Source organism: Streptopelia decaocto (assembly GCF_964273445.1).
Source record: "Streptopelia decaocto genome assembly, chromosome: 12".
Taxonomy (NCBI): Eukaryota; Metazoa; Chordata; class Aves; order Columbiformes; family Columbidae; genus Streptopelia; species Streptopelia decaocto.
The window spans coordinates 11,683,176-11,826,217 of record NC_138667.1 but is presented as its reverse complement, the minus strand read 5'-3'; the positions used below and the strand labels follow the sequence as shown (position 1 = coordinate 11,826,217).

The 143,042-nt window shown below is 41.5% G+C and overlaps 6 protein-coding genes and 1 long non-coding RNA gene across 13 annotated transcripts; 4 read left to right on the top strand and 3 right to left on the bottom strand.

Moving 5' to 3' along the window:
- Window positions 1–3,344: 3,344 nt before the first annotated feature.
- PTTG1 (PTTG1 regulator of sister chromatid separation, securin) lies at window positions 3,345–7,300 on the bottom strand. The gene is made up of 6 exons (XM_082063603.1): window positions 7,193–7,300; window positions 6,297–6,399; window positions 5,883–6,061; window positions 4,894–4,987; window positions 3,877–4,026; window positions 3,345–3,499 (listed from the first exon to the last, which is right to left on the bottom strand). The coding sequence occupies exons 2-6, from the start codon at window positions 6,376–6,378 to the stop codon at window positions 3,426–3,428; spliced, it is 579 nt and encodes a 192-aa protein (XP_081919729.1). The 5' UTR covers window positions 6,379–6,399; window positions 7,193–7,300; the 3' UTR covers window positions 3,345–3,425.
- Window positions 7,301–7,557: 257 nt separating this feature from the next.
- On the top strand, window positions 7,558–19,865 carry SLU7 (SLU7 homolog, splicing factor). 3 transcript variants are annotated; one of them, XM_082063909.1, is made up of 16 exons: window positions 7,558–7,605; window positions 8,101–8,277; window positions 8,915–9,068; window positions 9,336–9,416; window positions 9,859–10,023; window positions 11,495–11,560; window positions 13,140–13,187; window positions 13,708–13,839; window positions 14,121–14,218; window positions 15,586–15,653; window positions 15,831–15,970; window positions 16,777–16,938; window positions 17,393–17,497; window positions 17,672–17,746; window positions 17,998–18,102; window positions 19,086–19,865. In XM_082063909.1, the coding sequence occupies exons 2-16, from the start codon at window positions 8,114–8,116 to the stop codon at window positions 19,263–19,265; spliced, it is 1,743 nt and encodes a 580-aa protein (XP_081920035.1). In that variant the 5' UTR covers window positions 7,558–7,605; window positions 8,101–8,113; the 3' UTR covers window positions 19,266–19,865. The 3 variants fall into 3 exon arrangements, with proteins under 3 accessions (XP_081920035.1, XP_081920037.1, XP_081920036.1); XM_082063910.1 differs by lacking the exon at window positions 7,558–7,605 and adding an exon at window positions 7,613–7,861; XM_082063911.1 differs by lacking the exon at window positions 13,140–13,187.
- A 7,724-nt stretch (window positions 19,866–27,589) lies between these two features.
- Window positions 27,590–35,944, top strand: C1QTNF2 (C1q and TNF related 2). Of its 2 annotated transcripts, XM_082063764.1 has the most exons (4): window positions 27,590–27,857; window positions 32,496–32,744; window positions 33,870–34,363; window positions 35,602–35,944. In XM_082063764.1, exons 2-4 carry the CDS (start codon window positions 32,504–32,506, stop codon window positions 35,710–35,712), a joined length of 846 nt encoding a protein of 281 aa, XP_081919890.1. In that variant the 5' UTR covers window positions 27,590–27,857; window positions 32,496–32,503; the 3' UTR covers window positions 35,713–35,944. The 2 variants fall into 2 exon arrangements, with proteins under 2 accessions (XP_081919890.1, XP_081919889.1); XM_082063763.1 differs by having other exon boundaries at window positions 33,870–35,944.
- Window positions 35,945–43,061: 7,117 nt separating this feature from the next.
- Window positions 43,062–66,781, top strand: CCNJL (cyclin J like). 3 transcript variants are annotated; one of them, XM_082063755.1, is made up of 6 exons: window positions 43,062–43,190; window positions 43,317–43,422; window positions 54,154–54,364; window positions 62,213–62,512; window positions 63,344–63,503; window positions 64,470–66,781. In XM_082063755.1, exons 2-6 carry the CDS (start codon window positions 43,345–43,347, stop codon window positions 64,915–64,917), a joined length of 1,197 nt encoding a protein of 398 aa, XP_081919881.1. In that variant the 5' UTR covers window positions 43,062–43,190; window positions 43,317–43,344; the 3' UTR covers window positions 64,918–66,781. The 3 variants fall into 3 exon arrangements, with proteins under 3 accessions (XP_081919881.1, XP_081919882.1, XP_081919883.1); XM_082063756.1 differs by having other exon boundaries at window positions 43,073–43,190; window positions 43,314–43,422; XM_082063757.1 differs by having other exon boundaries at window positions 43,119–43,190; window positions 43,337–43,422.
- Window positions 66,782–68,911: 2,130 nt separating this feature from the next.
- FABP6 (fatty acid binding protein 6) lies at window positions 68,912–107,543 on the bottom strand (the record flags this gene model as incomplete). Its single annotated transcript, XM_082063997.1, is given in 7 exon segments — window positions 68,912–69,042; window positions 70,173–70,262; window positions 72,111–72,286; window positions 73,154–73,258; window positions 105,525–105,600; window positions 105,604–105,612; window positions 107,418–107,543. Coding segments are annotated over 7 exon segments (636 nt in total). The 3' UTR covers window positions 68,912–68,988.
- Window positions 97,130–99,582, bottom strand: LOC309445337. The gene is made up of 3 exons (XR_014185267.1): window positions 98,831–99,582; window positions 97,857–97,900; window positions 97,130–97,254 (listed from the first exon to the last, which is right to left on the bottom strand). It is a non-coding gene; the product is annotated as an uncharacterized lncRNA (long non-coding RNA).
- On the top strand, window positions 107,533–137,433 carry PWWP2A (PWWP domain containing 2A; the record flags this gene model as incomplete). 2 transcript variants are annotated; one of them, XM_082063996.1, is made up of 3 exons in its annotated part: window positions 107,533–108,218; window positions 120,934–121,901; window positions 134,450–137,433. In XM_082063996.1, 3 exons carry the CDS (start codon window positions 107,533–107,535, stop codon window positions 134,461–134,463), a joined length of 1,668 nt encoding a protein of 555 aa, XP_081920122.1. In that variant the 3' UTR covers window positions 134,464–137,433. The 2 variants fall into 2 exon arrangements, with proteins under 2 accessions (XP_081920122.1, XP_081920121.1); XM_082063995.1 differs by lacking the exon at window positions 134,450–137,433 and having other exon boundaries at window positions 120,934–123,768.
- Between the last annotated feature and the right edge of the window lie 5,609 nt (window positions 137,434–143,042).

Below are 143,042 nucleotides of genomic sequence, written 5' to 3'. Positions count from 1 at the left end.
GCTGATGTACTATTCCCTGTAGTCAACAGGATAAGGGCACACTGAATTCCTTAGCACTGACTCTTATCCTCCATTTCACACTAACCAAGCGATGAAACCCATCACAGACACCTGCACTGTTCATGAAGCACCAAAGGCAAAGACCACCACAGCGCAGCTGTCAGGCTGCGAGAGTGAGAAGACACAATACATGCTGTTACCATAGTGCCACCCGCTGCCAGAACGTTACAAATAGGATGAATTATTTGATGTGCACTGAAGTAGTTTTACTCAGCCTGCTAGGAGATTATTTTTATATGAATCTCCAAGTTCTCCTTACAGAAATTCGGGTGAGGATTTAAAGTGATGCTTGCAGCTGGAATGCTGACAAAGATGCTTTATAGAGTGATAACTAAAAAGGTACCTGCTCCATGTACTTGGTTATGACCCAGATTTCCCAATCATGGTACACAGCTATGCTGGCTTATAAAGGCTCATTCAAACTGAGAGCAAGCCACCAGGTGAGCATTTGTTTTCACCACAGACACATTTAAAATCCCAAATATCTCAGATCTTTGCAGGAAGCATAAACTAATCAAGCAAGTAAAACAAAATATTACAAGCAGTTTTAAATAGGACTCCTGATATGCAGGGTAGCGTTCAGACACCATTCTGAGCTCAAGTTGCATCTACTCCTGATGATACTCCAACAGAAATTAAAACTTCATACTTCTAAAAGGCTGTGTATGTTCTACCAACATTAAAACAGTTAAGGCAGTTGATTTTTCATTCACCAAGAGAAGTCAGTGTTAACACCTGACTGAAATGGCATGAAGCAGTGACAAATTCCCAGCCACCAGGCTCCCCACGTCTCAGGAAGCCAGGGCTTCGCAGGCTGACACTGGCTGGTTTTGCAGCTCCGAGGCTAAAAAGGTTTGTCTTCTGGTTTTGTGACTGTGATCTCCTCAAGTCACTGCAGGCAGGAATCTTAATCCAGAGATCAAGTCTCATCAGAGGTCTGTTCTCCTGCAAGTCACAGGAACAGGCATTTCCCTTCAGCCCCAGCCAGCTGAGCTCAAAAGTCCATGAAACAGAGAAAAATAAAAGCTAGCTGAAACAAATGAATCTTTCCGATGAAGGTTTACAAAATAAAGCTTTGTAAAAGCGAAAGCTTGGGCTTGAATTAACCAGAAATCCCAATGAAGACAAAAAGCACCAGATTAGGTACACTACTATAGGAAACAAAAATACTCCCAGTCACCTAAAACTGTGAGAATTAACATGTAACCAAAATTGCAGGTAACTTCATCTGCTATGGATACTTTAATTCTGGGTTTTGTCAAGGATCTGAAATTGGACATCAGCATATTAAAAAAAAAAAAAAAGGATTATTTTCACCACGCTAAACTTCCTTAACACATACAAAGCACTATAGCCTCCCTCCAGACAAGCTGGCTGTTTGAACATATGAAAAGTAGGTTTATGCTACCTCATACCATTAGTCTGGTGTTTCGAATACCAATTTTTACCTGTGTGATTGCACGACAAGTGGCCACACGATGGCACTGTGTAACCAGGTTCAGTGCCTCAGTTGCAGGCATTTTTCTGTAACATTGTGCTTGGACTGTTTTCTCCCAGCTCCTTTGAACTGGTAAATGCAAAAAGACAAAGGAAGGTGCATTTTGACACTGTCTTTTTGGTTACTATGGCTCAGCTCCTGTAGCTAGTAGACTGTGCCCATCAAACGTCAATCTCAGCTGAGATGGACAAGTTATTTCAGAATCAAAAACTATTAAAATGCAATTAAGGATCAGCCAAAACATGGAATCTCTATACAGAACTTCTTTAATTGTATCTTTTTTTCTGCTTAGTTTGATATTCCTCTGAATTCTTTGAAGTTTCAAACCAAAGACAATAGAGATTAAGTGAAGACAAGCAATTGTATAACTCATTACAATTTAGCACTCTGGTTGATACTCTGACAAGTTCAAGGAAGAAATGGAATGCGTATCCATTTTCATTTCATCACATCTGATAATTCAAAACCAGCAAATTTCTAGTCCTAGTAGACTGAAGGGCAGAATTTGCAACAGGACAATTCGCAAAACACGCATCTACCTCCTGATGAGTAAAAAAGCATTAAGGAAATGAAGTGTCTTGAGGCAACATCCAAAACTGGAAACAGTGAAAATGGGTGTTCTCTGCGCATTAAGGATTTCCTTATATGAGCACAGCAAATACATTCCCTTCAGCACCTGCAAACCAGACAACCTGTCAGCAAACAGGGCTGCTTTGCTGCCTACATTTTTAGGTTTCCCAGACACTATGAAAGGCACATGGTTACACATTCACATCCCATCTCCACATGCAGTCAGATTGCAGTCAGTCACCTCCAAGCAGAGCTGTGGGATGCAGCACAGACCCACACCAAGCTCACCCCCATCCCTTAATCTAGAGCATTTTCAGCTTTAATCAACTTGTAATCATTAAAACATTTGTTCCCTCAGACACTACTGTGTGAGTTGAAAAGCTGGTTTTCCCACTGCTTTGGTTATGTAGTGACACAGCGTACTAATGGTAAATCTGGCATGGCAAATTCCTCCTGTTCAGAGCTCAGGAGCATCATGGAAGGACAGAAGGGCCTTCTGCCTCAGCAGCTGACCACAAGACAGACACAGCATTGTGATTCATGTTAAGGATGAGCTAAAAGCTGAAGGCAGCTCAGGCTGCTGTAATCTGAGATCAGAGTACTGCTCAGGACCTATAAAAGCAGTTTAACTTAAGTGCAGACCGACCACCTCTACAACTGACTTGTCTTATGTGATGAAGAGCTGGAGCTGAGGCCATTACAACACAAAAGCAAAGATTATTGAACCCATGTGCTCCTAATTTGAAGAATGAGGTTCCACCAGCCTTTCCTCACAGAGCACAGGCAGTACCCAGCAGCAAGAGCCACATAATGCAGTGACAAAAGAAGCCTACAGCTGCATACAAATCCAATGTATACCACCTTAGACAAGCACTCTGAAGAGCAAAGAAGTTTGAGAATGGAAAAATGCCAGAAAAGTACTAGCTCTAGTACTTAATTTACAGTACATATACGAAGTAGTTATATATCCTTGCATGTTTAATGGATAAAGAATAAAGTTAGGTAAACAGTGAGATCAGAAGAGCTTCTTAACCTATCATGACCACATAGTCTAGTCAGCAGGTACTAACTCCTGTATAGGGGTCATGACAGTGAATTAAGCATCTAAGGAAGACTGTATCTAGGTTCTGCTTTAATTGCTTGTCAAATAGCCTTATTTTCAAAACACTGTTTCACTACCTGCATCTTGGGTCTACTGAAAATAGACAAGTCAGTATTATACAGATTAGGTTAGCCTTTATTAAAATACAGAATTACATGAAATTTTAACTCAGTGCCTGTAAAGAAGGTTCTGGGGTCATAACGGAGGCGGCATGTCAATAATGATCTCATCCAGGGTAGCAAGGAAGTCAGCAGTTGCTTGTAGCAGGTCTGGAAGTTAGAAACAGAGCAAATCAATTTCAAGAAACCTGGAATTCATACTCTAATATAAGCTAGCTCCCAGTGGATTAGCATAGCCTCTTGAATGACTAAGGGAAGTATTGTTTGATTGCATAAGCCAGTCTCACCTAACTGATCAGTTATCAATACACTGTGATTGCCCAGTAACATCACTTTGAGACTACTACCTGTGCTACCAACATTGACCAGTTAAATTCAGCTTGACTATACACCAAAAGCTGTTTGATGCTAGAGCGCTATTGTGGTAGTTAGAACAGTGGCAGTTCACTACTGCAGCCAAATAGCTTCCCTCCCAAACCACTGATGAGCACTGCACATACTGAAACTCTTGCCAAGTTTCCACTTACTAGACTCCTGTGAAAACTCTTCAGTCTTCACAGGTGAAGGAACCATGTTCACATATTTGTCATATGTCCTTTCAAATATCATGAGGGGAACACCACGCAGGTTGATATTGCTTAGTTTGTACTCTTCAGGAAGATCATAACTCTCAAAGTCTGTTTAAGAAATACACACTGTAAGTTAGCAACCATGTGTGGAAGCAGTAGTCTGGCAAGCTGCAAATTCTTCTAGATTAAATGAAGTGGGAGCAGGTCCAAACCAACACAATCCAACAGTCCCCTCTTATGAGGTATTTGCAGTTACACCTTAGTTGCCCCTAAAATCCCATATGCTAACAATTACCAAAAGATTAGTCTAGTGCTAATGTAAAACAGGAGCTTTTAGTAGTTTCTTTCACTATACTAAGTCAACTTCATCAAGCACAGCATATGTATTTCACCAACACTGAAGTACTCTTTGGTACAGTAGTTTTTGCACACTCCCACATGAACTGGATGGTTTAAAGACATGCTTCAAAGGATTATGATAGCACAGCCCATTGCAGATATTCTAAGAACAGCTTTAGAAGTTTCATCTTAGCTATTTTTTTAATATTTTACATATATATTTGCAGCTATTTTATAGCTATTCTATACTACAGCAGCAGGAATCTCTTCAGTTGCAAGTTTCTATCTTGGCATATACTCCTAAGTACTGCTTAAGTATTCCTTTGAATACTGGTCTAGTAGTTGCCACTTAACAAATTAAGATGCTACAGTGTGGTTATTTGGAACTAGTTTCCTGCCACCACAATAATGGACTCAAACTACTACACATCTAGAACACAACTACTGCAGCCAGAAATATTTAAAGAAGAATGAGATGGTATTTCAGAAGTAGCAAGCACCCTTCTGTTTAAGAAAGGACTGTTGCAAAACAGTGTCATCTTGTTTGTCACAATAGCTTGGCCAGAGTCTCACAACAAGATTAACACTTATGAAAATGAACAGTCAGGCTTTCATAATTACACCAATAGTTCTTACCTTGAGGATCAAAAGGAAACATATTTTCTATTTCTGGCCACTCTTCTTCAGCCACTGCATCACAGCTTTCTAATCCAGCAGACTTTTCAGCAATCTTAAAAAGAGAAAGTCACATTACTTGAGCTACTGTAATTTTTCTTTGTAGAGGCTTTCCCACACTATAAAAGAATACTGCCATGCAGTCCTCAGTTATGACTGAATTCTAACACCTTTAATTCAAATAAGCTGGAGTCAGGTAAATGCTTCAGTTGAGTTTATGTGGTGCAGTACTACATATGGTAGCAATAAGTTGTTGCACTAAAACATTTAGGCTCATAATATGAAACTTCTGATACTTAACATGTGAACAAGCCATTAAATCAAACTGTTTTCTCTACAGCTACATCTTTGCCATGAGGTATCCTCTAAGTTGTACTCCCTGTGCCCATGTAGGTTTACTGGCTTCGGCTAGGAGAGAATTATTTTTCTTTGTAGTAGCTCTCATGATGCCATGTTTTAGTTTCATGATGGAAACAGTGTTGATGACACCCAGCTGGTTTAGCTGTTGTAGAGCAGTGCTTACACAGCATCAAGCCCTTTTCCACTTCTCACAATCCCACCAGTGAGTAGGCTGGCGGTGCACAAGAAGTTGGGAGGTGGAAAGTCAGGACAGCTGACCCCAAATGACCAAATGGACATTCCACACTATATAACATTCATGCCCAGCAATGAAAACTGGTGGGGAAGTTTGTCAGGGTTGCCATTGCACATAGACTGGCAAGGTATCAGTCAGCTAGTGGTGGGAAGTCGGTTTTGGTTTTTTGATATTATTAAATTGTGTTAATCTCAATTCAAGAGCTTTCATTTTACTCTTCCAACTCTCTCCCCATCCCACTGCAGCAGGAGCAAGCCAGCAGCTGTGTGGTGCTCAGCTGCCTGCCAGGATTGAGTCACAACACTAGATAAACTGTGCATTTTTTTCCACCCTTGTGGAAGTGTGCTGTACTCACTTTGTTTGCAGTGCAAGCCTGATTTTTCTGTCTTATCTTTTCCATCTTTGTCATGACTCCTTCAGTTCCATTCACATTTCCAAGAGCCTTTCTGACAGAGTGAGATGTGGCTGGAGAAGGACCAATGGTTTTTTTAGGAAGTGGAGTGTTAACTTGTGTTCCTTCAGAGAAGACTTTTGCTGGGAAATAGAGGGGGGAAAAAAGCAAACTTTAGCACCACATCAACCCTAAAGCTTGCTTTAGTAAGTATACAATACAAGCAGAGTTATTTTTGTAGTAACTGATAAGCTCAACAGAATTGGTTAGGTAAGTACATATAAGAATAGAAAACTACTACTGTTCAAAACAGTGACTAACAAAACAATTTATGCACTTTGCTCAATTTGCCAGTGGCTTAGAGTAACATATACCCACAAGACACTGAAGGGAGTCTTCGCTGATTCTTGGTAGCACCAACTTCACCGTTTTCCTGATCAGTAAAGATTAGCGTTGCCATCTTCTTGTTGATGAGATGACTCTGGAAAGCCCATACAGGAAAAAGATGAAATCATTCTTGGCATTTCTCCCACCATAGAACACTTTTTAAACAAACCATGTTGAAGACAACATAGCTGCTATGTGTTTATCCCCAGAAGAAGGGATAAAAGAACAAGCCCATACTTCACACCATCTCATGGTAGTTTAGCTACAGCCCTTCATGCTTAAAGGCATTATTAGTGCATGTGGTAGGCTCATAGCCCCAAAGGAGCTTGTATGTGTTTGAGAAAGTAACGAGCACTAGCAACACTGCACAGAGAGCTAATGCCCTCAGTTTGCTTTGTCACTTCTTTGTAGTGTTTGACTGTTTCCTCAGCACATCTTCCAGCTTAGCAATCTAGTCCTTAGCTCACCCTGTACCACTTAAACAGCCAAGAGTAATGCCAGTTATTTTACTGGCAGACATCTTTTCACCAGAGAAAGAAGCCATTTGAGGACACCCTGTACAAACAGACCACTGCACTTTTCCAGCTCCACGGGAGACAACAGGTCGGAGCACTCACTCCCTGGCACTGCTCGGGCCAGCTGGGCAGCTCCCAGCTGCGCTGACCACTGCCAGCACATAGCAACTCCTCATTCAATATGGATCCACAGAAAAGGCCTCTTTTAATTGCTATAGCTTGAAGTCAAAAGCTTAAGCACAAGGTCGAAGCAAGACTTACAGCCACAGATCCCAACACTCCTCTTGTTTAACCCTCCCAGGTCACAGCTCCAGACGGACTCGTCTGCACTCAGGGGAGACCCCGGCCTAACCCTTCCAGCCAAGAGCTCACCTCAAGGGCCACCGGCAGCTCCCCGCGCTAGGGCAGGACAGCAACACGTACAGAGCAGAGGGTTCGGTTCTGCTCGGTCCGTCCCAGGTCACACCGCACAGACACACGCCCCTCAGGAATAACAGTGCCCGGCCGCCGGCAGCTTTTAAACCGCCTCCTCATCGCTCATTGGCTGCTTCGATCAACGCTCAGCAGCCGATTGGCTCAGTGGCGCCGCTTCCGTGCCGACTCACCTGCTCCCTCCGCGGCTCCGCCCCTTACGTTCCGGGGGCGGGCCCAGGCCCGTGCAGGCCCCGCCCCACAGCCGCGCCGCCGCGTTTCTATGGTGACGACGTGGCACCGCCCTGGATGTGACGCGAGGGCAGCTCGACGCGACACCGCGGTGCATTGCGGGGCAGCGGTGCGGCCTGCAGGTAAACACGGGCGGCGGGGCCGGGACGAGTCGGCTGCGGCATCGGCTGCCCAAGCGGGGAGCGGCCGCCGAGCAGCCGTTTTGGGAAGTACCCGCGTCGCTGCGGGCCAGGCCCGGGCCCTGCTGGGACGCCGCTCCCTCGCCGCCGCAGTGGCGCCTGCGGGGTGCGCGTAGGCCCCGGTCTGGCGGTGCGCGGGGCCCGGGGCAGCGCCGGCGCGTCTGCGGCCCCACAGCGCTGAGTCCGTGTCCGCCCCACGGTGCGTGTCCTGGCGCTGAGTGCGGAGCTGCTGCTGTTCGTCCCCGGCATAGATCACAGTGGGTTGGGAAAAGGAACACTGATACTTTTCTCAGCACTGGTGCTTATTTTTGTGAAAAGACGTGTCAAAAATGCATAATACAGCGCTACCGGTTTAACTGAATGATACAAAACCGCACTGAAGATCTGTGCTGTCAAATGGTTTTGATCTATAAGACTTTCTCTGTTTTTCTGTTACAGAGGAAGAAACAAAATGGCATCGGGGGCAGTGGTGAGCAGCACTCCTGCGGGAGGGGCCAATGATGTGAACCTGGAGGAACCAAAGAAGATGACAAGGGAAGACTGGAGGAAGAAGAAGGAGTTAGAAGAACAAAGAAAACTAGGAAATGCACCTGCTGAAGTGGATGAAGAAGGAAAGTAAGCTTTATTAAAGCTCGGGTTATTCTAAAGCTACCGGTTAAAAATGTCTTTTTTCCTGTTGTGATTATGAGCAATCATGAGGGAGATACATAATTTCTACATGAGTCATTGCGGAAGTAAATAGTTGAACTTTGTGAGTTGGCTTTTAACACTCCAGTCATCCTCAGAAAACAGATATTTTCAAAAAAAGTAGGTTAAGCGTTTACCTACCATGATCTACTGGTGGTACTGCTAAGTCCCACCTATGTGGCTGCTTACAACTGGTATTTTAAAAGTGACCAAAATGTAGTACTGGAGAACTTAATTGTGTGGCTTACCTGTTCCCTCTCCCTTACTTCTACAAGGCTCATTGCATCTGGGAAGATAAATGTTACTATTTTTGTGTTCAGTAACATTGTAGAGACTAAGATATTTGATTAGGAGTCAGGAGTTTATGTGCATGGCAACAAAATCTCGATGAAATCTGAGTTTATCTAGCTGAATTAGAGGTTATTTTGCAATACATTGTAACAACTTCATTATTTTATCATCAATCAAAAAGCACTGAACTTTAATGGGAGAGTTATTTGTTAGGCCAAGTTGTTGTGGGTTTTTTTCCTTGTGCTGTGTATTTATTACACAACATCTTTTCCAGAGATATCAATCCTCATATTCCTCAGTACATCTCCTCAGTACCATGGTACATAGATCCTTCTAAAAGACCTACACTAAAGCATCAGAGACCTCAGCCAGAGAAGCAGAAACAGTATAGCTCTTCTGGAGACTGGTACAAACGAGGAGTTCAAGAGGTATGCAAAATATTTGTGTCATAAAATAAAGATTTGGTTTGATTCCATGAAGAAATAATTTCTGGTTACATGTTTTTGAGGGAGACAGGAGCTGGGAATTCTTATTCAGCAGGCAAGCTGCAGTGTTTGGGAATAATCAAAACCTGTGTTCTGGGTTTGAGTACACCACGCTCACTTTAGTTGTACTGAAAAAACGAGTTAGTTATTGGGAACGTGTGTATGAATCTTGCCACAAGTTTGTACAACACTGTCTTTTTTGTTGTTTAGCATGCTGTAGCAACCAGGTATCGTAAAGGAGCTTGCGAGAACTGTGGTGCATTGACGCACAAAAAGAAAGACTGCATGGAGGTAAACTTGATTTTTGTTTATGTTTTAATGGTTTTGAAAACAATGTGAATTCTAATCTCAGTGAAAAATAGCTATAGATAAAATAAAAAATACTCGTTTTGAAAAAAATTATTTGGAAGAGGTTTCAAGTATTGAAAAGTGGCTTGAAAAAATCTAAATAAAGTGTTAGGTAGGAAAATTAAGGGAGAAAACCATCCCCAGAAACTGTGTTTTAGTTGCTTTCTTGAATGTGGAAAATAGTTAGAAATTGATGGAGTTTGGCGTCAGTTGCACTACTTTAAAATACAGAAATGAACTAATTGCGTATATTTACAGTTCACGGGCTTATAACACTGAATTCGAGTGGCTTTAGAGAAACTCGATTGATACTGCTTTTAAAGGGATATCTGAGTAATATATTTTAGTGTAATGGACTGATCGAACCAGTTTATTTTCCTTTCAGAGACCCAGGAAAGTTGGAGCAAAATACACAGGCATGAATATTGCGCCAGATGAATATGTGCAGCCTCAACTGATGTTTGATTATGATGGGAAGAGAGATCGTTGGAATGGTTATAACCCAGAAGAGCACATGAAGATTGTAGAGGAATATTCCAAGGTTGATTTGGTATGTAGGTGCTTTGGTTTATTGGGGAAGGCTTCAGCATTTGGCTGGCCTGGGAGGAGGAATGTTTGTTACATGGACTGTTAGTATTAGACATTGTGCTGTGTTCATAATGAAAAAGTGAGATGGATTCTGTGTTTGAGAGCAAACTTCGCTTAAACTGAAAATTCAGATCACAGGTGGCAACAGAGTATGGGTCTGCACAGTAAATTAATATCTCTCCAGACTGCTTACATTTTAATAGATGAGCCTTAGAATTTGTTACCCAAGATGCGGTTTGAATGGCAGGCAAGAAAGGCATTTATTATCTGGCTGTATTAGAGCCTGTAAATCTATATCTATTTTGTAATCCCATTCATGTTATTTTACTTATGAATCCTTTTTGTTACTATGATGGAGCAGCGGACCGTCTGTACATGTCTGTGCAGATCAGCACCTTGCTGCTGCAGGTAACTTCGTATGCACCAAATCCATGTGGACAGTGTTAACTTTTTCAAACAAAAAAAACAGTTCACTAGCTTGGCTGGGTGTTGACTACCTGTTCCAAAAGGTAGTGAAGGTGCCAAACTCACTCCCTTCAGTGACTGCCCCTCAGCATTTTCCTACAGCACACAGGAAAGCTAACGCTGCCTGTGATCTCATCAGTGTCTATAAGTGTCTAATGGAGTGTCTAGAGACAGAGCCAGACTAGTCTCAGTAGTGTCTAGTGACAGGACAAGAAGCAGTAGGCACAAATTGAAATACAATAAATTCTGTTTAAACAAGAAAAAAATGTTCCACTGTAAGGGTGGTCAAACAGCAGAACAGCTTGCCCAGGAGGGCTAGGGAGTCTGTTTCTGGAGGTGGTCAACACCTGCCAAGACATGGTCGTTGGGCAACCTCTGCAGGCAAGCCTGCTTTGAGTAGGGGGATTGTTCTTGGTGGTCTCCAGAGGTACCTCCAACTTCAGCTGTTCTGTGCTTCTATGATGTCAAACACACACAAAAATTCACTACATGCTGCTTTAAAATCACACTTTAGATGCAAGACTTTGGTGGTTCCTGAGTAAACCATAAATGCTCGCAGCATCAGTCATAAAGTGTCTTAAGCACTGAAGTTCTTAACTAAATTATGAGGACACTATAATAAAACACGTTCTTAAGCACTATTTAAATAAAATAAGCTCTTTCTTAAATTAGGATGCACGTAGTAGTGCCATAGCTACAAAAACTGTAAACTGCTTTATTTAACAGTGTCATAAAACAGTGGAATGATTAGTGTATATGTAGCTTCCTTTCCTTGAGGCTCAAACACCCATGTGAGTAAAGCATAGGAGTAGAGAAGTTCTAGGCTGTTGATTTTTTTAAAGGCATTCAGAGAATTAAAACCTTATATAGGAATACATTTTAAATGACAGCAGTCAGAAGAGATGCTTGTGATAAGTACTTGCTATTAAAAGGAAATATTAAAACAAATGCATGTTCATGATATGCAGGCCAAACGTACACTGAAAGCCCAGAAGCTTCAGGAAGAGTTAGCATCAGGAAAGCTGGAGCAAGTGGTAAGTAAACTAAGCCCTAATTTATTTTTGTTTAGGTCAAATAAGAATACAACAGGTTACTTCTGCTCCTTGATACTTTTATTCTCTATATGGCATCTACTATTGTTTTTTATGCCCTTCATTTATTTAAAGATTTTCCTAGCATGAGCATATTCTGTGTCTCATTAAGAATTTGAAGCATCTCCTTTCAAGTGAGAATGGTTTTGTTTTCCCCTTTAGGCAAAAAATCTGTGTGATTAATGTTCTTGCTAAAATTAATGACCTGGATTTTTCAGTCAGAAAAACTTGTTTTCCATGTAGTAGTTTTGTTTACATACTGAAATGCTTTTTTGTATTTAAAGATTTTTATGTCTGACTAACGTTGAGGTAGTGACTACAACGTGGCCGTGGATTGTTTTAGTGATGCTCAGTATAAATAGGAATAGGAAGATATTTATCTTAGAACCAAACTTCTTTCTTCTTCACTCATTGCCATGACTGTTTACAGTGTCTCTGGTTATTTGAAGGCTGAGTATATATATTTCCCACTGGCTTATAACTCTGCAGAGGTTGCATCTTCAACTTCCTCAAGCTCCTCTTAGATTATGGACAATGCTTTTGATAATCTTTGATATAAAATTCTGATTTTAAAAGGCACTGCTGATAATCTTTTAAGTTTAAAAAAGGGGGAAAAAGTAGAGACTGCTACTCGTCAGAAGTATTTTTTTTAATCAACATGGTAAGAAAGGAAACACCAAGCAAAAGACTATATACAATTGGACCTCCATTTTCCAGAGGTTGTCACCTTGCATTTTGTCACCAGATGGCAGAGTGAACTTAATCTCCAGCACAACCCACCTTCCCAATTGAAAAAAATTCTTTCTCTTTTTGATGCCTGTTTTCACCACAAGGCAACATTGTTGGCTTCTCTGTACTTATTCCTTAGAAAGTGGAGCTGAAAGAAGAAACATATGTTTGAAATGTAAGAACTCTCTCTGATAGAGGGGACCAAGGCTGATGCCATTTTGCATAGTCAGTGCTGGCCAGTTTGCTGGTCAGTCTTCCAGGACTTAACAGCTGTTTCCATCTGCAGGTGGTCTCAAGTTAGAGGCTCTGCAGGTTAAAAAAATAAATTCTGGCTGTGTTTTTGCAGATTAAATTGTGGCTTCTGATTCATGCACAATATTCCTGTCCGTCTTAACTAAATATTGCATACGTATCTCAATTATTTTTTAAGCTTTCAGAGTTGAATCTTGGTTATATTTGCATGGTATGAAATATTCTAGTCTGAACCATTAGTGTTCAAAGGAATAACAAGCTCTAAATTACAGAAACAGTTCTAAAATTTGCCATTCTTGCAAAGTCTTTGAAATTCAGTTGGGAATACAGTGAAAAGGTCTCCAACATGTGTCTGTAATAGAGACACTTACAAGCACTTCCCTAAAACATTATGTAGTCGTCTTTGTGCATTTTGTGTCATAGGTAAACTGTATTTTGCATCCTGCATCAAGCTCTGCTTTGATTGCTCTTTATCCCCCTGCCATCTTTCCTCTCTCCACTATCTTGTCTTCTCTCCTGACGTGCTCTTTGTTTGCTGCAGAACTCCCCAAGACACCAGTGGGGAGAAGAGGAACCAAATTCCCAGACAGTAAGATGATTACCCACTGCATCACACCACGGGCAGAGGAAAAGACCTGTAGTTAGTGGAACAGTGAAACAAGGGTGGCATAAGGGTTTCAGTGTCGGGTTCATGCCACTTCCTGCCTGTTCTTTTGGGCAGAGGTTGTTGGATTTCACAGAGAGGTTTTTGGTGTTAACTCCTGTGGGTTGTCAAACCTGAGAGATGCAAGCAAATACTTACATTTTTATATGTAGTACATTTTGCCCAAATAACTGTTTTCTTAATATAATCACAGTTATCATGGTTTGGTTTTTTTTAACCGTTTCCATATGAGGAAGTGGAAATCCTTTAACAATATTTCTGAAAACGGTTGAATGTTAGATTAGGATGTCACTAGCATCACAGCATACTTAAGCCCAAGTAAATGATACTGACTTTTGACTACAGGGATTTCAGAATTTTTAATGAAACCACTGGAATCAGATTCTTGTACTTACCTCTGGAGTGAATGTCCTCCTTTATTTAGAAGTTTCCCATCTCTTCTCAGGAAAGAGATCATAACAGTGAAGATGAAGATGAAGACAAATATGCAGATGACATTGATATGCCTGGGCAGAACTTTGACTCTAAAAGGCGTATCACAGTTCGAAATTTACGTATTCGGGAAGATATTGCAAAAGTGAGTAAAAAATTCTTATGTAGATGTTCTTATATATTCATGGCAGTTAATTTCAAAAAAATTGTACTCTGAATTATTAATGGATTTGCGTATGAGTCTTGGGGTTTGGAGGTTAAGGTCTGTTCTCAGGTGTATTCCTGCTCATGTTAGGACTTCCTCAGAGTTGTCCTTTTAAACAGATAGACTTGTTAAAAATACCTGAGCTGGGGAATACAGTAGTAACTGCAGTTGTTTTAAAATCATGAGTATCTGATAACTTGTGTGTTGTTTTCTTTTCGTAGTACTTGAGGAATCTAGATCCAAACTCTGCTTATTATGATCCCAAAACGAGAGCAATGAGGGAGAACCCATATGCCAATACAGGCAAGAATCCAGATGAGTAAGTTCAGACAGGATCATGCTTGTGTATTCAACAAAACTCTGTTAAAAATGAGATTAATAGTTTTGTATTTTCTCTTACTTGTATGTCTTTTTACTAAGTGAATCTCTAGTCAGTTATGGAAAAAATTGTTTTATTTAGCAGCACTTTTTGGCTTAGTATATAAAATCGGTATTTTAGTAATACTGACCCTTAATCTTCAGGCATATATGGACCACCATGTAGTGTAATGATCTGTACAAGGATTAGAACACTCTCTTGTATCTAGAGGTGATACCTGTAAACAATAACGATATTTAAGTATTTCAGTAACCAAATCTTACACTTCATCCCTTCTTTGTTGGGAGGCGTTTGGCACTGGAGACTAGTGCACAGTGTCTGTGATGCCTATCTGAATGCCTGAATTGAGAGCAAAAGCTCCTCCTCTATTAATGGAGTCTGCATAGAAAAGGTCTGAAAGCTTTGCCACTGTCTAGATAGACACCTTAATTGAAGAATGCCAGGGGCTGGCTTTTGGCTGCTGGTGAGGCCATCGCACTTAAGTCAAGCACTTGAGCTGTGAGCCCGCCCTGACCTGTGCGCTGCCCTGGACTCACAGAGCAGACAGGCTGGGAGGAGAAATATTTATTCAGAATACAGTAATACACTAGAATGGCAGTGACTAAATGCTGGCAAATAATGCTCTTTCCACCTCTCCTTGCCCCCAGCCAGAATAGTACCAGTCATTTTTTTTTTAGATGCAGATACTTTCACTTCTCTCTAGGGTCATAATTTGACCTTTTTTGAATCTGTGATTCTGCCATAGCATTGCAGACTGAGATTTTCAGAGTGGCTTTGGGGAGATGAAAGGAGGGGGAAATTGGATTGTTAAGATGATTTGTTTTTCAGCCTGTTCCCTGTACTCATTGTGAATCTCTTCAAGGGGTGTGCAAAAGGGAACTGAGAGCAGTAAAACTGTTACCAGGCTTTAACTCACTAAAATGCTTTGGGCCTGGGCAGGAGAGAATCACAAATCCAGAAGCTGAGAGTCACTATGCTAGAATATCATCTACCATTCGTGCATATTTATTGTGCAGTTGGATCCAACCTTGACTCTTGGCACTTGGTATCTCAGACAGAGCTCCAGGTCTTTTTCATAAGATGTTTCCATATATATGTGGGCATCAAGTATTCCAAGTTGCAATCTAATACTTTTATGGCTCCATAGGGAGCCTTGACTCAATATATTCTGCTGAGTGCTCCTCCTTCTGTTCGTAACTCTCAGGACACAAAGCAAAATTTTTACTTCCCTCTTGGTGTTATATGATTGTATTTAAAAGGAATTCGCGTTACTTGACTACTAAGAATCATATTGTTTCTTTCTGCAGAGTTGGTTACGCAGGTGACAACTTTGTTCGCTACACTGGAGATACCATTTCAATGGCACAGACTCAGTGTAAGTGGGGTTGGGGTTTTTTTTAATGAAATGGACTTACAAGCTAACAATGCTTGCAAAAAAGAAATACATCTTTTTAGAGTAAGATTTTTTTCAAATTACTACAGAATTAAATATAATTTGAATGCATATGTCAGTTTTGGAATAAATATTGAGCAAAACCTCTTGTGTACACAGTGTTTGCTTGGGAGGCTTATGACAAAGGCTCTGAAGTTCATCTTCAAGCAGACCCTACAAAATTAGAGCTACTTTATAAATCCTTCAAAGTGAAAAAAGAAGATTTCAAGGCACAGCAGAAAGAAAGCATCCTAGAGAAGGTAACAGACATTTGGTTTTATTTGATAAGGATTCTATTGAGTGTGGAGTCCGGGTCTTGGCAAGCAAATAATATTACTAATCCTATGTGAAAATGTATCAGCTCTTCTCAGCAACTTAGATTTATAAGAATATTTTTATATCTATACACACTATCGCATCAGTTATATTCCTTATATTATTTAATATAGGAACCTTTGAAAATCTGCTGGGATTTCTTTGAATTTTTGGGAGCTCTTCCCTTAACTGTCAGGATTTTTCAAGTGGAAAATCTGACAGCAGTATGTAGGAGTATTGGGAATTTAGATTGTTTTGTTCTGTTTTTTGGTTTTTTTTTAATAATACAAGTGGTTGAAAAAATTCTTTGACTGTTTACAAGTGGTGAATTTGTAAAATACCCAAGTAACTGTCTCCCAAAATTATTCTTAAATTTTTCTTTTCTCTTAAATGTGAAAAGCAGAAGTTTGATGGGGGACAGGAAGTACTGCTCTGGTTTTACCAGAGCCTTTTGGTTTGGGCTGAAAAGTTTTCCTGTTTTGAATATCATGGTTGGAATCCTGCAGGCAAAAAAAAAAAAGAAAAAAAAAAGGCAAAACAATTAAAAAAACAAACAAACACAACACAATGGCAATGGGATTAAATTTATTTCTCTCTTAACCTCTTAACTGTTCACTAAACTGTCTCCACCCACTTCCTTGAGTCTTCTTCAGAAGGTACCAAAGGTGACATTTTGGAAATGTATACTTAACTACATAAAAGGTGGGAATTTTTTCAAAACTCTTACATGTCGTTTCTATTTGCATTTTAGTATGGAGGACAAGAACATCTAGATGCTCCACCAGCTGAACTGCTGTTAGCTCAAACAGAAGATTACGTGGAGTACTCTAGGCATGGAACAGTCATCAAAGGACAAGAGAAAGCTATTGCTTGCTCTAAATATGAAGAGGATATAAAGATCAACAACCATACAGTAAGCCCTAGATTATGTAACAATATTTAAAAATTAGATCCCTTCTCATTGGAAGGGAACAAGGTTTGGTAGGATACAGTACAATATACTTAATACAGCAAATAGATTTCTCTCGTCTCAGTTATGGCATTCTACCTTTTCTACGAAGGAGGAATTTCAAGTTGTCATGGTAGCGATGTGAATTTGAGCAGTTGCAATGTCAATCTTAAACTGAAGGGGAAATTACTGTATTTCCCTTTGACTTTGAATACGAGTTGACCACATCCTGTTGCTTTTCTCTTCTTTGAAACTGTACCTCTAAAGCTAATGTAAAATTGTGAAGAATTTCTCATAACTTTCCTTTCTGGATTGTTTAAATAATTCACGTGTCAGGATTTCAGCTGAGGAATAAGTTGCAGCGTCTCTCACAGGAGCGTCATTACGGACATAACTGCTATGCTGTCTTCTCTTGCAGTGCATTTGGGGTTCATACTGGAAAGAAGGCAAGTGGGGTTACAAATGCTGCCACTCGTTTGTCAAGTACTCATACTGTACAGGAGAAGCTGGGAAAGAAATTGCTGTAAGTATTGACCTAGTTAGTCACTTGGAAAGAGCTAAAAAGTGTTCATCTTCCTACCTAAATTCAAAGCTGTTTTGCCTTTTTTTTCGGTGGGGGTTTTCTTGGTTTGGTTTTGTCCTTCCCCTTTCGGATGTGCTTATTAAATGGGTGTCTTTCCTCTTGTCTGTTGTATAGAATAGTGAAGCAAGCTTACTGGAAGAGCCACCCAAGGAGGAAGAGCACATGACAAAACCCAAAACACTGATGGAGGTAGGCTGTTGCCCTTTTGTACGAAGGCAAATATTTTTCCTCAGCATTTTAAGAGATGGGAAGATGTGTATAACTACAAAATTAAGTCGTAATGAATCTGAAAATTATTAGACCGCAATATTAGATCATTAGCATCTCTATTGAAAATTCAGCTCTCAAATAGCATTAATAAATGCTTGGGATTTAATGGCTTGAACATTACTAATGTTTGCAAATTGAATCTTAACAGTAGCTGGTTTTCCACCTTACAGATCCACCAAGAGAAACAGAAGGAGAAGAAAAAGAAGAAGCACAAGAAGAGCTCAAATTCAGATAGTGAGGGTGAAGAGAAAAAGAAGCAAGAAAAACTTAAAAAGGTACACAATATTCTTCAATGGTTTTGTGGCAAAAAGAACTTGAAATGTATTTTACAACAATGTCAGTTTTACGAAGCCCATCATGCAGTTCTTGTGGTATTCTGTGGGATGTTCTTTGATGCTAATTTTGAGCTAAAGCAAATTTAAAATGCTGTTAGATGTTCTAAAGTACATTCCCTATTTCTCGGGCAACTGAGCAATAAATATTTAGATTTGAAAAGGCTTACTTTAGAAGATTTAGAACACTTCCTTTCTAGACACCTATTACAGCTGTAGATCTATACAAGAGATTGCAGAACATAATGGCTTGGGTATTGGAGACAGAGAGATCAAAGGCACTGTTAAAGCTTAACACTTTTTGTCGCAGAGTTGGGCCCGGTCTCACAGTTGATGCAATAAATGCATCCACCGAGCTGTCTGCTCACTGCTGCTGAGCAGCCCTTCCACAAGCACAGCAGCCTGCTCCTGGTATTCAGAGTGGGAAACTAACATTAAACTATGGCTAATCAAAGCATTGTATAAATGCAGATGAGTTTCAGCAGCAAGAAGGAACAACAGTAGTAGTTTGAGGACTGGGATAACATGTATTTTAAAAAGCATTTGAAAAAAAAACGCACCCTGGCTGAAAAAAAAAAGAAAAGAAAACAAAACAAACCCTACCAAACAAACTAAGATCACACACTTATCTGCTTTTGTGCTCGCTGGATCATGATTACATTTTAGGTAAAGCCAAGGAGTTTCTTGCTTGATTTGGGCAATTGGAAAAAGATTCAAGTATCTCATTTGCTGAATACCATTTTACCATCATTTTATGTTAAACACTAAAATGAAGTATGCTGTAGGTGGGCCAAACAGTTGTGCATTGCTTATCCCACCTTTCTGCCTGCTGCTTTTTCATTATATTATAATCTAATACAAACTTTTCACTGTTTCCTTTGCTTGACTTTCATTGTGGGGTTTTTTTTCCTTTGTTTTCGTTTCAGGCACTAAATGCAGAAGAGGCTCGTCTTCTGCAGGTTAAAGAAATCATGCAGTTAGATGAGAGGAAGAGACCATACAACAGCCAGTATGAAACCAGGGAGCCCACAGAAGAGGAAATGGAAGCCTATAGAATGAAACGTCAGAGACCTGATGATCCCATGGCCTCTTTTCTTGGACAATAGTCACAGTGAAAATCATTCCAATATGCAAGACTCTTTTTCCTACTTGTTTGTGGACACTTGCTTGTCTTCCACGTGTCTAATTAGTGCCAGAAATAACAGAGAGCTTTTTTTTGCACCAAAGAAATTGGTGTGAAAACTTCTTTCAACAGAGATAAGCAGTAAGCAGTCCAGTTACTACAATTTTATATATATATATGTGTGTGTATACATATACAGTCACATATATACACACATATATACATAAAATTATATGTATATATAAAATACATGCACCTACTTTGTAAATTCTTTATTGAAAAGATCTGATACTATCTGGAATTCTAGGTTGGTTTGGCCAAAGACTACGTGCGTAAAGTCATGACACATTCAGTAACACTGACTGCTCTAAAGAAATGGTCAGCAGGTGTCGATAGAGAACAAGAATTGTCGAAAAAAATGATGCAGATACCTAAGCCTCTTATTTATACAGGGAGTTTGCCTGTTATACAACTTTAAAAGGAGTAATAGTTTATTTCTTGGTCACTTTGTAGTATTTTGGAAATGTAAAAATTTTTTGCTTTGTACAGCCTTGGTTAAATTAATATAAATGTCTTAAATGCTGTCCAGACTTTTTTATTAAGAGGTTAGGAGAAGCTGACTGTAGACCCTTTACATTCTAATTGTGTTTCTGCAGATATTAACATATGAATTTCAGTTACAAAGATCTGAGTTCTTGGGTTTTCTGTTTGGTAACAGTGTTCATCTCATCCATGGTGTAATACCAAGTGTCAGGCGCTAATACCTTGTGATAATGTGAAGCAGCATCTGCTTTGTGTTGGGCAATATTAGTCCTTAAACTGGGAGCTTTCCCCTTTAACTATTAAAAGTTGAAGAAAGGGGTAAAACTTGACAGCACAACTTTGCAGTTGGAAGGTTTGAGAGTTATTTCTGTTATAGCTTAAACTGTCTTATTGGATGCGGCTTTTATAACCACATTTAACGTGGTTATATTAATAGTAGGACTAGGAAGACTGTAGTCCTGGCTTTTCTTCTTAAAATATTAAGAACCTGATTACAATATCCACTTTGTAAACAATGAAGGAAGTTAAAGTTACTGGAAAAAAATGAAATGGTGTGTTAGGCCTGCAACATGTTGTAATTTCCACCTGTAAAGCGCGTTTCCTTTTTTCATTAGGTTTTCTCCAAGTATGCTTCCCCTTTATTTTTGTTACAGAAGTACTCGTTCTGAATGCAGACTTTATTTTGTAAGACTTATAAATCTAACCGTGGACTTTTGTTTTCTAAAACTTGATTTTAAAATCCGCCTAGCACTTGCAAAAAGAATGTAACCAACTAGTGAGATCAGAGATCTGGGGGTGAAATGGTTAATATAACCAAGTACCAGGAAAAAATAAACTTTGAAGAATAGAAATCAGCTTTTGCAGAAATTGCTTTTACATATTCACAATGTAGATTTAGACAGTCAGAGACATGGAAAATATTATGGATATAGTTTTCCTTCCACTATAGTAGTGTAGTAGTAACCTGCATTCTAGATTTCCACATCAGCTCATGTCTTGACCTTTATATATTATGGATAATTTCCAGGGAAAACTGCTCTTTTCCACAGTAATTACATACAGTAAACACACGTTTAAGTGTCATGTGTGTGATTTCACAGCTGCTTTGAAGACTCAGTATTCTCATTTATCATACAAAAATGCTAATAATGGAAATTCTGCATTAGTCTGCAATGTAGTTCTATATTAAAACTATCTGCGATATTCTCAATGATTATCACAATTTTAGGTTGAATGTTTACAGTGTTCTATAGATCTGCTGGTGTGACCTGAATAGAAACTGTCCTTGGATGATTTTCCTGGCTTAGCTGAACTGTGAACCATTATTCTTGTCAGGGCTGTAGCACCTGCAGCTGTGGCCAGCGCAGCTCCAGCTGCACAGACACCAGCCGCTCTTGTCCTAGAGCCAAGTCCAGTTGGAGGGAAGATGAGATGTCAGAAGGGTCCTTGTTACCAGTTCCTTGAGCTATTTAGATACTTTTCTAAAAGTAGCTAGACTTGATTCTTCACAAGGTAAAGGAGGCAATTCAGAAATAATACTGCAAAGAGTAATTTAGAACGAAGGACAAATAATTCACCAGCCTAGGCAGCCTGTAAAGTTCAGGTTTAAACTCTTGTTCAGTATTTTTCTGACATTCCAGAGAAAAAGGGGGAGACTGTTAAAGGTGTGCATATTTTAGAAGCCAGTATAACATGTTCAGTGCTACAGAGATACATTTATTACAAATAAGTGTACTGAATTCCACCTTAAGCATATCCCTGTGGATGAATTTTCTTTCCAATACCTGATGACGTGACCGTAACTCACTTTCTGGTACACCTTGTCTTGCTCTGCTAGGACAGAGCCCGGGGGGAACATGGACCAGTTTCCTCCATGGTGCAGCAGAAAGGCAGCTCCAGGTCAAAAAACAATTACTAGTGTTTTATTCAAAATACAGTTCCTTGTGTTTGTGAATAATGCAGAGTAGATCTCGTCCGGATCAACCTGAACAGTTAAAGGACAAATAAAGCTTAAAACATGTTGTCCTATTTATATCATAAAGGTTAAATGTTAAAGAACATTGTGGATCTGATCATGAGGATTAATTTTCCTCCATCTGCTTCCCCTTGGATTTGGCATGCAATTTGACTGTGCATATCCAAAGACCACTTCCTATTGCACAAGAAGAATTTTTCCTCTCTAGAATGAGTTAAAGCAAGTTTGTAGGCTAGTTTGGACAAAATGAACGCACAAGGAAAATGTGTATACTCTGGCATAGGCAGCTGAAGGTGAGAGCTCCTGTTTCTTGTATGCACAAAGATGCGAAGCAAGAGGAAATTCCTTAGCCTGGTAATACAGACTACTCAAATTCTCAAATCGCAATACGAGACCCAGCACAGGCAGGGTGGCTTTCCCTGAATCTTGCCCTTGGAAAAGCTCAAAAATTATTCTCTTATCTCCCTTTTCAACAATTGCTTTGATTGCCTCATTTTTCCTCCTGTTGAGTGCTGGTTGTCTGAGGCATACTCAGTCTGCAAACTGCACCAGCCAGCTGATTTGAAAATATTTGCATTTTTAAAACATATAGAGTAAAACATTCTTCTTTATTTTCTGTTGAAAAGTTGAGCACACTGTGTTTATCTTCCAAGGTGTGCCAGAAGGTAGTTCTTTTACTGTCTCCACGTTTCTTTGTAATTGGATCTTTATTGCTTTCCCGAGTGGGTTAAACAAAGAGATGCACTGTTCTACGCGAGCGTGATGGTTTTAGGCTGTTGGAGGATCAGAAAAAGCAGGAATGACAGCAAGTAGTTAAGGACGAAATGGAGTTCACCTTCTAGGAAAAAAATAAAAAACTACAGCAGAGACAGGATTTTCTATGCCCACGAGTGCCTAGTGCCACCCAGTAACTGCAGTTTTCCTTACCACTTTGGGGTATAACTTTAATTACTCTGTTCAGACCAAAACACTGTGGCCTGAACTACGTGCAGGCAACTCCTCATTTTGCTGTATGCAACAAAGAAAGAGACAAATAGCATTCTAATTTGAACTAATTATTTTACATTAAAAAAATTTGTTCACAACGCTAGATGACCCACAACGCATTTTAGAAACGGCTTCCACCCAGCCACTCATTTGCATCTGAGCACAGTCCTGGGCCTGTCGCTCTATAATCATAGAACAGTTTGGTGTGAAGGGACCTTCCCAGCTCCCCCAGTGCCCCCCCTGCCATGAGCAGGGACATCTTCACCAGCTCAGGTTGCTCAGAGCCCCGTCCAGCCTGGCCTGGGGTGTCTCCAGGGATGGGGCATCCACCACCTCTCTGGGCAACCTGGGCCAGTGTCTCACCACCCTCAGTGTCAAAAATTCCTTCCTCATGTCAATCTCCCACCACAACTCTTAAGAGACCTTTTTTTAGGTGCATTTACTTCCTTCACACATTTGCACACGCATTTGCTCTTGCTTTTTAATATAAAGCTGCGAACTACAAATCTGGCTCCAACACCACCTCACAGCAGAGTTTTAACCCATTGCTGCTTGTTCCTCACCAACTGCTACAACAGGTGCTCACAGTGCATGGCGGAACAGGCAGCACGGCTGGAAGAATTTCCTCACATCACTCCCGGTTCCGCACAGCCCATTTGTAAGGGGTTGCGCCATCAGCCCCCAGTTTGCACGAGACCCAAGCTGGGGGAGACGCACGGTGCCTTCAGCTGGCTCTGGCTTTGCTGGGCTGTCCCTTCGCGTTTTAACAAGTCTCCTGCTGGGCACGTGCAGAAGCAAAAGCGCCAGGCTGCAGGTTTTAACACCAGAGAGGCAGTATATTCTGCTGATGCGCTACTATTTAGGAATAGCTGAAAGACCACCTTTAGTAAATGATCAGTTTTGTGAGAACAGAAAAGCCAGCTCTGATGCAAAATTATCTGCTTGGAAAGTGGCAGCAGGCGAGGGGATTTTATGTGTAGCTATTCCTATCTGCAGAGACTGTCACTGCTTGCATGCAATGGAAGTAATTTCTCCCTCGTCTCTGGGGACTGCTGCTTTGCCTTGAAGGATAAAGGCACCGTACCATGACACAGGTATGTGACATTTGTCGCTGGCCTTCCTGGCTTGGGCAAATGCTGCCCATGTCCCCAGGTACTGGGATTGCTACTAATGCTACAGAGTCCAGAAGTGGGGCTAAAGATTGTATTTTGGGAAATATGAGGCATTTTCAGAAGAGACTTTTCTTGTTTCTGTCATTAGATACCTAGGCAGGAGCCAGTTGTGGCAAGTCAAAAATATTGCTGAATTTCACTTTGAGTTAGAAGGTGCATGAGACAAAAAACCCCAAATTTAACAGATCTTCCGCACTGTGCTGCGGTGTCTCACTGCTGCTTGGGCTGTTCCTGCTTCCCTCTTCCTAAAATAAGCTCTATTTATTTTTATCTTAATGGGTTAGGACTGCAGTTCCTAAGCAGAGCTAATGGTCTCAAGGGCATCCTTTAGGTTTAAACAGAGATTTGACTCATTTTTATGGGGGGCTTTTGGAGAGGGACAATCACTCTCTGAAGGCTGCTCACAGACTTCCCAACTCCTTTTAGGCAGGGCAATAAAAATTACTCAGATCACCAGTCCACAGTAAGCCAGGACGCCTGTTGGGTAGAAAAAATGCTTTTCCCCCCCCTATTAGTACCTCCCCCCAAATAAAACAACACATCTTTGAAGAGAGGTACGTTTTCATCGCCATTGCCCAGTGCAATGGGAAGGCTGTATCTTACGCTGCCTCCAGCCTCTGGGTGAACTGCTGCTATTTTGGCATTTGCTGAGTCATTTTATTTGGTCACAAAGTCGTTGCTGCAAGGTTGGTGTCTGTATCAGCAAAACACACTAGCGCTCAGAAAGCAAACGAGAAAATCCTCGCTGGGACACAGACCCATGCTGCCATCCCAGAGTGGGGCCTGGAGATCACTCACCTTCAGGCACCGAGCTGGCAAAAATATCAATCACACCTTTTGCTCCGTAGGTGCTGGCCTCTGCCCCTTTCCCTTACCACACAGCCATGCGTTCCCCCAACAAGCTTTGTCTAAAGGATGTGAAGCCACAGTGCGCCGTGCTGGGGACAGGACCACAGCCAGGACCAGCACAGCAGCACCTCCCGGGCTGCTGCAGGGTGGGCAGGGAGCCCCACATCAGCCCATCATGGTGGGAACCTGCACCCCCAGTACTACATGTGCCCTGGGGTTCTGCCCGGGCAGGCGTCAGCCCCAGCCAGCTCCCCACACTGCAGCAACCAGCCGCCTTCCCCGTGATCCATGGGGAACGCTGTTAATCACAGCGGGAGGCTTTTGCTAAAAAGCAGCACAAACGGGACACAATCTCTTGGAACGCTCCCCTGCAGTGTCTAGCTGAAAAAAAAAAAACAAAAAAATAACCAAGAACCAAGTCTCAGAGCTGCTCTGTTCCACTGTGAGCGGGCAGTTTATTTATTTAACAAAGTGTGCTGCCAAACATGTTCTCCAGCAGAGCTGTCTGGGACCCGGGTGAGCTCAGCTTCGTGTTGCAGCACAGACATATTTTCCATCTGCCTGGCAGGAGCTCCCCAGCGCTGCCTCTCCCCACACGGCCGAACTGGGTCAGGCTGCAGTGCCTTCAGCATGCTGCGGATCCAAAACCCCCTGTAACTGCAACTGCCCCGGTCACATCTTGAGCTGCCCAGCAGGACTGCTGAATTTTCAAGCATCATTTTGTCCCTGGCCCATTTCACATTCATCCCAAAGCCCTGGTGCCCCAGCACAGCCACCATGGGGCAGGTTTGGGAGAAGCACAAGGACTTTTTCTTCTCAACAGCATTGGCATCTGAGCAAACCGCGGTGGCTTCTGAGGCCAATCCAACTGGCACTCTCACAAAGCCCATGGGAAGTTTTCATCAGGTTTCATAAGAAACCTGGGGCAGGACCTGTGCACGTGCAACGCTTGAGTCTTTTGGCTGATTCCAGCCCCACACATGGGTAGGAGAGGCTCTCCAAGAGAACCGGGGTCCTACAAACTTATGGAAACAGGGAAAAAGTGATAATCCATATTCAGCCAACCACCAGAGCTGCCCCAGGGGACAGCAGCTCTCAGAGCCCGTGTCTGGGGGTGTCCCCATCTGCGCTCACCCCAATGCCAGGTGGGCAGCAGGTCTGGGGGCAGCTTTTCTAAAACAGCCTTTATCCCAGCGAAAATTAAGGTGATGATCACATGGGTTTGGGGAGGGGGGTGCTCCGAGGGTTGTTCAGTGGCAGGGAACATTGCTGAGCCACCAGGGAGCTGGAGGTCGGAGTGCCAGCTCTGAAGGACCATAGGCACCACATAAAAACAGCCCTGTGCTTCCTCGGCCAAACATTCCCACCCCTCCCAAGGGCAGCTGGGTTGATTACAGCTCAAAGCAAACTGTACACATTCTTCACTTTTACATTATATCCATTCCCACCATGTTCCAACAACAAATGCAGGGAAAGGCTTAAAAAAATCCACAACAGCTCTGATAAGGATGAATTCTGGCAAAGTAAGGAATGATACTTTCAGCCTACTCCCAATCAGCTGATAATCCAGACTGAGCAGAAAATATTTCCTGGAGAGCAACAGGGCAGGAGTGGGAGCCCAGCCACCGAGCACAGCCTGTCCCAGCCCTGCGCAGGATCCTGCCTGGGGCACAGCAGGAACCTCACACCCACAGCCAGGACCCACAGGCTGCAGCCACGGGAACCAGTGACCTGCTCTACCTGGGTGGAAATGGTCCCAGGGCCATGGCTGCTGTCCCAGCAGGGTGACAGGTCCCCCGTAACCTCCCACACTGTGAGCCCAGGCACCCATGGGTCCAGGCTCTACATCTGGGGCAAAGAGCTCCTGTTCAGACTCTTCCCACACCTCCCTTAAAGAGACAAGTCTGGTCCACACCAACCCTGGCAGCATCACAGCGCATCCTACAAAGCAGGGAGGGAGAGAGGGAAGAGGTGGAGATGGGGTAAGGAGGGTCAGAAACTCTGCAACCCCCATGTGTCTCTGCACCTCCCTGGGGGCTGTAAGGGAAGCACCGTCAGTTTTGAGAGCTGTACAGCATTTGTAGATTTGGGTGTTAATGGGCTGGGATATCAACGCTGCTCAGAGCTGTAACATCATGAGTTGCAGAAAAACAAGAGGGACAGGGAATTACTGCAACTCAGCGCAGAACTCTGGCTTCAGCCACTGCTTCTGGTGTTACTGCCTTATCTTAAGCCATTGCTAGGAGTTTCATAATTACTTTGCAAACTTAAAATTTCAACCTTTTCCAAAGACAGAAGCATTCCCGCCCTGCCATCCCCATGGCAAAGTCTCCATCTTTTGTCTCACACATCCACCTGAAGCAGTGCTGAGGTACATGCAGTTTCCTCTCAAAATTCACATTTGCAAAGCTGCTGATTCATGCAAGTGTCGTTTAATTCAAGCCTGGAGTGATCTGCCATTACCTCTTTGTCTAAATTGTTTTAGAAGCAAGTTTCCACCCTTAGGACAAGGTTTGCTTTAATTCTTCGGGATCAAGTGTCAAAGTTGTTTCCTAGTTTGATCTGCACTAGCCGTCCCCTTACAAATTCTGCTGCATGGGCAATGGTTACAGCAGAGAGAGACAGAATCAGTCAGAGATGATCCAGGCAACCCCTGAGCCTTTCATACAAGACTGCAAGGGAGAGACAAAAAGAGAAAAGCTCCCCAAGCATCAAGAGCTTTCCAGCCACATGCGCATAAGAATTTCTTCCCATGCCACGTGACAGAGGAAGAGGCGCAGACCCATTACACAATAATAAAAATATGCCTTCGGCAACGTTGAGCCAAAACCTGGAGCTGCTGCAGCAAGCTAGTAATCCGCACAAAAAGAAATAGAAAGTTAATGAAAAAGAAAGACCGAAGTCAATATTGCACAGCCCTGGGACGGACACTGCTGCGGCAGGACGGGGCTCGGGCTCTGCGTGTGACAGCGATCTGCAGCAAAACATCTGCTTAAAATTGTGTAAGTTCCCAGCGCCTGTCAAGATCTCACTGAAGAGATTAGTCGTGGTGAGTAGATTCACTTTTCCTTTTTCTTTCTCCTCCCTCCTCTTAACCTTAGCTTCGAAAACTTACCAAATAAGGTCTAAATCATCAAGCACTCAGGTTTCCAATGCCTGCACAGAAATCCATAGAGGCAACAGTCACCAGCTAAAAGAAATACTCGAGGAAGAAAACATTCCTCAGACTGGGAGCACCCACCTCATACAGCGGAAACTACAGCCTCTCCGTTCACTCTGGTGCGGATCAGCAGCTTCTGTGACAGGGCTTTGGCTCAGGGCTGGGAAAGGTTTGCCACAGGCGTCCCTGGCTGCCTAAAGCTGAGACAGAGACACAGGTTCAGGCACAGAAGATGCATAGCTCTCCTTTATCTCCTTCGGCATTGCTTTGCACAATAGCAAGTCACAGATCAAACTCTTCTCTGGTATAACTACTTCCCTGGCTTATATCAGAGACCAAATTCATCCATTTCAGCACCACACTTTATCTAAATCAGCCCTGAGCTCCCAAGGGCTCCTTGTGCTTCAACCCCAGGGATGCTGCAGAGCAATCACCAGAGCTGAGAAATAGGATCATGGGGATAATGATTATTTTGAACACTAATTGAGATGCCTTGAGGTATTCTGGGAAACTGTGAAGCAGGAAGATGGTTATTTTGCTTAAGAAAGCCTCAAGTGTTGAAAGGAAACAGAGTAGAAAGTCACAGTTTTTGCTCACTGCTGGGTCCCCCTCTTGGACTATCAGACCATCCTGCTCCCCTGTCCCTGTGAGCGGTAATTTCCCCCAGACTCTCCCCACTTCTCTCCTCCCTTGCGCTTTTCCTCCCTGTGGGCAGGCAGATGTCACCACCACATGGCACAGGGAGGCTTTCCTGGCCAAAAAAATCACTGTCTGGCCACTGCACGTGCCACCAAACCACCCCATATCTGGTAAACCTGCAGGGATTTTCCCTCTGTCAGGATTTCAGCACAGCTGCTCTGCAAGCATCAGAAAGTGGAACTGATTCTTTATGCCTGGGGTTCGCTCCTAGAGGAAAAATCTTTTATTATGGAAGCACATTTTTAATGCCTAGAGATCTATAGAACTGGAAGCTCACCTGCAACAGGGCTGGGTTGAGGGTGGTCACACAGGGGCTTGCAGGAGCCACACACAGCAGGGACATTGTGGCAGCCAAAGCTATAGGGGACATATGACAAGAGCTGTGTCCCCCCAGGCTCCTGCCTGCGAGGCATCTCTGGTAGCAGCCATCCCATCCCACACAGCCGGCAGAAACAAGAGCTGCAGGTCAGGACTGGGGGCTGCCAAGAGATCTGAGGGGACACAGCTCCTGGGCATGGAGGCTCTTGGGTGACAGAAGGATGCGCTGTGGCTCTGACAACAAGGAGCGTGCACTGAAAAACTATTAGACCTCATGGGTTTGCAGTCCCCCTGCACAGATGCTCCACATGCTACAGAAGTTCATGGGATGCTCAGGTTGCAGCACGGAGCTGAGCTCCAGCAGGATGAGAAGGACCCACTGAAGCAAAGAGTGATGACAAAAAACACCTTAAAACAGAAATGGGGTGTTCATGTAACGGCAACAGGGCAGAGTCAGAACACCCTATTTCAGACACATGCTTGCTTTGAGTCATTCATTACGTTTTGTTACATTATTCTAGCAATGGCCCCTAAACATGTGGCTTGTTAGGAAGAGAGAAGCCAGTAAACACTCTGCTCTGCATGCACCACACTTGCAAATCAGAGATGCTCTGTCTTTACTGGTTTATTTTCCCTGAGATATTTTCTATAAAGGTGTGTTCCATGAGCTCTAAGATTCAGAGGTTAACATTTTCCCAAACTGTCCCCTTCCTGACAAGTATTTCTCAAAATTGCCCAATGGGGATCCACAGCACAGTTTTACACACTACATTGATCTCAGGGAATGCCCTGGATCCACAACAGCAATTTCCATTGATTCAGCTGAAGGACACAGGGAGTCAGTCTCAAACCCAGCTGATGAACACCTGTCGTTCCACTTGTCTGCCTCATCCTTACACCTCAGAGCCCAGACATTTGCAGCACACTTTGAAGCCTCTCTCCACTTTCTCTGGTTTGACCCAGCTATGATCAGAACACGAGGTCTCAGGCAGATCCTCCATGGCATCTGGGAGCTCAAATGGTCTCTCCTCCAGGACCCTCTACCTCAGAGCAACTCAGTGCTGCTCTTGTCCATCACAAGTTGCACCATCTCCTGAGCCCAAGAGCTTGGTCTTCTTAGACCAAACAACTTAGAAAGCACCATTGCTAAGTATTTTCAGAAGACATCATTTCAGAGTGACTCAATGGATGGATAGGATATTTTTAAGTATTGGGAAGAAATTCATTTCTGCATGCATGAGATCTTGCCCACCACCAGCATGCTGCCACTGAGGGAAAGGCACTTCACACATGAAGGGCCAAAGCACCTCTGGCCCAGGCTCAGCATCAACATGCTTGACAATCTCAAGCATGTCCTAGTGCTGCTCCAGGCTCTGCTGGGGAGAAGCTGGGGCACGGCAGCCCTAAGGCCTGACCAGTTGTGCCAGTGCCGCAGACACCCAAGCTACCTTGCTTGAGTGAAGATGGTCCACTTCATTTTCCCATGCTGAAATCAGCACCCAATACCAGTGTGTCCTCCCTGGATGCTCAGGAGCTGAACGTTTGCATTTCAGGGCCAGACACCAACTACAGCCATCGCCTGGTCAGACGATGCAGAATCTCCTCTCACCCCTGATCAGACCTCCACCACCAGTCAGCTATCCTAAACCCTAGGGCACAGTGCACGCTTCAGCACAACAGGCATCAGTCGTGGCCAAAAAGTCTCCAAAACCCTATTAACAAAGGCAGTAATTAAAATGTCATCAGAAAAGTAGGACCACAGCTGAAACCATGCTGTCTCCAGCATCAGGTCTGCCGCCCATACTGTGGAGAGGAAAGATGCTGATCTGTTTCCAGTTTGCTTTTTGGAGCTCATCACACGTTCTACATCGAGGAGCAATTTTCCTTTTAAGGTGGAACAGCATGAGGTTTGTTTTCTTTCAAAGAGATTTCTTTAAGAGGTTATTTATAGATCCTCTTGTGAATGCAACTGTGCTCTGCTTCCCACACGCACTGCTGTGATGTGGGATGAAATGTTCTTGCGGAGCCGTTAATTAACACCGACTCAGGAGCTGCACCAAAGCACGGCTCCAGGTAGTCAAATATTCCCCTGTCTATCCAAGCATCAGTACTACTGACCTCCCGGTTTGTTTCCAGGTGATGCCCCACAAAGATATTTTTCCTTGCCACAGCTTATTAGTGTCACCCACCTCCAGACACCTCTCGCTTCTCTTCTACCCCATTTGAGGTGGTTACTTGGAAGCAGGGATGTGGCTTTGCTTGCGATCTCCCCATTCCACAAGCATTTATACATTTTGTTTCCCTTTCTATGAACTGAGAAGCCTTTCTTTAACTGTCCACATTAATACTGGTTGGTGATTTCTGTCTCACAAAACCATTAAACCCACACCTTTCACCAGCAGCAAATAAACTTCAGCATAAGAAAAGCAAAAGAGAGCTGAAGAACAAAATGGCTCAGCAGCCAAATCCAGCCCTGAGATCTGTTTTGCATTTCCCACTCCTCTGCATGTTCTTAATTATACATATCACAGAACTGGGGGGCTCCCACTCAGCATTAATATGTAGCATATTGCTCGCTGGATTTGGAGCATGTAATATGTATTTCCAACCCCTTCAGGAGCCAATACCAGGATGAGAGCAGAAAGACCAACAAGAAAGCTATACAGTAATTTAAGCATCTTATTTCCAGTGCAGGAGTCAAACATAACACTATGGTGGAGGCTAAAGCCTCACAGTATTTGGCTTAATGCCACACAGGACCTTGCCTGACCACAAGGCCACTGAGAGATTAAAACGTCTGGGATATCCCAGCTCATCTTCTATTGCATCTGTGTTTAACTACAAATTTGCTTCAGCACCAAAGCTTGAAGAAATATGTGAGAGGCAGTCGGCTTGCTTTTCAATCTTTGCTTATATTCTGTATTTCATTAGCAGGACTTTGGGATGTGGTAAGAAAGCCTGTGTAAAGGGATGATTCCTGTAAAATATTTAACCCTCCACTATCAGAGGCAGCTGTAATAAGGGAAAAGACAAAATTTCATAGGAGTCTTTTCTATTAGATAAGAGTGTGCACCTCTTAGCCCAGGGGTAGGAGTTATATCAGAGTGATACAAGGCTAATTCATTAAAAAAATCCTTTGGCTTTAGCTTGATCTCTTCTAATCAAAGAGCTACAAAGCAGCTGCTTTCTGCACCCCTCTGCCATCACTACTTGTGTTTTGCAGGAAAGGAGGCCCAGGGAACAAAGCAAAACAAGGGACGGCCACAGACACAGACTTCGATAAGAGCAAATTTGAAAAAATATTGCTCAGACCTAGAAAACTCCATAAGCCAAATTCTTGAATTCAGTCACACCAAAACAAACAGCTCCCCCACCCTGCCAAAACAAGCTCCATTATTTCCCATTCCCATCTAAGTCTCTACAACACACTGTCCTGCTGGAGGGGACACCGCTGTGCCCACTCGTGCTGGTGACCACACGTAACAGCCACCTCCTATCTCCCTTTTCCAGGCTGCACCATGATCTCCGCTGTCCTCCTCCTCTGGACTGTGCCCTGTGTGGCAAACCACATCCTGGGGGGCTTTGCCAAGGGGGTGCTGGAGGAAGGTCCCCAGCTGGCGTGCAGCCTGCCGGGACCCCCTGGACCACCCGGCCCCCCCGGCGCACCCGGGGTGCCGGGGATGGTCGGCAGGATGGGCTTCCCAGGCAAAGATGGCAAGGATGGCGAGGACGGGGATAAAGGCGAGCACGGTGATGAAGGTAAGAGAAAAGCAATTCTTAACACAACAAGGGTAAAATGTAGAAGTAATAGTGCAACAGCCCAGTTAACAGCAATCCATCACCCCAAATCTGAGCTCCAGGACAGACAATGTCTCATAGGAAACTCTTCTAGATTTCTCCTTCCAACAGCTCACACTTGTCAGCTCCTGCCAGTGGGGTTCAGACTCCCATGATTTGCTGATAGCAAATTTATCAGCATTTGCTGATAAATTAGACAACCACCCTTCTTTGGCTCCCAGGTGGGGCTCTCCTTTAGATCCAGCCTTACAGCTAGGAAGCATCAGAACCAGCTATGGTGAAAAAAAAGCCCTACAAACCTGTCCCATTCCTGAAAAAAACAAACATTTAAAGCTTGTTCTGGGAGCTTTATAAGTAATTACTCCTTTATCTCAAGTGAGCCAGATAATTGGACCGTCCTTTTGGTCTTTAAGAGGCACAGACTGTCCTGCTCCCCAGGCCCATTGTTATCATGCCAACACCATGAATTGCAGAAAAACAAGAGGGACAGGGAATTACTGCAACTCAACGCTTCTACGTTGGCAGAACTCTGGCTTCAGCCACTGCTTCTGGTGTTACTGCCTTATCTTAAGCAATTGCTAGGAGTTTCGTAATTACTTTGCAAACTTAAAATTTCAACCTTTCCCAAAGACAGAAGCATTCCCGCCCTGCCATCCCCATGGAAAAGTCTCCATCTTTTGTCTCACGCATCCACCTGAAGCTGTGCTGAGGTACATGCAGCTTCCTCTCAAAATTCACATTTGCAAAGCTACTGATTCATGACAGTGTCCTTTAATTCAAGCCTGGAGTGATCTGCCATTACCTCTTTGTCTAAGTTGTTTTAGAAGCAAGTTTCCACCCTTAGGACAAGGTTTGCTTCCCTTGTTAATTCTCCTGCTCCCCAGTCCCATTGTTATCATGCCAACTACCCACCTAACGAGGTTAGTAGTCCTGACAGATGTCCAGCCACAGGTAGTATTTCATCAGGATTCTCACCAGCAAAGTTTTTCTCTTAAATGAAAATATACTGCTGCAAACATACAGCCCCATTCCACTTGCCATAGCATCTCTGCCACTGAAAAATTACAAGGTTTTTTTGTCTTCTAGGTCCACAAGGCAGAACAGGAAACCCTGGCAAGCCAGGACCAAAGGGGAAAGCAGGAGCTATTGGCAAGGCAGGCCCACGAGGGCCCAAGGGTTTGAAGGGCAATCCTGGAAAAAATGGAGCACCAGGAAAGAAAGGGCCCAAAGGGAGCAGGGGTGAGACCGGGATGCCAGGACTCTGCACCTGTAATGCCAACAAAGCCAAATCTGCCTTCTCTGTGGCAGTCTCAAAGAGCTACCCAAGGGAAAGGCTGCCCATCAAATTTGACAGGATCCTGATGAACGAGGGAGGACATTACAATGCTTCCAGTGGGAAATTCATATGCAGCATCCCAGGCATTTACTACTTCACTTATGATATCACTTTGGCCAACAAACATTTGGCCATTGGCTTGGTCCACAACGGACAGTACCGGATCAAGACTTTTGATGCCAACACTGGGAACCATGACGTTGCCTCTGGATCAACCATCCTTTCTCTGAAGCAGGAGGACGAGGTATGGCTGCAGATCTTTTACTCAGAGCAAAATGGGCTCTTTTATGATCCCTACTGGACAGACAGCTTATTTACTGGCTTCCTGATATATCCTGATCAAGATTATCTCAATGAAATATAGGATGAGAAACTATCCTGGGAGGAAAAAAATTAGGAAATGCATAGGACCTCAGTCCAGCAAAGTGTAGCCTATTCATGGACATGTGTGGGATTATCATACGATTCCACATTTTTGGCACTAACAGCCTGTATTGGCTATTTAGCTATTTACTTGATGTCATCAACTAGTCCACAGGGTACCAGGACCAGTAGGACTCACCTTTAAGCAGTCTCATGAATTTCTAAATCTTGAAGCCACCCATTATGTTTTCCATGATGATTTCAACACACCATGGATGTGTAACTCAAATACTGGTGCAGAATGCTTCGATTACTATAAAGCATGGAAACCAACAACCATTTCCTGAAAGCTGAGCTCAGAAGTGCCACTGATGCCAGAGACTGTATCACTGCACCTCCTCCCCCTACAACCTATAATAGTAATAATCCTTGTTAATACCGAGTTACACTTTAACAGCTACTAAAGAGTCAGGAAATTGTCAGCTAAAGATATAAAAGTAAGAGTAGCTCTCAGCCTCATCAAAGCAGGACTAATAAGCAAAGGCATCTGGTCTAAATAGGAAATGACACAGAAGAGAGATCTCATTTTTATGGTTAAAGGTAAGACTCCTTGTACAAACACAACCAGCTGCACTGATCACCACTGGCATTTCTCAGATTTCAGCCTCGATAAACCAGCAGTGGAATCCTGCATCTGTTTCCAGACAAGTGTTGGTAAGCTGTGACCAAAGCCTAAACTGGACTGTGCAAGCTGAACACCTGTGGGCCTCCAAGCCACAGTGGAGGATTAACCTTACAGATAAGACTTAACTGTCAAAGACAGCATGAGCCTGCACTCCAGAAACAGATTCTTTAATAACCCCCTTCCTTCACCCCTACCAGCTTTTGCTGGAAGGAGATATTTGTGGTGCTGCCGAGATCCTCATCAAGGGCTTAACACTACAGCTAGACCCTGTCTTATTTACTGCTACTTTGCTTTTTTGATGTGGTATGTCAAATATCACAGATGCTCCAAAATCAATGCTTCGGTTCTAAACTGTAAGGAACAACACTCAGAAGAGTCAAAAGCCAAACTTTTTCTAAGCTAAGCTTGGCCATTTTTTTCCTTGTCTTCATCAGCTGATAGAGGGACATGCTCCACAATGGCTCGCTATTACCAGAGTTCTGTTACAGAGCTGCTCAGCCTGGCTGCCTTGCCCCACAGTGTCCAACGCTCTTGTAACACAGTGATCTCCATCTCAGTGGCCAGATGAAAGGAGTCTCTTCCTTGCTATCAGATCATTTCCAGCCATATTTCTCATCTCCTTTATCACTGGGTGAAAACTCATGAACTTACAGCTCCTCTAATGTTTATATTTAGGTATTGAAGGGATATCCCATAAGAACAAAGATTGTTTTTTCAGTCTACAAGTAAAAATATTTGCATGATTTTAATGAACTACAGTAATTGTGTTATATCTTACAAAAATATTTTAAAATACATTTTATAAAATTAAGAACAAAAGTACTGCTGGAATAGTCTTGGTATTTACAAAAGTGGTTTCCCAGAAAGAATTTCAAAGCTGTGTTGCAGATTCCACAGGCAATCTTTGGTTTAGCAATGGATTTTATAGAGGCTGGTGCAACAGGAGTATTTACCCCCTCCCAGCCCAGCAAACTGGGAATGCATAGAGTTTTCTGCAAGAAAACCCACAAGGTGGAAGAACAGGGTCTGTCCACTCCCTTGGAGCTGCTCCCCCAGATGGCAGATGTCCTTCCCCTGACACCAGTTACCTAGATAATATATTTCTCTTGACAAAGCTCCCTCATTCAACTTTGATTAATCCAGTAGCTTTTGCAAACCATTGCTGCCAAGAGAGACCTTGCTGTCCTCCTCCTTTGGTTCAGTGCACTACCCACGCCCAAAAGTGGGTATTTTTGGGGTGGGATTTTTGATTGTTTGGGGTTTATTTGTAGTTGAGTTATTTCTCCGCTGATTTTGTGAGCTCAACCCACTTGGCACCAGGCAGGTAGCAGAGCTGGGAGGGGATGGGACAGCACCACAGGGAATAAGCCTGAGAGGAGGAGGGTGGAGGGGAAGCAGCAATGAGCAATTAGATCAGCTCTGCCACTCAGTCTTCGCTTGTTATCCCCAGAAAAGGCCCCAGCAGGGAGTGTTCCCTCCCAGTGTCAGCCCTCTCAGGGGGACACAGGCTGGTTTTCCTGGAGAAGAAGCAAGGGAAGTTATTAACTGTCTGGCAAAGCATCCTTTTTATTCTAGTGAAAAGGAAAACCTGCAAATGAGTCTTTTTAAGTCTGGAATATCAAAATGCAAACTACAAAGAGAACCAGTGGGCCCCACTGAGTGCTCAGTTCTTGCTTTCAGCTGGGGGCTCTGAGGTCCTTCCTACAGGAGCAGCCCAGCACAGCCCTCTGCACAGCTCAGCCCCAGCCCTGGGCATCTGCTGCCATCAGGGACTCTGAGCAAGGGCAAACCCAAGCTACTAAAATATAGCAGGCAAGAGGGAGACAAACAGTTTCTCCCGTTTGTTTAACCTCCCACTGGGCTGATGTCATTTAAAAATACCACGTATTTTTACTTCTGTGAAAGAGGCATGACAGTTTGAAGCGATACATGTGGGTTCCTCTTGCACAGGTTCCTCTGGAAAAAGATTAATTTTGTCTTATGATGCCTTAAGAGCAACTCACATGCTGAACTAAATGTCTCCACTCAGCCCAACCCTGCCAGAGAATCATCTCAAGCAGCTGTGGGATCCTCTGCCCCCGCCAGGAGAGCAGGGAGGGAAGGGCAGCTGGCAGGAGACAAGCGGGGCTGGGTCACTCTGGGGCCAATCACTGAAATATAAAAGCAGGGGAAAACTCCACACAAAACTCAAAATAACTGGCTCAGACTTCAGACAATTTTAAGAATAACCCATTCTGGCTTGTTCTTGCATCTTCAGGCTGCACTTTGGTTTGTGCTGCAGTTGTCCTCCAGCCAGTTATGCACTTAATTTTTAAACTGAGATTTATATAAAGTCTCTTTATTCCAGAAACACAAAGTTCCTGGAAAACCACCAAATAAAGAGCTGTGGTTTTCACAGCCAAGCTGACTCAAGAGACCCCCACTCCCACGCTGGCTGCTCGCCCCAGCCCAGGCAGCTGCCTGCACCTCCAGCACAGTGGGAGAAGAGCTGGGAATGGTGGTGGCTGGGTGGGCACATGGGCAGATGCCACCATGAAGGAAGGAGGAACGTCCTGGCTGAACAGGTTGCCATCCACATCTGCCACCCTCACACAAGACCTGTTATGCCATAGCATCCTCCTTCACCACAAGCATCAGTGCTGCCCTTTGCATCACATTTTGGCACAAGCGAGTCCCTCCAGCACATCCAGAGTGCCTGGGCAGGGAGGCGCAGAAAGGCAGGAGCACCTACCTGCTCTCTGTCCCATGTCCATCCCAAATGCCACACAGCGGTGCACTTCCAGCCCAGGCAAAGCTGTCATCTCACACAGTGTGAGCTCTCCGCACAAATACGAGCAGAGCAGGAAGCACTTGGCACTGGATAAGCCCGAGTCCCAGGACAACTCCTGTTTGGTGCAGGTTCTCAGTCCCTAACTCAGCCTCCCAAAGCTCTTTCCCCCACTTCGGAACTGGTCTATGCCAAAGGACCTCGAGATTTATTTTTATAATGTCTTTTTAAAACAATACATTTCAATCCTAACAATGAAAAGATAAATTAAACATTTAAAAAAAAAATTAATTGTGGAAATTTAACATTAACTGTGGACTGACTGTACACCAAGCATATCACAGCTGGAAATGAAGGGAAGGCACCAGAGCAAAGTGCCACCTGCCCTGTGCAGCCCTGGCCATGTGCCCAGCACAGGGTGCTGCTGAGCTCAGCCCTCACCCAAGCAGATTGATGCCCTCAAGTCCTGATGACATCTTACTTCTAGGGGACTAAGGAGGATCCAGGTGCATTTATCAGTCACCCTCATTTGCCCTGCATTCCAGGTGAGCCTACCCACAGTTACACAAGTTAATACTTGACAGCACCCCAATCCTCAAGCCCATGACCCGCAGGTCCCCATGCCCCACTCCCGCATGGCTGTGACCCCTATAACGGCCCTGGCATCACTCCCTGCAATTTTCAGCGACAGTGTGCAGCAGAGGCCGTGCCCTCGGGCACTTGACAGGCAGGTCAAGAAGTGAGAGAGCTCTACAAGGAAGGGTATGTTCACAGAGTTTCTCATTTCCACATAAACCACTGGCTGAGATGGAGAACAAGGACATGAGTGCTCAGACCAGGAAGAAGAGGATGGTGTGCTTGAAGGGGAAATTGGGGGAGGCTGGCTTGTGCCCCAAGGCAAAGCACAAGCATCCCAAATCAAGCTGCTCAGCACCAGCAGAAAAGTAGGAACTGCAACTATTTAAAAGCTTTTTAATAAAATGAGCTCTTCAAGATACTTAGAAGTACAGCAGTATTTTCCTTAATTCCTAGAGTACTAGCTGTAATATTGTTGTTTCCTTGCACTATCACAGACTTAGTCTAGCATAGATACACGCCCAAGAGCAGCTCAATGGGGTTAAAAAGCCCTTCATACTAGCCAGGCTTAATAATTACAGCTCCTGAGGACAGTCCTAATCAGGTAATGCTACCTAAAAACCAAAAATTCATAGCTTGCTTCTACCAACAGCAGGGGAAAGCAGGTTGCAGGTCTCCAAGCCCATGAACCCCACATGGCAAGAGGCAGCCCTGCTCTCCTCCTGCCCGTTCTGGGGGCACAGAGCTCCTGTGCCTCTGATCAGCTTCTTAATGGCTTTGTGTTAAACCTGACCCAGCTAAATCAGCCAAGCGAGCACACAGCTCCACACAGCCTCAGGACCCTGCCCTGGGTATTTTTTAGCTGGATCAAGCCCTCACTACCTAATCCCCTAGTACTGGCTCTTGGTGGGAACAGGACAAACCAGATTTGGGCACAACTCCACAGATCACATCATTGCAGTTCAATATCACCAAAGGAAGAAGCCCTACTTATCTCTTCTTGTTCGGGGCTGTACCTCCTTGCTGCTTGCTTACTTTATGATGACTTCACATGCTTCTGTGAACTAATATCACTTTCTAAAATTGCAGAAAACTAACCCAGGAGAAAAACTAGGGTCAGTAAGGCAAATCAGATAACAAAAAAAGCACAAGGACTGACAGAGGAACCACACAAGCAAGACATTAGAAAGTATGGCTTAACCTAGAGAACCAGAGCCAAGCAAACCCACCCCTCATCAGCAGAAAACTATTACACTGCATAAAAGCACTCAAATTGGCTTAAATTAGTGCTTGGCTGTTGCTGAGCCAATCTGGTTTTGGGATCCTGGTAAAATAGGAGGCACCTGGGTAGTAACAAGCTGGGCTGTTCACCTGGGGAAGGAGGAGTCCTGGGGGTCCTGTGTGGGTATGAGGATGGCCCTGTTTGCATAGCCTCCTTGCTGAGCATTAGGGAAACTTCTCTCCATCCCTAGTAGCAGATGAGGTAGAGGGGTGAACAAGTGGCTTCTCAATGTCCCACTGACCCATACAGCCTCCCTGGTAGGAACAAAGGTGTGAGCAGATGTTGGTGCTGCCTGTGTTATGCCTGTGTTATACCTGAGTCTTGGTTAAAAAGCCCACTTTCTCCACCCAGGCTCAACCCAGCTCCTCACTGAGGTGGGCACAGCCTCTCTCTCCACTTGGTGCTGTCTCCAGCCCCGTGTTCCTGCTGTGCTGCCTCCCCAGCTGAGCTGGGCTCTGCTGAGCTGGGCTCTGCTGAGCCCTTCCTGGCAGGTAAGAGATGGGTGGCCTCAGCCACTTCTTGGTCACTTTGGAGTTCATGTCCTCAGTTATTTTCAGGTAACTTTGTCACCTAAAAGTGATTTTATTGTCCTGGCACTTAGAATGGTAGCACTAGTGGTAAAGATGTTAACTTAGTTAAACTGATTTTTAGGGGGAAGACACCTCAATGTTAACAGTATTATTGGCTTCCAAACTCAGCTTGTATTAGGGAAGTTTTACTGACTACACCTGTGCTTTACCCAGCCATGACTTACTAATGATGAAAGAGTAACATAAAACTTCTCAAAGTTAATATAAACTCTGTGCAAACCTACTTTAGGAATTTCTGTGGGATTTTACTTTTATCTCAGTCTGTTTTTTAAAACACTTGAAAACAAATCAACACAGTTCTGTAGTTGCTAAAGCCTATATTCTAACTCAGACTTTGCCCATTATATCAGAACCTGATGAGGATTTGAATGAAAAAACATGCTGTAGCTGCAGTTGATTTTGACTATCAATGAGTTAATGGTGATGTCTGCGTGTTGTTCATTTGACTATCAGACAGAACAGAACTGGATTCCTTGTTTTACATACAAGACCTTGCTGGCGCTCCCTCCTTTGAAATAAAGCAATTCCAAGGTTCAAGGCTGTGTTTGAGCTCTTAGCAGGTCCAGAATTACTGCTCTCTCTGATTTGTTAATGTGAATATTTTATTATATCAAAGGCACTGCTAACAGCCGTGCTACAGAAAGAACCTTATTCATTATTTGTTTCCATTTGAACACCAATGCAGATACTGAAGAGAGTTTTGATACATTATACTTAATTTATTTTCAAATTGAACAAGTGAAACACATGGACCATATTCTGGAAAAATAAAATATTTTGGCTGCAAAATTAAAACATTATATGGAACAGTTTTCTATTTTATATGGCATCTCAAGAATTTTAAAAATAATTTAGATTTTAAAAATACAAGAGTTTTAAATCAATGATTGATACAGATGTGAGTTTCTGAAAATCCACACCATATTTATATTACTGAAACTTTATTTCAAATAACTGATCCTCTTTCTTTCAACTAATACTTTTGGTTTGGTTTACACTTTAAAAAATGAGAATTATGTTCACGTAATACATGTATATACAAACTGTTACAGAAAATTAGTGTATTATTGTATGAACCACGAACAGACTACTTCCAAAGAAATGCTCCAGCTGTTATTCGACAAAATAGTTAAATGCACACTCAGTTTTAAGCAGACAAGATAGCTTTTTCTTTGCCTTAACTTAAGGCACCCACGTACGTACTTTGTTTAGGGGATACCGGGATGCACATGAAAGAAAAGAAAGGAACATTATTTCTGATGGACACTTGGTGGCAGCTTTTATCTGTAGGCTTAATAGCCCACTTCACTGCCTCTTTTACAGCAGGGGACAAGCCAGCAAACAGACTATAAACAGCTGGGCTATGTCTTCCCCAGAAGATTTGGTCAACAACTTTCTTTCATCACAAAAATATTTTCCCAGGAACATTAAAATCAATGCAAATATTTATTTTGACAGAAGCAGGCAGATTTTTATTTTTCCTTTAGGAAACCAACTGAGGAACAACTGTTTTGTGAGGTTCTTTTGCAAATTTGAGTGCAGAATTATTCGCATTTTTTTTTAATTTTTTTTTTAAATCTCACCCAGCTCTGAAAATGACATTTAGATATTCAAATGGAAAAGCCATTGCTAGGCCTGGTAAACTTTCCTATGAAAATTATTGATCCTTATTGCAACAGTGAGATCTGAGTATAAAACATGTTGTATGGTGATTGTTTGCCTGTCTGTGGTTTTTGGGGGCTCCTGGAATTGTTGGAGTGCTAAGACAGACCTGGTGAAAGATCACAGTTCAGTTTACTGAAATATCCACTGGATTATAAACATGGCCCTCGGAGGCCTGGGAATAAAGCTTTGTGGTGTCTGATGGTTTCTTGGGCTGTTTGGGTATAAACCTTGGCAAGGGTGAAAGTGAGGTGGGGGTCCCTGGGCTTCCAGGGCAAGGCAGTGACTGACACCCAGTCCTGAAGCTTTAGCCAGGAATGGAAACCACGAATTTGGTGTTGGGGTGTGGGGCAGCATATTGGGTCCCACTATTGCTGGTGCTGAGCACTGCTGAGTGACAAAGATGGGGCCTGTCCCAAGACACAAGGTGTAGGCTATGGCTGGAGAACGGGGGACATGCATCCCCTGGTAAGTCCCAGCTCAGTGTCTGCACAGGACGGAGTCCCTTCCTGGCACTGTGAAAGGGAAACATTGGCATGTGGCCTGAAAGGGAGCTGTGCTCCTGCCAAATCTTATGCTCAGACATTAGCAAGCACTCCTATCTACAGGTTTCTGGCAGCTTATAATAAGGCATCTTATATTGGGATCATAAACCAAGGAAAACGTCAATTTCTTCTCTTAATACTGAGGATATTTATTGAGCATTCAGAACCTTTGTTACTGGGAGAAGCTTTATATTTCATTTTCTCCAGCAATTTTGCTCGCACTGCCCTTTCCAGTCCAGATAGGAAGACAACTCGACCCCTGCTATTCGCGTCGGAGTGTTGCTGTTTTACCCTCAGCCCCCTGCCCGGGGCTCCCCCAGCCCACCCCGGGGGCTGCGGGGAGCGCGGAGGGGCAGGACCTGCCCAGCCTGGGGCAGCCGACTCCTCATTAGCGCCAATTGACCGCGGGACCGCACCGCCGGAGGGGGCAGCAGCAGCATCCGCCCTTCCCGCCCCCTCCTCCTCCCGCCGGGGCCCGCGGAGGTTGCGCGGTTGGGCAGCGCTTCCGCGGGCACCGAGCGGTGGCTCCGGGACCCCGGCCTGGAAGCACCGCCTGCGGCGGGGGCGACCCGCGGAGGGGGCGTTCTGCAGCGCCCCAAAGGTAACAAATGAACCCGGCCGGTCGGGGTGATGAGCGGCAATAGCGGGGCCGGTGCCGCGGGGAGGGCCGGCGGAAAGAGCCGCGGGGCTTCGGGCGACTTGTCCGGTTTGTTCTCCCTCCCAGCAGAGCGGCCCCGTCTCTTGCAGACCTTTGGATGGGAAGAAAAAGGATGGAGGAGCAGTGGTGGAAAGGGGAGCTGGCAGCAGACATCCATCAGACCTTGAGGACGAAGGTTGGGTCCCACTTCGTTCCTTTCTCTCCTCTTCCTCGCTCTCCCCGCAGAAAAGCCCGGCACCGGCTGGGAAAGTGCCCGAGCCGAGCCTTGCTGTTGGGAAGCTCGCCTTCAGCGCGTCCCAAAGGAGCAGGTTTGCAGAGGGCTCTTCCCTGTACTCTGCTTTTTGATCGAGACTTGTCCAAAACCAAACCCTTGAAAGCTGATACCTAAAAAAATATCTGCCTGCAACTTTTCAGTAGCTTTAATTTAGCCGGAGCGTTGATGATTTATTGCATTAAATGCTAAGATGATGCGGATGTTGACCTGCAAAAAGTCAGAAACAGCGAGAAATAGCGTTGCTTCTTTTCCAACAGATAACTGCTAAAATTCGAGCAAAAGGTGGGATCCTGTTCCCTGGCAGATTGTTAAGGAGCTGAAAGATGCACAAACATGGCTTGCAATGGCTTTTCTGGAAGTTCATGCGTCGTTTACAAAGGGATTAGGAAACCGGTAAAATGTCCTGCAATAAGCAAAATAGTCCGGTTGCTGTTTGATGAGCCGGTGTTCTTGTAGGGAGAGCAGGTAGAACTGAGCCTGTTTATTTTTCGCGTTTCCTTAGGCAGGCTCCCAACTTTAAAGCAGCTGTAAGTGCAGTCAGTCGGGTAAGGTGAGAGCGAGCCCTCAGCAAATATTGTCTCCTTGTACTTGACACACCTCCGAGTTACTGAAGTTGTGGCTAGTAAAGTTAGTGCTCTGGACGTTCTGTTCCCTTTGTCTTCTTTACAGGCATTTAGCAATAAGTGATGTCAGGTGAGTTAATTGTTAGCAGGTCTCTGTGATTGTTCTCATGTCCTCCAGCCCAGGCAGGTCTTCCTGGCCCTGCAGCAGCGGGAATAACACAGAATCCTATTGACAAGGCATTAAAAGGTGTGTGTGGGGAGGAAGCTTTGAGATTTTTTTGTTTCCTGTATCTAGTACGTTTTAATCAATTATTTCTTCAGCCTCTTTTCTGGATGCATCAGACTACTCTGGATTGCTAAAACATCTTTGTATATGGAAACTAACATAGGCCAACTGAAATAACAAGAATTATTTGAATTTAAAGAACCTGCGAAGAGAGAGAAGGGTCTCTGGGCTGCTCTGCTTTTTCTGCTTTGAGGAAGGTCTACAACTCTTTCTGCTTGAACATTTTTAATCCTAATTCTGCCCAACTGGTAAGGGTGACTTTTCTTTTTTTTTAAGGAAGTACTATATGAGAATTCAGGGCACAAGTATATCAAGCAAAAATAATCACAGCCCCTAAAACTTTTTTGTTCACTTTTTGTGATTTTTTTTTTTTCTCAAGTAATGCTCTGCAGAAATAACTCTCAACTATATTGTCAAGATTTGCTTATTTGATGTCTAAAGTGGCAGAACTTACTGTAGAACGTGATGGAACTCCTCAAAAGGATCCTTCAGCAAAGTTTGGGAAGATAAGTAGTTTTGAGGTACTTAAGTCAGTTTTGTGGGTATAGACCAGTTTTAGGGATGCCTGTGGCAGTGGCTTGGAACAAAACAAGCTTCAGTAGTGGCATGCCCACTAGAGTATTAGCCTGTTTGTGCGTTATTGGTGTATTAGCTCGTTAGTGCTGGAAACCAGAAAATTCAGGCGATGGTGCCCTCAAGCTCAAATGACCTCTCTGGTTTAAGATCTTGAGTGAGAATATATAGGTCTTAGTTTTAGTATGTGAATCTGACAAGAAAGTTACTTAAAGATGGTTGTCAAGGAGGTTGAAATGCTTGTCGCAGGCTATCCGATTTCTTTAAGAATAAAATCTGGGTTTAAGGTGAGGAATCAAATGTCCCTTTTAAACAACATAACTCTTTTCCTAAAACAACTGAAAGATCATTAGAAACACTTTTCAAGAAATAATTTAGACACACAAATATAGGAGATGTATGCCTGCTATAACAACCCAGCTTTTATGTTAACAATTGCAAAAAATGTTATGCCAACCCTCCCATTCCCCCAACTGGACTGTGGAGTTCTTCTTAATCTCATTGAAAGTCGGTGTCCTTTGTGACAGATGTTGTGTGCTCTATCTGGTGGATATGTTCTGCATGACAGCAGATGCTGAATGTGTGTGGTTACCTGGCTTCTAATTCAGAGAGGCCTGAAAGATGCTGTGAGGCTTTGTGATTTTCCAAAGGCTCTTGCTCAATGCAGAGGAAATTAATAGTCTCTCAATTGTCTGACTAGTAAAATATCTGTGCGGTGAGTATTGGGATGTAGTGTTCAGCTTAGCGGGACTGTATTGTGCTAGTTATTGAGTGTGCTGACCTAGTGGAGCAAAATGTTTTAATTCCAAAAGTGCTTCACACATCCTTACACTTTAAATGAGAAGTTGAAGTATTGCCCTGGATTAGGCCAGAACATTAAACCTGTTGCAAAACTGAGCCAAGAAGGAAAATAAAAATCACAGGATACTTTGTGTGTGTGTTTGTTTGTACTAGGAGAGTCTAATGCACACCAAGACAAGAAAGGTGCTGCATATATGTGCTGATACTTTTGTAGTGCTTCAACACATAGTGCTACCATAGCCCCATGCTACTGATAACGGAACGGCACTGGTTGTGCCAGGCAGCTGGCTTTCATGTCAGAAATCAGAGGCATCTCCCAATGGAAGTGGAACCACTGCAACATGTGCACAACTTGTTCTCTCCAGTAACCCTGGGTGCTCCACAGCTGTGGAAAGCTGAGTAATAAGTTAGTGTTGAGGGGTTTTGTTTGATTGTTTTTTAAAGCTGAGGAAACACTTTGCTTTAGAAAGCAGTCCAAGTGTCCCAGAAATGTTACGTCTGTTTGCTGTTCCTCCCCCATTTTTGTGCTTGTGTTGGGCTGTTTCCTTCCAGGGTATGTTCATTTCCTGCAATTAATGAGCATTACTAGATAGATCTGCCTGCATTTCCCTTTTTATCTCTTACATAGCTTCTCAGAGCAGAGCCAAATTTTACAGGACTTGTTGTTTGGTTTGTGAATTTAAAAGGTTAATAATTGTAACTTGCTCTTTTAAAAGGCAGTCCAAATTGATGTCTGCAGTTACTTTCAGGCAGGTGAAGAGCTGATCCTCTCTGCTGAAAGTAAACAGTCCTTCACTGCTAAAGTGGTAAAAATGTCTGTGTGTTTTCCTCTAGGTGAAAACTCCTCCACACCTGTCTTGCACCTCCTCCTGGCTTAAAGATCTTAATGAGGAAATGGTGTTGACCACCATGATGTGTTTAATTCTATTTTGACATGCAGCATTTCCCTTGCTTTCCTCTGTGGTGTCAGCTTGGACTGCAGTCCCCGAAGCAAGAGTGTAATCTGTACAGGGTTTGTTGTGAAGGCCATTTTTCATCACTGGTGTTTAAATACTGCCACCCTAAATGCATTTCCTGCAGTTTTGAACCATCCTGTTAGAAGTAGTGCATGTCCTGGTATTAATTTTGTTCAGTAAAAATGCAACGTCCTCCTCTTCTCCCTGCACGCAGCATACGTCCCTTTATTTTCCGTAGTTCTGCCAAAGCACCTGGTTTACTTGACCTGTTGGTAGCATGAAGGTCTTGATGTAAAAAATACCATTTTATCCTTTAGCCTGTAAGTCCACTCTTGTTATTTTAAAAAGGGGCCATCCCTTTGCTTAATTAGTCAAATGGTGTGTTTGATATGTGCAGACTGGCCTGGCACAGCCTGAGGTTCAGACAGTTACACATGCTCCGAACAGAGGGAAGGTGTTAGGGCACTGCGTAGCTGGTGCTTCTGATTTTTGTTTTTAAAACAAAATCTGTTTGAGAACTTCAGAGGTCCAAGATACCTGCAGAACTGCAAAAGGTTTTAGGCTTTTTCCTGTTTCATTTAATAGAAGGATAGGACATCAGCCTTTCATTCTGATGCATGTTTCCTGTTTGAATCGGATGTAAAATAAAGTAGGTGTAGCAGGCATTGAGGTGTATTAATTTTGTTTTCTTATCAAGACCGGAAGCACAGCAACAAAAGCATAATCTGTTCACTTAAGAAAAACAAACAACAGCAAACCCTCCAGCTTTGGAATATCAGCAACAATAGCGTTACTGGTTGCTAGCTGTGATTTTCTTATGTTATAGATGGCAGCGTGTGCCTGGAGCTGAAAGGAACAGGTGTCCTCATAAAGTACATGGTTATTCTTGATCTCTCTTCCTTAAAGTTGGAATTTCAATTATCACACTCCTTTCTCAGATTAGCTGCTGAACTTCTGAATACTTTGAAGTAAGAAAAACGTAATGAAATGCTTCATAAAATACCACAGTGGCATGTGTGAAGTAGTGGATTTTCAAGCACAGTACTAGTTCAGCTTTCCCACAAATTTCAAATGCCTGGGACTGTTGTGAGGATGCTGAAGGGCAGAGTGGATTCAAGCACAAAAAGCTTTTACATACAGTTGAAATACTGTCTTGGTGTGCCACAGGTTTTTTGTGTGACATCTCAGTAGTAAGCCTGAACCTTAATTTAAGTCTCTACACTAAGCTCAGATCTCACAGAAGGGAGCCTGTGCTTATCTGTAGGCATTTTGAAAGACAGAGGTGAGTGGCAGAGGAAATGCACGAAGAGTACAGAATGTAGTCTGAGGTGGCCTTTAGTCTTGGTAAAGGGGGAAGCTATTGGAGGTGCTACTGTTCTTTGAAAGAATAAGTGAAACAACCCAGCGTAAGCCAAAGTCATCGAGTAGGTTGGAACTTGAGGTTCTGGTCCTCTGTGAATTTGCTGTTCTTTTTGAGTGTGCAGGAACAGTAGTTATGGGAGAAAAATCTTAATTTATGGTGTTTCGTTCACGTTTCAGTGGAATGTATCATAAATCAGGAAGGGTGGCTGCTGGCAGCACTGATCCCAGCAGTGTAACTAGTGTGGTTAAGCTGTTGCTTTGCCTGCCTGATTGGTCACTGTTGAATGAGGGGGAAAAATAAAGGATATATTACCCATGTACCCCTCCTTATTAGAAAGTATCTGGATCTTAACTTTTCACTAGAAATAATGAGAGGAGCTGTCTGACGTCCTTTTTGAAAAAAAAAAACAAAACAAAACAAAAAAAAAACAAAAAAAAAAAACAGATTGTCTAAAAGAACTGAAGGATACTTAAATAATGGGCAATGCCGTAACTTTCAGGACTGAGCGATATGGTTACAGCAGGGCTGAAAAGAGGAGTAACGGATGAAGCAGTGAATTGTGGCCTGCCCCTTATTGCTGTATCTTCTCACAGTTACAGTAATTGGTCTCTGTAAGCCTGTGTGGCTTGTGCTTGCACAGATGAAGCGAGTATGACTGATTCAGAGATTTTGGCATGTGTTTCTGCTCTGCAAGAACAAATCCTGCTGACCATACCCTAAGGGCACTGCCCTGTCATAGATCTTTGCTCTCCTCTTTGAGTTTGCATGGCCAACTTGAACTAAGATTAGTACAAGCCAAATGCATCAGCTGTACTGTACTATCTGACTGTTCACAAACACACTTAACTCTTAACCTTTCTGACCAATTAATTAAACTGCAGTCAGCTCTCCAAGCATAGAAACACTTACCAGCAAGTTTTGTACAAGTCATTTTTGTTTCTGGACTGCATAGTTCTGCGGTCTGTGCAGGGGCAGGAGGATCTCTGTGTGGGAGAGAGAACAGCGTGACATTAATAGCACAATTAAACTGGTACCATGCTACCTAGTCTCCTACAAAGAAGTATGCAGGGTGCTCTAAACTTTCAAGATCCTATAAAAATAGTATAGTCAAAATTTTTCTTTCTATATCATCTTGTAGCCTGCCTAAATAGAAGTTAGCTTTTAGTGGTTTCTTGTGTGTGGTGCCATGATTCTATCTAGGAGATGGATTTGGCACCTTTCTTCCACAGCTGGGAGACTGGTTAGAACACAAAACAGGAAGGAGTTTGTCTCTTTCAAAGAACGGCTGTGAAAATCCTGCTAGATAAGCCTTCCCTCTATTTTTCATCTACAGGCATTTCTTTTTCCTGTTCTAATGGCAACAAGTTTGCAGTATCTGTTATTCTTACAACAGGAATTCTTAAGAATCTGGTGGAGGTCACGTACATGTTGTTTTTCCGGAACATGCAACATAGAGAGAGCTAAATAAAAATGATAAGAAGAAAAGGCAGCTAAGTATTGTTTTTACAAATTTTCTGACTTAAATACTTAGTTGCCTTTTTCCTTCTCTTTTTTTCTTTTTTTTTCTTTTTTTCTTCTCTTTTTTCTTTTTTTTTTTTTTTTTTTTTTTACTTTATTTTAAATCTAAATGATTTCTATAGACACCACTTAAGTGGTCTCTTGGCTTTATATATTTTAACGCTGGATTAAGAAGTATGGAGATCTTGTATATAACTCAAGTTTCAATCTTAACTGGGTAATTTTGTTCACCAGCTGGAAGCCTGCCTTCAGATTTTGGGTTAGGATCAGTGGTAGAGAACTGTGAGCTGTGCTAGCAGGGGTCGTGTGCTGGATTCTGTTCGCACATCCAGAAACAGAAGTAGGTAATAAGATTAAAGAAGGATGATAATGGAAGAAGTATGAAGTTCATAGTGGTAAATAGAGCCCGTGTCTTTGTAGGCAAGTATTGTAACAGCTGTTCTAGATGAATGGGCTTTACTGTTGCCGAGAAGCTCTGGTTTCGGTGGTTGACCTGGCTCTCCCCGGAGGACGCAGCTCTCTGGAGATGCCTGTGTGCAGCAGCTGAGATGGATGGTGCTGAGAGACGAAGGGCAGTAAGAAACACAGGAGCTGCTGCAGGTTCGACCTGTGGGACAGAACAGATCCTGACTGATGTTCAAGTGTTCTGACATGGTAGAAAACTACATTCAGTAAACATCTCCCTGAATTTCAGAACCTGAGGTGTATTTGCTACAGCATTTCATTTTCCTTGTCAAAAAGCCTGTGAGTTGTTCAAAATACCTTGATGAATTCCACTTTTGTTCTGAGAACCAATCATTATTAGTGTGAATTTTTACCATAATGTCACATCGCTTAGTAACTTTTCTACTGCTTTTTTTCTTCTGACTGCTTGTCAGCTCATAATTGGCTTTACATCAGTGGGAGAACAGTTTTACTGAGAAGAAATTGGATAGAAAGAATGTGTGTGTGGAATTTCTTGCTGTGTTGAACACCAGAGCATCTGATGTGGTACTCTGCAGATAAATGCTGGGCAGACTGGCCTCCACCAGCTGCTGCTTCAAGGGAGCTGAAGGAAGAAGTGACCCTGTTTTCTTCCTCTCTGCTTCAATCACTGTTTGGCTGATTTAGTTCTAATGGCCAGTGAAAGCCTGACCTTCATGTGGTTGCTCAAAAGCTTTCTTTAGTTTAAGGTTTGTTTGCCTAGTATCTCCTTTACAAACGCATCTGAACCACAGATGAAATCTTGTTTCCTGAGCTCAGGTGGCAGCTGAAGTGCTGGGGTCACCGGTGACTCTGTGTCTGCAGTCAATGACAGGCTCATGTCTGCAGCCTGGCTGTCTTTCAGATGTGATTGCTGAGGAAGATTTGTCTTCTTTAACACCACTTAGAAATGTTTACACGATTCTCTTCTTTTAGAAGGTCAGGTCTTGAGGCTGGTAGGAGGTGGAGGCTTAAAAATTGTCATTGCCCTTAAGATGGACTCTGAGCCTTTTGAGGTTTTGCGATGAAGTGGTGTATCCTTTAAATGCTGTGCTCTGCCTTTCTGGAGGCTTTTTGTGGAGAGACGTTAATCAATTTGTTGAGCATATCTTGTGAAGTAATTTCCAAGGCACCTGTGAGCCTCTTCTGTGCTGCCGCTTTTAGCATTTCAATGTGGCAATTGCTCAGTAGCCCAAAGCAAAGTTGTTGAAATAGATACAAATGAACAGGTCAAAGATAAGCAGCATATGAAAGGGCCATTCCAGCAGACAGCAAGACTCCCAGTTCCTTCTCTGTTGCTTTACTGAAGATAGAGGAAAATATTAAGCAGTGGAAATGGTTTATTTTATTATTGATCTCCAGAAGTTCATTTTTTTCTTACATACAGTTGTACTTGCTGATCCTGCATCAGTATTCCAAAAGCAGCAATGGTTTGGGTTTTTTTTAATTCAAAGGAATAATAATTTGTTTTTCTTGATGAACTTATGCTAAAGAACCCGGGTCGGGGGGAGGGTGATGGCAAAGGGTGAATGCCCACAGCTGTGTTGAGAACTGTAAGCCTGCTATTCAGCTCTTGCATCACTAAACTCGGTACCACTCCTTTCCTTTAAAAGAAAATCCCATCACATCAGACTGATCTGTCAGTGTAACAGCATCCTACAGAGCTACTTATTAGCTGCTTCATGCTGTGTGGAGCAGGGGAAGGCTCTTGCCCATACACAGGTAATTACTGTGGATCAGTTCGTACCTGGGAACTTGATCATGTAAGAAACCATAGCAGAGGACTCTGTTCTTCCCTTCCGAACATTAATCCTGAAGCTGAACATTTGTCTCATTATACGGAAGCCCACATGGGGTGTTTTTGGTGCACAAAATGAGAATGTCTGCCGTACCCTTCGCTAGTAACCAATTTTCAAAAAACAATAATAAAAAAAGCTAATTTGAAAAGCAGATGTCTTATAGGGAGTAGCAGAATTAAATTCAGTGCTTTGGTCTTGGAATTTTCTAGTGCAGTGGGCTGAATAGGGTTAGTTCTGGCCTCTGAGGCTCAGATGCAAGTCTCTGGATCTCTGCTGTCATTCTGAGCCTCTAATGCTCACTCACTGAACTGTAACATTTAGACATGTCAGATTTCTTTACTAAATGTATAACTGCAGTTACTCTTTATTTCTTGTATTTGTTATGGTCTAAAAAGCAAATTTCTTATTCAATGTATATGTTGACCTCAGTCTACATAGAGAGTATAATTTTGCTGGGAGACATCGCTGCTGAAACAGGTAGGACATATCAAAAAATAAAACTTGAAGCTCCTACAAGTTACCTAGAGGAACAAAATATTTCAGAGGTAGATTTGCTACCTGATCTCAGATAGCTTGGGCTTTGTTTAGACATATTAAAAAAAATGCAGTTATTTTAACTGATGTAAGCACTGAGCTTGAAACCATTCCTGCCAGAACATTCATATTACCAGTATACTACAAACTCCTGCTCTGAACCTGTGTATGTCAGTTGTACTGATGGATTGAAATCTCTGTACATAAGGCAATAGAAAAATCAGATTTATGGGGGTTTTCTGGTTATAAAACAATGGGGGGGAACATGTTCCATTGTCTCCCTGCTTTATAAATTGTTACTGGTGGGCGATTTCTTTATAATCCCCCAGTGAAGGCTGTCCCAGGTTTCAAAGGGCTGTTTGCCTGTCCACAGCGTGTGTCTGTTCAGCTTGGAATGTGGGGTTTTTTACTGACTTTCTTTAAAAGGGCCTGGGAAGCAATCATCCATAACAGCGCCCGGCTGGCCGTCTTTGTAAGCTGCTTCTCCTTCTGGAGCCTCCCTGGTTTCCAGTTCTGTGTCTCCCTCCGAGCCTGATTGTGCAGCTTCTTTTCTCCTCCTTGCAGGGGCTGAAAGGAGCGTGGGCAGCTCCCGCGCCAGCGGGCAGGGTGGTGCCTCTTGCTTCTGTAAACGGGGTAGCCAGTGCAATAGTAGTAGTTCCTCTGAACACTTTTTAAAGTCCTGACTTATTTGGTAGAATTAATTGCTCTATGTACTGCTCTCTGTTCTGATAGAAAACTTGTCTGTCTTGCAGCACTGTATTACTAATTTATTTTCAAATACATGTAAAAAAAGGACACAAAAGACACATAAGCAGAATCTGAGTTACTGAGAGATACACCTTGCGGATTTTTTAAATTATTATTATTTTTTTTAAATAATCAAATGTATTTAGCTCATTTTTATTTGAGTCTGGTCGTGGTAACTGCACTACTATACAACCATGTCTGAAATGATATGGTGTCAGCTTTTAAGTGGCATTAATTGGTGGGTATTCTCAAGGAACTTCACTCCTTCTCTTAAACTATTCCTTGCGTAGTGACTACAGCCTTGTGTGTAAAACCCTTGCAGGTGAAGATCTAGCATAGGTAGACCCAAAACTTATATAATTCTGCCTTTAAAATAAAAATTTCTCTATCAATGTGAAATACAGTTTGTCAGTTCAATAGTTAGCTTTTATAATGCTGAAATAAGTTACTACAGAAGGTACTGGAATTTGCAATAATTAAAAAAGTGTAATCATTCTTCAATGTTTTTCTTGCTAATGTGTACTTTGGTTTCTTTTTAATGTTGGATAGCTGTTCTTTATTCTAAAGACCAACGCATTTTTTTGGCACAGGATGTAGAAACTTGAACAACTGGGGAAGGGACAATATCAGAGAAATGTGTTTTGCCCTTCTTGCCTATGAAACTCTGTTAAAACCTTGGTTAACAGTCCAGTTTGGGTGAATGAAATTAAAAAGGAGTTCTTCAGGGACAAGTTTCATGGCCAAGAAGTTTGGTGTTCTGCAGAAAGCAACAGCAAGTTGTTCCTGGACTAAATTGTTATTTATAGTGTTCGACTGTGATTTTTAATGCTTGTGAGGAAAGTGTGGAGATGAACAAAGTATTAGAATTTAACGGGCTGTCAAAATATGCAGTGATCCAGCCCTGATTTCGGTGTCAATCATAGTGCTGTGGCTGGTAAGCGTTTGCTGTAGCAGGTGGTGGGTGTTAGTTTGGGATTCCAGACTCTGAAATGGTATTTGTTTCAGTACATCTCTTTCCTCCCCTCCTTAGGAGCTGAAGTTGCCCACGTATAAGGCTCATTCACCACAGATCGGGATGCGCCGATACTTGATTGATCTCTTGACTGTCCTCAGCAACCGTTTCAACCTCTGCCCTACAGCCCGGCATCTCGCTATCTATTTATTGGACCTCTTTATGGATCGCTATGATATCACTGTCAAGCAACTGCATGTCACTTCATTTGCCTGTCTCCTTCTAGCAAGTAAGTTGGCTGCTGTCTACTAAGGCTTTTTTTTTTCTGAGCAGATCATTCTTTTTCCTTATATATTACGTGCTGTTTTCTCTGTGCTAACAGCTTCCACCTACCTGAGGTAAGGCCCAATGAAGTCCAAGTCAAGGCATAAAGCAATCTGTTAATAAGCTCTGCTCACCTGCATAGCTTGCACTACACATCTATACGCTGGTGTCAATGTGCGGAGGAGGTTTTGGCAGCTGGAGCTGGACCAGTGCAAGGGGCCAATGGAGATCGGGCATGATGGGGTGGGAAGAAAGTGGCAAGACGGGGAGAGGTTAGTTCCAAGGTGGTAGCAAGGAATCACATCTGGGAATAGTAGGGAATTACATGCAGCCTCTCCTGGAGATCTGTCCTTGGACAATCTGTGCCTCTGTTGTGATCACTGAGCATAATCAGTTCCTTGTAGATCAGAGGTTTCTTATACAGGGGCCAAAGGAAAATCTGCTTCTTGAGGCACTTAGTGGATGTGTTGATGATGCTGGAATGTGTATTGCTTGTTCTGGGCTCCTATCAAATAGCTTTGCTTTGGAATACTAAAGTTTTGGTGTTGGCATCAAATGACCTTGAACATTTGTCATTAGTGCTTTCTTGAAATCTTCTCTGCAGCCAGGGCTGTGCAAGTGGAAGAAAGCACGACTGGTGCCTCAAGGAATTGCAGTCAGCCCTTCCAGATTTCTGAACTGTGTCTAGGTTACAGAGAAATTAACCTGCCAAATAGGAGCCATGCAGAGCAATGCACTACTGTGGACAACAGAAGTTACGCAAGCTTTAGCATTAATGGCTGAAAAGGGCAAGTAGTCCTGTTGGTTAAGGTAAAAAACACTATGGAAAGCCAGACGCTATTGAGGAAAGAAAGTGATGCCATACGTTTATCCCTCAGGCCATGGGATTGCTACTGCTTTCCTTGCTGGTTGTGTTCTGAAGAGCTTAATCTGCAGAGATAATGACGGTAAAATAATAAAAACCACCATATACTAAGTGTATTTAAGCATTGCTGTCTACCTGACTCCAGAGAAGGTGGTGAATTATGTGGAGCAGTTACTGGTTCATGTTGCAAAAAAGGCCAATATTAAAATGAGAACAAAGAAGAATATAAAGGGTTGCTGCAGGTGCAGCCTCACAGCAGCCCGGGTGAGTCAGGCACTGCAGTTCTGCTGACCTGAACCTTTGGGGAGCTCCATCAGACCAGCTGAGGAAGTGTTATATTTATCAGAGAGGTATTTTTCTGAAGGGTCAGACAAGCTTCAGGCTGGTGTAATGGAGGGGAGAGGGGCTAGGGCCAGTTTGTAAATTAGGAAACCATACCCTTAATTTCAAACACATAAAACGGAATGAAATACCAAGTTGAGGTAGCCTGGAGGCTGATGCCTGCTCAGAGGTGTGCTCCTTCAGCTTTCAGATGGTATTTTTTTTTTTTTTTGTGTAACCTCATAACTACAAGATGCCTTGCAGCATTGCTAGTTTTTTGCATTTGTGTGGTGTTTGGTTGTTTTTAATTTTTTTTAAATTATTTTTATTTTCCCAAGTGTAGGGATGAATGTCACCTTCAGAAAAGACAATAGGATTTTCTTTAGATAAATCTGACACAAGTATACTTCTCTGTTTTTCCCTAATATAAAACTGATGCTTCAACAGTTCTTCTAATAACTGTAAATTTGGATTTACAGGAAGACTTCATAGCTATAGTTTACATTTCCAGTGCTATGCAGATTGGATTAAAACAGTACCCTTGAAATTTGAATGAATTGGCAGAGTTGGTATGCTGTAAGATCTTGGGGAGAGGTTCCCTATATGAGACTGGGCGAGCTGGATTGCTGGCTTCTCTAGCTTCTAGGATTTAAAAAGAAGCAAAAAAGCTTTCAAGATTTTCCTTAAGTGACTAAAGCAAAATGCAGCTTAGGCCACCTCAATGCAACCGTGAAGCAAAAGGAAGTTCACAACTATCTGATGGTAACACTACAAGGAAATGTTTTGCAACTGCTGCCTGTTAAAACAGAAAATTGCTTAAAAGAGCAAGCTTAAGTCTAGTGAGCTGATGAGAAGCTTCCTAAAGTTAAGATTAGAGTAATGCAGAGCATATATACATTCTGATTTGAAATTTTACAGGAAGGGGAAAAAAGTCTATCAGCACAAAGGCGGCTTTGTAGAAACAAAGCATTGAAAGTTAAACCAAAGCTGCTTTGCACAAAATTAACGCCTAATTAACTTGTATAGATAAGGCTTAAAATGCTAGGGCTCAGCTTGGAGACTTAGTTGTTTACTGTCTGAGCCATCTTAATGTGCAATAAGGATATTCTCGTTTGGTATGTGTAGTTCAATGTGATGCAAGTCAAGTCAGGAAAAGACCCTTTTACAGTAAGTGGGAGTTCTTGTGTTTATTTTGCTACTCTCAAAATTATGTGAAAAGTAGAAAACCTCTACTATGTTTTGTTTTGTAGTAAAAGATTCTGAGTAAGTCAGAAATATCGACCTGAAAGTCACCTTGAAAGTTCTCGCTGTAGCAAGGAAGAATAAAACTAGTCCCTTGCCTGTTACTGCAAAGGCAGTACTCAGAGTTCCTGCAAAGCGTTACTGTAGGACGTTGCATAGTTTTTCAGCAGAGGACTGCAGCAAAAGTGAGGAAATAGCTCTTCAGGCTATGCTGCAAGACACTTGTACTTCTAAAAAATGATATATCCTTACTATAGTGAGCACAGAAACCTTTGTCAAATAGTTGTGTTTACATCATTGCAAGATGAATGCTTAATGCAGGCTTTCAGTAGTTTTTAGAAATACATTTAGAGAAACTGGGTTTTCTTCCTGATTGCTTCCTCAGAAAACAGCAAGAGGTTAAGGGTACTGTGCAGACCACAAGATGAGGTGTAGTTAGAGTACTTACTTACTCCCACTAGTTAGTCTGAGTGTGAGGCTTTTTGATGAGTGGAAGAGGCCAATAGAGAAGCTCAACATTTTGCCTGAAGGGAATTGAAGAACCTCCAGTTTACCCCACCTGGCAGCTGAGAAGGCAGCTCCTTACAGGGAGCACCTGCATTGGGCAGTTTATTACAGAAAATTATTGTGATATTTTAAGATGCTCTAGCCCTAAGTGCTCTGTTAGAAAAAGGGGTTGTGTAAGGATACCCCTTGTGCTTTAATGCTACTTGGCTCAAATTGCCTGCTGAAAGCTGTGCAATCCAGCTGACTCAAAGCAGGTGAGATGCACTGACACAACCCATCAGATGGTCCAGCATGGGAGCAGTAAAATGGGGAGACAGTGCATCTGAAACGGCTGCAGCTGTTTCTTCTGTGGGCTTTGTAATTTCAGTACACAGGGACTGCACCATTATAGTGTATCAGTCCAGTTAAAGCAGTGCAGCATTTACTTGTTGCTATAAAATCCTGGTTGGTTCTTTAGAGTCGTTCCTTTCGTCCCAGAAGAGCCAGACCTCTTCAGTAGCAGGTGCTTCAGTACCTGTTAAAAGCAACATCTCTCTCAGCTGTTTAGTGGCACTGAACAATGCCAGCAATTCCAGTTCTTATGGCCCTTCTTCCTCGAGAGGGTTCTGCTGCTATGGAGATGTGATAACAGTTTTTAAAGTTGAGAATTGTTTTAAGCAAAGCTCACTCACTGTTCAGCACACCCAGTGCTGTATTGCTTCAGAGTATTTGAGTACTTCTTGTGGTTCTCCTGGCTTTATTTTGCCCAGCTCCTTAATCTGCCAGTGGCTTCTCAGCTGCTGAGTTAACTCAGGACAATAAAAGAAATTAGAGCAAGACAAGATGTCTGTACTAAATGGGCTGAGTTTAGGGCATGGATAATCCTTTATCACCTAATTCCCCGTTGACTCTGTGGAGCTGTTGGCAGACATCAGGCAGTTTTTCTATTGGACTGTTCTCTGTGATCCCTTGTCTGTTTATTGTCCCACTTTCATGAGCAGGTTCTGACAAAGACAGCTGAGCTACTTATTTTCAGTAAAACATAACAGCGGGTGTCAGTCCAGGATATAGATTAGTGCAAAACTTAGTCTGTAGTCTTAATTTTTTAATTTCCCTGCTGCTATAATATGTACAGAATATTTTCTTTAGTTACTAAACTTTGCTATAGTCGTAAGGCATTGAAGACGCAGGTGCCTTGAGCCAAGTGGTTTGGATATGTGCTAGATATTGTATAGACAGACGAAAAATCCCTGAGTGCTCACTGTGCAAGACACTGCAGAAAAAGGAATTAAGCAGGCTATCTCTAAAATAGCCTTTCTTTCTTGCCTTGCTTAGAGGACAGTTAGAAGCTGTGTTTATATCTGGGGGGCAGCATGAAAGAGTCTCAGAAGTTTGTTGTACCACCTCCTGGAACAATGTAGGAATAAAGAGAAGTAGTCCTTCAGTTCTGCAAGCAGCCATAGTTTCTTTATTGCTGGGCTGGATGGGCTTGACTGGTTTATCCTTCTTTTGGATTTATTTTGATTGTTTATGGGACAAAAAGTACTTACGCTTTAATGACTCTAAGTTGTCAGTCCTTTTTGTTCCTTGGTCTTCTCAAGGACTCTGAAAGTGTAGTAAAACAAATTGCCTGCATGTCCTGCTTTGTTTTGTTACCCATGCAACAGCCCAGGAAGATCTACCCAAGTGCCAGTAACCAGGCTGAGCTGCATGGGGCACAGTGAGGTGAACTAGTGCCTCCTATGGTGGCTGAACGAGTTGTTCGGGATACATTTGATAGCAGTGATGCTCCTCTGAGAGCCTGTTTTGATAGTGTGGCAGATGTACTAATGAAATGTACTCTGTTCCCCTTGACAACAGGACTTATTCTGTTTTTTGTTCATTAAAACAAAAGTGTGAATGTGTAACATAAAAAGCACTTTTGTTTTTTTTTTTTTTTTTCTGGGGGAGCATCTAATTGTAGAATTAAGAGTGATACAGAACATGATCTGAAGTAACTTGGAAAATCTTTGCATCATTAACTACAGTAATGCTACACACTCTAAAATATCCCATGCTGCCCACATCTATTCAGATTTTACAAAAAATATCGGTCACAAATGTAAACCTACGTTGCATGTTCATCTTCTTCATCCTGCTGACCTCAGTAGGCCTCCTTGTATGAAAATTTGCAGCATCCAGATATTTCTTAAATTAGACATTCCTTTAGAGGCTTATGATTCTGTTGCCTCAAAACAAAACTATTTTTGAGGGCAATAGTGACAAATAAATGGTTTTATCAGTAAGCAGAGCTTGGAATACAAGAGCAACCTTTTGATTTGAGGTGTCCACAGTGGCATTTCAAAAGCATGCAAGTGACTCATCCACAATTCTCTTTAACATCAAACTATGGACTCCAGGTGATAATGTAGCTGAACCAGCTTTGTTTTTCTTCCCAAATCCTGATGTTGATTAAACCAGTGTTATTTGGTCAGTAGTAGACATACAACTGCCTTGTCTGAGCCTTTAACAAACAAAACAAAATAGGAGTACTATATTCCATTTTCTTGAAATTAGAGAAATGGAAAAGGACATACTGCATTTTAAAAACATCTTAAAGTTGTTCTTTCTTATCTTGTCTCTGATCTCTTTGGTCTGATGGAATGAACGAACTTTTGCTGTCTTTTCCAGATTTCAATTTAAAAATAGGTGGGAAGTGCTTGCCAAACTTCGAAGCAAAGTGTTTAGGTCAAGGTGGAGTTGAGAAAGAGAATATCACTTGTGTGTTGCTTTGGAAAGTAGCTTGTATTCAGTTTATCTGAAGCAAGACTTCTGAGTTGATTTCTCTCCCCCCATTCTCAGCTCAGTTTTGGAGCCTTTCTTCAACTTACCCAGTTACATTTATACTTGGTGTCTCCAATCTGCTGCAGTGGCCACTGCTATTAATTAATTAAAGCTAGGAACTAGTGTGTTGAAAAGCAGAAAGGGGGAAATAATAAATAACTAATAATCTAAATAACTAAATTTAGCTGTTGTCAGTTATTTTCAACTTTCAGATAAAATAATTTTGACCAAGTCAAATAGCTTTTCCCTATGTCAGCATGATACCTTCTCAACACTACTGTGCTGACAGTCTGCTTTCTTGACTATAGTCTGACTTCTTGAGATTTCCAAGCTTGAGTGGGAAGAAAGGAGGAACTTACAGAAGCCGGAATGACAGATCTCATCTTTAGTTTCCTGGGCATGCAGTGGTTTCTCCTACGTCTGCTAACACGCTCCTTACATTGGTGTCAGGCTGTGATATCATCTTGTGGGGAAAAAACAAAGGGTTAACTTTTATCAAATGTCATTTTTCTTAAACACTTCTAAAGTCAGGTGACAAGGAGATTCATGAATGCATATACAGACTCCTGATTTTAAGGGCTTTTTCACCAACAGTGTGCCCACAATCCTTTCCTGTTCTGCTTCATATGATGGTTGAATTTTGTTTTTCGTTGTTATTGTTAGGCTCCGTTCTGGCGGGGTGGCTGCTATATTATACTTCTACTGCATTTCATATCCGTGATACCTGAGCAGGCTCAAAGATGGAAAATCCATTTTTAAATGTGTTAAGAAGACACTTAAACTACTAATAGTACAGAAAATGGTCAGGTTTTTAATACACTGGAGACACTTTGGATGGAATTGCTATCCGAAATGGATAGCAAGATCTTCCTTAAAATAATTTTCTAGTGCAATACTTATTTTAATTATTTTTAGATTTGATGAGAATACTCTGATGCCATATGACATGTGACTATCTTGTCAATCGGTCTGTGTTGGTAAAGGACTCTTGTAGAGGCAATGGGAGGACAACTGAATCGAGTATCAATTGTGGCATATATGTCCTCAAGAACAAAGAGGAAAAGATAACCACAAAGTACTTTTCAGTAGCTATGAGTTTGGATTTTGCAGCATGGATGTTCTTTAAGCTGCGCTGGAAACTTATCACTGGTGATTGTTGCTAACTCTTGAGCAAGGATTAGCTGGTAGATCGGTCATTTTCCACTTGGTAAACCAACAGTGTGAATTTAAGAAGACTTAATTGCTTTCTTAAGTTTGCAGCGAAGTAACACTGTTGCTTTATTACTGATAGATCTAATCCTGGGAATCACATCTGATATTGGATGCTTTTTATACAAGAAGGGTGAATAGTACAAAATGACAAGCACTTTGTAGCTACTGGTGAAAATTAAATCATTCTAGAGACTACTGCTGTTTCAGTAGGCTGGTAAATGCATTTAGAAAAAGGTGCAGCTTTGCTCAGCTATTTCAAGTCTGAAAATGTATGCTCTCTCCTAACCCCACGGGAATTATTTATGCTAATCACTTGGTGGCAGGGTACTTCTCCTTGCCTTTCCGTGACCTCAGCTAATGAGGCCCTCCAAGACAGGAAGGAACAAAGCGACATTCTGAAGCAGCAAGGGCAAAGGTGGTGTTGCCTGAGGGTTTTTAATGTCTTCGTGTTTGTAGCATGTGCATTTAGCTTTCATACCCAAAGGAGCTATTTTTCCTCAATATTAGATCTTCCTTTGCCGTATTTTCCCCATGCTGCTTGCTTTCTTCACACTTGACTGAATGTCCTTCAGCAAACTGCTTCCAGTTGTTGTCAGAAAAACTATCTGTAATCCTAATGAGTTTATAATCTCGGTTTTGGCATCAATACTATACAAACAATTAAGAATAAATAAAACCATAATAAGGATATAGGGACGTGTTGACTAGGCTGTTGGCTTCATTCCCACTTGTGTCACTAAACTTTCCCATCCTTTTTTAAAAAGCAGCTTTTATCATTAGACTTTCTGTTTCAGGCAGTGTTTCTTGCTGGCTCTTAGGCAATCATAACGATAAGTCTTACCTGAAAACCTTCTCTTCTGGCAGGTAAATTTGAAGAAAAAGAAGATAAAGTTCCAAAGTTGGAGCACTTAAATAACGTGGCGTACATGTGCAATGTGAATGTGGTATTGAACAAGAAAGATTTGCTTAGAATGGAAATGCTTCTTTTGGAAAACTTCAACTGGAACCTCTGTCTGCCAACAGCAGCGCACTACATCGACTACTACCTCCATGCGTCCGTTGGCGAGCGTGACCTTCACAACGGCTGGCCGGTCACCTCGCTGACCAAAACCAAAGCTTTTCTGGAGAAATACGCGTATTATTTCCTTGATTTCTCAGTGCAAGGTAAGAGGAGCTTTACGCTAGGCTGATCTTCCATTTGGCAAAAGGCAAAAATCTGGAAGAGTTGAGGGCTTGAAAGCTCGTCATAATATGGATTGCACAAAATTATCTGTGCATAATGGTTTCTCTTTGCAGTTATTTCAGATGGCAAATGATCCGGTGTCCTTCCCTTGTGCATAAGCTTCTCTCTTTTCAGAAATCTCTAGATGAGATTTTTTAGCTTAGAACACTAATTGGAGAGGCTGTCAGAAATGGGTCTGATGTTTGATCTGCCACTGAGTATGAACTGCTGTCAGCTGTACACATGGTATTACGCAGTTCAATGTATGAACCTTTTTAGTTTATATTTCTTAGAAGGTCATGCTGCGAGACACAACATAGTTAGAATCATGGGACTTTTGGTGATTTGGTTTGTGGAATCATTTCCAGTGTCTGCCCGCGTGAGAGGCAGTGAACTGCAGCATCCTCATGAGCTGGCTCTAGCACTACTGTCAATGTGTGTGTGTGTGTGTGTGTGTCAGTATTTCACTTTGGTTCAGTTGAGACCAGTCTACAAATTCCTGCATAGTCTATTTTGTTGCTTTTTCTGAAACAAAAGAAATTACTGAGTCCTTGCTAGTAGTTACAAACAAGTAGTACAGAGAAAACTTGAGGAAAACTTCACCCAGTTTTTGAGACACTTTTTCTAGTGGTGAGTTAATACGCTGAGATGTGCAGGACGAAGTCGAGGATTTAATTTTGTTCTGTTTTGCCATGTATACACATAATAGGCTCACTGCGGAGACGAGTAAAGAGTATATTCATTTGGTTTTGGGTTTGGTTTTTCTTTTGTAGATCACGCTTTCCTCCATTTTCGTCCATCTTTGATTGCTGCAGCTTGTGTGTGCGCCTCCCGTATCTGCATGCAGATTTCTCCTGCCTGGACAACACAGCTTGAATTGCTAACATGTTATTCCTGGGAACATCTTGTCCAATGCATTGAGATGATGCTCATGTAAGATCAGAAGAAAATGTAACCTGCTTGTACTCTTAGGAAGATGTTAATACTTTCTTTTTTAAGCTGTTTAGCTATAATTAGGAGTACGGTATTACCTTGGTTATCTCATCTTCAGTTTGGGGAGAGGAATAAAAGGGAAGAGTTGCATCACTTTACTAAATACTATATTTTAATTATATTTGCCATGTGGAACAGAGTGCACAATTAAGGGTTCATGATGGTTTTTTGTCTGTTTGTCTATGTGATTGGACGGAAGCTTTTTTCCCCGTTGTTTCTCATTGTACCTGCAACGTACTTGCTGCAGAGAGACACCAATGCTTCTCTAACATCAAAAATACAGTAGGGAGACATTGCAGAACATTTGTTTTTTTCTCCAGTAAAGGACATGACTGCAATGCATCAATACTGGTCTGGTATGTGAGCACATACAGTCTAAACGGAAAATGAAAAATAGTTTAATAGAATGATTTTGGTTGGGAGTGATGGTGGACTCTGGAGGTAACTTCTGAATTCCTACTTAAAGCAGGGGCAATTGAAGTTAAATCAGACTGCTTAAGGTGTTGTCTAGTCAAGTTTTGACTATCTATGAAAATCAACAGTGTGGAAGTGTTTCTTCCTGTATCTAGAAGGAATTTTCCTTGTTCCCTTATAGCTATGCACTGTAATACTCTGCAAACACACAGACTACTTTAAAAGGTCTTTGTGTTGTGGACTTAAGGTTCCAGGATAACTAGCCCATCAGTAAAAACATACTTGTGATACAAAATGATCCATAAACCTGTTGTTAGTGTGTGAAGGTTGCAGCCGGATAATTAGAAATTGATTGTGAAAGCAACTAAGGATTATCATATACAGCTAGGGCCTAAAAGCTGATGATGTAGCCTGGCTAGTGAAAACTTCAGGATATATGCAAGCTCTGAGAACTTCTCTCTTATTAATAAACTTACATATAATTTGTTTCAGATGTTATGAGAATGACATCAAAGCAGCCAGTAATATAAAAAAGCACATGACAATTCAACATCAAGAACAGGAAGCAGTGGAAAATCTGAGCCATCAAGCCACTACTCAAGTTCTCTTCCAGCAATCCAGTTACCACCCTTTAGCCCAGCATCCCACTCCGCTTTCCCAGTTCCAGTCGCCAGTGCAAGATTTGTGCTCGGCTTATCGTGACTCCTTAGAGGCGCACAGGGCCAGCAGTCTGCTTGCCGGGTGCGTTGACGGCTCCTTCCACTCCTGCGCGGCTCTTCAGGCCAGGCTGGGGCCGCCTGCCCAGCCCCTGCCCCTCCAAACGCCCATTGCTGTGCAGGTGGCCTTGGGAGCAGAGCCCAGGCACTGCGTTTCCATGGCTTACAGCAGTACTTACCTCAGTGACCTTCACCCGTGTGCAGCTCGGTGTTTTGATGGATAAATATTGACAGGAGAAAAAGGTGACACGAACAGAAGCTGAAGAAGAGAGCCTATGTGTGATACAAGATGTGTGTATCACAACGAAAACCATGAAGGAACAGAATCTTTTTGACTTGCTCATTCAGAGGATGTTGATCTGGATCCGCTGATCACTGGAACCAGGGTGCCTTTCTGCCAAGGGTTGTACCTTTGGCTCTTAATGAGAGAGAAATAGAAATTCATTGATATACCTCCTTCAGTGTCACTTTGAGGGGTATCTGCATAAAACCCTGTGGAGATTGCTTCCTTCTGCTCTTCAGTTAGTGACTCACCAGAGCTGGCTGAGGGTTTGTGTTAAGAGTTACTGCAGGCTGGAGCGTTTGTTGAGTTTCTGGCCAAGTAGCCATGTAGCTAGAGGATGCTGTTGGAAACCACGGGGTGCTCTCCTTCTCTCCCAGTGATGTGTCACTTGAACAGTGGCAGCTTATACTACTGGAAGCTTCTAGAATATACTGAAATTGCTAACAGTTAAATGTGAACTTTGTTTATGTAGAAATCTATGTGTAGAACACTTTCCGTTTCTTTGAGCAGGAGTGATAGTTCAGGAGTAAGACTTTAGAATAAAAAGAAAAATAAAAACGGTCCAGAAGACTATAAAATAATTTTTAATTGATGTTCTGTTGGAATCTGAACATGGTGCTGCTGAACAGAACATCACTCTGCCTTCAAGTATTTTAGAAATAAAAGCAAAACCTTAAATCATCACTTAAATCTTTAAAATGCTGCTGATTTTGAAACTGGAGATCGTTGTTAGTAAAAGTGTTCATGATCTTTATCAGGGATTTAATGTTACTTGAAGAAATCCTCTTGGATAATCTCTTGAAAGGTTCACTGCCTTCAGTTATTTTATCTTTCAGGCTCCATGACTTGTGGCAGTAGTCTGGGTTCAGGACAGAGGAACTGGTGTTACTGGGGGCAAGGACAGGGAACTAGTTAACTTTACTGCGAAATTACAGTTCTGATTGCAGTGCCAGACAACACTGACTTTGGTTTTTAAATACCATCTTGGCACTCTCTTGGAAAACTTAGCTGGTAAATTGAAAGTCCCATTGCTTCTTTGCAACGAGACACACTCCTACTGTCACATAGCCAAAGGTTTCCTTTTCAGCTGAAACCAGGGATAATGGTTTTTATGTTAATAGAGATATTTACAAGAAATGGACTTGTGCAAATGTGAAACTTTAGTTTTGATATATGCAACCACTGTTGTAAATGTCTTTGAAGGCAGGACTCTGTCTTTTCTCCGACGGTTCTCAGGACAGCAATGCAAATAACGTGCAATATGCTTTTACTGACTCGGGGCAATTTTTTCAAGTCACGTGTCACGGTCTTGTTTTAAATTATATTTTTAGAGATTTGTTTCTAAGGGTGTTTTAGGGTGGAGGGCAAAAACTAGCCTGTGTGCTAATGTGTGCTTGTGTAACTGTCTTCTGAGAATGCAATTTTTGGTATCAAGGTAATTTCTTCCATTCAGCAGGCTAGAGCGATCTGCTTGTTTTATTAAACAAAAAAATGCAAAGTGTAAATGAAGAGGCAGTTCTCTTCAGAAATTAGTCTAGAAGTCTAGAGAACTTAGTTCTTCTGTTGGATTTGTATTTATATTAAACTTTATTTTCAGAAGACTTCAGTGTATTTTTATGTCATTCGACAGACATGAACAACAACATACATGTGGCATTACTGTTGTGTGGTTTTGTTCTTTATCACCCTTATAATTTGTGTCACATGTGGTGTTATACTTTGGACTGCCATTGTGTTTAATTGTGAAAATAATTGCGAAATTCCCAGTGAAAGTTTCCAATAAACAAGCACACAGCTGAAGTACCCCAGTTTTGTTTTTCTTGTTAGTGTGGTTTCTCCTTAGCTTTTAAGAGCTAACAAAGAATATATGTCTATACCTTAAAAATACTCGATGTGAGCACTCGTAATGTTGTACAGAACAGAAGAGTGGTAGGACAAAGAAAGGCCTCGCCAAATAATAAATTGTGAAGGATTATGCAGATCAGGAATTTGGTCACTGCACAAGAAAGAAGGTCCTATTCCAATAAAGTGTTGGTGCATATATGGAAGTACAAAGTGGAATGAGGAGATGGCTGAAGAAACAGGCAGAAAATGTGCAGAGACAAAGGTAGAGACATAACATAAGAACAGATTGTTCCAGCTCACAGGGCCAGTGTGTCTTGGAGGTGCCATCCCACCTGAGGAGACTGGAAGGCTGAATAAGGAGAATGCAGTTGTTCCTTCAACCTTTCTTCTGGTGGCTGTATCTTCTAAGCAGGTGTTGTCTGTTGCCTTGTTTGTGCTGTTGGATCATGGGTGGAGTTGGGGCAGATTAAATCTGATAGCAGCCTCTGAAAGGGAACAGACTTAAGAGAATTTGAGCTGGCCTAATAGTGCTTCAGTTGACAGTTATCTCCAGAATGCTTGAAATATTGGTGGCAATTCCACATGTTTAATTTCCAGGTAAATACTTTTTCATGTGACTGTAATTGTTTTTCTTTTGTGAAAATATATCTCCTCAGAAACAGCAAATGCAGAAGAGTTCAGCCAATCTAAGGACACTTTTCTGAAGGCTTTTTGCCACAATTACTATTGGAGGGAGCTGCAGAGGTGCATGCAAAACTGAGTTAATTCTTGAGCAAATGGATGCAAAACTTCGTGCCCTGTGCTTGTGCTGTTTGATGCTGTCAGTTGCAACGCAGTCATAGATCAGAATTTTTATATGGTGATTAACTCATACTTCCCTGGCAGCTTTTGAAGTATAAAAGGCTGCTGCAAAAGCAAATGCAGCAAAACATGGCTAGGAATACAAAACAGGTTACCCTGCTACATGGGAAGATGTTGTAGATGTAACCAAAGAAATGAGAAATCTGATATTAAAAAAAACTACTAGTGAGTACTGACAAGAGCTGCAGCAGGGGATACAGGTGGAAAACACTCTGCTAATGTTGATCAGGCATCAAAGGTTAAAATGAACTTTCTTAAAAAAATCTTAAATCTGCAGCTTTCTGCTTTTTCAAACAGGAAAGGGAAACTACTACCACCTACCTCCCTGTTTCTGAGAAAGTCATGATGTGGTGCTCGCAAAGTTGTCAAAGGCACTGTTTGATCCTTTTGTTTTAGCAAGTTTTACGCACTGTAGTCATCGATCTAAAATTGATATAATGCTCTTTGATCAGTATAATCATCTCACCAGTAAAGTGTACAGGTATTGCTTAATAAAACTTAGCTTAGCGTTATTTTTTTACTGAGAAGTCTAGATACTAGCAAATGTGGGGCAAATACTGGTGGATTCTTAGTGATAATCTGGCATGAGTTTGGTTGGTTTGTTTTTTCAAGGGGTGTTTGTTTTGCTATCTGTATTGCTGCTTCAAGACAAACCTGAAGACTGTCCTCTGCTTGAAAAGACAGCAATGCCTTTTTCTCCACATGACAGCATCTCTCGCATGCTTTCTAGAGAGCCTAGATAAAAATCCCACCTTTCCTTCCAAAGCTTTATTTTCCTGTATAGTGGGGAGAAACTTAATCACATGCAGAATCTGAAAACAAAATGTGCCAGTTGCAGAACACAAAATATAGTTGCTTCTAGAACTGGAATTAGTGGTGGCTGATTCCATTTTGTGTTCAAAGCAGGGAATCACCATGTTATCAGCGTCATTTCCTTTAGGTCTCGCATGTTGACACAGGCTTTGGACACAGTATTGTGCTATTCTCTAGACAGAAGCTGAATACATTGGTGGTAGGCAACATTTGAACATGGCGAGCATGTATCATATCCTGAAATACTCAGACTGAAGCAGCATCATTAAATGCTTTGTTGTATCTTCTGATTTTTGCATTTTGATTTTCTGAGTATTTGTCAGATCTTTAGTAATGGGGTAAACATTAATGCTGAGGATAACGCGACTGAAAAAACAATGCTTCGTGTTTGTAATGTAAAGAAAGAGAGAGATAAAGACAGTCAGCACTCTATTTTATTTATTTGTATTGTAGTTCATTTTTCAGTGCACTGGAAGAAACCGGCCTTACTGCCTTAAGCAATCCTTTTGCTGGTCCTTTTGTAGACTACACCAGAAGCAGTAGAAATCTGGAATAAAGAACAAACCAAAAATTTGGTTGAACAGTTGAAATTGGACCTTCAGTGTCACAAATGATGAGACCTGCTGCCTGGCTCACAGATCCTGGCATTACCAAAGGAACATTTCCCCTGTGGTAGAAGACATATCTAGAAAACAAGCTGAATGTTCTTGTCAACTCTGAAATACACATTGCAAAAATATTATTGCACAACAAGCACAACTTCTAAACCGGGGTTTAGGGATAGCTGTAGTGTATCCTGTGTTAGACATGGCTTCACTAACTCCAAGTTATCAGGGTTTTAGACAAGTGAGATAATTGTTCTCCAAAACCAATAAATGATTGACATTATTACTTTCCTGAGAGTGAGTGGTGTTTCTTGATTCACAGAGTGAGTAACTTCTGGTTAGGCTCTGAAGATGTGCTTAGACATGTAACTAGCACAGACATAAGTCAACTCAAGAAAAAAATTGAGAATCAGAAATCATGATGTTTGACAATCCTATGTGTTTTGCAAGTTTTACTATAAGTATTGTAGTTTCAGTAATCTCACAAAGCTATGTTGCCATTTTGTTGATAGAATGGGATACTACTTGAAATCCAGCCTCTTTTTTATTTGTTGTCATTTTTCTTGTTGTTTTTCCTTTGGTAAGACTAAGGAAATAGTGTTATACAGAAATTCTGTGAGGAGGTGCAGATAGATAGTTTTCTAAGGATGAAACAAAGTTAATAACTTTATAGAAACATGTAAGTAGTAGGCAAAAAGTTTTATATATTATTATCTTTACTCTTGAGGCATAGGCACAGTGATTACAGTCAAAGACATGGCACCCTGGGAAAATTCCCATCTGAACATTCCAGTACAGCTATAAAACTCTGTGTCTGTGCCCAAGATGCAAGATCTATATTTCTAGTTTATCAAAGATGGATTATTTGGATTAAGCCTGCACAAAATTCTAGAAGATCACTTACAGTGAAGGAAAAAGGTATTTAATAGTTTTGCTTTACTTTTAGATAAAGATTTTTTTTTTTCTAATTTCAAAATTTTAAGCCTGCTGCTCTTGAGGCTTTTTTGTTTGGTTGGTTTTGGGCTTTGTTTGTTTTGTTTTTATAAACTAACCTGGATATTTGAGAACTCACCTCTACCAGCTTTCCTCCAGAAATCTCTGCAGTGTGACGGTAGTTGGGAAAATCAGCTACTATTTTCCCATCTTCCATTTTAACAGTTGCCTGTAATAGAGAAAGGTTTAACGTTCCCTGGAGTTACTGGTATTTATATTATCAGATACACTGTAAATATCCATACACCTGATGTTGAATGTTTTTACTTTTAAAAGAGTAGAAGCTGTGTATTACACATGCAGCTTCATGAACAGCACTAAGATCCTTGTACCTTAGTTCTAAAATGTTCACAAGTAGTAAAATATTCATTTAACAATACATGCAAGTTCCATATCTAAACAATATTCATTCATAGCTCTAAAAATTATTTGACTACAGGCTATGCTTCTTATTTGGTCCTCAGTGTTTTATGTGGTTTTGCTGGTGAAGTAAAAGGCACGATTGTATGAGCTAATTTTGAAGTAGCATTCTCAGATACTAATAACCTTCCTGCAAGCAGAACAAATGTCATTGTGGGCATGTGATGTGAATCTTTTACCCTAGATCCTGAGTTTCGTCTCTCTACACTAGAATTCATCTTGGTCATGTAATTATAGGTGAACATGACTGCAGGCTCTGCAGTCACAACTTTATACTAAAATATGTGCCAGTTGCTATAAGAGCTGCCTCTGTATGGAAGAAGTAGCCAGGATGCTACTATGAAGATCAGCTGACTGCCAAAACTAGATGTGTAGTTCATTACAAACTCAGCCTTTGTCTGTACAGCTATTCAGTCTTGCCTATGCTTTTAGTAATAAAGACAGATGAGCCAGTCATATGCAGTGCAGAAAAAAAAAAAGTAATTTGCAAAATGAAGAAATGAGTGGACTTTTTTTTACCAGAGACAAGGAAACCATCTTAGTAGTTTCTGTATTGTTTAGTGACACTATACTAAAAGGCTGTGGTTTCTCTGCTGAGAGTCATTTCCTCTGCCTCCATCTTTGTCCCCTTAATGCCCCTTAATGCCCAGGACCAAAAAGAAGAGAATGGAATTTGTAATATTTCAAAATTGTTAAGTTTGCAATAAATTGACCAACACAGATTGTGATGATTGAAAGATTTCTCAAAGCCAAACACATTTCTTTTTCCTTCTCATAATCAGAAAGGTATGAGTTAAAAAAAGCACCCTGGCAATCATATAATGCTATTGCTGTTCTCAGTTTGTCACAGCTCCCTGATGCAATCACTGGTGTTCCTGTCTCTTCAATACGTACAAGCATTTATCCAGTATTGTAGGGTTCTGGACAACTTACAAATGCAGAGTTTAGCTGTCACAAAATGTCTTATCCATTTGAGTAGATGACAAATGAATGTGGTTAGGCAAAGTAACCATTTCAGAGCAGGATTTGTATCAAAGTTTTGTCCAGGGCAGGAGTAGATCACTATTGTGCAATCTTCCTTCTCGCTTGACACTACTTGAGTTTCAAGTTCCTCTGTACTTCCAACAACAAGGAGGATATAGAGATTTCTTTTTTCCCCCTTCACTTTACAGATTCTTTGGTTTAAGGCTCAGGCTCAGGTGACTTAAAAAGGTGAGTGCTGCTGCCAGGCCTGGGCAGAGCAGGGCTCTGCGCGCTGCCCTCGGGCCGTGCTGCTGCTGGACAGTGACACAGCTGCCAACCCGCTGCTTGGAGTTTCAGTGAGCATTATGTTTGCTTGAGCTGCGACACCAGTAGATGCTTGACACTTTGCCCTTGTTCTTTATTAGTACATACAGTTCTGAAGCTCTAGCTCTCTTTAAAATCAGATTTAGATTTTTTGCTAGGGCCATCAAGAAATGGGGCAAAATTTATATGTTTCTAAGCTATGACAGATAAAAAAAAAATTAGGGAAGATGTCCCTGAGACATATTTGATTTTCACCCTAAATTAAAAAACAACTGAGACAGCATAGAACTTAAGAGCTAACTTAATTTACCTTGAACTTTTTAGCACCCATTGTCTCCATGTCCGCTTCCTTGCCAATTGTGAAGGTATTGGTCGTGGTGCGGCCTCCTGGGAAATGCTGCGTCCAGGTGAAGTCATTTCCATTCTGCACCACCTCAGTGACTATTTTGCAATTCCTTCCCATGTCAGCCTTGTCACCGGGGAGACCTTAATCAATAGAAACATACAGTTTATCAAATGTAATAGCCTACCAGCTGTATTTGAATTGAAGCCCGCTAATGGTATGTTTGTTCTCAGACATGAATGTCTGAACATCTGATTTGTGGTTTGTTTGTTTGTTTGCTTTTAGTTTTGTTTGGTTTGTTTTTTCTATTTTCTTTTTCCAGTGGTATCAAAGCTCTGAGTTTAAATTACTATTATAAAGGAAGATATAGGCACAACAATGCATTTGCTAAAATATTAAGTTTTGGTCTTGCATTCTTTTCCATGAGAAACAACACACAGAATAAATCTATAGATACAACATATATATAAATATTAATAATCTACACTTGCAGATGTATGGAATTTAATGTGTATGAACTTATGCCTTTGCTATTTAGCTGCACATAGCTATTCACTATTTGCTATTGCTTTTTAAATAAATGAGCACAAGCATCACAGTGTCCCTAAGAGCTTTTACAGGGTACTCTCTGAAACAGGTTTGCACAGTCTTCTGAAAGCATCCTCAGAAACCTGTTCCTGTGTGAGATTTTGAGAAGCATTTTCAAACTAAATTTCTACTCACACTGATAAATACTAAGGACAGAAAAAGTGATGTTTGTGATCCTCATACTGCACATATCTTAGCCCTTCCTTCTGCTGCCACTGCAAAGGAATACCACTCCTGTAGAACAGGACTATCTCCTGTGGCTGACAGTGCTTGTAAGAATGAAAACTGTCATCTCCTTGCTGAAGCACAGAGCGCTCCTACCAGCCTTGGCCCCTGTTGATCTCAGCACATTTGAGTAAAAAAAACCTTAGTATTTTTAATTAATTTATAATCTTGAAGACTTACACCCCAGACATACTTACCAATTGCCTTCACAAACTCATCATAGTTCTCATCACCTTCAAATTCATATTTGCCTGCGAATGCCATGTTGCCCTGGTGATGTGGCTGGTAGAGCAGAACAGCAGCTGGAACAAAGAAGAATGGAGAAGTACAGATGGCTCGAGGGCCTCCTTTTTATACACCAGCCTAAGCTGTTCAGCCCACCTACATCCACACCCACTGGAAATATACTTTTATGATCTATGTGAGTCACTAGCACGGATGGCATTGACCCGTATGAAAATCAAGGTTACAATTCAATTATACATTCTTGACAATAACCTGGAGATCAGCAGAAATCAAGGACAAAAGCTTGGTTTTGGTGTTAGTATGTATTGAAACAAAGTGATATTATTTTTACTTTGAAGATGCCACTGATTTTGCAGTCAGGATGGAATAATGACAAAATATGTTATAATGAAACAGGGAGAAAATGGCTTCAAAGCAGTGTCCTGAGATCACAGCCTTGCTCTATTTGGAAGCGTATCCTATATTAGCTAAAATATGAAAATAAGAAACAAACTGCATAGATTCCTAAGTAATTCTGGTAGGACAAGGGCTATTACAAGATTCTGGGTAAACTACTGCCCCTACACGTCTTACCTTCTCTCCACACAGAAAAAAGAATTATTAAATATTTATTTTACACTACTTGGGTATAAAGTCCATTAGATTAGTCCCTGGCACCATGATCCCATACCTTATTTAATATCAAGAGACAAATAATGCTTTGTAATGCTTAGCAAATGTTTGTACAAAGTACAAAAAAATATACTGATTTTGGAAAAGCAGAGCTCTGGTTTATGTAAGATACCCATATGTTAAAGGTCAGGGAGGCTGCCGGGTCATTTAGAACATAGACAGGAGATGTCCTATGCCTAACGAACCCATTGCCACACACAGAGAACAGGGCAGGAACCGCTCAGCTGCTGTGTCTTGGCACAGCCCCACTGGCTGAGGATACAGACCAACCATTTTAAACCTGAACAAAACATCCCTAGGATTTATGTGAAATGGTGTCATAGATTGGAATTTTATTTAATTAAAGTAATACATCTGAGAAGGAACTGAAAATCTACTTTTCCCTGGTTTTATAAAAGTCCAGAAAACTAAATAGCAGCATTCAACAAGTTTTGTTGTATGCAAGTGGGTTCCTTTCTTAAATGCAATTAATTTAATCCCACATGCCAATGCAAAAAGCCATGTCTATTTAGAGTCAATAAACTGATCTGAAGAAGAATAGAAAACAAAGGTCTACTAAGTTTCACCACTGCTGTCCTTGTTATACTTTCAAATTGATGTACTCCATGTCTGTATTTCTAATTAATAGACTTATCCATACCCCACCCTGCCAGAGAATGAGACAAACTTCAGTAATGGGATGAAACTTAAAATGTTAAATATCATAAATCATAATATATCATTACTGTAAAACTATACAAACGAGAAGCGTTGCTACATATAACAATTTATTGCTAATAACATTGGGTTCACATAGTCAGTTGTGCACTCCCTCAGCCTGGGCTCAAAATCTTTCCTGTTGGGCAGTGGGGTTTAGTTTGAGAGCTGTTCTACCCAGCAGCTCCCAGTCAAACTCCTCCGGCTCCTCTCTCCTATAGTCACACACTGACTGTTTCTTGATGTGCCCTCACAGATTTAGGACTGGATGTAGACCAGCATTAAATTCAAGAGGAGCCAGAAGTAAGATGCCCTGTACCCAACTGTTTAGTCACAGCATAACAGTGTCCACAAAACTCCTGGAATTAGTATCAGTCAGGGGAGATTTAAGGTTTTATTAAATATATTTGCTATATATACATATATATTTAATGGCATATTACTTGTCAGGGTGTGTTGCAACTCAATGACAAAAACTCTCTTTAATTTGTATTAACATTTTATTTACTAAGCTGCTTTCTTTTATGCAAAACCCCTGCTGTCTGTAAGCTATGCAGCCTTTAAACCAAGTACGGAATATGCAGGGCACAGGAGGTTTGAATAGGAGAACATTTCCTGTTTTGCAGTTACAAAACTTTTTCTTAAGGGGAAAAATGAGAGGGATTTGAGAATAACACACTGACTGATGGGTGAAAAGTCTGAATCAGGCAAGAAGGGAACTTCTAATGGAAAAGAATTTTCTGACCAGAGTAAGCTTCAGAAAAGTCCCAGTCAGTTTTGTGAGGGATTATACCTGTAGACTGGAAAAGGGCTTACCTCATGGTTATGAGTTGGAAATTTATATTATTTCTGCCTTTTTTTTTTTTTTTAATTAGCTTCTTCCTCTCTGAAGTCTTATCATCTTATGAAAGGAAAAATAAAACTTTCAAATGGAGATATGTTTTTTCAAGTTGACAACAACCCTTTTAAAACTGTTTAGGTGTATGTTCCCGGCAGGCAAGCAGTTTTCTAGAACAGATGCAGAAAGTGAACAAGAGTGAAGCATGACAAAATCATGGTCAATTTGTAAAATAAAAATGGAACAAATGTCCTAGGAATTACTGCCTTCCCACCCCCTAACCCTTCACTCTCCCCATATTTACTCAGCTTTAAATTGTACCACGCTGTGCAGTGGCTGTCTATATTGTGCTGGAGTTCATGATGCCACAAAAGCCACACCATCTGCTGTCTGAATGCAGTTAAAAGGATGTCTCCATACTGGAAGTAGGAGAGAGCCACATACCTTCCCTCTGTGAACTTTCCCCGCACTCTTTTCTGTGATTAGCATTCAAAACACAAGAGTGTGGGAGAAAAGTACAAAACTAGGGGTTTCTATATCCATTACAAATACATAAGATTCAGGAAAGGAACAGAGAAACTTGCTTCACCACCAGTGTTTCCTTTGCACTTTTAATTTAAAAGTGTCTGTAAAATGATTCTGACTGTTCTGCAACCATATTTGACACTTAGTTTTTAAATTAAAACTCCTTCAGCTTAACCCCAAGATTCCTGAACCTAATGACCAATTGTGCAGGAGCAGACAACTGAAAAGGAAACTTTATCAGCTGGACCCAGATGCTCAGGCTCTATCTCTATAAAGAAAAACAGCATAAGCATGGAAAACAATGAAGCAGTCGCACACACAAAGAAGCCTCAGTTCTTACTGCTATGATAAACCTAAGCAGATAGATACCAGTTAAGCTACAACTGTGTAAACTCTGTGCCATTAAAAGAGGCAAAACCCCCAGTAATTTCAGTCATACACAGATTCGAAAATATCATTCACAGAAAAGTACCATCAAGCCTATTTCATACATGAGAAAGCTGAAAGAGTGAGAAAAAGTGACCTATTGGAGCTTATGATATAGTGAATGGATGATGCAGCCAGTAATAAATCCTAAGTCCAGGCATTAACACAGTGTCCACAGGACAGTACATTAATTTAAACATTATTATAATAAACAAGCCCTTTGAAGCAAACAAGAGCTCTGAGCGACCATTTCCTTTCAACGTCACCCGTGGAGTTTTACACTTGCTCCACTGATGGGCCGTGAGCGTCTCTAAAGCTGCTGAGCAAGTCTCCAGTCTCCAAATCTCAGATTCTTGCCATCTCCATGTGGCTCTGAGTGCTCTGGAAGACACCGAGTTTCCAGCCCCTCCTGAGCTTTTGGGGAGCAGGTGGCTGGTGAGACTGAACTTGGGTCGGCTGAGCACCAAAGGCCTCTGCTCTGCACCAGGGTCTCCGTGTTCCAGAGGGACATGCAGAACCCTGGGAAGAAGGTAAACGAACTCAAGCCATAAACTCTTGTGTTTACATAAAATTATTGGGGGACAATGCCACTGATGTAGTAACACCACATGGACCTTGGAAGATAGATCAGACTGGATAAGAAAAATGCTACAGTTCTGTGAAACAGGAAAAAGATAATCAGATTGTATGAACAGTACCAGAGTTTTTATGTTATCTCTCTCTATAAAGATCAACTTATATTGATAGCTATCTTGTGATCTGATATAAAAATGCTGACATCTACACAACTCTGTAACACTTTGAGCTTGCCTGCAGTGGGAACATGGTGGGCATGGAGCCAGTGTGTAGTACAGTGAATTACCAATAAGTAACTATTTTACTGGGTGGGTCACTCTTGCCTTGCACTAAGTACGAGTTTATTCACCTCCAAGGAGCTGTACGCTGCGCTGTGCATGAGAGTTCCAGAGCAGGTTACGAACACACATCCAAACAATAAAGGTAAAGCTACACATGCTAGTAAATGTTAATAAATGTGCTTGCTCTGCCTGGCTGCTCAGGATCAGAATCACTTTAGAATAAGCTTTGAGCAAATGTGCCATCATCTGTACCTCTCTGTGCAGAAAACTGTTCAATGTACGTTGTGAATTTGCACCCGTGTTTCTGCTGACTTTTTCTGAAATAAATCCTTATTTTCATTCCTGCCTTTTTTGTTGCAAAAGGTAATGAAATTCAATCATGTACTGAAGAATGAAGAATTCCACTAAGTAGTCTTCCAAATGCCAATACAATGGAACAGGCTGCCTGGGGGGTTGTGGAGTCTCCTACTCTGGACACATTCCTGTGTAGCCTCATCTAAGTGTTCCTGCTCCAGCAGGGGGACTGGCCTAGGTGATCTCTTGAGGTCCCTTCCAGCCCCTAATATTCTGTGATTCTGTGAAATACTGAGTCTGGACAATGTTTATTCCAAGAAAAAAGGGATAGAATCCCTCTGACTTTACTGAAGTTATGGCCACTTGCACAAGTCCCTATCTCTTCAGTTTCAGCTAAAACCAGTTATCTGTTTAATGACCTTACAATTTGCATTTACAATATTTATGATTTTCTCTTCAGAGCCATGACTATGCCATGCTGCTTTTGCATCCTGCTACAGCCACGCTTCATCCTTGGTGGGCTGGGCACTGAACTAAATGGTACAGAGATCCCCAGAATTATCCAGTGAAAAAAAAAAATCTACGTATACATGTATTTTAAACACATTACATGTATTTAATCCATTCCAAATACTACAACATAGAGCCTGCACAATGCTGCAGTCAACCTGGGTTATGTTATGCTTTTCCTTAACAGAACTCAGTTGAAATTCGACTGAATTAACAGCTATAACTGAGACCAGTGGAAAATTAAAATAAATTTCCCTGGCACAAGATGAGAATCATAAGAGAGAAAGGCAAAAGAATAAAAAGCTTCAGGTGTAAAAGCTGAAAACAGCTTTCAGAAAGTGGCTATTACCTTCAATGTACTCAGCACTGTCTATCGTTTTGAAGGGAGAAAAATGCAGCTGTTCTTTATGTAGGTCAAAGAAAATATCATTATTCGAGAGGAGCCTGTTCCTGCCATCTGGTGGCCGACGGGCAGGGCCATGGGCCAGGCAAGGTGTCCCTCACCTCGCCAGTGCAAACCCCTGACTGCAGTTAGAGCACACCAGGGTTTGCCACAGCTGCATCTCCAAAATGAGTCAATGACCCCTTCATTCTCCATCGGGTGTGAAGAAAAAAAATCCCCCCTGAGCTGGTTATAAGCAGCTCGGTAAGATTCACGTTAAATGCATCATTTATATTTATACAAAATTATATCATTATAAAAGCAATAATGTTCATATGTTTCATTTTGGGACAGTTCTAAATGAAGACTATTTCCTAAGCATTGGGTTATGGCACCACCAAAATATCACATTGTATTAGCCCTTGCTTAAATACATTTGTATTGCTATCTTGGCAATCAACAACACACAGGATTGGTTCATACAGATTTAATTAAACATTATTGATCAGAGGACAAATGCTTGTTTCCCTGAATTCAGTGGGAACCAGCTACCGTTGAACTAACACTTCAACACAATTTAATGAATCTAAATTTACGTGCAAATGCTATTTGTGGCAGGCTGGCATTTGTGAAACCCACAGAGAAACACAAATAAAGGTGTGCATGCTTAGATGGAACAGTACTGTTTGCAGACAGAAGGCAAGGAAATGGCAGAACCTTATTCTGTGTGGTCTAAGGAGAACAGGCTTTTTACACTAAATTTGTTTGAGTGGAAAAAAAAAACAAACCCAAACAACCCCAAAACATGTATTCACAGCTGTGCTTACCTAACTTTGAAACCTGAGTCACTGAGCTAACATTACATAGTAATCCTCATACTTGAATGTATATGGTCAGGATTATGGGCAGGAATCAAACCAGTAGTTACAATGAGAAATTATGCAGAAAGGCTCAAGGCTGTATTTGTGTGAATGATGGGACTGGTGATCCTGGTGAATGATGGGACTTGAAACTGTGTGGCTGTTGCAGGCAGTCAGCATGAATAAGTTGTTAAAGAAGTAAAACTCTTGTGGAAGCTTATACCCAAAGGAAAAGTTGATCCAGAGCGAGCAGTTAATTCCCTCTGGCTCCCAAGTCAGCTACCTCTGATATGCAAAACAGCTGAGTCTTCAAATGCTAGTAGGAACAGAGGGAACTTTCAAGAACCAAATCAAAGGCCTTGGATATCTTTACTTTCAGAATTTACTTGCCACGGAGTCATAAATATAACGCTTTTGCATTCTTTTTGTCATGTCGGAGTCACCCTGCCCTTGAATATCTCCCAGCATGCTTTAAAGTTTATTAACCTTTCAGATGTGTTGTATAAAGCCAACTGAGATACACTCAAAGAGAAAAATGGAGATAAGGAAAGTAATTCCATTAGTGAATGAACTAGGCTAAGTGACTACCTTTGAAGTGCTTTTAGAACTGGAATGCAATTGAACAAGAAATACAGATTCAGAACAAAAGTAGGAACTCTCCAGTGAAAATAAAGTTACACTTAATGATTCTTTCAGAATGAAACTGACTCAGGAAAGCTTGTAAATTCTTAATACTCAGCTGTATCTGGCAATTATTCAGCAACCCTCTGTAGTAAATGGCTAATGATTCCTTTGGTATTCAGAGTAATCATTCACAATGAATTCAGAATGAACTTATTTCATGTTAATGTAGTGTGCAATTCCATGGGAGTCCTATTATAATGTTGCCTTATTAAGTATCCACTTAGTATAGTACTAGGTGTTACTGTTCTAAACTCATAAGCGGTAAAAAAATAATTACCAACAAGAATTATTGAAAAGTTAATGCTTGTACAGAGTCCATATATTTAACAGAAATGCACCAGCCAGCTCTATAGGACTCTTACAGGTGACACAGTACAGACTCAGTCCTCGCCATGGATGTGACATTCTGATGGGCAGGATCTGCCTAACAAAAACAGGAAAGAAAGGATCCTACCAGAAGCTGAGAGACAAACATTTGCAGGGGAGGAAGGCACAGATCTTCCAGTATTTTTGGGACACCCCAAAAGGAAATTTATTTCTTGCCAAAACACTCTCTCAGGAAAACTTTCAGTCTGTTTGGATCTCCACAAAGGTAGTTTCCAGACAGCAAAATAATCAAGTGATTCATTCAAACTGTAGTAGCTGGCATAGGAAGAATCTGTAAGAAGCATTTGGTTCTGTTGCCCCTACCTGGTGTTCCTGATCTCTAGTGCTACCTCAATGGGGACTGCTGAGGTCTGGTTCAGGCAACTAAAAACGAAAGATAAAATAAAAAGGTATTTTTCAGCTAGATCAGTGCTCTGATCCAGTTCTTCTCATATGATCACACCAACAGCTGTATAGGCATAATGCAAGTGTTGGCATGGAGAAGGGAACAAACAGCTGGTGGGATATTGGCACAAGGTGGCTATGCCACTGAAAAATCCTCACCGTAATCATGTTATACTTTATGACCTGTATTCAAATAATAAAGAAGTCTAAACTGATAATTGTAAACAAGGTTCTGGAGAGGAAAACGAGAAAAATACTCATGCTAATTGAGCTAGTTCAGGTTCACTGAATAAATTTTCTGCAAGCTGAAGGCTCAGCACACATGTTCCAAACTCATTATTTCCTACTGTCTCTTCAGAGTCCAACACCCAAGCAGATCAAGTCAGCACTCCTGGACTCAGAGGCACCAAAACAAAAACTAGGAGGAAAACCTCTGTTTTCATTGCAATCTTTTCTAGACTTGACAGCACTCTATACAATTTCTTGTCTTTGTTACTCTAGCAGGCAGTTTACTGTCCCTACTACATAAAAATGCTTTACTTTCTAGTTTAAATTATTGCATGGTTAGTCTAAGCCTGTTTGCACTTGTGCCAGCACTGCCCCATCTGTGAAGCAGAACTTCTTTCTCTGAGTTTACCACAAACTGCTTTAGAGAGCAGTTACATCCTCTTTTTTTTTCTCTGGTAAATGAATTGGGCTAAGGCATGCAACACCGTTAGACACTTCTTAAATGTCAGACTTTTTCTTTCTCTTATCATCCAAGTATTCTTCTTCACTCACTCCAATTTCAGATAACCTTTTTGGAACAGAGGTGACTGGGGCCTACAACATTTTCCAGCTCAACAGCAAGTTTCACTGGTACGCTCCCTACCTTTTAAACCAAGATCATTAACAGACATACTAAAATGTTTGGTTTTACAGGAAAATCGATACCAGCAACTTCTTGTGGATCTGATTGTTCTTTTCTTTCTTTGGGATTCTTCCCTTTAATTAGTTATCATACACTAAATTTTATCAAGTGCATATAATTCAATGGTAATGGGGACTGATAGCAGAAATACGAAGCTATCTTGATGATCAAGTTTTAGTAACGACAACAACAGAAGACGTGAAGATTTTTATTATGCCAGTTCTGACTCACATTAATCTGAAAATACACAGTAAAACTAATTCTGGCTACTATCAATTTGGCTTACACAAAAGTGTTAAAATTTCTTTGAAATACCATTTTTGGATTAAAAGACACCATAGAACATTCTGAACCTCAATGGTTTTAGTCTAACACAGACAATTTTTTAAAAGTTGCTAAAATGAAAGATATAGTTTAACCTTATCTGTAGAATCTTCTGGTGAAAGCAAACTGAGTTAAAGATACTACCTTTATATATTTCTTTGTTCTATATATTTATAATAGAAGTCTCTAACAGAAAGTCACTATACTTCTAAAGACGGTTTGTGACATCACTCAAGATAGGAATCATTATACCTGCTCTTTCAGACTTTTCTGAACAAAACCCAATAGTCATCTCCCCTTTATCTACACCGTTCATGTGACATGTTGTAAAGATTTTATTACTTAATAGTATCTATATGATTGTACTTGCTGACACATCAGGACAACATGGCTCCAAATGGGAGCTTATCCTCAAGGTAATCTAGTCTAATTTGGAGAGTTCTTTCACATGGCTGTGGTCCTCTAAGTAATCCCCAGTCACCATCAAAATTGGGGAGAAAAGTTATGTACCAATATAAGGTGAATGTGCACTGTACCTGCATTTAACATTAGTGGGAACTGAGAGCAGGGAGGGCAACTGAACACAACAGGCTGTCACCACCACACACCACCACCACAAAAATCAAATTCTTTCTTAGTCACAATGTATTTTGAAAGTATCATGCTCTGGAAGCCTCCACTCTACAGCTATAGTTGCCTACAAAATTTGCACGGTGATTTATTCAAATGAGGCTTAGAAGGCAGCAGGATGAACATGGGATGAAGCCAGGACCCAGTGTTTCAGGAACTTATCCTGTTTCTACAACACAAACTGGAGTTCTCACAGCTGGACAACTCGCTGACACCAGTCCCAGAGCTTATTGTGTGCACAGAACTGCCATGCATGTTCTACAGCGTTATCCCTACCTCTCACACGCCTCTTCCGCAGTGCCGGGCAACTGCACTCCAGCGACAGCAGTCACTCCACCAGAATCAGCACAGAAAGCTTTGCTCCACCTAACAAACCAAGAAACAGCGGGTTTAGCCTATATCATGTTGATTTAGGCTTTCTTGCAGAAATGCTGCATAGAGCTTGCCTTTAACTAAGTTTACTGAAGTCAATAAAGAACAATATGTAACACCATGTTTTAACTTGTTCTTTCTGTACGGATTCTGCTAAGAGCTGCTCTGTTTCCTCCCAAACAAGTCATATTATAAAACAATAAGTCTGTTTTTAAGTGCTACCCGCTATACAGAAGAGAGAGGTTTTCAAAAATCTACAGAGATATAAGAAACACTGGAAATGGAAAGTTCTTTAAAAAAATAAAATTATACACAAATTATTTTCCTTTCTTAATTTTACTCACAATATTGGCTTATTAAGCATAGGCTACTGATGTGTAGCCCATGGATAATAAGGAAAGAAATGTCGTACTTTTAAAAACAAACATTATCTACTTAATAAAAGACTACTATTTAGTCTTGCAAGACAATGTATTTATTAACTGAGAACCTAACAGGAACTGGAGGTGTTCAGGATTTTGTAGAACTTTAACACAAGAGATTTCTTCACATTGGAAAGGAGTTGTTTAAAAAATGACCACATTTTGAAGTACAGAGACATATGAGTTTTCCACTTGTTTCTGTTTCTGCCTTACACTGTTTAAAGAAAAACTTATTCTTTTCAAGTACTGTTTAAAGGAAAAACAAAGACATTAAAAGCTTCTGCCTTTTTCTTGTTTTTCCTTTATTTTAAGGAATCAATGTGCTGAGAGTCAGTCCAGAGAGACATGTAAGGAGATTGCTGCAATACCCATGGCCAACCTCATTTTACTGAATATATTACTAAATCTGCCTCCTTAGAAAATATTCCTAACTTGCAGTGTAGATGTTGAATTACATTATCTCTGATAAACATGCAAGTTTATACATAGCTTATGTAATAAAAAGTTTATCTTTCTTGTTGCAATATTTTTTTTCATCTCATGCTGCTTCTGGATTTTTAAAAAAATCACAGTTAACACTACAAAAAAATAAATATTTTTAATTTGTTATAAAACAAGCACATTTTTATAAACATCTGAAATGTTTGTTTTCAAATCCACTAATGCATTATATACAAGTGCCTTTTGATAACTGTATCTTGATACCAGTCCTACTTCCTTCGCCTTTTCCCTCTAGCTGGGGATATTCAGAGCATTTTCTTTAGCATATTGCAGAGTTTACTCCATAACACATATGATGAAAAAATGCAGCCTAGCAATAGGTGCTGAGCAAGGTGTTAACTTTCCGGTTCAATAAGACAATTCCCTGCTTATAAATACAGATATGTGTTTTGCACATCTCAAAATAAAACTTTCTAGGTCATTCCAATAAATTGAAATGTAACTTCTGATTTTGAAACAGACTGTTTCTACCCCCCTTAGTATACTGCAATTTCACAACTTCCTTATTTTGATGCATCTTTACCCCTGTAATGTCAACATCTCTGTATCTGGATCATTAATGGTTACTGAAGCAAATACATAAAGCTGCAGAGCTAAAGAAAGGCCAAATTCCCCACTTGGCCTGCCAGGGGAACTCCTTCTCCTGCCAGGGTTACTCAGAGTTCAGTATGCATGGAATAAACACAGCACATGTTATTATGCATCCTGCTTTCCAGACTGCTGCTCCCCAGCCCTCCATCATTAAAGCACTAGTGCTGTATCTCAAATACAGATTATGTAGTTTGCCTCAGGTCACATGAGAGGGGATTAATAGCCAGAAATCCTGCTTCACTGCTGTCTGTTAAAACAATAGACACCCTCCATCTTTTAGATGTAACGGTTTCCCCAGCACACTGCCCTGTATCTCCACCGGTTTTCCTGAAGTGTATTAACCTCCATCTATCGCACTTGTAAAGCCTGCTGCTTTATTTGTGCACATAAACCCCACGCACAGTTCAATTCTGCTGTTCTAAAGGATTCCTTCAGCTGCAGTTCCTGAATCTCTGTTAAGAGGAACATTAAATTTAGATGCTATTTTTTTTTGAAGGCACACCTGTTTTGCAGTTGACTTTTTCTTATATTTTAAAATCATGTTTACTAGTTCCCTCCCATCTCCTTCACTCTCTCAAGCTTTTCCTCTGCTCTCTTCTGCAGCTCACCTGAAGAGTCAGCTGCAACAGACAGCTGTCTGAGGATGGTGATAAGCTGTTTGCGACCCCAGTAAGCTAAACAAACAAGGATTTTGTCTCAATGAATCTCAAAGGCAGACAGGAGAAGACAGCATTTAAGTGTTTTTTCTTTGCATATAAGTACTCTTTTGGGCTTCAGCTATGCTTCAATGTGCATGATGCACAGTCACATCTCACTGCATATTTTACAACAATCTGAAATTGGTTATATTTCCTTATATATATTTAACAGGAGAGAGTTTTTTAGCAGAGAAAATGCATACGTCTCACCTGCCATTTCTTCACCATCTCCAAAACAAGCAGATCTTTGCATCTGCTTGTTCTACTCATTGCTTTTATTACATCTAGTGTGTAGCATCCCTCTTCCGATGGCTTTATTCATTCTGGAGTTGGTCAGCAATGAACTTGCTGTTATTAACAAAACAACATTGATGTAAAACTGGGAAAATGAGACTATGTGGTTAACAGCTGTGATTTTATCTTTAAGAGAAATATGGCTTATTCCAGAGTTTAAGTTTCCTTCTGGAATCAGAAGGAAAATCTGGAAAACACTTCAAAATCTTAACTTCCACTTGGAATTTTCTTTACTTCATAGTACCACACAACAGCTGTTTTCCTCCTAAATAATGCGAAAGCAGTAGGGAACTGAAACACTAAGCAGTGATAATTGCTTATATTTTTAAACTTAATACTTAACCTAAACTTGCATTTTTTTAATGACTCGATTTGGTAACATACACAGATCACTTATCATTCTCAGGATGCTTAAAAATGTGGATGTTTAGGTCAGTGACTGGATAGGGTGCTAACTTCCCAATATTCTGGTTCCTCAGACAGAAAATGCTTTGACAAAATCAGCACAAAGTTTAAAAACCAGTTGCATCCACTGTTAATGAAGGATTCTAGTGCCCTGGACTATCTTTGTGACTCCCTCGGTGAGCACGCTGAGCTGGCTCTAAACCCAGCCTGGATTTCTGGGTGTGTTTCTCCAGAGTAGCATGGCCTGTCAGAACAGCCTCTGAAAACCCAGTGGAGACACATCTGTGTCACAAGCCACACTGCCACCTCGTGATAGAGCATCAGTTCTGCTTCTGCGCTGAACAAACCTTCACATAGGTCACACATGGCCTTCTGTGCCAAAATCTGTGGCTTAGAAGTCTAGTTACAGCTTGTGTCCTAAAAGACAGGAGATTTAACAAAACAAAGGTAGTTAAGCTTTTCCTGCATGATACTGGAATTTTTGTTGTATTTGCAAAATAGGCAGATTATTAAATACATTGACTGAAAATGCTACACTGCATTTGTTTCACAGTGAGTCTTCCACTCACCTGCAAAGCTCTTTTTGTGCCAGAAGCACCTGATGAGATCCTGTAAACAAGCCACTGTCATTTTTGCTTGAGTCTACTCTGCTAACACAAAGGGGCTCTCTGGCTGCAGGTTGCTAAGGACTGCCTTGCAACGCACCACTGCCTTGGTTGAAGGTGGGCTGCCTTTTGTTTTCATTGCGTTTGTTTTTTCCATTTTGCTTCTTGATAGAATGCCAAATTCTTCATGTAGAATAAGCCATGATTATGATTCCTGCATGCAAAGACAGGATGATGGCAAGATACCATAAAAATCCCTCTCAACTTGCTAACACAGAGGAGTGTGATGCAGACATTCTGATACTGATTTGGAACCATAAGGTCTGTCTCTGAAGACTAAAATATTAATTTCTTCAGCCCTTTGTGATTATTACTAATTCTTTACAGTTCTAGTAAGCTTTTCTTCTGAAGCTGTCAATATCTTCTACAAATAATACATTACAAAGGCCAGAGGAACTGAGCTAGTCCTTTTCTCAAGGTCAGAGAGTGATGTCTGTGGGTCCAATACTGCTTAGAACACCTTCTCTGATGATTGTTGAGTTTCTGTTGTGATCATGGGGTAGTCTTCAGCGGTCTGCTGGATATAAACCACTATCTTGTTGCAGGCAGGCTGAGATAATTGTTTGAAGAGAATTATCATTTATTCTGCTCTATTCATCTCCTTTGAATGTTATGCTCATGTAAGTCTTTGATGCTTTACATACCAATATTAACTATTTAATTACTTCCATTTTGGCAGACAGGATAGGGGAGAAACAAAATGCTGAAAAAGAGAAAATAAGATGAGAAAGAAGGCTAACATATAGAAAAAATAGAGCTAATGCAAAACAGGAGCAGGTCTCCCACTGAGCAATACTGTAATAGGCAATAGAACACTTGATCATTAAGTACAGCAAATCATGCAATACTTAAAGGATTAAATCTCTGGTTTGCCTACATTTATATGCCTGGCTTTCCTCTTGCCACCTGTGGAAATGCTAATACTTAATGGTACGATGTATGAGGAGAGGCTGAAAGAACTGTGTCTCTTCTGCTTGCAGAAATGAAGTCAAAGGGGAGACCTTACTGCATCTACAACTGCAGGAAAGAGAGAAGATGGAGTCAGACACTTCCCAGAGGCATGCTGAGAAGAGGAGAAAGAACAGAGACAACTGGAAATATGAGAAATTCTATTAGCTATTATGAACTTTTTTTTTTTTTTAATTAAATCATGAGGCAGGTGAAATCCTGGAACAGGTAGCCCAGAGGGGTTGTGGAATCTCCATCCTTGGCAGCAGTCAAGACTCAAGTAGAGATGGCCTTGCCCATCTAAACTTTAAGGCATCATGCCTTTAACTAGACATGTTTTGAGTGTAGGGTTGGACGAGATGACCTCTGGAGGACCCTTCCAATCTAAATTATGAGTCTACAACAATACAATCAATCATTTCTACCTTGGCCATGGAGCCAAATGAAAAATGTCCTTTGTCCACAGAGGAAAGTCACAAAATACAAGCATGAAACAGATTCTGTTTCTTTGCTCCATCTCAGAAGTTATACTTGGCAGAAACCTGGAAAATAATTTTAAAATGCTTTAAACCACCTATAAAGTTAATTCTTTTACCAAGGATTAAAAATACTGTAATTCACCTTGATTTTTTTTTTGTTTATTACTATGCAAATGAATTTTGACAAAGTTAGTTTACCAAAACTCTTTGCTTACTAGAAAATGTAGTATTTAAATAATGGCTTTATAACAGTAATTTGATAAGATGATAAAATTAACAAAATTTTTGAAAATATTGCAGAAAAAATTTGAAAGTACTCGAAATCTTTAAAAAGTATCAAAAACCCCACTCTCATTCAAAATAAAACTTTTTTCTGCAGAGGAACTTCATCCTCTGAGAGTATATGTCTCTCAAAAGTCTTAATCTTTGTGAAAAGATGATTGACTATGAAAATGCCCTTCCACTGCTGCACAATGCCTTGCAATTATTGCTGTCTCCAGGGACTGGCATAGAAAAAAATATATTGCTAATCACACATGCATGGACTATGATACAAAATCTGCGTGCACAATATGGATTTGAAAGCCAAGAGGAATATATTGGTTTCCACTGTCGATTTCAAAACCATCAATCTACATTTCTATAAGGCTTTTCTACAAGTGATCTGTACTCTTAGGCCCAGTTTATACCTTGGTTTTGTGGGGTTTTTATCTGCACTGTTGCCCCACAGCATTACTATTTGTAACCGAAGTGTCACTAAGAGCTTTTTGGCCAGAGGCATTTAGACCTTCTGTGCCCTAACTCTTCCCAGCTGCTCACTGCCTCCAGCTTCCTCCTGGAAGAAATGCTTATTAGATTATTGTTACATGCTGCTATTCTTTGCTTGCACAAAGGCAGACCAGAGGGCTAGACAGAAGATCTGCTTTCCCTCCCCTCTTCAGGCTCTTCAAAGCTGACGTTTGCTCAGAAAAGATGTATGGACTATGTAGGTCCCTGCATAAAGGAGTAATTATTGCAGAGAGGCACAGAATGACTAGGGTGGCTACTGGCCACTAAGTGATGTTCACAAGGCTGGAAGCAGCAGGAGAGGTTTTTGTAACTGAGGACTGAAGGAAAGCAGAAATGTAGACCAGTATAGGGAGCAGCAGGGAGAGGTATCACATGTCTTCTTCATTCCTGAGGAAAGATGATCAAGCTAGAATTTATATGGGGTCATCACAGTACAAAAAAGTCAGGAAGAGAAATGGCTTGAAGCAGCTCCCCAGCACCTCGCTGCTGTGCAGAGAGTAAGCTGACAAGCAGGAATCTGGTGAGCTGAGAACACAACCACTGCAGGTCCCCTCTGCTCGGTCGCCCGTAACCAGAATCTCAACTGAAATAGCAGCAAACAGTGAAATCCTTTCAGTACTAATTTTCAGTCTCTGTTTGAGAAAGAATCCTTCTCCTACAATAATGGTATTTTTTGAAAGGTTTGTTTTGTCTGGCCAGTGCCTTCTCTTTTTCGTCATTGTGACCTACATACAGACATGATCCAAATAAAAAATTAAAGAGAAAGAGAGCTTTCTGTGACATTGCTTGGCTGAGCCAGCTCTGGAGTTGCTGTGGCCTCTTATTATTTTTTTCACACAGGATCAGATATAAGTTTATACAATTTTCTTTTCTTCTTCACTATCACAATGAATGTTTAAATATTTCTCTTAAAAAAATATCTAATTTACCCACTGAGGGTGCCATTGACGGACACAGCCTTGCTACTCTTACGCTGATACTTTAAAAAAAAAGCCTTGAGTTATGCCTCTGTCGGAATAAAACACAATGAAGTTGCTGTGGGTTAACACATTACCACTGAGCCACAGTAACTGAGACATGGGTTCCTTCAGCTGCCTGCCAACATGCAGTACAACATGTTAGCTTAAATCATTTTCACCAAGACACTTTGATGAGGTTTGGCTGGCACAAGAAATTACTCTAGGGATATGGAATCCAACCCCTGCTATAACTTATATTTAAATCAAGACTGGTAGGATCATTACTACCTGATGAGTGCTCATTAAGCCTGGGTGAGATAAATTTGGTAGTCAGTTCAGCTCCCAGTGGCTGGAGACTTGCTGCAAACTGATTTCATAGCACAAAGGTCTATTCCATTTGGAATAACTCAGGCTGTGAACTGATGATCTCTGTCTGGATCGCCGGCTGGAAGCAGAGTTGTACTGCTGTTCCAGAACATGCAATTCACTCCCACAGCTGGCACCATTTTGATAAACAAAAGAAAAACCAAGAACTGAGCTGCCCTGAAGGATCCTCTGCTTTGTGATTTGTCCCTGCAGGTCAGGGCTGCATCTCCCCAGTACAGCAAGGGGCACTGTCAGGGCTCCTGATTTACCTGCATTCCGGGCATGAACAAAGCAGCGTGGATCCCACTGCAGTCAGTCTGGCACCTCTCACCAGCCCTGCATTACTCAGCAGAGAGAAACAACAGGCATTTCAGCACAGTGAAGGAGAAGCAGCTGGCTAGAGGATGGAGGAATAGAAAGCAGCAATTACACTATTATGGCTATCAAACAAGCCCACATCACTCTTACTTGTGCTTGGGGGTGCAAGGCCAGCTCATATCCACCTTTGCTGCTGATTGTTTTTTTGACAGAAATTGCTCCCTAAACAGTCATGTTCGGCGATTATTTGTCTCCTTCCTTCTTCTGCTGATTACAGCCAGACTGGGATATCCCTGATCCGCATAGAAATTAATATTTTAAAAGTCAGTGCTGTCCTCAAAGGGGCCTGTGCACCATTAGGTCTCCAGATTTACTGCACTAGCAAAGAACAGTGTAGTAATGAGGTAGCAGCAATAGGCTACAAATGAGGAGAAAAGAGCTAAAAGGAAAGGATTTTGTCTTGATACATAACTGACTGTAAACTAAAATTATCATTGAGGTCCTGCCTTTATATAAAGAATTTTCACCAAATTTTGTAACCATGCTCATAGACCCAACTCTGTATTATGGTAACTCTTCTTGATTCTTGACTTAGCACGTGCACTGTATTTTGCCTATGATCATGAATAACCAGAAAGCACCACTATAGAAAAAGAAAGCGTATTTAAACATGGTTTTTTTTTATGTGTTACTCTGTTATATCACATTCTACTGTTTTCTAGGTCTCTGCATGAGAAGTTTTCCCGCAGCTAACAGCAGTTTGTGCAAAATAGTAACTATTCCCTGTGGTATACGACAGTAGCACAGATTTTCCCAGAACTATTGAGAAAGCACAGATATTAATTGCAATATGTGCACTCAGGCTGATACAATTGGCAACAAAAATGCTAACGAATGCAAGGAATTGTATTCTCACTGTGCGAGATGTGTCACAGCCTCATCACCTGCCTTCAGAGTTTAAAGTCCACTGTCTGTTTCCATGTTGTTAATTATCCCAGTCTCTCCGCAAAAGAATGTTCAAGTCCAAGCCACCATCTCAAACCTATTCCCTTCTGAGTGTATTGCTTTACATTAATCCAAAACCAATCACACAATACAAGTACAGGTCCATTTTTCCTGACCATTCCTCTCTCTGGCCATTCACCAGCTCTGTGAACAGAAGAGCCCTGCAATCCAGTTATATTCAACCTTGAGTCACTGGGCGGACCTTCTCTCCCATATAAAGCTTTGTGGTTGCTTTATGCCTATAATGATGGGCTCTACTCGCTTAGCTGTCGGAATTGTCTCATTTTTTCCATCATTTGGGAATGATTCAAGAACTTATTTTGGCTTGACCAGATCTGACTCACCCTGAGTGACATCAGAATCAAATTGAGATTGGTGTAGAACAAGCAAAACTATAGTCAAAGTCTTTCCACTGATGTGACAAATAATTCCTGGCCTCCAATCTGAATGCAGAAGCAGTATTTATCTGGGCCATCACTGGTCCAAGCTTTTATCAACTAGCCAATATGATTTTTTTCTGGGGGAAAAACATAATGAATATCACTAATCCCTTTCATATTAAATTTATGCCATAGAGGAAAAAGCCCTTACAATTACAAAAATCTCACTATACCACAGAGATAAAATTTAAGAAACCCATTCATACATATATATGAACCCCTGGTGAAAAAACAGAAAAATAGTGTCAAATTTCTTCAATTACAATGTACTAAAATAGACATTAGTTTTGAACTATAAAATACTATTTGGTTTTAACAGAGTGGCTTACATAAACATTTAAGATGTTCATATTTCATACATGAGACAGTTGCAAAGTCTGTTCTATGCCTGCAAGTACAGGGTAGGCCGGGTTATGAAATATGCATTAAGGGACAGAGCCAGGTGAAAAACATTGGGCAAAATTCCAAGGGTTTCACTGAACACTTGTTCAATTGTTTGCCAGTCAAACTCTTGTTGAAATCAATGGGAATTTTGCATAAGCAGAGATCAAGGAACATAAATGCTCAAAAACAAGCAAATGAACAAAAATATTACCAAAAAAGTTGGATTCTTGAAAATACAAAAATGCTACAATCACAGAGAATCACAGAATGTAAGTCTAATGTACTACTTACATGCAGTTAGTGACACACGCCATCTCTAGGCTTAGGCTGTGAAAATCAGTGTTTGGTTTTTTTCTGATTCATTCCTTTCTGATCAACATTTGATATGATCCTACTATTGTGTGAGTGCTATCAATGCTGCTTTACTAAAAAAATCAAAGCAAAATTTCTATTGAAAAACACGTAATGGATTGGATTTAAGTTTAGAAAAATCCTAAAGTAGCAGAATTTGACCTGTCTACAACTCAACTGCAGCATCTCATGAGCTAGGGGCATCGATGCCAAGTGATTGCTGTTTACTCATTCTAAGGACCTTAACTTCCTAACTTTTTGCATGAGGGCAACCCTTTGGGAAAAAAAGAAGTTACTCAGAGTAACACTGAAGTTTAGGTAGCTAATTTTTCTTCTGGAGCCACCAGTAGTTTAGACATCTAATCTAAAAAAAGCATATTATCTGTCTTTTTTCAAGGGAGCCTCAGTGAAAGTAATTTGATAGCACAAGGCAACTGAATAACTATATCAATCATGTTATTAACAAAAATGCATCAAATCAGAAGTTGCTCCTAAATGCATCTTCCTCAAAGGTATGGAGGGTGCTTTGTGATGATTGATTATATTCCCATTATTGAATTTTAAACAATACTGATTTTCATATCTTTGATTCTTAATCTCAGAGAGGATATTTTCTCCTTCCTTCTTCTGTTCCTTCCCCTGCACTGCTAAGATATTTCACTGCTTTAGCATTTATAAAGAATCCTAACTGCAACTTCTCCATTATCTTTAAGAGACAGCATGATGTAATCATGTTGATTCTTTTGGGACACAGACCCCATTACACTGGATGATTCACTATACCTTAGTTAATACAGAAATGTGTCACTTGATAGGATACTTCATGAAAATCAAAAACATTTTTGTCATTCAAATGGATGCCAAAGCAGAACAAACTGACCACCCCCAGACATATACTAGATTGAAGGACAAGAACCGGTGATGGAAACATAACAGTAAACATAACATCTAACTGATAGAGTAATCACAGTGGGGTGAAAGTAATACCAAGGTGGTGCTCCAACATTGATTATCTAGACTGCAGAACACAAACACACAAAAAATGAACCTTGTATAAAATGCAGATTGCTCGGAAGCAGTGTTGCAGTTCTAAATCATTCTCAGTCTTTCTCCCATAATAAATAGAATGACATGGTACAGTTCATTTGGTTTTCCCCTCTCTTTATTCCATTAGTTAGCTTGAACCTAAATAGAGAAATCCTATAATCTTGCAAAAAAAAGCAGTTATTAATATGTCCTTTTTCAGAATGAAGTATCTCTATTGCAGTTGAATTTCTATATTTTTCAAGCTAGTATAAACTATGCCAGGAAAAAAATGCATTTTTAAATAAGTTCTCCATGTTTTTGCAGCCTATGCCTACTAGAAGCATGAAGAAAAACAACCGCACTTCTAACCAACCATTACAGTGAACAGAAATAAATTTAGGCTGGCAAAGGTATCTTTTCCTAGCATAGTATGTACTATTCAGCGTGGTGGTTTTAGCTGTAGTAGGGAGGAACTCCATCTGTTAAAATAAACTGTGATACACAGCTACATCAGCATATCCTTGGTACTGCAGACTTGGCCCTTATTCTGTGATAAGCTTCCACATGAGGAATTAGATTAGTACAACTATAGAGAAATGCAGCATAGTTACACCAACATCTTTCCTCACAAGGATGGCAAAATAGTGGTTGAAGGCTTGTATTTTTCTTTTTATTATTTGCTGGGGGGTGGAGAGAGTTTCAGTCAGACAACTCTAGAAATAAGAGAATTTGCATTATAAAAGATACTAACACTGCAAGATCTGACATTACTGCTATTACCGCGGTGAAATAACATCATGTGTTTGAACACTGTACACTATTTTCATGCATTCTACTCCCATTTAAGAATCTGTAGTAGCTACTATTCAAGTTTCCTTCCCTAAGGCAGGCATATTACTTTACTTCAACTTATTCTCTAGTATTTAAATTAGCCAGTAACTAAAAACAAACCACAAAATGTGATGACATTGAGCATTTGCCTAGAAAATACGTTCTGTGCTTTAATTACAGCTTTGAAACTCCCGACCTACAGATACCCCAAGAAACTTTGTAGAAAATACTATACAGTCTCAGTAAATTCCACACTAAGACTTGATGTTAACCAGACAGAAAAAGACGGGACTTTGATACATGACAAAAATGCAAGCATTCCTGCTAACTTCAACAATAGTATAAAAATTGGGCTTTTGCAGCTTTAGAAGTCACTTGACCAATGGGAGAATTGCAAAAATCTGAACAAGCCCATTCCAGCTCTCTAACAGAGGCACATTCACAAAGTTCTGAATTCGGCCTTGCTGTCAGAGCCCACAAGCTGTGCGCAGCTCCGGAAAACTGGGTGATGTGGGGAAAAACATCCCATGAGACAACACAGCCTTCCTGCTTAGATCCTTGTAATGCCCACCCCCATAATGAAACAGTTAAAATTTCACTGAAATGCTCTGAAACCCTGTTCAACATCCCAAAATCACCTGTCAAAATTCTTCACGGATTCTTGCTAACAAAATAACTCACTGAATATAAACAAGAATCCAGCTCTGCACATTCTGCTCTGGCAAAACTTCCATTGACTTCAACTGTTAAGTAGAACACAGACAATGATCATGACAAACAATAAATGCAGGAGCTCATACATAAGATCCAACCACTCTTATCTTACAGAGTACAGTTAAAAGGAATAAACAATGTTTTGCAAATTTTCAAGATAAATTCTACTTCTATTCATTTTCTGCCTTAGTGTTCCCAACAGATAGATATGTAGAAGTCATGGCCAAACACAGGCTGAGTGACACAGTGACAGAGGTGTTATACCTTGGCATTTGTAATTTTATAGACTTTATGTCTGTGACAGGACCAAGGAAAAAGGATTTCTTAGAATGTCCATTTTCACTCTGTCACTCCAAACCTACATTCTGGAAACTTTTGGACAAGCAACATCTACCATCTTGCAAACTTTTCCACTCGTCACCATGTGTCCTTTTCACTGACAGGATAATCAAGTCTCTTATTTTAGTAATCTCTGACATGGTTTTGTGGGCCAGCTGCCAAGCATTTACACTGACATAACAAACCACAGTGGTTTACTGATGACAGTATCAGAACCACGGCCTGTTTTCTTTGGGGATCATAAAATGCTTTTCCTATGGCTATAAGACTTGATAAAGGAAGTCTCTGAATGAGGGCAACACAATTTCCCAACCATTGACAACCAAGCACACCCCTGAAAGACAACAGAGCAAGCTCTTAGCTTGGAGAATTCTTTCTCTTGATGTGCAAACCAATTGCAAATGGTGTTTTCTCAGAGTTAGAAGTTACAAGATAACGTGGTAAGAGCAATTAAAAAATGACCTGACTTTATAAAAGCGAATTGCCAAGGACCATACTGGATATTGCTGATGAGCTCTGACGGGCTGAGGCTGAATACTCCATAAATGGATCCTACCTGGAATTAGATTAGGTAATGGTAAGAAAATGTGTGTCAGATGTGAATAAAATAGAGGTGATACACTTTTCCTTGTTTTGAAATACACTGAGCACAACAGGCGCTACAACTTAAGGTCTACAAGAAAATGGAACATGAGGTGCTGACAAGAATAAAGATGTGTAAGAGAACAGAATGTGATATATTGAAGAGAACAAAATGGTTTATGAGCTAGAAAGAATTAGAGTGGTTAGACGTGCAGATAATCACGAACTTCATAATCAGGACCTAACGGTCATGTTGTCATTTCACTGTGTTAATGATTGAACTCTGCAGTCTTTTAGCCAGACTGTGCCTTTTAAGTACTCTTATTTCAGGGAGCACTGAAAGTCACTGCATGCCAAGCATATTTTACTGTCAATACACAGGGGAACGTTTGTGTCCTGAAAGCAGCACAACATTTTCTTCCTTGCATACTTAATGCTCATAGGGTTTTAGCAAAGAAAGGTCTCTACAACTCCCGGCTAACCAAGCCTGGTTAGACACTGGCACAAATACAAAACTGCTGATGGAATTAAGGCATGTGACATCACAAGGTTATAGCACAGCTATCCTTTATTTCCCGCCTGGAACTCCAAGCATCACACATTTCTTGATGCAAATGGAAAGCTGCTCAGCACAAGACAAAGAAAGAAAGAGATTCTTCAAGATTGACTTCACTGTTAAAGATGAGGTAGGATGAGAGCACTCAGCTCCAGCTGCTGAATGCTACCTGCATACCCCTAGGCTACTGACAAGACCACAAACATGTCCTCAGCTAGTCCTCATTTTAGGGAAAGAAAGTAAGGGGTAAGAAGGACCTTAATTTGAATAGCTACAAATTTGTACTGTCTTCCAAAGAAAGTGAGGACATATGGACACAACTCTCCCAATCCAACCCCTTTCCCAAAAGGATCACTGAGAGCAATCTCCGTAGCTTATTTCCCTATATATTCTGTCTCAATAACTGTGATATTTAAATTAATGAGAAACTTACTTTTATTAAACACTAGGTACCATTAATTATTTTTATCAAGAATGCAAAACCACACAGAATAGACAGGGACACATACAGTCTGAGGGACGTTTTCAAGATGAGAAGAGCCGAAAATACTTGTCTGTGATGACAGTGTTTCTTGACTTGGTAAACCGTGCATGTCAGATGAGGCCTGAGGAAGTAAGAGAGTGGATAAAAGGGAACTCTGGAAAGACAGAAAGAAAAGAGAAACAGATAAAGAATGAATGAGAATGAATCCTCTAGCAAAATGTTACTAGAAAAAAGCTCCAAGAAAAAAGTCTGGCATTGAAAATGGCTAACCGCATTTTTATTCTAATTTTAGTGTGAGAGCATCTGATAAAGAGAAGAAATGTGCATACCGGGCAGAGAGACAGAGACATTAGCATACACAAATGGGCCATGGCCTCTCCAACTGTTGTGTGTTTGTGCGTGTGTTTGCAGACACCATGAGGGACAAATTCAGCCCCAGTGTAACTGGATTTACAAGTCAGTGAAATTGTATCAGTAATTATTATTATCCTGAATATCTTTATATTGATGTGATTATATGGTATGGGAAGATTCCAGCTCAGAGTGGCTTCTCCCCACACGCACATATATGAAAACTGCAGACCCCAGTACCAGCTGGTTCTGTAGTTGGTTTGGGTTTTTTTGTTGGTTGTTTTTCCTTTGGTTGGTGGTTGTTATTGTTTTTAACTGAGAGCTTAACTGGGTGACTTGGGTAAGCTTTCAATATTTTTGTTTGGCCTTTCTGAGGGAGGGGAAGGGCTTGAAAAACTTGGTTACCTTGTCATTTATGCCACACTCCTCCCCTTTGAATGGTTTCAAAGCTGTATCACAGGAGAGGTAGAAAGAACCAAGTTAGTGTGGAATCCACAGTGTCTCCATAGTGTCTCCATTTTATGACTTTCAAAACATCAGGCAGATAATAAACTCAAAGGAAGACCCAATTACGAAACACAGCAGTTATGAATGGCATGTGGACAACAAGACAAGGATGTGAGACAAAAGTTACTCACTCTTATTCAGGTAAACTGTGAGGTCAAGGTGACTTCGAGAGGGACTGCCAATTATAAGCACACTTTTGAAATCTACCTAGAAAATCCCAATACAAATTTGTTCTATTTTGTCAACCTTACTGCGATGCTTAGCTCTGATTTGTAGCCAATCCATATATAAATGTTGCATGTAAGGCACTGTCTAGCTGGAAAATACATTTGCCTTCACCACGCATTTTACTGAAATACATCCAATTGGTCGTGTAAACCAATTAGCAAGAAAGCTAAATGTGTCAATAACTCTTAACTTAAGGACAGAAATTAATTTTTAATTTATGCAATAACTAGATGCATCTGAAAGACTAATTATCTGGTTAGTGTGTTTCTGTCAAGGCTTGGTTACTGTGTTTCTGTCAAGCATAATGCTTAGCAGTTACACAGCACTTTTCATCCTCAAGTTGTTTTTAAACACTTACTATAATTAAACCACATTACACTTTTGTGAATGAAAAGTTATTGTCTGTATTTCACAGCCAGCAAAGCTGAGGCTACAAATAAGTGACAAAGAGAAGGACACAGTGTCAGAGATGCACTGGCAGCTGCTTGCCTCAGCTCGGCAAGTGCAACGGTTCCAAATGATTACTACTCAATTCTCTTTCTTCTATTGTCCCATCTTCTTAAGCTCTGTCAGCACAAAAACCTACATGAGAACAGACTATGTAGGATTCCCATTTCTGTAAGTATTTAAGGTCAGTATTTTACCATTCTTGTTCCTCCTATTTGACATGAGACTTATCTCCAGGGACTGCAGGTAAGGAAAAGCCACCACCTCAACAGTTGTTCTCTTGATCTTGGGGTCAACAGAGCTTGTCTACAGGTACAGAACAAGCTAGAAACACTAGTATGTTTCCACAACCAAAGAACAAAAGAGTTGCTTTGACAAATTATTTCAGGCAAAAGAGACTTTTGTAACTTGGGCAGAAGACTTCTATGAGAAATTCTATTATAAATTAATTACCATGCTAATTCACCTACACTTGATCTTAGGCCTCCCAGTTTATCCCAGTTCCAGTGACAACGCCACCAATGCATTACAGGCATGTCAGTGGCATATGCATTTGAACCCACAGCCTATGCCAAACCAACTACTTCTTCAACAATATAGCCATTAATTTGAGACGGGTGTTTTCGCATGGAGGCAGGCAGGGATCAGGATAGGAATGACGCTGCAGTTATAGTATGGGCTGGAGGATAAAATGCAACACATTTGTATGTGATACAAACAGTCTTCCTGGTACTGCAGGAAAAGCCACATTGTTATTTGTGTTACAGTGGGAGGTAAAGGTCATAACGAGGGTTGAGCCCAATTGTTTTGTGCACCATACAAACATATAAAGAGACCTCATGTACCTTGCAATCTGAATTTCTGAAAGTACTTTAATTGGGAGAAACACTAAAAAAAAAAGAAAAAAAAAAAATCAAACAAACCCTTGGCCAATATACTGTCCAAATAAACACTTCCATTTCTCTACCCCTGTTTGGTAGCTTGTGTCAAATCAGTGAGATGCATTTGTGGAGCAGCCCTTGAGCTGAAGGGATAGTTACCATACATTACTGGGGAAGAGAGCAATGTGCTGCCTGCTCTTGCACTTCCACGGAAAACAAGAGCTCATGAAGTTCCTGTCATTCATACACAAGTACATAGAAAATCCTGCAGAAAAGACTGGGGCACAATTTTACAGATAAAAAAAAGACTTGTACATAACTTTCTTCTCATTCAAATAGTGGCAAAATTAACTGGCTAGCATGTTCCTAGAAATAAGGGAACAAAGGAAAAGGTCAGAAAAAAAAAGGGAAATACTCAGAAGCCCAAACAGGCTCTTTTACTTCAAATGCCAGTCCTGCCTTAAGCATTTTTTTGTACTTTCAACTTTTGAAACACTCCACACTTCTTACAGAGATGCCACAGTAACCATGAGATTTCGTGACTTGAATCAATCAAGAAATAATTTCTAGAATAGGATTTGGAAGGTCATACTGTTGGGAACAACTTTACAGTACAAAAGCTTGGATATTTATTTATACTGAACTCATTGCTATGTTAAGTCAACTGCTAATAACAGGTATCTGATCCGAAAGAGCTCACACGCATCTATGATTTTATCTTTCGCGCATTTAACATCCAATAAAATATTCTAATTTCATGGTCCCGCAAAACAAATCATCTGACCATCCACAAAACAAAAATCCATGACTGTGTTTTAGAGCGGTAAGTTATACCTAAAGATAAAGGAATCTGCATAGCTACAGAAAAAATTCACAACTAAATTTCTATATAAGACACAACTAGACACTTTCTTCTCCAACCCCTATGAAACCTAGGGAGCTTGATTAGAAATATTTAGGCACTTTGACAAAAATACATGACTTTCCTATAAATTCATAATCTTGAAACTGAAATGTAAGCTTTTACTTGCTAATATCTGCAGTTGTGAAAGGACGTGATCACTGTGCAAAAGCAGTAGCCAGATATAGTAAAAGGAGCATACACAAATATTCATGAGTCAGAAAAATTAAAATGCGTGCGTTATAGTTAACTCACAACATTAGAAATAACTCACCATATCCCAGTATACACAGACTTGCCTTCCCCACAGGAAAGATCAACACTGTTTAGACTACTTGAAGCAAATTATTTTCTTTACATTGGGGTTTTTATACAACTTTATGCTAAAATACCATGAGACTCTGGCTAAAAGATCGCCTAAAACTTGAGTAATAATATATCCTATTCTGTTCACTATAAATCATAGTCAGGGAAATCTTTAAATAGGCAGAAAGAAAGGAAAAAAACCCCAACATCTGAAGGAAACCGGTTTTCGGTTTCACTAGATATTAAATTCAGTAACACAGTCCCCAAGTGTGCTGCTCTTGGCACTGAGTCATCCAAAGAGGATAAACCAGCTACAGTTCTGCTCTTTGCAAAACACAGAAAATGCAAACCACATTCTTTTAGAACAGGAAAATTAAATCTTCCTAAAACCATCAAGGAAATTAATCAAAAATTGTTCAGGAAGAACACTTCTATAAGTAATACTCACATCTGTTTAAAGAAGGTGTATAAGTAATTTGATTCCTAAATAGAGTCAGAAATTTCATTACATTTCATGTAGGCCCTGAAAACATAAATATTGTTTTAGCTACAAAATTATTTAGAGACACTAAGGATTTCATGCTTTTTAAAGTACTTTGCCTTAGCACTCAAAATTAAGACAAAAAGAAGCTAGATGCCCCAAGAGACTGGACGCTTAATGCCCGAGGAGATACTCATTAACATTTGCAGAACCTTCTTTAGCTCTTAAGAATATGGCAGTACAGGTGATAATAACAATTTCAGTGTTTAAACTGTGAAAGTAGAGTACCTGTACAGTCAAAAGGACAGATGGTCTTCTGAGGCCACTTCAGCATTCTGAATAACCCACCTGAGAGGATTCCTTTCTCCACTAACAGAGCTCCTAAACTGGCCATTTTGCCTAGACACCTAAATTAGGTCATGTACCTCCCTCTACTTAAAGGACTCTTGAAAATAAACTTTCTTAGTCATTTAGGCCCACGATAGCCAATAAGCATCTCCCAGACCACCTGGTCTATCAGAGCAGATGAATGGAAGAAGTACTTCCCTGCCTGCCATGCTGGATGAAGAGGTGGCCAGATGGGCTGCCAGCCCATTGTGAGGCTTGTAGCTCCACTGAAAGCAACCAGAGTATTTCACACCTGGCTCAGACGCAAGGCAGCTCATGTGCTGTCAGAGACGTCCCAGTCCACCGGCTCCTGGCAGGTACACTGGCACATCTCTGGCCCACAGCATGATGAACGCTGAATTGTCCCCACAATTCTTTGAAAAGGCTACCCTGCAAACTGCACTGTAGGATGTCTTGGTCACATTTTAGACTTATTTTGATTTATTGAGTTATAATCAATAAGTTAATTTTTAAATAACAATGATCACAGTCTGAGAAATACTATAGACCTAGTTTTTAGTGCATGATGACTTTTTATTAATAGTAAAATAATGAAAGGTATTTTATTAAAAGACAATTATAATGTATGCATGCAAAACTAGAGATAAGGTTCTAGATGCCAAGATATGAAACAATAACGGCATTAGCAATTGTGCATCTTCAAGGTGTTTTATTTTATCTGAATGGAAAAATATGTGGAGATACAATATGGATACCACCAGTACGTACAGATGCATGGATTTCAGAAGAAATCAGTCAGATTACAAGATAAGACAGGAACTAGTTTCAGACTCACATTTCTGTAAACTATAAAATAAATGGGAGACATGTCAGCAGTGAGTTAATGTCAGTGCTGTGCCCCAAGGGCTCACTTAGAGCTGCATTTTTTTTTTTAAAGTAACCCCAACTATGGTGATTGATTTACATCAAATCTCCACATGGACATTAGGTAAAGCCCCAGTTATTGACTTCTCTTGTTCACAAGGAATTTAGCACGTAATTAACTTTTGAAATTGCAGGGTAGACTTCTGGGGCCTGTGTGCATGCAGTGAGATTTTACAAATCCTTTAATGATCATTCATAAATGTAACAAAATGACCTCTACATTCATATAGCTACAAAAATCAGTAACCAAACATTACAGGAATGACTGATTAGTTTCTCCTTCCATACCAATTTTCTGTAATAAATCATTAATGAAGTTTCAAAACAGCCTAAATGTAATTAACAATTGAAGGGCCTTACTTTCCTAACTTGTTATAGAAGCAGTAAGTCTGCAGCTGACCATCAAGATCAAATCTTCACTTTGTTTGCTTACATTCCTCTGCATTGCTTACATACATTGGCTTTCATTGGTTACACTTTTGCTTTTTAAATAGGAAAACCTTGAAAATTTCCTAACAATAGCAGAATATGCCTTGCAAACACTCAATAACGTTAAAATGGGTTTATTAACACAGTACAAAACTGTGGTCCCTTAACCCTGACTTGTGGGGTCACAGGAAGCTATTGCCACTGATTCAGAGTGACACGGGGAGAAAAGTGTGATGTTTCCTGTAACACGCTATTTCTCAGTTTTGTTGCTGAAAAGCCAGTGAAGACTGGAGCTATTGAATGCATATAAACCACAATCCCTTTAATGTGTGGAGTCACAAAGTCTCAGCAAGGTTGTTAGAACTTCAAATTGTAAACCTCTAATCTAAAATTCTTACACTCCAGACTAGATATTAGGAAAAATATCTACTATCCTGCTATAACCACTCCCTACAAATCTACACGGTCAGCTTTCATATCCCTATACTAAGACAGATGAGCTGCAGCATGAACAGGCATAGTGAACTTATACATATCCAGCTAGCCTAGATACCGGAACCACCACAATTTCCAGCTACTGGGCAATTACCAGGGTGCAGCCCATTTTGGAGACTGCTATCACAGTTTCACTTTACTGGTAGCTAAATCAACTTAAAGAAAGCTGAGTATTTGTAGATATGCTGCAATCATGCACTTAGCCTTTACTGTAACCCCGATTTTACTCCATTGATGTATATTGTTCCATTACATCCTTGCATCCAACCACAGAAAGACAAACCCTATCCTAAAGAGATTACAAGCTAGATGTAAATTAAACAGAAATTAAATGTTGATCAAAGGAATTTAGGATGGAAAAAAATTATATAGCAAGCATTTTTTTGTTAAACTTACAAGTTTCATCCTGCACCTACATGCCTGCTGTCAGTATACTTTCATTGAAGGGTTACCTATGGCATCATATTTATGTCGGCCATTAGAGTGGTATATAAATGTCCTTATTTACCTCTTTTTGAAAGCACATATAGCACATTTCAACATACAAACTGCAAAAGATACTGCAAAAGAGCTGTTTACATTCTATTTTAGGACCTCCTAGTAGCTTAAACTGTTTGGGTCAAGCACATAATCTCCTCTGTTGTTGCAATGAAACAATTCAGAGCGTTAACAAGCCACACACCCGGGTTTGTTTCTTATGCTCAGCATAAGGGTTGCTGGGGCCTCCAGTAGATGTAAAAGATGACAGTTAACGTTTTAATGGTAACTGTCTGCCATAAGCAACACCTGCTGAAAAGCAAGGTGGATTTCAGTGAGCATTAACCTCGCTGAAGTTTTGCAGGAGGAAATCTTCCATTTTACAGCCCTCATCTACATAAATCCGAATTTAACATAACAAAAAGCCTGCTGGGCTGAGCTATTGGATCTCAATGTCCCATCAGCTCAAGGGCTAAGTAGTTTCTTTGTATTGGTTGGTAATTTCTTGTAGGCTCAGAATTTACTGCCATCCTTCTATGCCAGGGCACAGCAGCACCAGAGAAACAAACTGCGCCTGACTGAACTGGCCAGCTAGCACAATTAAAATCACGACCCGTATGAAGCATAAAACAGCATGGCCTGTGTAGATAGTAAGGACCATGACAGTTCTGGCCTCCCACCATGAAAGCTGTCTGGCAACTTTGCTTCTGCAAACTTCCAAGTAAAAGTGTTTGGAAGCTTTTGAAATATAGTACTATGTCTCCTGAGTTTAAAACAAACAAAAAAAGCAGATTTATATATATGTGTGTGTGTGTGACTATACATATACTTGTACCCCACTAGCTCTTCTAGCTAGTGTGATGCCTTTTCCTCACAATATTAATTTATTAATTTTGGGATGAACAAATAGGTTACTACTAACATAAGACCGTAATAGGGAAAACAGCATTTGAAAATATGATCACACCTCAAACATGAAGAACAGTCCTGTGCATGCTGAGCATGGTTTGGTCTCCTGTTGAAATACAGCTGGAGCACCTCCAAGCACCACAGTGAAATTCTTTGCGTAGGAGAGCAACGTGAAAACAGTTCTGGTGTTATGTATGAGCTATCTTTACTAATATGTTTCTTCAATCTGTCCTAGGACTCATCTGAATAAGGTAAAAAGTTTCTGGGAAACAAGTCTTAATTTTCTACATGTCATATGTTGTCACAGTCACACAGAACAAAAATAATGAGGAAACAACAGCAGAGTCCTTCCACTCCTACAACCATTTATTTTATACCAGGCTTCTTCAAGATGAAAACTCTTTACAAAGCATTTGCAACTTCTGTGAAGTCACTATTCAATTCTCCTTGGCAAAACATACAGAAAAACCTGAAATCTCAGATCTGAATTAAAACTGAAATCTTTGCACACAGATAGCTTTGAAATTAAGGTAACTCAGTAGCAACACAAATCTTCTCATTATTCTCTGGAATTCCAGCAAACATGTTCAGCTGTAGGGGCTCCTAGACAGTTGCCATCTTTCAAAGCATTATGGCCTTAGGATAGGGAATACAGATCTTTTACAAATACAGACTAACAAAATTGTTTTAAAATTATTTATGCAGATATATTAACAGTAGGTAGTTTGGGAAAAGCTTACCCAATCTGATTTCTTTTAAGCCACAGATCATACGCTGAATCCATCTGCTGTTTCTCTGTGATACAGGCTGCCAAAGCTACAAGCATGGCTGGAAAAAAAACAACTTGTAATTCAGTACCTACTACTCCTTCCTCCAATAAATACATTCTATTCTACCCACCCACACTACCATACCATTTACTTAACAGATATGGTGGTGAAACAGAGAAAAATGTATTAAGGAGTTTTATATTTAGCAAATTCATTTAACTATATTCCTAAAGTATTTGTCTCCAAAAATGCATCTATTAGTTCTTACTGATGTTCCCATATGTACATTACACACTTTACACCACAAATAATGCAGATACGATGTTCACCATGCAAGGTAAACCACTATCAGGTACAAAAGGAAGAGCTTCTATATCTGTTATGTAAGTAAAACCACTATGATCAGAACAGAGCAAATTAATCGTGCCTTTATGACTTACTAAAAATCCTACAGCTAGTAGCTTGCAAGATCATGTTTTAGTTGCACTGAGTTCTACATAGCTTTTTTTGCTGTTACAGAAGACTATTTCATGTACTCATCTATTATCACTAAAAATTCTTCATGTTACTGTATTGCTTTAACTACATGTAACTCTCTTTTCCTACAATGAAGAGAAAAAATATGAGTACCAAGCCTTAAATCTGATCAAAGATTTTTTTTTCTCATACCTCTTGAAAAAATTTCATTAATTCTTCATACTTATTAAGTTTTTACCTGACAACCCACAGTGTAGCTTTGTTTCTATTGTAAGCATATGGTAGGTAGCAAATTTGAAGTTTGCCAATAGAAATCAATAACATGAAAAAAAAAATGAATATTTCATTTTTAAAGAAAAATTAATGGATTTTACTTATTACTTTTCAGAAAATTTCATTTGTTGCTTAACAATATGTTTCTTATAACAGCACTTGGAAGAACAAAACCATTCATGCTGTAAGATCACTTTTGTCTTTCTATCTCCAGTTGGTCCCACGTTTCTTCCTTGGCCATTCCTCCTTCTAACAAACCCTCCTTTCTGCAAACGACCTGGCTTCCCAAAATGTAAACTCATATATAACACATTAAAACTTTCCTTTTACACTAGTTTTTGTTTAGGAAATACATTTCCCACCTGAGGGAAAAAGATGCCCACACAGTAACAACTATTGATGGCAAAGAGAAGAAAAGTCCCTGATTCAGAACATCTGACTGGATAACGTTCACTCTGGTTCTACCCTTCCCATCACTTCACCTTTACCCCATGTACCTATTTCACACTACTTAATCTTTTAAAGCGTGGATTTACTTCACAAAAGACACCAGGCCCTCTATCTTCCTCCCGTTCTCCCGCTCGCCACGGTTCCTCACTCAGCCCGTTTCCCAGGGAGGGCCTCGCTCGCCCCCACCGCGCGGGGCAGGTGGCGGCACAGACCAGCAGCACCCGCTGCTTACAGCCGCGAAGCGGCGCTGCACACGCCGGGAGGCAGAGCCGGCCTCTCCCCACAGAGGTGCCGCCCCAGGGTCAGCGAACCCCCCGAAGACCGCCCCCGCCATCTTCCCCCCGCGCCCTCTCCCGACCACCCTCAGAGCTCCTGCCGGACCCCGCGCGGCCCCTGCCTCATGCCTCTCTGACAGGCATTCGCCTCCGCCAATTACCGGCCTCCTACGAGAGCGGCTCCTCCTTCCACCAATGAGATGGCGGAACAGCCCTAAAGGCCCAACCTCTCTAATCTGTAACGGCCTGTAAAGCACTAAGCCACACCCCTTCTTCCTCTTCCCGGCTCTTCATTGAATGAAGCCCTCGCTGGCCAACGAGAAGTTTCCGCTGGGCTTGACGGACTACTCCGCCCTCCAGTAGAATTAGAGAATTGCACCTCGTCCACCAATAGGCTGCCGGGTGCGAGTTTAGGGGGCGGGCTCTCCTTCCCAGGCGGGCGGGGAAGGCCGTGGTTATCGATCCCGCTGCTGGAGGGAGGCGGCGGTGAAGCAGCAGAGAAAATGGCGGCCATGGCTGCGGAGGCGGCAGCGACTGCAGCGGTGCCGGGCGATGGGGGGGCCGGTGAAGCTGAGCCCGAGATGGAGCCTATCCCGGGCAGCGAGGCCGGCGCGGACCCTCTCCCTGCCGTCACCGAGGCGGTGGAGTCGGTGGTGCCTGATGGGGAGGAGGCCGACGGGGGGAAGGTTGCTCCCGGCGAGGCCGAGGAGCCGCCGCCTGTGCAGCTCGCCCGGAGCCCGGCTGGGACGCGGGAGCCGGAAGCTGAGAGGACGGAGAAGCTGCCGCCCTCCACCCCGGAGGTGGGCTCGCCCCAGGCCGAGCACCGGGGAGCGCTTAGCCCGGAGCCCGAGGAGCAGCCGCAGCCCTGCCCGCCGCCTGCTGGGCACCCTGAACTTCCCGAGGAGGAGCCGCAGCCCTGCCCGCCGGCTACTGGGGGCTCCGCGGAGCCGGAGCCCGGGGAGGAGCCGTCCCGGCCGGAGGAGGAGGAGCCGGATGCTGCTGATGCCGCCGCTGTCGAACCCAAGTCCCCGGTGCCCGTGGCTCCGGCCGGAGGGGAGACAGAGGCTCCGCTGCTGCCCGGCTCCGAGGTGCGGGTCACCCTGGATCACATCATCGAGGACGCCCTGGTAGTCTCGTTCCGGCTGGGAGAGAAGCTTTTTTCTGGGGTCCTCATGGACCTCTCGAAAAGGTGAGATCTGACGGGGGAGCCCTCCCGAGCCCCCACCCAGCCACCGCGGCGGCGAGCTCGCCCGGAGCCGCCTGCCTGCGCCGCCCTGCGCCGCTCCCGCCCTCGGGGGGAGCCCCGGTCCCCGCCCAGGCGTTGTGGGCTCGGCCCGCGGCGGGGAGCGGCCTGGGTAGGGGCCGTGGGGCGCGGCGGCAGGAGCTCCGCTTCGCTCCCTTGCCCTGCCCTTCCTGGGAGGCCGGACCGCGGCTCTGCCTGGGGACAGGCGGCCCCTGCCCGCGCGTCCTCTCCGTGGAACGGAGGCAGCAGCTCACGGGCATCCTCCTCCTCGACCCTTCTGGAGGGGGCGCGGCGGGGTGAGCAGGGCCCCTCTCCCGCCCGGGGCCGAGCTCCGCACCCCCGCTCGCCGCCGGCCTCACCGCCGGATCGGGGAGCGGGCCCTGCCCGGGGTTGAGCGGCAGCCGGCCCGCCCGGTTGGTACTGCTGCCCTTAACAACGGTGGTCCGGAGGGGGAATGAGGAAATGGAGAGCTGGGAGAGTGGGAAGCACATGGGCACATCGTTTTGGGTTAGGCTGGGATTCGCGTCGGGCCTGTAGCATCTCTGTCTGCTGGGGAAAAGGGACGTGAGCTACAGATGTTGGCATTTATTCCAGTCTTCTAACAAACGTACAGACCCCGAGGTCTGGTTTTCCTGTTGGCTTGTGTCTTGCATTGCCTAGGTAACCTTGGATTTCAGTACATAAAATTTTTCAGAATAATGGTTTTCCAGCCAGGCTATTACAGTCCAGAAGTGCAGTTGTTAGTACTGATTGCTCCTTGTATGCAATGAATGAGGTGAAGTTTAACAGTTCTTAAATACCCTTTTTTTTTTTTTTTTTTTTTTTTTTGAGGGGAGAAACTGTTATATATCACAAAATAACTTAAAGCCTCATCAGACCGAGGTTAGGCGTTTGCTTTTTTCATTGCCTTCCTGCAGCAGGACGTTCTTGGGAGGCAGGAGTCACCAGTGATACTGTATATCCTATGAACTGCCTACCGTTTACAGGTGAAAATACCTCTTCATTTTAGCGTTTATTTTCCAAACATATAAGGTTACTATGCAAGTACATGAGAGAAAAACGAAATCTGAACAGGGCTATTATTTAAAATAGTTGGTATGCAAAAAATGCAGTGGTTTTCCCCCCAAATTTAAGCTGCATGTGTGCCATGTGTGGTCATACATCTTTTATCACTCCCTTTTACATTAGCAGTGCTTGTTTAATAACTTCCTGTAATATCAACAATGCTTTCTGAAAAAAAAAGTATTTGAGACCAGCACTTTTATCCTGGGCTTAGCTTCTTGGTTGGTTTTTGAAACAGGACCGCCTTTTCTGAAAACCAAGTTCTGCATAATGTCGTGGAAGTAAGCTTTAAATTTGTCAGTTCTTGTGGTTTGAAATGCTAAGTTATCAGTTTGTCTCCTGAAGCCAAGTACTAAAATGTGATCTGCAAACTGTACTCCTAGTATGAAATATTTAATGTCTTGACGCAGACCAGAAGGCATTACAACTGAAGTGTAATGTTAGTTAGCATTGGTTCTTTTGTAGGTCCGGAATTATACCAGTGATTATATTGTTGCCCTGCTTAGCAAGGTGACAGAGCATGTGCTTCTGTACTTATAGGGGTCCACAGACGTGAATAAAAATATCAGCTTCTCCCTTACTCCTGAAGGAGATCATATCTTACTAAACACACATTGACCACAAACATCCTCATTTGCCTGAGGTTTTCTTGTGCACTGAGGATCCTTCTCTCATGCAGCAGATCTCTGTAGCACTTTGCAGCAAAGATCATCTGTAGCAGGCAAACTGCTGCTTTTGCATTGAGGCTTCAGCAGAAGCTGCATCTCTGTTTTCCCTGTTGTTAAGCACAGGCCCTGGGGCAAGTCTTCACAGTAAGAACTGTGGATGAGTGATACATGAAGGCTTTTGCTGTTACTCCTAGACTCTTACGCAGTGGAACCACTTATTCCTTTCTCTCCATTGATATGATCTTGGACTTCCTTCAGAGGTGCTTGTTTCGTCTGAGTCCAGAAGGTGAAATTTAAATTCTAAAAGCCAAGCTCTTCAAAGTACCTGGACAAGAAGAACTGAGTTTCTTGACATAAATTCTATAATATTTGGCTGGTGACAAGTAAATGTAGATGAATAGGAGTCTCTGTTCAGATGTCTCAGAGCAGGAAATGCAGCGGTAAGCGAACTCTAGAAATAGTCCAAGAACTTGCTACCTGTAAGAAGCTAAAGCATTTTCAGAAAATAAGTGTTACATGAATGCCCAAGATTTAAATTTTATTCTCAACTTTCTGGCTTTGATGGTAAGTGACTGAACAGTAGTACTGCTTAGGTATTAGCTTTTCTTTACATCTGTTTATTTTTGTTTTGGGTAGCAGCATGTGGACTTGTAGAACATTAATTTATTTCATGAACTTCCTTCTGTATCTGTGGCAGGCCTTGGAATTCTTATTAAAAAGTTTTCCACTGGACTTAATTTTCACCACTCTTTTTTTTTTTTTTTTTTAAATCAAAACCACCTAAATTCTAGCATTCATTTACATGAAAACACTGGGATTTCTAGTATGGCAGAAAGGTGGTTACTGAAGGATTTCTCCACTAGCTCATTCAAATTCATGGGAATAATCTTATAAACTTTCCCAATGCCAAGGGGATCAATACCTTTAGACTACCAGTTCTTATTAAATAAAAATGAAATTTTGTATTAGAATTTACTCATTTGCTTCAGAAAGTGGCAGTGGTGTGTTCACTACCCATGCTAATACTGTTTTCATCATATACTCAGAAGAAAATTTCTAGTCCTTTTTGGATCTTAGTTTCTGCTTTCCCCTCCAGGGCAATGGAGGTGTTACTTCCCTACAGTGCTAAGAAGAATAAGTTTTAATGACTGTTTTAAAAACTTATCCACTGGAGTATTTTTAGCCTTCTCAAGTGATGTGCTCAATGACCTGAACTTCAAGGTGAAAGAAAAGCAAAAATGCCCCCATATTTTTCTGGTTTAAAATGGTTGTGGTTTTGGTTTATTCTCCTAATTCTATTCCCATTGTTGAAATGATGCACCAACTTTGCATTTTATTCTTGTGGACTTTGATAGGAAGTCAGTGGTGTTTGTATTGAAGGTCTGATTTCCTCTTCCTCTCCTACCCCCTGTAAATAGGATGTCCATTTAGGAGTTCATAACACAAGAACACAAGCACCTCAGTGTTCAGTGGACTTTATTCCTACATGTATTTGAGGTAAGAAAGTATTTTCTGTGCCTGTACTAATGGCAGTCTTGTGTGCCTGTCAGCAGCTGCACATGAAGTTTTGAAAATCAGCAGAAAATAGGAATCTGGACCTACTGAGTCCCAAATCAATTTCTTACACAGTAAATCATCACTTAAAGAGGAACATATCCCACTTCTGTTACTCTAAAGGCTTATTGCACAAATTAAAAATGCGATCCTGCTGTTAAACTTTATTACCACTGTTGCCATTACCTTTTAAGTGCCTTATTGCATGCTAGGGTAAGGTTCTGGTGTGGGTTCCTCCCTGTGCACCTGACAGAGTTGTGCTGACAGGAGAGCTGGGAAATGCAGCCAGCTACCAGGCAGAAGGCAATCGTGTCTTGTTTTGCCAGAGTGAATAGTGCGAGGCTTCATGCAGGACCATAATTAATTTTCTATGCCGTTGTACAAATTGTCATCAAAAACTACTTGTTAGATATTGGGCTTAAAGAAGGCTTGTAAGCTTACCTGTGTCCAGCTGTGGTCTAACACTGTTTACTTAGGGTATATGAGATGTTAATGCCACCTGCTGGCTCAGAATTAGTGTAAACCTTGCTCTGCACCTGGAGGAAGTAGACAGTAAAGAAATATCTGATGAGTGTAGCATTTGTAAATCTTAAAATGTAGGATCAAAAATGCGTGGGCTTAATTTGCTCTTGTGGAGTGAGATGTTATTTCTTCAATCTTTTTTTCCCCTTCCCAAAGATTAAGGGAAGGAGGTGGATTAAATTTATGTTCTCTTGTTTTGCCGACAATCAGGACTTGGTCTTTCTATTGCTTTATCATGTGATTAAAATTTTGCTTCTAATCCTACGGATGTGACGGACACATATGTCTTCCTGTTGTGTTGTTTGTTTTTCTCAAAGCTATTTCCATTCTGACTTGTGTGTGATCATAGTAGTTCTTGAGGGGGAAAGGGAGAGCAAAAAGTTGTTTTGTGGCTTAAAAGCCTTAGATATCCAAAAGATGCCCAGTGTGTTGCTAGTACCCAGGTGTTTGAAATTATATCTGAATTGGGGTTTGGTTATGGAAGATAAAAAACGCTTCCTGCAGCAAGGTATGCATGAACTATATGATAAAAATAAACTTTTACAGACAGCTTGAAATTCTTAAAATCATAGCAGCAGTTTTCAGGTACAGCATTCTTTCTTTCTAGGTGGCTCTTGAATCCTGTGCTGTTCCCAATTTATTCATTGAACTTTCTACAGAAAAAAAAAATAAGCATAAATAGTGAACTGTTGCATCCATTCACTAGTTTGTGTTGTCTTAATATGCAGAATGTCTGTTAGATTTTAAAAATCATTTACCTTTAGCACTCATTGAAACTGCTGCTCTATGTATACTTGCATGTTTGGTACGAACTCTACAGGGTGAATCTAGTGTGGTGTAACCATATATGCCAAGAAAAATGTGATGGGAAAAAGAGGTAGTTTCAAGTTGAGAAGTTCAAGATCTGCTGATGTGAGAAGGAAACAGCATAAGTCTTACTTGAAAAAATGTGACACGCTTCATCCGGGTCTTAAGTTCTCTTTTACTAATAATTTAATAAATAGGGACAACGTTTGGTCGTCCTTGTCTGGGCAAAGTTTAAGTTCTAGAGAAGTACTGATGTTCTATGATATACGTTCTCAACAGTAAAAAAAATGTCTCACTCAGGGTTGTGTGGTTTTGGGTTTTTGTTTTTAAATTTACATTCAGTTCGCAAGATGTTTCTAGAATTCATCACCTGTTCTCTTTCATTGTTTCTCATCTGTGTAAAGGAGCTTGGTGAAATTTCAGCATTTAAGGAACAGCCATAACTCTTCTTTGATATTTGCTTTTATACTCAGAACACTGGAAGTGTAGGTGTGATGTGAGTGTGTGTGGTTACAAAAGTAAATTACCTACACTTTGCTTGTGACTGACAGAGGTTATATTGAATGATATAGTATCAAATTTAGCCTCACTTAGAGGGTTGGATCAGAAGACCATGTGATATTGCTTCCAACCTACATTTTTCTATGATTTTGTAATGTGTTAGCCTCTCTGTATGAAAATGGCTTCTCTTGTGACTCTATATACATCCAAAACTTTATTGAGTGTTATTTGTGGTCACTTATCCAATGCTTTTTGAAAGGCTTACTCATTTCCAAGTTTCCACTTGGAAAGTGAAAATGGCTGACAAAACTGGACTAGCTTTTAGGATTTTGCTGGTATAGGTATAAAGCATGCGATAACTGCTGCTTATGCTGAAAACACTTGGCAATCTGCTGCTGATTTTGAGCCAGTGCAAGGAGTGCGACTTTCCCCTTCTCCAAACCAGTAATCTCTAATCTTGCTGGTAAACAGGGCATCTGTGGATCGTGCCTCAAACTTTCCTAATGTAGCTGTAGTCTACTGCTGTTCTTAAACTGTGATGCAATGGATGATGGTTAAACTGTCCTTTCATCTTACAGTATTCTTTCCTGTATTCCAACAGCATGGTTGCCATTGCATTCTGAGAGTAGCTTTACTTGACTTGGCTTGAAGCGTTTAAGGAGAGAGGATTGAGATGAAATTTTCACTACACTTTAAATATATATTTATATATATATATATATATATATAAATATTTTTTAATTTCCACTGTTTTGAGACAGATTAATCTGTCCATCTTGACATCGAATTGGTTTAAAGGTCATCCACTAGTAAGTGGTATCATTCTCTTCTATGTCTTGGATCTGACTGGTATGTAGATGATCTTGAAGTGTATATTCAAGGTATTTTATCTTAAAGTTTTGCAATTGTGCGACACTTCTAAATGTATCAGCAAAGCATCTACTTTAAAATGCAACTGGCACTTGAAACTAATGCCAACAGACATAAAACATAATTTCAGTTTAAACAGACCTTCAACTTTATAAGCATGCCAGTAAAATCATGATAGTTACCAGGAAGCCTAATTAAAGCATTCTGTCTTAAAGTTTACTTTTTATATCCTTGATAGAACTACAAGTTACAGAAAACTGAAGGAAATTTTACGAATTTGCTTTTAAATCCTTTCCAATGAAAAGGTGAGAAGTTTCTTCCCACTTCTGTGTGGGAAAAACAGTGGTTAGGGGGCCACCTGCATACTCTTCAGGCTTCTCAACTTAGAGCTTCTTCTGTCTCTACAGTGGATAGTTCTTAAAAATCTGCATCAGCATCCTGACTACATGGACTTGTGTGATCCGGTTTTGTGGAAGATAAAGACTTTCAAAGGGCTTCTGACTTCATGGGGCAGCATACTGTAAAGCTGATACAGCCTTTGGTGTATCTGCATATTGTCTGGTCTCATTAGTTGGTTTCCGCTTGGATAGTGATTGCGGTAGGAGCCTCAGTGACAGTGGTTGGGCATGATTGGAATCAGCTGCTGCCTTGGACACTTCTACCCAGCTTTCTTGAGATGCTCTTCACATACTCTGCTCTTATCTTTCCTCTGCCTTGAAAGTGTGCTGGAAATGAGAGCTTGGGTTTCAGGCAGGTGTACCTGCTTGAAAAACACTAAACATTTATTAGAAAAATCTTTGAGTACGTAAGCTTCCTACTAGTTTGCTTAGATGTGGGTTGTCACATGTTCCTTAGTTTGAACTGTCGTATCTTTAACCAAATTCTTCCTGGTACTGAGAGTGTTTGATGGTGAGGCAGCATCTACCCTTGATGATGTGTTATTTGCAAAGGGTCACTTACACTGCAGTCCTTTGCCATGTTTTAGAGCTGTAAGCGAAATATAAATTTTCTAGTCTGTTTAGCCTAGTCTTACATTGCTCAGGTGAGTAAACCCTTTGAGTTGATAGTTTGGCTTCTGTGTATGCTTTCTTCAGTAAGGTGCCTGCTGCTTAAAGCTATATACTTCAAATTGTGCTTTATCACACCAAGTAAATTGTATATTAAAAATAGGTTATTGCGTAGTTTGTATTTTGAATACAGGTTATTTTGAGGACTTCTGAAGTACTTTGTGTTCAAACAGCTATGATCTAATTGTATATTACATTGAAGATTATAATTTCAACCCTAAGTTTAGATGCAGGCATGAGATAGATATACTTAGCTCTACATTATATTAGCATATTATTATGCTCCTAGTGTTCAGTCTTTGAACTTTTATCCATGCCATAAAAATTGCTTCAGTTGTTGCTTGTCTTGGCTTTTGCAAAACACTAAGGATGATATTAAGTACAAGAGCAACACATAAAAAGGTAATTGGAGATTACTGTAGTATAACTTAGTGGTGAAGATGAGTTCTGATATAACTGACTTAACACTTATCACAACACTGGAAGTTACTGTGCTTAGTTGATGGTGATTCACTGTATTTGCAGACAAATGTGAAATACTTCTGAACCGGTTCAGTGGGTTCTTTCCTTTGGATGTTCTAGGCAGAACAAGGCGCTTTTTCATTTTCATTTCTTTTAATAGAGAAGTAAACGTTAGACATGGGAGACTAAAGATGAGAGCTTAAGACTTCACATAGTGATGTAAAAACAGTTTGCCTCAGGATGTGTTGTTTATATGTTTATGTACATACGGTTATGAATTTAAATGGGATTTGTTCCTTATCTTTTCATTAAAAAACCCTCTTTAGCGGTGCTGTGTTTTGTGTACAAATTGAATAGTAATAAATAGTCATTGTATAGAGTTTAGTTTTTAAAAAACTGTTTTACTTTGCTTGAAGTACTTAAGTTTATATATCTGTAATACAAGTATATATGGCTTTAAGTGGCAGGCTTCTAGGTTTGATATGCAAACTAGCTTTTACTAGCTTTTTAAGCCTATTCATTAACTTGCAGTTGACAAACTGTGGAAATACAACCTGCATGTTTTTATCATATTTCTGTCTCCGCCTGCTCTCGTCAGTTGGAAGCTCCTCTCAGTGTAAAGATCCCTGGGCTGCCAGAATTGATCTCATCTACCTCATTGGTGTCTTAAATAGAGTTCCTAATATTCTTCTTGCTACTTCTGTCTGTAATGTATATTTATATTGAAGTGATATGTATAGCAGAAATATTATTAGATCCTACTGATTACTTGTAAAACTTCTTGGAGATGTGTTTCTTACAATGAATCTCAACCATCTTCTCTTTTAGAGATGCCTTTTCAAAGCAAAAATGAGCCAGGACACCTTTACAGGAGAGGAAGCTGGCAACATGCAAAACTGGTTCAAATTTTGAATAGATATGAAGCAGCAGTGCACTGCTTTCCAGAACTGCATTGAATTAGGTTGAAATACCTACTTCTTACTTTGGTTTTCCTAGCACTTCAATTTTAGATTCCTCCATCAATTAATCCTTCTATTTCTTCAAGTGATAGTCTGAGGTAGAACTGTGTATGTTATGCATGAGTGTGCTGAGCAATGAACAGCTGGAAAGTAATATTGTAGTAGGGACAGGTGATACTCAGGATCAATATATTAAAAAAATGTAGGTTTTTCTTAGAATAAGCACTATAAGGAATTACCTTGTCTTTAAATGTTGAACTGGTGTAGCACAGATGTAGAGATGATCTTTTCCTGCACAGTCATTGATGCATGAATCAGTAAATGTCATGATACAATGGAGTGATGTTGCTAGGATTTTTTAACTTTTTTTTTTAATATGGTGGCCTTTCAGTCCACCTTCATCTCTGTAGCAGATGACCCAAACGCTTGCTTTCGCAGCTTTTATGTCCAACCTACCTATATGTGGCATTCCTAGCTATTTCAGACATGCACTTGGTGTAAGAAAAAGTATTATTGTGGTTGTATGAGAAGCACTTGTCTTCAAGGTCCACCAATTATATGTATGTAAATAGGACTTGAAATTCTAGTATCTGCAATAAATACTTATGTTCACTGTCGAGCTAATTAGGTGTTGTGTCATGCCTTGTCTTGAATAGGTTTGTTGAGATCACATCTTCATTCTGCTTCTCTTCAGAAAAACAGGCCATTCTTTGTTTTGCCTTCACTCTCTTCTTACCTTGTTCTTTGTCTTCCTTCTCTCCTGTATCATTAACTGTTTCATTCCTAAGTTTTCCTGCTATCATTCTCTTGTCTTAATTTTAATATCATTCTTCCAAATTGCATAGCTGGAGAACTTGATTCACCAAGAAGGAAACAAAGGTCATCTGAAAACTGAGTGTTGATGGATGCAACCTGCTATTGAATGAGTCCAAAGAGAAGACACCATACACTCAGCTCTTGGAAGTAATATTCAGTCCCTGGGCTTCCCAAATTTGTCTTGTACTTCAGGTAGACTGTGTCTTGACTAGTCATGTCTTTATGTATTGACACATCGTTTACAGGAATAGTGTCTTCATTTGCTCTTACATAACTGGCACTAGACAATATCTGTGAGTGTTCTTGAATTCTGCAATTCATTAATCTTTAGGTAGATTGGGTGGGAGATTCTAGTTCTTTTATTAGAACTCTGGCTTCAGAGATTCAGCATGGATTGGTTTTGTGTCTTACTAAAGCAGGTTTGCATGTTAGGTAGGAACTCCACTTTGGCTGCCCTGTTCTTCAGCTGTTGGCCTGTGTATTATGCAGATATTTGAAGAAAAGGATAATCTAAGGTGCAATATTAATCTTCCATGTGCTGAGGTTTCCATTAGGCTTTTTTATGCATTTGGAGTGCTAAGCATTCCAATTTTGCTTGTGAGGCAGTAGAATGAAAATCTGGGGAAAAAGAAATGAAAAACTTAAATGGGATCATTCTGAAGAATCTCCTTGCAGTCCTCTTGAACTGCTTCTTCCCTGGTCACTGCTACTAATGCTTAATTTCCTAACACAGAAACAGCAAAAATATCTTCTAGAAAAGGCCTGTGCACCAGACCATGGAAATGTCTTGTGAGGGGCTAGGAAATGCGGTTCCTGAGACCATGTAAAGAGTTGCAAGTTATGTTCTGCTGCATGGGCTTTGCCCATTTGATGTCACACTCCTGTTGAGTTCCGCTTTTGTGATTTTTATTTGGCATCAAAATTTGCCCAGCAGAGATCTTGCCCTGTCTTGTTTTCAACTCTTACGGTGAATTAACTTTTTCCCAAATCCTCTAATCTTTATTAGGTAGTGAAAGATGGGGTCTAGATCTTATTGCATCAAGAACTTCAGCTTCTTTAAGTGCAAGTAACACCGAAAATATTGGTGATTTTAGTATTATCAGCTGATAAATTCTTTTAAAGCCCTACTTGGAATTTAATAGCTTACTCATAATCCTCAGTGGAAGGAAAAGTGTTTGTGAAAAAGCAACTTTTTTACAATTGGTGGACTTCTGGGACCTTATGAACTTAAGACGTTGTTATGAGTGAGTCTTTTGTGGTTTAATGCCAGACTGTAGGCTGAAGAAAATGCCTGGATCAGCTACTACATGTTTGCAATTCACTGTAGCCTTCAGTAGTGCAATAGACTGCGTGGACTGTTCTGGAGGGACATGTGGAGTTCAACTGGAGTTGGTCCAAACCTCAGAAACAAACTATTGTGAGGTGGCTGGATATTTTGCGGTAAAGATCACTTGTTAGCCCATGGGTAAGGCCAGAACTGCTTTAGCTGCCACCTGGGCTCCTGCCCTGTCTCCACCGGTCAAAGGTATGAAGGTAAAATATTGAGGGGTCGGGTAACAGCGCTGCCCATGCTGACGGTACAGAGGGGTAGGGTAGCAATGCTGCCCGTGCTGATAGTAAACTGTAAATAATCATGTGTTCAAGTTCTCTCCTTTTTGATGATCACAAAATTGTTTGTTTGCCCCTTGCTTAGGTTACCTGCTGTTTCTTGTTCTTTTGTAATGAAGTTCAAACTGGATGGATAATTTAATCTTGGACTGGTGGTTTGCTTCAGTTGCAACCTTTAAGAGTAGAAAGAGGCATTGCAGATAAAGCAAAAAGGCAAACAAGTGACGGCTTTCGTTGGTGACAGTGTAAAGAATTTTGTAACGTGTCATGACGTCTTTTCAAAACCAGTTTTGAAGAAATAAGGCCAACATGTAGGCACTTGTATAAACAGCGTGTTTCTTGCAGGAGTGTGAATGGAATATAGACTAATATTCAGTATGTATCTTTAGTTGAGAGGCAACCATAGATTGTAAATAAACTTCATTTCAATCAGTTAAGAGGATGTTGCAGTTGAGCAGCAGTGGTGTAACATGAACTAGCATTAACCTGAGGACAAATTGGGGGTAATTATTCATTCTCCTGTCAGGTGAGGTATGGGGTGGGATAAACATAATGGGGTTTGTTTAGCGATTCGGAATGGATGATTTGGCATTTGAATTGCAACCTTGTCTATCATGTTTTTATTGCATTAAGGCCAAACTATTACAGTTCCACTTGGTGTAGCCAAGCACTGGTGTGTGGGAGCTGGTCCAGCAGAGCTCAGATCCCAGCGACAGCCCGGGTGAGGCTGGTACCTGCTGGCCCTGCCCTGGAACAGAGGGAAGGGTGACCAAGCTGTTCTAATCCCTCTGACCTGCTCTGGGGATTGAGAGATACATTGTTGTGAAGTCAATGTGGTTTCCAGTCTATTTCCTCTGGGAGAAGGCAAGCATAATGCCTTGCAAACTGATAAAATGTTTCCCATAATGTAACCCTTTCCAGAAAGTCTTGGTTACCTGTTAGGCAACGTGCTGCTACCACGGAAAGTTGAGCTAATGCCCATACTGGGATTTTTTTCATTCCCTTCCCTTAGAGCTGCTCAGGGTGTTGAGAATTCCTGCGTGCATCCAGTGGCCCAGCAGGGATCTAGAGCTGTCTGGAGGAAAAAAAAAAGGTTTCAAATAATGTTTGCTTGTTAAACAGGGGGGAATGGTTTGTACTCTGTTGAAGTAAGGTAGTTTTCCTGGAAGAAATTCAGACTAATAGGCTAGCAAGTTTTAGGCTGTAATGCGTCAGATGATCAAGTGCTAATCTTTTGTAGATGAAGAAGAATGTCACTCTGTTCCGTGCAAGTATCGATGCAGTCTGTATTTGCCTCGAGTAAATCCGAAACTGTTCAGTCTTTTGCCCTATGCTAAAAAGAGAAGAATTTGTAAAAGTTACTGAAGGTGCCTTCTTCACGTAATTTGACTTTGGGTGGAAGTTTATCTTGGGTAGCTTTGGAGTTCATGGGATGAGTGTGCGTAGTTTGTATGTTTATAAGCATTTTCTAGAAGTACAAAGTTAATTCTTTTACTGCTGTCTCTAGGTGATATTTTTTGTGACATTTTCAGGGCCCCTTGTTGATGCAAGAGAAACTGATAATAAGCGAAGCTATCTCTGTCCTCTACTGACTTTTTCATAGCTTACTATAAGGCTAGATACAAAGTTTTAATTTTCCCAGCATGTACGTGTTTCAAATTATGACTGTACAACGTGGACAAGTTTTCAAATGCTTTTTATGAGATGCAGCAAAAGATCCCTCAAAACCTTTAATTTTGTTGTTTGTTTGTTTTTCCTCTTTAAGGTTTGGACCCCATGGAATCCCTGTGACCATATTTCCTAAAAGGGAATACAAGGATAAACCTGAAGCCATGCAGCTCCAAAGTAAACCATTCCAAGATGAGGCACAGGTGAAGTGTGAATCTAATGCTGCAGTCCCTGATGACTCTTCTCTCGCGCAGCCATCAGAACCCAGCATAGCTAAAAGCCTATGGACTTCTAAACCACCTCCTCTCTTTCATGAGGGAGCGCCATATCCTCCTCCTTTGTTTATCAGGGACACGTATAACCAATCAATACCTCAGCCTCCGCCCCGGAAAATTAAGCGGCCCAAGCGTAAAATGTACAGGGAGGAACCCACTTCTATCATGAATGCTATCAAACTACGACCCCGACAGGTCTTATGTGACAAGTGCAAAAACAGTGTTGTTGCAGAAAAAAAGGAAATTAAAAAAGGTGGCAATGCAAGTGACTCTTCAAAATATGAGGATAATAAAAAACGAAGAAATGAGAGTGTGACTACTGTGAATAAAAAACTTAAGACTGACCACAAAGTGGATGGAAAAAGCCAAAATGAAAGCCAGAAAAGGAATGCTGTGGTCAAGGTTTCAAATATTGCCCACGGCAGAAGCAGAGTAGTTAAAGTTTCTGCACAAGCAAATACTTCAAAAGCGCAGTTAAATACAAAAAAAGTTCTCCAGAGCAAAAACATGGATCATGCAAAAGCTCGGGAAGTCTTGAAAATGGCCAAAGAAAAGGCACAAAAGAAGCAGAGTGCAACCTCCTCTTCCAAAAATGCACATTCAAAGGTCCACTTCACACGGCGTCTTCAGAACACCAGCTCAGGTTCCCTCCCACCCCGATTGCGTTTAAAGCCACAAAGGTATCGCAATGAAGAAAATGACTCTTCTCTCAAGACAGGACTTGAGAAAATACGGAGTGGCAAGATGGCAACTAAGCCCCAGTCTCGCTGCTCCTCCACCCGCTCAGCAGGTGAGGCCCCTTCAGAAAATCAGAGCCCCTCAAAAGGCCCTGAAGAGGCCAGCAGTGAGGTTCAGGACACAAGTGAAGTGCATGTAACTGTTGATCAGGATGAACACCAGACATTGGGCAAGAGAGGCAGCAAAAGCAATATAACGGTTTACATGACCCTTAATCAAAAGAAATCTGACTCTTCCAGTGCATCAGTTTGTAGTAGTGATAGCACAGATGATTTGAAATCCACCAACTCTGAGTGTAGCTCTACTGAAAGCTTTGATTTTCCTCCAGGCAGCATGCATGCACCTTCCTCCTCCTCCTCCTCTTCAAAGGAAGAGAAAAAGCTCAGTAATTCCTTGAAAACGGAAGTCTTTTCCAAAAACGTCTCTAAATGTGTCACACCAGATGGCAGGACCGTATGTGTAGGGGACATTGTTTGGGCCAAGATTTATGGCTTCCCTTGGTGGCCAGCCCGTGTTCTTACCATAACTGTGAGCCGGAAAGATAACGGCCTTTTAGTTCGACAGGAGGCTCGTATCTCATGGTTTGGCTCCACAACAACATCTTTTCTTGCTCTTGCACAGCTATCCCCCTTTTTAGAAAGCTTCCAGTTGCGCTTTAATAAGAAGAGAAAGGGTCTTTACCGCAAGGCCGTCACAGAGGCAGCTAAGGCTGCTAAGCAGCTGACTCCCGAAGTTCGGGCCCTGCTCACGCAGTTTGAAACGTGAACATGGAAAGTAAGGTAGGCAAGAAATCTGGAGGCTCCACAGAATTCCTAGCCTAGTTAGGGAACTACCGTGAAGGACTTGGCCAAGTCAGAAGTTGCACTCAGTTGACTGCTTTTTTTATACTAAAGTTGTTCCATTTGTAGCGGTTTCTTGACGGTTAAACAAATTGAACATGCAATCAAAATTAGCCTAAAGTGAGAACTTCAGTATTTTTAAGTGAGAATTTTTTTTTAAGAAAAAAACTCCTCAAACACCCAATGCGTAGGAGCCATAGCCTCAGCCGAAAGGCAGCTTATTTGCAGGGAATTTTTTAGTAGTTTCTACCCACTATATAAGTAGTTGCTGTGTGGCGAAGGGTTAACACAAGGGATGAAAGTAGTAGCTGTGAGTTTGGTTTTTTTGTTGGGTTTTTCTTTTAGGTGGCCCATCAGGGAAGTGTAGAAATGTAAGCCTTGTCTAAATGGTCTTTTAAAGATTATTTTAAATAGTCTCCGATGTATTTAGGCTGGCCAGCACAAATTGGTTCAAAGCGTGCTTCAACATCTTGAGGCATGTCCCTATCCACACCGGCCAGTTTAAATGGCATTGGAAGACTTGCTGAAATTTTTAGGGAAGAATTCATGTAACTTGAAGACCAGATTAAATGAGGTTTTATCATAATGACCACTTAAACACTCAGCCTTTCTATGCACATGGGGCACAAATAGAACAGGTCAGGGTCTGAGAAGCTGAGAGGGATGCCTGTAGCTCTAAGACAAAGCTGAGATGTTGCTCAGTGTTTGGGATCAAGGGCTGTTAATGCTGCATAGGTGTGAACCATAACTTCTGGTCTTTCTTCCTGAAGTAATCTTTCAGGCCATTTGCCTGGAGGTTTAGATTAAGAGAGGCTTTGTTCTGAATGTGTAAATAATTGATTGCTGAAATTGGTCAGATTTTCTCCTGACTGGTTGTTCCTAAATTCTTAGGATACGTCCTAGTAAATTACACTTTGTGAATTGTCAGATGTGTAATTGTTGCATTTTGGATGTATCTAACTTCATTTTTTTTTAATATTTCCGTTTAAGGTATCTGTTTGCAGGTCAGAAATTGAGAATATGTAATTGTGTAATGCTCTGAAATGTAAAAAAAACAAACTGTAAATAAAATTGACTAAATCTGAATTATTTGTGTGTGTTTCTCAAAAAGCTTTGAAAAAAATCCAGGATGTTAGAGTACTTCATATGTATGCCGTATCTAGAGGACACCCTTTTAAAAAGTAAATTGTCCTTTTTCACACATTCTTTAAGACAACTGCTCGATGTAAAGTATTATTGGTATACTTCAGTCTTAATTTTGAGATTAAGCAATTATCTGTCCCTTTTGTTTTAAAACTAGCTCTGTAGAGGGCTTTCTGTAAAGTTTATCAAATTTCTCCCTTAATTAGATTTTGTTCAATATATTTGAATAAAGACTCTGGATAACATCACTTTTACAGTGGGGAAATGTTTTCAGTTTTCTCCATCTATCAAAACCTAATCAGACCCACTCTCCATTGCCCCTTCAACTTTTCTTGCATGTCTTTTGCTCAATATTGGGGCATTTTCATGCAACTGACTTTACATTTTTGTCTTCTAGTTTTGGTCCTTATCTGACCATGTGAATTACTGTCTCCTCTCCAGCCCACTGGTGTCTCAGCCTTGCAATGCCTTGTGAAGAATTTCTGTGTTCATCCCAAAGCAGTTTTCATCTTGGTTTTTTTTTTTTTTTCCATAATTGCCCATGTAGGCAATCACAACAGATGTAAAAAATTTAAGCTCAGACTGAAATTAGACTTTAGACAGACATGAAAATGGGGGTGAGGATTTAATCATCAAACCCTTACAATCTTTTTGACTTAAGATTAAATTTCATGTGTTCATATACTGCCTGATCTTTACAAAGTATTCCGTTTCTTTTTACCTTTCTAAATTATTCTGTTGTGCCCAGGCAACTATTGGAAGTCTAAAGTGTCAAATACATGACCATTCAAATTTTCCTTGAGTTTACAATGATCTCTGTTAAAAGCTAGTTAAGCTTCCAAATATACTAGCTTTACCTTGGCATTCTAATAGTTTCAAAAAAAACCCACTGGTCAATGCTTTTTGAATGTGATAAACACACAATAAATTTTATAATGTTAAAAAAAAAGAAAAAAAAGAAAAAATCCTGTTTCACTTCTGTGTATTCTTTCCTGCAAACAGAAACAGTTACTCTATTTAAGTAAAAGAGGGTACTTTGTTATTAAAGCAGCCTGCTTTTTGAAGTCAAGAACCCGCACAGCGTGGTTTAGATGTCTATGCTGGTTCCTTGAGGTTTAGAAGCTCAAGGGAACTCCTTATAAGTTACAGTTGTTCTGAGCCAAGTAGTGGTGAAATCAATATTTACATTGTTAGTTTTTCTTTAAAAGACCTGGAAGCTTTTTACTCTTATCACTTTATATAAAGTTAGAATAGTGCTAATGCATACATAGTCACAATTTGCTCAGGTGTTCGCTGGTAAGATGGGAGAGCAATAAGTATGTGAGGGGTTTCTTTAGACTGTTTTATGTTCAGAAGAACTGTTTACGAAAGACATTTTAAAGAGTCTTCATTTTGATTTGTAGTTAATTATTATTTTGCAAGGTCTTTCCTAAGTTTTATAGTGAGTGTTCATTATCAGTTCAGACTTAACAAATCTCAAAAAAATTGACTACTTTTTTTTTTCTTTTACACCACCAGGTTACATTAGGTTGAAAATATCCTGTTCATACTTGCCCATAATTTTCCTTTCACTCTAGATATAACAGAGTTTACAGTGAAGAAAAGGTTAGGCTTAATGTAAGGTCTGGTTCCAGTAAGTGACCTTGGTTGTGGTGGTATGGATGCTTCATGTAGATCAGCTTTGGAGACTTAGACAAAGATTAGAGCTGTTTTAGCCTTAAACTGCAAAAATGCCCACACTTCTATGTACCTGTCTGCTCCCTGCAATGCCCACACTTAGAGTGTGGGCTACTGGTCCAGCAGTTTGGGCACATCTGCCGCCTCTGGATTAGCTTGAAATGCTGTGTCACGGAACTGCTGTGCAGAGCCAGGCTGGTGCATCTCTGTAATTCAGCTGAGCAGCTGCTGCAAGCAGCCTGGGTCTTGAGAAGACAAACATCAGCAGAACAAGTGACTGTTAGTGTTCTGTCACTATAAAAATTGCAAATTATGTCATTTTGAATTAATTAAATTCCTCAATGTTGAATACGTATGGTCTTTCAGTTTAGGGAGGAAGATGTGACAGGTGGTAATGATTTTCTCATACAAGCCTAGTTGTCCTTTGGAGATCTTTTGGGGGAGAGTAGTTTCTCCAAAACTTACAGAGATTTCCTTTAACAGGAGTGTTTGAAGGTGTGGTTGCTTCATGAGCATGAAGCTAAAAGCAAATGTGAAAGGCTTGTATGCCTCTGAAGTGGAATTCTACAGGAAATTGAACAAATATTTGTCATTTTTCTAATCAGAGTTGTAGTGTTATGTCAACACTTAAATGAGATAATCATCTCTGATTATATGGTATTTTCCTCAACAGGAGGGGTGTGTTTGGTGGGGGAAAGTTGGGTCAACTGTGCAAGGCTAAGACTTCTTTTCAGCATGTTGTCAAATGCTTTTTTTTTTAAAGTAGTTTCTAAATGTGATTAGGTTTAAGAAATAGCACATCAATGGAAGTGAGGAAGTCCTATGGGTTGTTTTTCGCATTGCTTACCTTAGTTTTGTTTCTAGTTAACTCTTTTAAGTCCTGGAAGCTGATTGTCATTCATGTGTTCTGTAAGCTGCTGCTAAAGTTGTTAGAATAGAATAGGAACATGAATTTTGGAAAATCAATCTCAGTAGCTAGTCCTCAGTAGCATTATCATCGATCTTTATGCGTGCTCTTCAAAGTACAGTGAAAAAATAGACCTGCCTTGGCTGAAGAATTCTAGAAAGAAGGAGGCTGACAATCGGTGAAAGGCCCTTTCAGTTAATCTCTTTATTATTGTATTCTAATAAATGCCTGCAAGAAAAAACAAAGTCAGTGCAGTGGGATCGCTGCACTAACTTGTAGTTCAGGACTGTGAACTGGAAGCAGAGTGAGCTTATATTTAAAAGGGCAGTAAGATTTTGTGTCAGAAGCCATTAACTGAAAGTGTATGTATACTGTTAAAAAACAAACTCGAAAGTCATCTTACAGTACAGGGTTTATAGTGGTTAAAGGCTGAGGTGCTTTATCTTTCTGTTCTTATTTTCAATTTACTTTTTAAGAGTATAAATAGAAAGGTCATAGGGAACCTGAAGGGAAAGAGAGGAACTTGGTGTATTGAGCTAGATGTGATACTGGAAGGAGAGCTATGAGTTGCTTGTTTGAGAATAAGGTGTTACTCTGCGAGTTCAGTAGAAGGGAGTAGTGCTCTCCTGTTTTAGAGAACCTGTAGAAGGATTTTGGTGAAATGTATGTCATTGTCCCACAGTCAACTGTTTGAACTTCATCTAGAATCTACTTCACGCTTTTGGAAATGGCGTGACTTGCTACAGGCTTTGGTCAGTTTGAGCTGTGCTTACATTAAGCGTGTGTTGGTTTTGTTTTTGTTTTTTCAGGATAGGACATAGTATCATACCTTTGGGGGATATAGCCAGACTACACTTGCAATAATATAGTAAAATTATCCCTATAAATAAGGTATCAATAACAACAGAGGTTTTTTATAACTCACTTCCTTAAAGCTGCTTCTGACATGGCAATAGTGATCAGAGATCATCCACATTTAACATCAGGACAGACAGGGGCCTGGAGCATTGACAGCCTGGAGTAGCTGTCGAGCTCTGGAAAGATCCATTAGGTCTGAGCTTGTGAGATGTGGATGTGAGTGCTCAGCTTCAAATTATTCTTAAACTGTAATGGGAAGAACCTCCATTTTGATATGTGTCTGTAACAGTCATGATGGCAAGTTCCTATTGAACATTTAAAATACCCCAACTACTGTTCTTTGTCACAACTTCATGTTTTAGTTCAAATAGTTCCCTCCCTTGGTGTCACCCTGGTAGTGTATTTATAGAATGTGGCCGTTTAACTAGGCTTTTCTCTTCCCTGCTCATCTTACTGGCATTTCTTTGCACCTGTTCCAGTTTGAACTCATCTTTCTTTGACATCGGTGGTAACAACTGTTTATGGTAACTTAGATGGGGTTTTTCAAAACTGTTATTGAATCGCAGTGATGCTCCCCCCCAGTTGGAAATACCTGCTATTTGGTTTTTAATTGTTAGATCACAATAGCAGCTCATAGTTTCCTAATATTTACTTGTACATTTCAGTCTTCTGTAATACCTGGGATGTACATACCAATCCAGACTGTAACTTAGATTAATTTATGGGCTGTGACACAGCTGCCCTTCTGTGAACACAAGGCAAACCAGCAGTTCCCAGGCTGTGGAGACAGTGATGAGGCGACTGGCTTGTTCTGGTGCTTGTTCCCTGCAGGGATTTGTTGTTGCCAGACTGGGCAGCTGGGCTGACTCTCCCCAGGCAGCGCTGCAGCGCCAGGGACCCACTGGGGAGGGGAACTCACATCCATGGCTCCTTTTTTTCCCCTAAGAAAAAGCAATCAGCTCTCCTGGAGTGAAGTAAGATAAGCAGCAGCGTGGAAAATGAACGTCATTGGTAAGACCAGAGCTTTTATACCTTAGAAAACCTAAGCCAGCTTGCACGTCCCATAAGGAGACAAATGGGAGTAAGAGAAGGTCTGTGTGCTTGCGTGACCTTCCCAGTTCGTTTCTGTACACACGGGGCTGGAAACTCTGGTGTGCTGTGCTTGTGCCGATGGAGGTGTTACAGTCTTTGTCCTTCTCTACCCACTGCCCATGGTCTGAGGGGATAATTTTAACACAGGCTGCAGGTGTCAGTTGGTGCAGGGAACATCAGGATCCCCTGTTGCTAGTTTAAATTTGAGCTTTGCTCATTCAGCGCTTGGAGACCAATGGATCTGTGGGAGTTATTTGCACTACACGTTTGAGAAGTTATTTTCAAAGGCAGGACCATACAAATTTTCAATAACTATAATGCAGTTTCTATGCTAATGATTTTCTTCCTCAGAGAAGGAAGAAAGGACTGTTGGAATGGAGAATATTCAAGGTCTGCAAATACCTGCAGGATAGGTGCAGAGGCAAAGGGGAAATACTGCTTAGTTTTGACTAGGACAAGAAATAGTTATAAAACAGGGAGTTAAGATTAGACATTAGAATATTTATTCCAGTTGTAGTGAAACCCTGAGTGTTGTTTGGAGAGTTGTACAATTTCCCTGATTGCAAGCTTTTGAAAACAGCAGATTGGGCTAACCTGTGTCAGGAGCGGGTTAAATTAATCCCGTGTTTGAGTATGGAATAGAATAGACGATCTATGCTGATCCTGTCATGGCCCTGCTTTCTGTAATTTTGTCATTAATAATTCTGATTCTGCCCCATACGTCGTGTTCTGCCCCGTGCAGGAGTCGGTCGGTGTACGGGCAGTTTGGCCACCTGACAGAGGCCGAGCTTCCACGGGCAGGAAAACCGCTCTGCATCTCCTGCCAGGGGCCTGTTCTGTGCAAAATCATGTTTGGATGCCATAATTCATATAATGTGTCAGCATTAAGGTTTGTTTGTTTGGTTTTAAATCTAGGACAATTCTCCTGTTTCCTTACTAAGTGGTCTTGATGTCAAATATGCAGTATGAATAAGAAATATTCTCATACGTGCCAGCCATGTGCTATGAATCTGTGGGTTGGAAGGCAACTGTGTTCTCACTAGCTTGGTGCCATCACTAAAACATTCTGTAAGAGAAACGCAGTATAATTCTGGTCACTGATTTGTCCTTGCCTGCTTTTAAGAGGTATGTAAAGGGGAAGAGGGTACTTGCTTTGTTGGTAAAGTAAGGAGATAGCATTTAAGTAAATATTTACTTGGAATTCTAATTTTGCTCTTAAGGTTGCTCTTACTGGTTTCATGATACCCACTTAACTTGGATGTCATGAAGAACGCTGGGCATGTGTTTGTGAACGCTCCCAAATCTCTCCCAATTCCCAACGAGTCCTTCAAGAAAAAGAAGAGAGAGAAGGCTTAGTAATAAAAATAGCTCCACCTTTGCCTCCCCCCTGAAAATGAACCTGTTTTCCTGTTACTGCTAGGGAAAACAAACAAGCAAAGGTGTTTATTTTTTTCTCCATATAAGTTGCCATTAAAAATCATAGCTGAAAGGTTTTGAGCAGTGGATATTTTTTGGTTGGAATATCACATAACCAATGCTGGATTATTTTAGGAAAAAACCCTTTTCTTTAGATTTTTCAAATGTTGAGGAATTTGGGGACCTAATCTCTTCTGATACGTTTGTATAAAAAAAGCTGGGTTTGGCTGGGTTTTTGGAATTCTGGATACTGTGTTATATATTTCAGAGAATTAGGCATGTAAACTGAAGAATGTGTGTTACTGCTCTTGGTTTTCCTTGTAGTTGAGGCCCTGTCTTGAGCTGTGAAGGAATGCAACAGATCTGCTTTCTTTTTAGTAATTCATTATCTGGAAGAGAAGCCAATTTTAACTCTTCCTAGCTAGTTAAAATTAGAATCAGTAGCAGTAAAATAATGTGTGTTGTGTCTTCTGTTACAGTTTTGTATATAGACAAAGACAAAGCCTTAGTCCCCAAAAGAAGTTGCATTTATGTCACTGTAACTATTTTTAAATAAGAGCTCTCTGAGAGTTACGTATCTTCTCCTTCACAGTATGTGATAGGAGCTTATTGCTATTTTTACTTGTCTTGTCCTGCTGGGCTCATTTTCTTCTTCTTGATGGCTGCCTGTTGTCTTTCTGCTTTTCCCTTGAAGAGAAAAACAAATACTTGCAAAGGCAGTGCTTCTCTTTGGACATCAGTGAACACACAGGATCGTGAACATTTTCACATTGAAACAGTCAGAATCCACATTACAGTGATGTTTCCCAGGAAAGCGACTGTATAAAGTGCAGTTGAGTGGGGGAGATGCTCACGACATCAGTGGTGAGAGGCCGTAAGCCACGTCAGTGCTTGTCTGAACACACGTGCTGACGTTTATTACCAGTGGTAATTTTTGTGGTGACTCTGTAGTCTCCAGCAGCTGAATGAAACTGCTTCAAAGCAGAGCCCAGCCTGCTGTGAGCGTGCTGTCCCTCCCTGGAGATGTACCCTCAGACTGGGCTTTGCTGTCGCTCACCTACAAATGGAGGATTACCAATGAAGTGACCGAAGTCACCGACTGCCAGAGCAGGCAGCTTGCTGTTTACCAGGGCTGGGGAGGTTAATAACAGGGAGATCCAGCTGACACCGGCAGCTTGCAAGTGCCAAAGTGCTGGCTGTGGGGACTCGGGGGCACTTCGGCCCTTGTGGCAGCTCTGCTCTTTGTCCCTTTTGTTCTCTAGGCTGCCCGTCCCTGCTCTGCATGGCTCACACCAGCGAGATCCGCAGGGTAAGGAACGTTCTTCCACCACACAAGGAGAATACGGCACATGTGTGGCTTTATTCTTTAGTCACTATATCTGAGGAGCCTAATCTTGTATACTCCTGCCCTAAACCTTTTCTATACAAAACACTGCTATTGATCCAATGAAACAAAGTTTGCATTTTAACTGGGCAGATCAGACATCCCCTAATCAGTTTTCATACCTTCTGGCAATTGAGCCCAAGGTTATTCCTCACCAGTCTGGGCTAAATCCCCAGGCAGCACTCTGAAGCTGGCTTCACTGTGACAATACAAAGGTTTCCACATGAAATATTTCATATTCATTAACTTTGCCAAACATGCAGGTAACAAATCTATGGTTAGTATCTATTGGAACAGTGAGATTCTGCAATAGTCAGAAACACTCTTGAAATTAATAAACCTATCTTATTTAATCTACTTTTTACCCTGGGTTTTTGCCTCCAAATGAGAGCAACTGCAAAACACAAACTCCAACATACTCTCCAACTGTGAGTCATCTGCTTCACTTTTAGGCAAATTTAATTACTATAATAAAGAAATACTTTGCAGTTTGACCATAATGAATGTAGTGTACATGCACAGTTTTGTGTGGAGATACAAAGCCAGAAAGACACAATCTCATCATTATGGTTTTTACCTAGAGGGGAAGACTGGTGTCTCATCTGAGTCATGTCCTAGAAAGGGAGGAAAGGCTGTTGGTTTTCACATTTTAGAAAGCAAGACAAAGCTAAGATGTGGAAGAAAGTAAGGATTAACTGGATTTGGCTGCCACTTGTATTGCTGCAATGTCAAGTCATCTGCCTTGCTGTTACACTTCTTTGTATTTTTCAGTACATGAAAAAATCTGGCTTGTCACAGGTTGCACTGCACGATGGATGTAAAATCCTATCAATGTTGAATAGAGAGTGCCCAAAGTTTGCTTTTTTAAACTCTAAAATGCAGAAAAGTCACAGTCACCATGAACTATAATCCATTGCTTTAGTTTCCACTTATTCTAGGTAGTTACTTCATCAAGCAAAATTTCGTAGTATCACTCTGGCCTTGAGCTCCAAGTTCTTCAGGGGCCAGTACAGTGTTTGCATAGGTGTTTGTATAGGTAGATACTTTGTTTTGTGGTCTGCTAGTTTGTTTGCTAAATTATGTGTAATTTCCCTTTAACTCTGCTGGTGAAGTCCAGTTTAAGCTCAAAGAAGTTGGTATCTGATTTTGTTTTCTTCTTAGCATCTTTTCATGGTACACTGCTTTCTGGAAAGCAGAAGTAGTGCAGCCAGGAAGAATCCAGGTGAACAAGGAGATTTTCTTTTTTAAACTGTTAACTGGATTTTTTCTACCATAGGAAGCAAAGCTCCTGGGACTTGCTCAGGGCATTCTGGAATCTCTCAATAGTAGGAATCGAAGACTAAAAGAGAGCTGTAGGGTCTGACTTGGGCAGGAACATAAGTGCCAGGTTTGTACTGAACACACTTTGCCAAGTATTGATTTTGAAAATCTCTGCAGCTACATCGATTGCTGCGTTGGTAGACGGGGTGTGAGAAGTAAAACCTCCTGCCAGCAGAGTGAGGGAAGAGCCGGTGAAAGGGAACCGGCCGCTTCCTCGCACCGCTCGTGGCTGCGTGTGCACTCGGGTGGCTGGACCAGATTCCTGTCTCGTTTATTCCTTTGTACATCACAGAAGTTTGCTGGCAAGTAATAGTATCACTGAGGCTTGAATTTGGAAATGTGGGTGTTTGGACCTACTGGCTGAACTGTCATTCAACTTTTGGGACTTTTGGTATTTCTGAGTTTGGCTCTCTGACATACTAAAAAAGCTCCTCTGTGCAAGGCTTCATGGATACATGATGCTAATTTAATATTAATCTTATTTTGGAGAATTTCTTATTGACCATATGCTTTAATACCCAATACTGGTTGTTTTGCAGCCTGCAATACTGTGGTGTTTGGTTACCTGCACCAGCAGTACGTACTATTGAATATGGTGGAACTTCTCCAGCATCCTTGTCTTTGTAGGGGCTCTGCAGGTTTATCTTGCGTATCTTGGAGTGGACCATAGCTAAAATATGTTTAATTATATATGAATTCTGAGTATTATACCCAAATGAGGGCCTGCTGGGTATTGGAATGGATGCCTGCTAGTCTGCTGTCAGCACAGAGCAGCTCAGTCCATGTCTGCCTGGATCTGTTAAATTTCATAGTTAGTCCTTATTGCTTCTGTTTCAACTTACCTGAAATTTCATTCCTATTTTAATTCTACTGCATTATATAGGCTATTAAATGAGTTATTTTTTGTGGCTTATGTTTTCCTTTTGTGGCACAGTTAGCAACCGAGCAATGGAGAAAATCCATAGTTATGCCCTTGTTGTCCCTGCCTCCTCTTGTGGCAGGACTGTCTCTGTGAACTCCTCTCTTCTACTTTTCACTCTTTTAATATTTCTTTTTGATATTATTCAGAAGAGTTGTCTGTTTAGAAAGAGCTTTGGGATCTGATTAAAAATAACTTTAGGATTTTCCTGTCTATGCTATGAGTCTCTTTTTAAAAATTCAGTTGTGTTATTCACAGTGCTGTTGTCAATACTGGAAAATGTACGTCTGCCTCTTGAATTATCCTGGCAGTCAACAGAACGGTAAAAGGAATCAACACAACCTGCCTCGTCCTGTTGGAACCTGTATTGTTCTCCTGTGTGTCTTTTGAGCAAAGAGGCTGGAGCAGCTGATCTCCAGAGATCTTCTCCAGCTCAGGTTATTCCACAACCACGTTTTCTCTGCGCTGTGCAGGGGGCAGGTCAGAGCAAACTGGGCTGATTCTGCACCCCCTCTGTGGTTACTGACGGCTGCTGGTCCCAGGCAGTAGTTATTGGACTGCTTCCATCTGCTTTATCATCACTTTATGCCAGTTCTGTGGAGCAAATGGGAAAACATAAGCAATAATGGAAAAAACCCACTATTAGCAGCTTTATACTTCAGTGCTCCTGTGCACACTCAGGTCTTGCATTTGGAATGGCATTACAGTGTCACATTTGGCTTTGTACTGTGAACGGCACATCATTGTATAGGCTTTGTAAATTAATCTCTCTCCTTTGTTAGCTATCTTTAAACATCTTTGAAATTCTCTCTGGGTGCTGAAACGGGCTGAGATATAACATAGATTGGTACGGCAGCTTCTCTTAAAGCTCCAGTCAACTGAGGAGTTTGCTCATTTGTGTGTGTCTTGTGGTGATGTAAATATTACACAGTTCACAAAGCAGGCGAACTGGTGACTTTACTGGCCAGCTCAGAGTTTGCTTGCCTACTTTTGCCATCTATACTGGAATAAATTTAACCGTTTTCCCTTTTTCTCCCCTTTTCAGCTCAGAGACACTAGTCAGCTGCTGTTCTTATGGAACCTCACTACACTGCCACGAAGAGCACCAGCTCATCAGGACTGAAAGAAGTCTGAGACTGAACTGTCCTATTTTTCCTCTGAAATCTTCACCAAGTAGTAAATGTTTTTTGAAGGGGAAAGGGAGTAAATATGTTAAAGTTCCCCCTTGCACCCTGTTAGGACACCTGTACCTAATGTACATTTTTCTTTAAAATTTAAAAAGATGTTAGGAAATATTTTATAAAACTTTTTTGCAATAAATGACGCATGAAATTATTAAAGACTATATGACACTTACATGCAAGGAACCACTTGAATTATTGGTATGAAGAATCACTGCAAATAACTGGGTTTTTTGTAATGTGACAGTCATGTTTGTATGTTTTGATAGGTGCCAGTGATGGAGCCAATTGCCTGGGAAGCTGACTGTAACTTTTGAACTTTTATTTTAATTTCTTAACTTTAGCATTGCAATTTTCCATTCTATGAGGCTTAGTTAGTATTTAGTGCAGGTGTTAGCAGAGCTGTGATCTGTGATCAAAAGCATGTCCAAAACCCAACTGTATTGTAAAATATGAACAGTCCTGCTATATGAGACCAATATTTCCCGTAGGGGTGATACAAAGGACAGTGACCACAAACTCCGTGTATCTCTGTATTATGGGAAAGCTCCTTCTGTGTGAATATGGTTGCATTTTATTTATGCTATTGTAACACTTTGGGAATTGAGGATTGTGGAATAGTGTTAAGAAGGGCTACAACACAGAGAGCAGCATTTTGCTTATAATACTCTAACGAGATGGGAATCATGAATGGAGAGTGATAAATGGAATGGCATTTCTATTTCAAATTATGGGTTAATTTTTCCTTTTGACATAAATATTTTTCAGATAGGTAACTAGTAGAGCAAAGGTTTTATTAGTGTTTCTGATGGTTGTTGAGTTGCGTTGACTTCTTTGAATAGCTGTAAATCAAAAAAAGAAACCCTGTGGGTTTTATCCATTTTATTCCCCTCCCCGAAGGTGTTTGGTAAGACTTGTTTCAGTGGAGCTTGTGAATGCTGGACACGCTGCTGAAATATTGAGTTATTCGACATTAATTTATTTGTCGCTGATTAGTTGACATTATGTGCACACTTTCTCAGCAGTATAATTTCTTACAAAGTTCTTAGCAGAGGATTTATTATATAATCTGGGAAAATAAGTATTTGTTTCGAAGAAATGAAAATGTGCACATAATCTACTAAAAGTCAATTTTTTATTTCTATAGAAGTGAAAAGACTTGTAGTAAACTCTTTTCCTCCTTATTAATATCCTATTTTGATTGGAGAAAAAAGAGTGTCTTTGTCTAGATCATTAAACCAGAGATACCTTTCTGAGAGGCATCTACCAGCAGAAAGGCAGGTTCACAGCCTTTGTGTATGGAGCCTGAATTAATCACGTAGAATTTGAAGTCAGGACAACTCTATCAATTGGCTTTGGTATTGGCAACAGGTTTATACTCGTTAAACAACCAGAGAGGGGGAAGTGAGAGGCTGGGACAGGCACCCAGACCCAGGAAAGGCGGATCAGCAACACACACATACTGAAGTAGCTCATGCTTCGTGTTGCTTCAGCTTCTACTTTTCAGAGGTAAATTCTTCATTTATAAAGCCAGAAATTGAATACTTACTGCCTACTTCTTAAAAAATAGCTGTACAATGCTGTACAGTAGGTTCAAATTGTACCATTTTTCATAATAAACTAAAAGTATTTTTTTTTAATTTGACATTAATTTTTCTTCTACAGTGCTTTTCCTTTTTAGCAGTTGAAGAGGATCAGCAGTCTGCTCCTGTTCATTGTTTGACATTTGACAACTTAGAAAAATTAAGATGCCTGATTTGAGGAAAGGGGAAGCGATTTGCTTTCGTGTATGTGCCAGCCTTTCACCTCCGGAGACCAAACCCCGGTTGTATTGACAATGCATGAGGGTCTTGGCCTAATAAATTACATTTTTTATCCACACACACACACACATACACAAAAACCAAACCCAAACAAAAAAGAAGCCACCAAACAACATGGCACAAACCAGTTTCTGCTCAGGAAAAAGGCCCAGGACTGTACTAGCAGGGTTATTGCACATTGGATTGAAAGCTGATTGATGTTGTAAGTAGAAGCCAGTAGTGCCTGCCCGTGGGACACCCGAACCGAACCAGTGCTCTGATTCCTCACCTCCCTGAGCACTTGTGCACAGCAGCTGAAATATAGAAAATACACTTAAGAGAGATGCAGGTCTCTGCCTTGGAGAATATGGGTATATAAGCAAATAGCATAAAAATAGACAAGGTAGCTAACTGTATTTGCGTTTGTTTTCACAGAAAGTATTGCAGCCATTTTGTTTGAAACCACGTTTTCATTTTGAAATGAAATTGTCAGGGATATTCTAATGATAGAGAATTACAGTAATGTATTGCTTTTCACTTTTTTTGCTTTAGTTGCTTAATATTTAAGCTTTGCTCCGTGCTACCTTCTTGTCTGTATATTGAATGGTCACTATGCCTCTTTCATTTTGTAGACTTGAATGAGGGAAATATGATTCACCCTTTAAGGTTTGCTGAGAAGTAAATGATAAAGAATGTCGTGTAACATTTATTCAAATAAAGCCTTGATTTTTTTCAGTGCTCTTTTAAAGGGAAATAATGCTGAATAATGTTTTGATGTGTTAACTTTCTTGTTTTATTAGTCCTTGACCCAAAAGATTTATGTTAAGTTTTGTTTTTCTTTTTCTGAATTAAACAAAGATGAAAGTCTATAACCTGGACAAGTCTATCCAGCCTTCCCTTTCACCGCAGTGGCTAAAATTACCAGGTCGTGCTCAACCAACCTGATGCTTCCCATGAGCAACAGGAACAAAACTTGCGTTGTAGAGACAGCTCCAAAGAAGCCCTGGTGGCTCTGCCCAGGGCTGCGACAGACACCCCAAGTCCCGGCTGCAGGAGGAAGGTGGGAGTCACGAGCAGGGGGTTTGATGAGCTGCCTGCTCATCTCCTCTTTGGCCGATTTTTCCTTGCAGTACCAACGGTTTCAGACCATCAGTCCATTCAGGTAAGTGTCATTGGGTGTTTCTCCATTTAGGGAAGAAATGCCTTGCACCGAGTCGCCTTCTTTTGCCGTGGTGCCCTGAAGGAGCAGGGAGAGTTGTGCTGTAACAGGTGACTCCTGTACCAGAGCTCTCCATCGCCAGCACTGCTGTCAAAGGAGGCCACGTCAGCAAATATTTCTTCAAATGGCAGAATCTATAGAGTTGCACCATGCTGTTAAATAGAAGTTTGTATTTATAGATTCTTTTCCCACTTGCATTTTTATTACTGTAAAGAACTTATATTCTGATTTTATTTGAGCTCCTACGTTAAGCAAAAAATAAGCTGCTCAGGTGAACATGACTTCTATGAAGTTCTTGTTTCAAGGGAGCATTAATTTTTTATGGTGCACGGTATGCCGGGAACTAGTGCGTGATACAGGAGTGCTAACCCTTCTCTAAGCGAGGTGTTTCGTTGCAGTGACCCGTTGTGGATAGGCAGAAGTATTTTCCTAAAACGGAAATAACTTCTGGAGTGATCACGCAGATGTACGCTGTCGGTAGCGAATGCTCTCTTGGCGATGGGCATCTGTGATGCTTTTTAAACCAGTTGGTAGTTGTAAGCGAACGTCCACATCTGTCTGTTGCTTGGGGCAGAGCGTGTTTTTCTTTTCCTTCACGGGGTTGTTTCTTATTCTGTCCGGATTGCAGGAGCTCCCATCCTTTTTCTCTCATTATTCATTCATCCTTGCAGCGGTTCCTCTTGAATTGGTTATCCTCATTAGGCTGTGGTGGAGAGGGGAAATCCTGCTGAAATGTAATTGCTCACTAATGGCTTTTCCTTTGTGACATTGTGTGGGTCGCCTCTCGCGGTGGGAGTCTGCTGGATTTGCTGCGTGACTGCGAAGCCCAGAAGAGAGGTTAGCCAGATCTCAGACTTCTGCAATTACCCCATTGATTAATCTTCACTCCAGTAGTTCGGTGACGAAAGTATGAAAGTAACCCAGCCTTCAGCGGAGAAGCCAGTCCTGCACAAAGCCGCTCAGTACGAGTGTTTGCTGCTGCCCCGAAGCATCAAAAGAGGGACGCTTAATGAGGGCAAAAGTGCAGGGAGCAGCTGCTCAGTGCAGCTCCTGGCGCAGGGGCGTTTGTGAGAGCTTCCCAACTAAAACGTGAGCCATTGCTACAGAGAAATAAGGTTTATTTTAGGGTGAGACTAATGGGCAGATTTAATAAGGAAATCAGGTAGATCAGTAACAGAGAGGTGATGTAGTAAATTCAGACACTGTCGCACACTCGTTATTTTTAAGCATTATGCGGCGAGGAGCACAGTGGGAGGGTGGGAGCAGTCACCTGCCTGAAGCCTCATCTCTGACTGAGGAAATCATGCAAGGGCCACCCTCCTGTCACCTCTGTGCTCCCCGACTGACAGTGTCCGAGGCTGCCGAGAGCCGAGATTTGCACAGTGAGGTCCTTGCCATGCTGCTGCGCTTTCTGGGGAGCTGGGAACCGAGCTGGAATGATTCTCTGATGTGTGAGGTGTGGTTGTGCCTTGCAAGGAGCATCTGTAGTGCAGCACAGAACCTGTTTTGAAAAGCAGCTTTCCCTCTGCTCAATCAAAGGTAAAGCAAAGCTCAGACTGGCAAATGCTAACGAGACTGGCAGCAGCACCAGTGGCCTCTCAGCAACTGCCGGGGCAGAAACAAGCCCCTGTGCGTATGGCCTTGCTATGGACTGCTGCTCGCTGTTGGTGTTGTTCTATCTCTTGCTCACCTGCCCTTGCTCAGGTCTTTGTAGTTGGATTTGTCATTCTCCTTCTTGGTGCAGGGAGGGCAAATGGAGTCGGGGCTTTCTGAAGACAGCGCCTGGCGAGCTTCAGCCTCTGCTGGCCGGCAGGAGGAAAAGGATTTTGTTTGCTGGTTCATACTATGCTGGCAGCTGGTTCTTATTTGTATCCTGTAACCTGTTTGTGGTTCTGCTCCTGCTTTTCCCTGGAGTGTTTCTGTGGTCTTTGTTTTCACTCCCTTGCTGGGTTCGGAGCACCAGCCCTGTGTGCTCTGTGCTGGGCAGGCTGGACACCCCATGGATGTTTTGGGGCCGTTCTGAATTTTGGGTAAATGTTCAAAGCCCAGGAGCAATAGTTCTAATTTTGAAATCCAGATTTGCAGCTAAGAGCTCTGCATTTTAAGAGCTTAGGGACTAGAATTTCCAAATGTGGTTGCCTTGATCATTAAATATTAAACCGAGGCTGTGCCTGCTGGAGGGCTCATTCAGACATTGGAGCACTCTGAGCCATCAGAGGAAGGGGCTGGGGGCTGCAGAGCATAAAAGGGATGAATAGTGGCCTATGCTAAATATAAGATCGCAGAAATACTAATACTGCACAGATAGATAGGGATAATGCTCTTGTGATTCACCCAATGTGCTCTGTTTGCTTTTACAAAGACAATATTGCAAATGAGCGGTGAGAACAGGGGCTGGGGTAGCCGTATGTTTTACACTTTTTCATTAATACTGCAAAATCGTATCAGAAGCCATTGGTAGCATCTTGGCTTAGAAAACTTGCTGCTGGCTGCGAGTACCATGGCTTCAGCTGTGCTTGAGCTTGGAGCAGGGACATGCGAGTACATGGGGGCTCAGAGAGAGCTGTAGCTTCAATGGCAGGTTATGGCTGTAGCCGTAGGCAGTAAATCCATCAGCTTCCAGACTCCTCCTTTCCCAAAGTTTCCAAATACTGCAACTCCTCCTTCCTCAGGTAGAAAAGTGCCCCATGACGGAGCTCCACAGCCAAATGAGCTAATGGAAATGTGTCCATCTTCACCGTGATGAAGAAAGACACACTTGTCAGAAGCTGTGCTCAGATGCAATTAGGCAAGCAGAGCCCGCAGCCCCGCTGCCTCCCCAGGGGCCTGTGTTATCACTTGGCACTCACCAGCAGCACTCCAGGAATACATTGAGGAAGTTACTCCAGCAGCCAGGCACAAAGCTACCGGCTGGACTAGATAATACCACATCCTGCATCTTCCTGACGTCCCGTTCACCGATGTGTTCATCTGCAGGGAGCTGCTGCTCAGCATCCCCTCCCGCGCTGCCGTGCTCAGGGCTGCGTTTCATTTCCCAGAGTTAGAAACGGAACAGAAATAACAATGTGTGTCTTCCCCAGATGAACAGGCATGACTCACGCCTCAGCGCTGGAGGGCTCATTCACTGTGGCTGGTGGAGGGTCACGTTCTTGGTCAGCAGCTGCGAGGGACCCACAGTCACGCACCCAGAGCCCCGAGCCTGCCTGGTCTGCAGGGATGGCTGTGGTGCGGTCAGTACTGGCAACCAGGACCAGAGCCGGGCTGAGAAAGGGCTAGGAAAGGCAAACCTGCATCCACTGCATCTGCCCACGGAAGGCTTGGGAAATGGTCTTCTTGAGAACCCCTGGATGAGAAAGGTACGATGGCTCCAGGCTGGAGTTGTAGCTGCAGATGGTGAGGTTTCCAGCTGAACACACAGAATCAGAAAAATGTGGTTTATTTTAGTTTTCATTTGTTTTAGGATCTTTGATCTCTAAAGGACTTTGCATTGTCTGGGTAGGTTGTAACGACTCTGGCTTAATGCCACAGCAGCCAAGAGCCTGACAGTTCACTGTGCCTCGGCAGACAAACGGGCTGACCAGAGCCTCTGCTGACAAAAGACACTCCCCAGCAATTACCTCCTGTGGAGCAAGAGGCTGCACAGGTTTAAAAAAAATTAAGCTGCTGAACAAGAAAATGCTGGGATTCTTCCAAACAGGGCAAGCTCGTGAATGAGCAACGTATTAGTGCTGCACATTAAATGTGCCCCTACGCATCTTTACCTACTGTTAAAAAGAGGTGGCCCTTTGATATAATTGGTTCTTGGCTGCAGCAGCCGGCAAGAGATCTTGGCTGTTGCAATAATCCCTTGGGAATAACACGGCTAATTAAAGCCTAGGAACCGGTGACCAGCGGCTACTCCTTTCTCTTGGGCTACGTCTGTGCTAATCAGAGGTAGGCAGATCTCAAGGAAGTTTTGTGCTGAAACGTGCTCATCAGGGAACGAAGGATTCGCCTTCAAAGCTTGGTGCTTTATCAAATTCTAAATATCCCAATGTGATGAGCTGAGAGGAATTCCAGATCGCTGTTTAATGGCTGGGTGGGAGGGGGTTGGCAGTGCACGGCGTGTCAGTCCCACCGCCCCTGAACTCCAGAGCGTTGCCTCGTGCTGCCTGGCTTGGGGCTGGTGTTTTGGAGACGGATCTTAGGAAGTGAACTGAGAGCTTTTTTTATTTTTTCTTCTAAGAAATGCAAAATCCCCCAAATCTTTGGTGAATTTGAGGGAACTACAGGTGTTGAGCTCTTCTGAAGTCCAGGCATTGGGACTCTCGTAGTCAAAATCCAAAATTAGCTGGAAAATCTGCTTTTGGCCAAGAAACCTTTCCCAGAAGCACCGCACCGCCAGGGGTTCGGCAGAGCCTGCGTGTGGCAGGCACCCAGGGGTTGGTGCCGCTTGAGGGGGCCCTGCAAGCAAAGCTCATCTTGTGGACCTGGTTTTATTCTTTTCCTTAGGGGAAACTGATGGACTTTTCCGTTTACTCCTGATTTACAACGGGTTGTGCTGTCCTGTGTTTGACGTCCCTGGCCTCAGCACTGGGCACTCCAGTGACCCCAGGTGAGGGGGCGGCCCTGCTGGGCAGGGTGCAGCCGCGCTGCCGGCCCGCAGTGGCCGTGGGCTGAGTGTCTCGAGTGGGCAAAGGGACCGTGTGTTGTGATGGAGCCGGGTCAATGTGCTGGTCCTAGAGGAGACCTGGGAGAAGGGGGAGGAGAAGCAGGAGGTGAGCCAGGCCCTGCTGCCCAGGACGCCGGGCGGTGGCACAGGGTGCGGGGTTAATGCTGGGGGCCGAGGGAATTAAGAGCACGTGGAGGGGGCAGCACCATGGCTGTGCCACAGGCATGGCGGCAAGGGAGAGATCCAGCAGAAGATTCCTTGTTGAGGTGCCAGGAGGCGAGAGCAGGCGGGACGGAGCGAGTTGGTGGCAGAAGAGGGGATGGGGCCTCACCCGCTGCCAAGGGCAGGAAGAGCCAAAAGCAAAGTGGCATCCACTGCACGGTAATGAGAACAGCCCTGGTTGTAACCCAGGGTACGTGGCAAGGTGTGAGTGTTCGGGGAGAGACTTCTTCAGGCCATCCCAGCTCCTGCTGCAGCAAACTGACAGGTCAAATAAAAACAAGTGGGATTTTAACAAGGTTTGTGGAGCCCTCCTCCACAGCCGGGCAGGTCGCTGTGCTTTGCTGAGGAGACAAGACAAGGCTTGCTCTGGGGATAAGCGAGTGTTTACTTTCTCAAGAACCCATGTACACACCTTAGAGCTTCGCGAAATGTCAATTTTTGGAAGCCCTGCGAGTCAGCCACCCCAAGTGTGGTGCTGCAGGGCGGGTGGGTCACAGAGCCCCAGCAAGGGTCTGCTGCCAGGATAACCACGGGAGCACGAACAGAACTGCTGAGTGCGGGAC

Coding starts and splice junctions, on each gene's coding strand:
- CCNJL (XM_082063755.1), top strand. CDS start 43,345: ATGGGAAGAAAAAGGATGGAGGAGCAGTGGTGGAAAGGGGAGCTGGCA. Junction 43,423..54,153: donor ATCAGACCTTGAGGACGAAG/GTTGGGTCCCAC, acceptor TCCCCTCCTTAG/GAGCTGAAGTTGCCCACGTA. Junction 63,504..64,469: donor TGCATTGAGATGATGCTCAT/GTAAGATCAGAA, acceptor AATTTGTTTCAG/ATGTTATGAGAATGACATCA.
- PTTG1 (XM_082063603.1), bottom strand. CDS start 6,378: ATGGCAACGCTAATCTTTACTGATCAGGAAAACGGTGAAGTTGGTGCT. Junction 6,062..6,296: donor AAGACTCCCTTCAGTGTCTT/GTGGGTATATGT, acceptor TCTATTTCCCAG/CAAAAGTCTTCTCTGAAGGA. Junction 4,027..4,893: donor GTTTCCTTTTGATCCTCAAG/GTAAGAACTATT, acceptor TTTCTTAAACAG/ACTTTGAGAGTTATGATCTT.
- SLU7 (XM_082063909.1), top strand. CDS start 8,114: ATGGCATCGGGGGCAGTGGTGAGCAGCACTCCTGCGGGAGGGGCCAAT. Junction 9,069..9,335: donor ACAAACGAGGAGTTCAAGAG/GTATGCAAAATA, acceptor TTTGTTGTTTAG/CATGCTGTAGCAACCAGGTA. Junction 14,219..15,585: donor ACAGGCAAGAATCCAGATGA/GTAAGTTCAGAC, acceptor TTCTTTCTGCAG/AGTTGGTTACGCAGGTGACA.
- C1QTNF2 (XM_082063763.1), top strand. CDS start 32,504: ATGATCTCCGCTGTCCTCCTCCTCTGGACTGTGCCCTGTGTGGCAAAC. Junction 32,745..33,869: donor AGGCGAGCACGGTGATGAAG/GTAAGAGAAAAG, acceptor TTTGTCTTCTAG/GTCCACAAGGCAGAACAGGA.